This window comes from Lynx rufus, unplaced genomic scaffold (assembly GCF_022079265.1).
Source record: "Lynx rufus isolate CCGP_SWC_20201006 ecotype Redwood Valley unplaced genomic scaffold, mLynRuf1.p SCAF_7, whole genome shotgun sequence".
NCBI lineage: Eukaryota > Metazoa > Chordata > Mammalia > Carnivora > Felidae > Lynx > Lynx rufus.
The window spans coordinates 43,690,232-43,803,302 of NW_025814889.1; the positions used below are offsets into that span (position 1 = coordinate 43,690,232).

General features: G+C 38.2%; 4 protein-coding genes across 5 annotated transcripts in view; 2 read left to right on the forward strand and 2 right to left on the reverse strand.

The window, feature by feature from the left end:
• Positions 1–8,434, forward strand: part of CLEC2D (C-type lectin domain family 2 member D) — a 16,467-nt gene extending 8,033 nt beyond the window's left edge. For both annotated transcript variants that reach the window (XM_047065684.1, XM_047065685.1), the window contains 3 exons: positions 1,989–2,173; positions 6,189–6,292; positions 8,027–8,434. In XM_047065684.1, coding sequence (XP_046921640.1) covers positions 1,989–2,173; positions 6,189–6,292; positions 8,027–8,165 — 428 coding nt within the window. In that variant the 3' untranslated portion in view covers positions 8,166–8,434. The remainder of the gene's footprint in view (positions 1–1,988; positions 2,174–6,188; positions 6,293–8,026) is intronic.
• Positions 8,435–17,707: 9,273 nt separating this feature from the next.
• On the forward strand, positions 17,708–43,528 carry LOC124502557 (killer cell lectin-like receptor subfamily F member 1). The gene is made up of 7 exons (XM_047067246.1): positions 17,708–18,051; positions 32,446–32,537; positions 33,454–33,552; positions 34,946–35,035; positions 37,255–37,409; positions 38,068–38,180; positions 40,741–43,528. The coding sequence occupies exons 2-7, from the start codon at positions 32,447–32,449 to the stop codon at positions 40,871–40,873; spliced, it is 681 nt and encodes a 226-aa protein (XP_046923202.1). The 5' UTR covers positions 17,708–18,051; position 32,446; the 3' UTR covers positions 40,874–43,528.
• Positions 43,529–47,028: 3,500 nt separating this feature from the next.
• LOC124502167 (C-type lectin domain family 2 member A-like) lies at positions 47,029–60,248 on the reverse strand. The gene is made up of 6 exons (XM_047066686.1): positions 60,090–60,248; positions 58,586–58,736; positions 57,766–57,909; positions 52,700–52,869; positions 49,863–49,966; positions 47,029–49,084 (listed from the first exon to the last, which is right to left on the reverse strand). Exons 2-6 carry the CDS (start codon positions 58,629–58,631, stop codon positions 48,961–48,963), a joined length of 588 nt encoding a protein of 195 aa, XP_046922642.1. The 5' UTR covers positions 58,632–58,736; positions 60,090–60,248; the 3' UTR covers positions 47,029–48,960.
• Positions 60,249–80,722: 20,474 nt separating this feature from the next.
• LOC124502222 (killer cell lectin-like receptor subfamily F member 1) lies at positions 80,723–102,470 on the reverse strand. The gene is made up of 6 exons (XM_047066768.1): positions 102,157–102,470; positions 98,058–98,144; positions 95,686–95,784; positions 86,472–86,641; positions 82,055–82,167; positions 80,723–81,257 (listed from the first exon to the last, which is right to left on the reverse strand). The coding sequence occupies exons 1-6, from the start codon at positions 102,236–102,238 to the stop codon at positions 81,143–81,145; spliced, it is 666 nt and encodes a 221-aa protein (XP_046922724.1). The 5' UTR covers positions 102,239–102,470; the 3' UTR covers positions 80,723–81,142.
• Positions 102,471–113,071: the final 10,601 nt, after the last annotated feature.

Here is a 113,071-nt window from a genome sequence, read left to right on the forward strand (position 1 = left end):
AAATAAACGTTAAAAAAAAATTAAAAAAAAATTTTTTTTTAATGTTCAGACAGAGCATGAGCAGGGGAGAGGCAGAGAGAGAGGGAGACACAGAATCTGAAGCAGGCTCCAGGCTGTGAGCTGTCAGCACAGAGCCAGATGTGGGCCTCGAACTCATGCACGGTGAGATCATGACCTGAGCCAAGGTGGGCCGCTCAACCGACTGAGCCACCCAGGCCCTCCAAGATAAATACACTCTTAATCCCTTTCACTTATTCCACCCATGTCCTCACTCACCTCCCTTCTGGTAACCGTCTGTTCCCTATAGTTAAGCGTCTATTTTTTGGGAGCACATGGGTGGCTCAGTCAGTTAAGTGTCTGACTCTTGATTTTGGTTCAGGTCATGAGCTCACGGTTCGTGAGATCGAGCCCCATGTCCACAGAGCCTGCTTGGGATTCTCTCTCTCCCTCTCTCTGCCCCTCCCTGCACATACACGTGTAAACACACTCTCCCTCAGAATAAATAAATGAGCATTAAAAAATGAATCTGCTTTTTGTTCGTCTCTTTACTTTTCTTTTGTTCCTTTGGTTTTGTTTCTTAAATTCCACATGAGTGAAATCATATGGTATTTTTCTTTCTTTGCTTTTAAATATCTGGGTTGCAAAAGGCCACTAATAGACAAGACACGTGGAATTTACCTTTAAGTCTAAAATGGAAAGGTAATGGAGTAAGTAATTGTAAATTTAGTGTATTGAAATATAATCAGGATTAAATAATTTGATGCATTAAATAACTGGATACACCTAATAAAAAATAAAATCTTCAAAAACTGTTTGCTGCTATTTTGTTATCATAAACAGTATCACTATCACCATTACCATCTTTAATGGAAATGCTATAAGCTTACAGATAAAGAAAAGATAGAACAAGTAATAATCCACCGTGGTCATCCTCGGTTTAAAGATTTCTCAGTGTGACATTTGCTCAGGATTACCTCCGGACAGAAACCCCGAGTAGAGTGATTGCTTATCACTTGCTCTGCCTAAACTTGAACTTTGCAAAATAAAGACGAAGAAGGGAGACTCGTTTGAAATTGGTCAACATACGCAGCAGTCTCTTGTCTAGTTTGAAAGTTGGGGACAAAGATTTGATTTTACATTGGACTCTCCCATGTTCCAGGTGATCCGTGTTTCTTTTTTAATATTTTTATGATTCCACAGAGAATGATCTGTTCTTGTCATTCTGTTACCAAAAAGAAAATCTCTTATACATTGATGAAGCAAAAATAAAGCTACAGAGATTTAAATTAACATTACTTAAGAAAGAAGCTATGAGGTTACTTAGAGAAAATGGTTATAGAAATAAAAGCCTCACCTACTAGCAAATCAGTAAAGGCCACCTGGAGAGACTTTTCTTCTTTTTAATCTCACTTTTAGAGAGCATCTCTCCTGGTTATATGGGAAGTGTGTCAGAAAAGCTTACCCCATGGAGTACTATCAGCTTCAAAATAGAGAAAGCTTCACAAAACTTCCTTAGTTGAAGGAAGTTCCTTAGTTCCTTTCATCATCATGGGACTCTTTACACATCTATCCGACCATTTCATTTCCAGAAACTTTATTCACAAAAGGTATCTATGCCCTGTCCCTCGTTTTATTTAGGAAGGTGTCTAGAGCTCTTGAACTATCTGTTCTCTAAGGCTGGTAAAATGTTATTGATGTGCCTAGTATTTTAAGAAAGGTAGCATTGTTGAAATCTAAGTAGGCAGGTCTATATCCGGATTTTAAGACATTAGTAATTCTTTATTCAATTCATCCACTAAGGCATTAGTTTGAATCTCAGCTTTGACATTTGCTGTGTAATATATGCAATGCCTTGCAGAATCATATTCCTTGTTTGAAAAATAAGGATGATATATGTAGCATATCACACGACTATGGAAAAGTGTATTAGAAAGCACTTGATAATGTACATATAGGAAAATATAAAAGTAAGTTGTTTTTATTTTTAGTAACTAGAAGAAAACCCCATCAAATACTGCCAGAGTGCCTTGAAGCTGCATGCCCAGAAAACTGGATTGGTTTCCAAAGAAAGTGTTTCTATTTTTCTGATGACATCAAAAATTGGACATTCAGCCAGAGGTTTTGTGTCTCACACGGCGCTGATCTTGTTCAGATTGAAACCGTCCAGGAACTGGTAAGAAAATAGTTCTGTCTAGAATAAAATAATGTGCCCCATCAATACACTACGTAATTCTATGTGAGAATGTCTAAGGTACAGGTTTAGACACTTGCCTAGACATTGATATTTTTAACATAAGGAGAGAAAACCAGCAGGTGCTACATTCTGCAGCGGATCATCTACAGTTACCTTAACATTCATAGCAGGAAAGTGGCCAGAGAGCAAGACAGTGCTTTCTTTGACTAATGAGCAAGAACTGTGCAAACAGAATTGGAGAATTAAACAGGGAAACATAATTTTAAATCTGCATGAAGTTAACATTGCTTCAAAATAAATCAGGCAGGAGTGATGTCAGAGAAGATGGCAGAATAGGAAGCTTTGAAATCTGTACCTACACCTAAACAGCTATTGGACTGGCAGAAACTCTCAACAAATCTGGAGCTCTGGAGTCTTGCAGCATCCAAGGGATAACTTAATGAAGAGGTTAGTAAATTTCAGTTAATCTCCATGAATTTCAGCCTTCCCACTCAGTGGTTACCATTCCCCACACACCATCATGTCCTGCAGCCATGGGGACTCCTGGCCACATTCCTGGTAAAGCTTGCTGGAGCCAGGATGGTGAATAAGAACATTGTGCTTCAAATATTGTGGTTATGTGGTGGTATTTGTCATCGCTGCTTTTCTTTGCTGAGGGACAGACACAGAGGTGGGCTGCCATTTTTTCTTCAACTCCTACCAAATGGAGTGATCTTCAGAGCATTTAAAGACACAGTACTTGTTTTCTCCCCCCTTTTGGGAGCTAGACATTTAGCTAGACATTGCCAGCTAGACATTGGCAGTTAACTGGCTGACCGTAAAAATAACAGAATAGAAATTTCAGTGACCACACACAGTACGTAATGCACATTTTGCAAAAATTGTTTGGAAAAGTCACAACCAGATGGCTCTGAATCTCAGTAATCGAAATTCAACAATCACTGAAGAAAAGAAGTATATTCCCAGAATTAACACAATAAAGTATTCATAATGTCCAGTTTTGAACAAAGAAATCACAAAACATATAAAGGAATAGGAAAGCATAGCTTATTCGCAGGAAGAAATATCTGATAGAAACCATCCATGAGGGAGTCCAGACATTGGAAATATTAGTCAAAGATGTTAAATCTATTGTATTAAATATGTTCAATGAGCTAAGGGAAACCATACACCAAAAAAGTAAAAGAAATCAGGAAAAATGATATGTAAATAAAATGAGAATATCAATAAAGTGGTAGAAATTATTGAAAGGAACCAAATAGAAATTCTGGACCTGAGAAGTATAATAATTGAAATGAAAAACTCACTAGAGGAGTCAAAAGAATATTTGAACAGGAAGAAGAAAGAGTCAGCAAACTTGAAGATAAGAAAGTTGAAAGTATCCTGTCTAATAATAGAAAGAAAATTTAAAAATAAAAACAAATAAACATCCTGAAGGAACTGTAGTATACCGCCAAGCAAACCAATGTACACATTGTGGGAATCCTAGAAGGAAAAGAAAAAAAAAGGTAGAAAAAATATGTAAAGAAATAATGGACAGAAACTTCCCAAAGTTGAGGAAAAAGATGAATATACATGTCCAAGAATCTCAACAAACTCCAAGCAGGATAAATTCAAAGAAAACTACATGAAGACTAAAATTAGAGTCAAGTTGTCAAAGCTGAAAGAGAGAAGTTTGAAAGCAGCAAGCGAAGGGACTAGTCATGTACCTAGGATCCTCAATGAGATTAGCAGATGATTTATCCTGAGATACCATAGAATCCAGAAAACAGTGCAATGACATATTTTAAATTCTAAAAAAACCCTGCCAGTCTAGAATTCTGAATCTGTCCAAACTATCTTTAATAATGGGGAAAAATTTAAGATACTTCTAAAAGAACAGCAGCTAAGTGAGTTTCTTATCAGTAGACCCATCCTATAAACAATGATAAAGGCTGAAATTAAAGTGCATTAGATAGTAACTCAGAGCCAAAGGAATAAACAAGACTCATAAAAGTAACCACATAGATCAATATAAAAGCCAGAATTACTATACTTTTGGTTTAGTTTGTAACTTCTCTCCTTTCATATATGATTTAGCAGGTGAATTCATAATACAATAATTATAAATCTATGTTAATGGGTATATAGCATATACATATATAGTCTATGACAGTATTATGAAGAGAGGGATGGAGATGTAAAGGGCAAAATGTTCATTTGCCATTATAACCAAGTTCATATTGTAAACTATGTTGTTATAAGTTTAAAATGTTAGTGGCAATCCCCAAGGTAACCACTAATAAAATTACTAAAATATATACAGTAAAAGAAGGAGGGAATAAAAATGGTACTTAGAAAAACTCAATTAAATAAAAATCACAATAGTAGAGGAATTAGAGAATAAAAAACATATAAGACATATAAAAAATAAATAAATGGTAGAACTAAGTCTTTTAATGGTAATCACATTAAATGTAAATGGTTGAAACTATCTGATTAAAAAGCAGAGACTGGCAGTTGGCTAAAAACAAAACAAGATCCATCTACATGCTATTAGAGACTCACCATAGATATAAGGACCCAAAGAAGTTTAAAATAAAAGGCTGGAAAAAGATATGACATGCAAACAGTAACCAAAATAGAGCTGTGTGACTATATTTTTGTTGGACAAAACAGATAAAAGCAAAAAAGTTTACAAGAAACAAGGAATATTATATCTTGATAAAAATTTTGTTACAGCAAGAAGATATAACCATTATGAACATATAGTACCCACAGCACCAAAATATATGAAGGAACAATTGATAGAATTGAAATGAGAAATAGATAGTTCTATAATAATATTTGAAGACTTCATGATTCCACTTTCAATAATGGATAGAACAACCAGACAAAGGAACAATGAGGGCATACAAGTCTTAAACAGTACTGCAAACCAATTCGACCTAAAAGACCTGCAGAGAACGCCTCCCAACAATAGCAGAGTATGTATGCTTCTCATGTGTGTGTGGAACATTTTTCTGGATAGTTCATGTGATAGGCCACAAAACAAGTTAGTAAGTTTGAAAAGATTGAAATCATGCAAAGTTCCTTTTGTAAACACAATGGAATGAAACTAGAAATCAACAACAGAAGGAAAATTGGAAAATTCACAAATACATAGAAATTAAACAGCCCACTGTTAAACATTCAGTGAGCAAAAAAGAAATCACAGGGGAAATTAGAATTGAAACAAATGAAATGAAAACATGCAAAACATAAGTGTTTTGTAACATACCAAAACCTATGGCATGCAGCAGAAGCAATAGTGAGTGGGAAATTTATAACTGTAAATGCATACCTTAAAGAAAAAAAAAATACTTGAAGTCAGTATCCCAACTGTACACGTCAAGGAACTAAAAATGGAGAAGTAAAAATAAATGTCATCTTCAAAGAGTAAAGATTTCCCCGAGAAGTCCACTAATCATAAAGGAAAATTATACATTGAATTATATAGAAATTAATACTTGTAATCATAAAAAGACACTCTACCTATTGACAAAGATATGTAACGTGGAAAACTACAATGCTGGTATGAATACGATTTGTTACAATTACAGAATCAGAAAATAATTAGGTGTCATTTGGTGAAATTGACAATAACCGTTACTGTGGCCTAATCATTCATTCCAGGACAGGAGGACAGGTGCCACGAATGTCATGAAAGCATTCATAATAGCTTCAAACTTGAAATAATAGTAGTGGAAACCAATAATAGAATAGATAAATTATGGAGTGGTAAGACAAAGTGGCACTATGCTGAATTAAAAGCAAACAAGTTATCAGCAATTTCTCTCAGTTTTAATATTCGTTTGTGCTACTGTAGCATATCTATTCTGTATGTATTATTAAACAATACAAAATTAAAAAGAAAATTGTGAGAGCAGTTGAGAAGATAGCATAAAAGCAACATTTCTTCTGGGAGAGGCTAGATAATGTTGGGTTAATGCATATCATCTTTGTTTTCTGAAAGGGTTTCCTGTTGCGGTATAAAGGCCCCTCTGACCACTGGATTGGGCTCAGCAGAGAAGAAGGCCAACCATGGAAATGGATAAACGGCACTGAATGGACCAGCTGGTGAGTTCTGAAAAATATGGTGGCAATATTTGTACCATACTGTGCACATATCTAGTGTTTAAAGGAGCAAATACTTTGAATTCACTTTGCAGGAAACCAAACACAGAAACCAGTGTGTTCTCTAAAAATTTTTATTTTGCGATTAGTCATAAAGGAACAGAGTGAAAAATTGTAGACTGCAAAGGTTTTGCAACATCCTCAAACCACTACAAAATCTATCATAGGTGGCACAGTAGAATGGTGGTGAACTTGACTCCAGCCTCAGCTATGTCATTTACCAGCTCTTTCACTTTGAGCAAACTACACACTATCTTTAAGTCTGTTGCTTACTCCACAACGAAATTAGTCGTACTTGCCCAATTGATTTCACAGGGTTGATATAAGAATCAGAGATTTTGATATTTACGGTGGCACCATTTAACTTTAAATGTCATATAAATGCAAGGTAAATTACTATTTTCGTTGATCACTGCATCAGTCTTCAACCATTTACACAGGGATTATGAGGGATGGTAATAATGTCTATTATTTATAAGATCATCATTACAATGTTTAGGACAGGTGCAGTTAGCATTGTCACATTTCATCTCAACTGCATATCTGTTGGATCTTTATATCACTAGAAGAATTTTGGATAATGTCGGAAGACTTGGATTCAGAGAGCCTCACTAAATGTTTTCTTATCTGAAGATATGAGGAGGTTTTGAAAAGTTGCTTTATGATGATAAAATAGTCAGCATTGGAAATGTCACTTTATTTAGTGGAAAGAGCACTGGACCAGACGTTGGTAATTTTGAAAACTGGTTCTTACCTATTAGCTTTTTTTTTTTCAATATATGAAATTTATTGTCAAATTGGTTTCCATACAACACCCAGTGCTCATCCCAAAAGGTGCCCTCCTCAATACCCATCACCCACCCTCCCCTCCCTCCCACCCCCCATCAACCCTCAGTTTGTTCTCAGTTTTTAAGAGTCTCTCCTATTAGCTTTTTGATCTCGGACAGACACTAAGTTTTAGGAATTAGAGCTTATATTTATACACTGTTGTATCTGCAGTGCCTAGCCCATTGTGGATGCTTGATGAATATTTAGGATTGACCTTTACTTCTCCCTTTATAATAGTGAAACGGTAATGTTTACTTCATCTAATTCTCTAGTGTTTAAGGAGCAAATATAGTGCTAACTGTTCAGTCATTGAAAATGGTTCATCACCATAGAAATGAAAAATATATTTATTAAGGGCTAGCGTGTCTTAACAAAAGGCAAATCATGTCACCCTGAGCAATTTCAAACAGTACAGGGGAAAAACTTCTAGTCTAAATGCTGACCCAGATGTCTGAGCCAGGCTGCTTAAATGCTGAGTAGACAAGCATTCTCTCTCCTCTTTCCCAAAGGGAAGAAGTGGGAATAGCGTGGACCCTGTGTTTTCACTGATTTAGTTATGAATCCTCGTTTCATTTGTTATAGAATCCTGGGAAATTCTGTGAATTTTGCTTGTTGGCTTGTTGTGTGTGTGTGTGTGTGTGTGCGTGTGTGTTTTTTTTCCGGCCTGTAAAAAGAGATGATCGGTATCTCTCAGGGCAATCTTTAATATCGAAGAGAGAATACGGGGCGATGCACCTTATATTTTGGAGGCTGAATTGATGTTAGTTTCCTGATTTCCTCATCTGTGTTCCCTGTGCTTTTGAAGAACTATCCGGCGGCCAACTGAGCGACTCTGCTTTTTCATTGCAGTTTTCCTATCAGAGGAGGAGGAGAGTGTGCCTATTTGAATGACAACGGTGCCAGTAGTGCTAGGCACTACACGGAGAGAAAGTGGATCTGTGCCAAAGAGGACACATACACCAAGATCAGGAGGCAAAATGCAACGTAACTCTTCCCTTGTGAATTGCACTCCTTCCCGAATGTGTCTTAGCTCTGACAGTGTGGAGCCTGCTGCGGATTCTCTCTCTTGCTCCCCATCAAAAAGAAACATTATAAAAAATGAGCACCCGGAGAGACTGCCACATATAATTGCTTTGTATCCAGGTGCTGTTGTGTTACTCAACTTTGTAACTTTTCTCCGAAAACCCCAAGCAACCCAAAAAGCTTTCCTTCTAGAATCCTCATTGAGAGAATAAAAGCGGTTTCTTTTGTATATAACTTCTTGGCCTGATTGCACTTTCAGAACATTCCCTAGTGTTGGCAACATAGGGTGACATTCTTTACGTGCCTTCTCACTTACGTAAAATACGAGACTGAATGAAAAGGGAAACATCTTTTGAAAAGTCCTTGCGTACTTTACAAGTTTTAATTCTTCTTGATTGGAAGATACTCCTTAAACATCAAAAATCTCAGCATTTTTTTTCTCTTCAACCTCATTAAAATGTTAACCTTTTTTTCATTTTTATTGAGTTTTAATTTTAATTCCAGTAGAGTTAACACACAGTGTTATATTAGTTTCAGGTGTATAATACAGTGATTCAACGATTGTGTACATTACTCAGGGTTCTTCATGGTAAGTATACTTCCTAAAGGAGGACACTTGTGAGGAGCACTGGGTGTTGTATGTAATTTAGTGATGAATTACTAAGTTCTGCTCCTGAAAATATTATTACACTATATGATAACTGACTAGAATTTAAATAAAAATGTGAAACAAACAAAAAAGAGATTAAAAAGTGATAAATGTACTCTTAATCCCTTTCACTTATTTCACCCATGCCCCCACCTATCTCCCCTGTGCTAACCATCGGTTTGCTCTCTATAGTTAAGAGTCTGTCTCTCTTTTATCCTTTGATCATTTGTTTCATTTCTTACATTCCACATATGAGTGAAACCTATGGTATTTTCTTTCTCTGACTTCTTTTGCTTACATTATACTGTAGCCCCATCTCTGTTATTATACATGGCAAGATTTCACTCTTTTTTATGGCTGAATTGTTTTTTGAGTTTGATAACTTCATTATAGATTTTGAATACTAACCCTGTATCAGATATATTGCTTGCAAATATCTTATCCCATTCCATAGATTGCCTTTTAGTTTTGTTGATTGTTCCTTTGCTGTGGAGAAAATTTTTATCTTGACAAAATCCCAGTAGTTCATTTTTGCTGTTTACCTTGCCTCTAGAGACATGCCAAGTATTCATTGATAGATAAGTGGTTAAAGAAGAAGTGGTCTGTGTGTGTGTGTGTGTGTGTGTGTATAATGGAATATTACTTTATTTTTCTGATTCAGCACATTGAATATATCCCACCACTCCTTTCTGGCATGCCAAGTTTCTGTGGATAGGTCTGCTGCAAACCTGATCTGTCTTCCCTTGTAGGTTAGGAACTTTTTTTCCCTTGCTGCTTTCATGATTCTCTCCTTGCCTGAGTATTTTGTGAATTTTACCATGATATGCCTTGTTGATGCTTGGTTTTTGTTGAATCTAATGGGAGTCCTCTGTGCTTCCTGGATTTTGATGTCTGTGTCTTTCCCCAGGTTAGGAAAGCTTTCCACTATGATTTGCTCACATAACCCTTCTACCTTTATTTCTCTCTCTTCCTCTTCTGGGACCCCTATGATTCTGATGTTGTTCCTTTCTAATGAGTCACTGTTTTCTCTAATTCTTAAGTTATGCTCTTTTGCCTTACTCTCCCTCTTTTTTTCTGCTTCATTATTCTCTATAAGTTTGTCCTCTATATCACTGATATTCTGTTCTGCCTCATCCATTCTTGCCACCACAGCATCCATTCGAGATTGCAGCTCAGTTATAGCAGTTTTTATTTCATCCTGACTAGTTTTTACTTCTTTTATCTCTGCAGAAAGGGATTCTAATCTATTTCCAACTCCAGCTAGTATTGTTATTATCTTGATTCTAAATTCTGGTTCAGACATCTTGCTTGTATCTCTGTTGGTTAAGTCCCTGGCTGTCGTGTATTCCTGCTCTTTTTTTGGGGTGAATTCCTTTGTTTCATCATTTTTTTAAATTTATTTTTGGGACAGAGAGAGACAGAGCATGAACGGGGGAGGGGCAGAGAGAGAGGGAGACACAGAATCGGAAACAGGCTCCAGGCTCCAAGCCATCAGCCCAGAGCCCGACGCGGGGCTCGAACTCACGGACCGCGAGATCGTGACCTGGCTGAAGTCGCTTAACTGACTGCGCCACCCAGGCGCCCCTGTTTCATCATTTTTAAGGGAGAAAAGGAATTAATAAGGTAGAAAAATTAAAATTAAAAAAATTAAAGTTAAAAACCTATTAAAATTAAAAAATTAAAAACAAACACACACACACACAAAATTGAATAAATGATGCTAGAACCTAGGTATGTTTGGTCTGGGTGTTGAAAGTGGCTTGATAGATTAGAGAAAAAAGGGGAAAAAAAGAAAAATAAAGGAAATCATTTGAAAATTTGAAAAAATGAATACACTGAAGTAGACTAAAATGAAATGATGGAAGTAAAATAGAATTTGAAAAAATTTACACATAAGTTAAAAATATAGTAGAAAAAATCAAAGGAAATATTTTTAATAAAAATTAAAAATAAAAATGAATTTTTTCTCTTTCTGTATTCAAGAAAAAGGAAAGAAACGAAAAAGAGAAAAAAAAAGAAAAGAAAGAAAATAAATTGAATAGTTGGACCAGCTAACAAACTGAAGTACGACTGAAATTACTTTGTTTTCCCCTAGAAGTCAAACAACGAAGTGCTTTATAGTCCATAAACTAAGCGGCCGGTGAGACTTGTGTTCTTGAAGAGGGAGGTTGGCCCAGTTGGGCAGGGCTCCGTGTAACGGCTCCGTTATCCACTAGATGGCGCTGCTAGCCTACTGGGGTGGATTGTTGTGGTGCTTGTAGGTGTGTATGCGCATGTGCGGGAGCAGTGAAAATGATGTCACCCAGCTACTCAGTCTCTAGCATCAGAACTCTGTTCTCCCCAGTCAGCCATCATGCACCCATCCTTCATCTTCAGCTTCTCTCCACTCCCCACTTCCACCGCTGTCTGTGACCAAGCCCCAAGTAGCACCTCCCTCCCGTGTTTTGTCTCAGATGTGGCTGCCTTCCCCCGTCCCCCACTTCTGAGGGACTGTAGCTTTGACCCGCTCCACCCCTCTGCGGAGGGTCTCACCGAGCAATGGCTGGGTGCTGGCCGCACCCAGGAACGCTTGCAGAACCGTGCTGCTGCTGATGCCCAGAGACTGCAGCCAGGTGCCAGCCCGCCCCAGAAAAAGTTCGTGAGACAGTGTAGCAGCAGTTTTTCAGGGATTATGGAAAATCACAACACACATCTGGCACCCCAACGACCTTGTTCTAGCACCAGCGAATGTGGCCGTTCTCTGGGGTCTGCTGGGCCCAGGTGGCCTCACAGCCTCTACCAAATGTGCTTCCAACAGTGGAACCGCTTCTCCCAGTGTGCCCTGAGAACCCCCTGGACCTACTCTGCTCCTGGGGATTTGCCTTTCCCACCAGATCAGTGCCACGTATTGAGTTGCAGAGTTGCAGACTATGTACTCTCCCTGTTTATAGTCTTAATGGAATTTAAACCCTCTCTTTTCCCCCTTTTTAGTTCAGTCCTTGTGGCTGTTTCCAATTTTCAACTTCTCTCCAGCTGCTTTTGGGGACAGGTGCTTTTCCCATATTCTCCCCCTCCCCCCATCTCTGTCTTCTCTCTGCATGCAAAAGTGGCTCCCTGCCCTCCGCGGCTTCTGTCTTCCCAAGTTCACCTCTCCACACCATGTACCTGCTGAATTCTGTGGTTCAGGTTGTGCAGATTGTTGTGTTAATCCTCCAATCAGTTTTCTAGGTGTGTAGGATGGTTTAGTTTTGGTCTGGCTGTATTTCATGGACACGAGACAGGCAAAAAACTTCCTTGCTGTTCTGTTATCTTGGCTCCTCCCTGTTGGGCCTTACATTTAAGAGCATGGTCCCTGTAGGGGTGTCTGGGTGGCTCAGTCAGTTAAGTGTCCCACTTTGGCTCAGGTCATAATCTCGTGGTCCCGGGTTTGAGCCCCACGTTGGGCTCGTGCTGACAGCTCAGAGCCTGGAGCCTGCTTCAGATTCTGTGTCTTCCTCTCTCTCTGCCCCTGCCACACTCACGTGACATTTTTGTCCAAGACGACATCCACAGAGTACCTTGTGGGCACAAGCTGATTGTAGTTACAAACTTTCACCTAAGACTTGAACTTGGTCTTTGACCTCTAGGCGTTTTCTTCTTGCCCATGGCAGCTGTCACTTTGAGCAGATCGCAGTCAATTCCAGCCAACAGAACATGGCTCTATGAACAGTCTGAGGCGCCATTATCAATGTTCTTCACGACAACTACTCTGTGTCCAGAGTAATGTCCAGCCAGGAGCAGCACCACTTTTCCGGGTTCCGTGAACTTGCCCATCTTGACGTAAGGCACTTGAGCTTACAGCAGAAAGCAAAAAAGGGCTGGAGCTCCTCTTGATTTTGATATTTATGTTTTGTTTGCTTTTGGTCTTGCCACACGGGGGCATGAAACTGACACACACACACACACACACACACACACACACACACAATGATGTTAAACCATCAATAAGTCCACAGTGACGAGGAGAAACAAATGCAAAGGGATGCTGGAGTTGGAGTATTATTTAGACATAAAAAAAAATGAAGCACTGACACACACTACAATGTGGATGATCCTTGAAAACATTATGCTAAGTGGAGGAAGCCACACAAAAAAGGTCACCCAGTGTAGGATTCCGTATATATGAAATATCCAGAGAGGTGAAAACACAGAAACGGATGCAGCTTGGTTGTTGACAGGGGCTACCTGTGGTGGTGAGAAATGGGGTGCAACTGCTTAACGAGTATGAGGGTTCCTCTTGTGATAATCGAAATGATTTTGAACCAGGTAGGGGTGGTGGTTTAGCAATGTTGTGAATGAACTAAATGCCACTGAGTTATTCACTTTAACTTGTTTTTTTAATGTTTATTTATTTTGACAGAAAGAGAGTATGAGCAGGGAAGGGGCGGAAAGAGAGAGGGAGACACAGAATCGGAAGCAGGATCCTGGCTCTGAGCTGTCAGCACAGAGCCCGATGTGGGGCTTGAACTCACGGACCATGAGATCACGTCCTGAGCCGAAGCTGGATGCTCAACCGACTGAGCCACCCAGGAGCCCTGAGTTATTCATTTTAAAAGAGTTGATTTTACATTATGCCGATTTTATGTCAATTAAAAAAAATTAAAAAAAAATTATTCTGGAGTGACACTTCCACAATGTGGGAAAATTCATACCAAAGGTTAGTTCATAATAGAAAACCAAAAACACTATCTGAGTCAACAGAAGCAACAAACAGGAGGATTAGAAACAGAAGAACCCACAAGAACTTATTTATTTATTTACTTATTTATTTTTAGAGAGAGAAAGAATGTAAGCAGCAGAGAGGGGCAGAGAGAGAATCTCAAGCACATGACCCATGTGAGGCTCAAGCACATGACCCTGAGATCATGACCTGAGCTAAAATCAAGAGTTGAATGCTCAACCAACTGAGCCACCCAGGCACCTCAAGAATAACATTTTTACATAAGTGAATACAGCTTTCACAAATGAAAAACATAATAGTAAATTTTTTAATGAAGTAGAGAACAACTGATTCAGTTAAAACTGAGGATAATAAAAAGATTAAAAATATGTAAGACATTTCAAAACCTGAATGATGAATGAGAACATTCCAGAAAATGTCTAATAAAAATTCTAGGAGAAAAAAATAAAAGAAAAAAATAAGAGAGGCAATATTTGAGGAGTCAAGGACCAATCATTTTGTATAATTCTCATTATTGTCTAATAAAAGTATAAATGATTACTGTCAGCCCAGAGGCCAACACGGGGCTTGAACCCACAAACTGTGAGATCATGACCTCAGCTGAAACCAAGGGTCAGACATTTAATAGACTCAATTATACAGGTGTCCCAGTTAAATTACTTTTAAGGAAAATTTGTCAATATCTAATAAAGTTGAAGAACATATATATATATATATACTTTCTACAGATATAGATATAGATATTGAAGAATATATACTTGGGGCGCCTGGGTGGTGCAGTCCGTTAAGCGTCCGACTTCAGCCAGGTCACGATCTCGCGGTCCCGGAGTTCGAGCCCCGCGTCAGGCTCTGGGCTGATGGCTCGGAGCCTGGAGCCTGTTTCCGATTCTGTGTCTCCCTCTCTCTCTGCCCCTCCCCCGTTCATGCTCTGCCTCTCTCTGTCCCAAAAATAAATAAAAACGTTGAAAAAAGAAAAAAAATTAAAAAAAAAAAAAAAGAATATATACTTGTACTTTCTAAGAAAAATTTGTCAATATCCAATAAAGTTGAAGAATGCACTTGCAATATATATATATATGTGTGTGTGTGTATATATATATATATATATATATAATGAATGTATATATATTTGTACTTTTCTAATGGGGAGAAAATCTCAGAATAAGTACCCATGTAGTAATGTATCTTGCAGCCTTATCTGTTTTTTCCTTTTAAATTTTATGTTTATTTATTTTTGAGAAGGAGAGAATCAGAGTGCAAACAAGGGAGGGGCAGAGAGAGAAGGAGACACAGAATCTGAAGCAGGCTCCAGGTTCTGGGATGTAGGCACAGAGCCCAACCTGGGGCTGGAACTCACAAACCACGAGATCATGACCTGAGCCAAAGTCGGATGCTTAGCTGACTGAGCCACCCAGGCGCCCCGCAGCCTTATTTGTAAAAGGGAAAATATGGGACCCTATTAACTGAATCACTCCCAGGACATCTTTGACACACGCTGCTTCTATACATTAGGAAATGTGCATTCAGTCACCAGAAACTGTATAGTACTCAAGAGTTAAAACATTTGACTAAATTTTATTTGAGGAAAAAGTCCCGTAATTGAGTTCAAAATAAAAAAATATACATTAATAAGCAGAGACATAAATACTTTAAAATACCCGGTCAATTTATAGAGGTCTGCTGAAACAATGTGCTCAAAATAAAGCTAATATGTACCTTTCAGAAGCGTGTCCCATTCCGATCTGTATTCAAAATCAGTTTTGTAGTTATACTATGCACAATTCCAAGGGGCTTGACTCTTTGATCGGTTCACAAGCTATATATAAACAGTGGATGAGAAGTAAGGGATGAAAATATGCCTACAGAGGAACAGGAGTTTCAGCAGCAAGGGATGACAGCAGCAATAAAACGCAGACGCATTGACACAAAAGTCTTGTCACTTTGAGTCCCTTAATTTGGAGTGGTACAACCCTGTGGACCCGTTTTTCGTGAAGCCTTCATTATATTACGGTATGGCTTTAAAGTCCGTGTTCAGAGTAAATCATTAGCCCACATTTCATTTTGTTCCATACGCCGTTTAAGACAGTAGGTTAAGAAGAATGGACTAGAATGTGTAGACACGAAACACACGATTGAAGAAAGATAAATAAAGGGGAAGGTTCTTAGAGCTTACGCCGGCAGCGTGAACTCAAGGCATGCTGCTGGGTAGGTGAACTTCCGGAGCCAGATGCCCTTAAAGTTGTGTGATTCTCCTGAAGCAATACCTAGAAGGCAGAGGTGACATCAGATAGATCAGCTGTCTGCTCTGTTTTCAAGAAATAAATGGCATGGAAGCAAGAAATGATGTCGTTTTAAAAAATGGCTTATCCTATGCACTATGATCCTCTCTGATTAAACTCTCTATAAACTTTCAGTAACACATATGCGTCCTATTATGCTCTGGAATGAAGGATTTGTGATGGTGACAGGGGATGGTGTTGAGTCCTGCCCAACGGGCGGTGAAAATAAAGAACTGCCGGCGGGTAGAAGAGTCAAGTTCCGGCCAATGCTTTGTCGTGGAGCTAAGGACATCCCCATTAGAAGCCCTGTGTGAAGAGCAGGTCGTACTTCATTTGGGAAACAGCAATGAAGATCTTCTAAACTTGAACAACACCCCAAAATTACATTATCAGCATTGCTGATAGGATATTTGAGCATTTTTCCGAAAGGCTCTTTGACAGCAAAAAATCCTTGACTATCTCTGCTAGTTCACTCTATGATACCCTCAGGTGGAGAGGCACCTGTTTGTTATGTTTCCTAGGAACTAAAGATAGTAACCAATGGGTAGTTACTCAATGACTGACTCAAAATCCTCTTCTCACAATGGATTATTAGTTGTTTTTTTTTCTTGTTGTGTCACAGAAAGGAATAACAAAAACATAATTGCAGAGACAATTCCCTTACTAACTAACCAACTATGGACATTTCCAGGCATGTATTCAAGTCCTCACGTGTTTGTTTGGATTCTGGGTCATGACCACAGCAGTTAAGTTTTTCTTTGCACATTGTTCGGCTCTCCAACCAGGTGTCATTCTTCTCTGAAAACCACTAGCATGTTTCTTGGTAAGGCGATCTCTCTGATGAACAAGTAGAGATCTAGAGGCTTCTGGTGGCAAAATGTAAATAAGATAATGTGACGACTGTCAGCATGGGGAGCCTCCGGAAGCCTTGTGAAGGATATTGTGTTTTTCTTATTGCCATTCAACTTTATTCTTTCAGTGTTCTCCTTCCCAGTTTCTACTCCCCATCTTGAAGCTTCGATGCTCCAGTCCCGCCACAGTCCTCTGTGACCGGACCCACCCTTGCAAACAATGTTGCTCTTATCAGATTACTCTCCAAACTCACTTTGCGCCCTAGTGCCTAGGAGATTAATTCTCTGGCAGGGGTAAAACGATGGTTTTAAGCAAACCGATTTCACTCCTAAATAAGTTAACATAAACCAATGTCTAGAGAAGTTAAGGATCCTTTCGGGTTAAAGATCTATAGCTTTAACCACGATTGCACTGTGTCGATTACAATTCCCAGCGGTTACAGCTCTTCAGAAAGGAGGCCTACAATCCCCTCTTCACTTCTCCTGGGTCCTCTCTTGAACCCATAGGGGTATAAGTCTGGTTTGTTTGCTTGCTTTTGTTTTTCCCTTACCACGTCACCAAAACTGGCCCTGTCCAGGTCACCGGGGGCCTCCCTTAATCCAGAATCAGCGTCTCCTTCCCCGCCAGCGCCCCCCCCCCCCACTTCTGGAGGGATGGCACCGGGGCAGGAGCCCTGGGTAAGAAAATAGCTGAGGGTGAGAGGGGGTAGGAGGGATGGCAGCGCCCCTGGAGCTCCGGGGAACTCGCCCGCCGGGCAGAGGAGGGAGATGCCACCACTTCCCCCGACTCCTCCAGTCTCGGCTAGAGAGCGCCACCGCACGCATGCACGCACGCAGGGGCGCCGGGGGACGCGCGGAGGAAAGACCCGGCAGCGCGCGCTGCACTGCGGGGACCCGCGAGCGCCGGATGTCCCCACCCACCTATCCGCACGCAGGGACTGGGGGACGCGCGGGAGGACCGGCCGGCTAGCGCGCTCGCCGCACTGCGGGGACCCGCGAGCGCCGCATGTCCCCCACCCACCTCATGTCCCCACCCCCACCCCCTGCTCCCCTACTTCCCACCGCCTCTGCAAGCAGAAAACTAAGCAAAGCCGGTGCACCACTTCCTCCGGCTGAGACCCGATAACGTTTCTTCCGTTGAGGGTTCTGCAGAACCCTCCAGTTTCATCATGGAACAGAAAGAAAACACACCGGAGAGCACTGATTTCTTTACGGGGAGGAACATCAAACCTACCTCTGGTCCTTGCAGTGAGCACAACGGTGTTGTGCCTGTGTGCCCAGTATCACGAAAGCCTTCCGGCTACACAGTCCATATATTTGTCAGTTGCACAGAACGGCATCTCTGAGGCAAAATACTCCAGCCAGTGGCGAAGGTAATTTTAAAGCCAACAGTTTTGGGTTAAAAAAAAAAAAAAATCTGCCAAAGTTGTATAGGGAGAAAACGGCGAGAGGAGCGATCAGGTGTAAGAAAACCCAGAAATCCTGCATCTGGGTGGGTTGGGAAGGCGGCGCTACCCCAGGCCCAACTGGGGCACCTTTATGTAATTCTTCAACACAGAGCAGATACCTTTAGGAAAGGTGTCCTTACCCACTCCGTCCTCCACCAGGGGAGCTTTTTCTCCTGTGTGTGAAGGGTACCATATGGCCAGCAGTGGTCTTGGCTCAGCCCCCCAGAATTTACAGGGGGGTTACTCTGGCAGTTAAATTCTCTCCAGTCGTATTTGAGAAGGCAGCTTCAGACCGTGGGCCCCTTGGGGCTTCCCTGAGGGAAGTGCATCAACAACAACTCTAAGAAACCAAGAGGGAGGCGAGAGATTGTGGAATCTCAACCTCTTGGGACTGGGAAGGCCCCTCGGATTTTGCCTGGGGAGTAGCTTTGCCAAGAGCTCCAGCATCTCGACCACAGAGGGTAGTGGCTTGATATTAAGCGTAGGAACCAGGCTGCCTGGGGGAAGCCTCGACTTTCTGCTTATTTCCTCTGTGACTCTGGGCAAGCTACTCAACTTCTACGTAGTTGAGTTTTACCTTCTAGAACAACCCTGGCCGAAGTAATAAATATTTAATGCCTATTGGTAAAAAAGCGGTAAAAATCTCCCTGGAATCAGATTTGAGAAGGGGAACCTTGTGAATGCTGACGTCCTTCTGTAAAAAAAGAATAGAGCTTGGAATAGTGTGATTTGGGCACTAAATGAAAATATGACCTGGCATATGATTTTAGTCAAAGTACACTTATGGAAGTAAAAGGATCACTTTTGCAATAACATGCAATAATTAATAACGCAATATTGTATGATAAGAATGCTGGAGAGACAGTCGGGGAGGCTGTGTTCCAGTTTCTTCTTTATCACAGTTATCTGGGTGAGCAGTTAACATCATAAGGTGTGTTTTCTTTTCGTTTTCAAAACCTAACTGTTAGTTTAGATCAATGGCTCCATGTTATGATGTGAGTCATAATAATCTGGAGAGTTTTTGTTTAAAATATATATTCGCATGTACTGCCCCAAGTCTATTGGACTAGAATCATCTGGGTTGGGGACCAGTAATCGGCACTTTTTAAGAGCTATGAGGACAAATTTGGAGCAACGCTTAACATCTACGGTTGATTTCAGCTCCAAAGTTACGAACGTAGTCCATTTCATTGTCTCCTTGTACACTCAAATTCTATGATTCACAGTTGTGTATTTCATTAGTTACTAAGACACTGTTTACACCACTGTATTTCTACACTGTGCCCATATATACTGTTTCCCAGGATCAACAACTCAAATCTTTATGTTAACACATTGGTACCAGAGGAGTTATGAGACGCAATCCTAAAAGAATGTTTTAGTTCTATTAGTTTAGGATTTCTTGTCAATTGTGTTAAATTTTCATCAGCGCATGAAGAACAAAGGAAATTTTTCCACACATAATGAGTTGCCGTGACCAAGTCCTGTAAGAGTTTGTGGTTGAGGTCGGCTTTTCTCTGCTGATCGTGTAGAAATAACATCAGGTTATGTGTGAACAGGTGATGCGATTTTTCCTTTTCACAGAAATCGCACTTGATTCTCTGACTAAGGCTTCCTTTCTCTAATACTCAGGAAATCAACTCTTTCATTCAGTGAGTATTGTTTCAAAGATGACCTGGTCATTATCTTTCGTAAGATTATTTAGAGTATGAAACCAAATAAGAATATTTGTACTTGTTTGCTCAGAAAAAAAAAGTAAATTAATAGATTAAATGCTCATTTCGGACATGAGACTTAGAGACCCATTTTTTTTTTCAAAGTATAAGACTATTGGAGTGTGCCAAAAAGTTTCAAGAATCTGAATGAACATTTTAAGTAAAAAAAAGTGCATATATTTCTGTCCCGGCCTATATATTTCCTCACTATAGCTCAGTAATGAAAAGCAGTGTTTCTATTTGTGAGATGTGAATTAGAATTCATCATAGAAAAAATAGGCAGCAAATACTTTTAATAATTTTATGAGAGGAAAGGCATTTCATGATTTCAACTACCTTATTAATAAGGAATAAAACAATTTTAAGATTTAAACAGATATAAAATTCTCTCATGTGTGATTAAATTTTTTAAAAATGAAAGAAAATGAATGGAACATAATCTCAATGTTGAAACAGTAGTATAATGAGTTTTTTCTGGTCTCAGATTGTAGATAAACTATCAGAGAGGAGAAACTGGTACTTTAACTTCTCTGGATATTCTGATATCTAGTAGAAATTCAGTGATTCTCTTAATAAAGTAATGTTGGCTTACCACGTCTTTAATCCGTCTGAGAGCCTATCCTGTTACTTCTCCATAAACCACCAGTCACAAGTTTTGATTTTTGACTGAGAACTAAAACGGTTCTCGAAAGACTTAGGTTATATATCCTTACGTTCTAGAAGTCACTTCTTTAGTCTCAAGAGCAGCAGATTATTCCCTCCTACATTTGTTTCCTCCTCCTCTGTCCACAAATATAGATGTGTGTCATTCCCACACTTCTATGACCTCAAAAAGCATTTGTCAATAGCTTTGCTCTGTTATTTATTTCTTTTATGATCTTCTGGGTTTGTTCACAGCGGTGATGTTTTCTGATTTTTAAATTGTAATGCAGATTCTGCTTCTTCTTCAGTTGGAACAAGGGGAAACCCTCCTATTTAAAAATAATCTTGGGGCGCCTGGGTGGCCTGATTGGTTAAGCGGCCGACTTCGGCTCAGGTCGTGATCTCGCGGTCCGTGAGTTCGAGCCCCGCATCGGTCTCTGCGCTGACGGCTCAGAACCCGGAGCCTGTTTTGGATTCTGTGTCTCCCTCTCTCTGACCCTCCCCCTTTCATGCTCTGTCTCTCCCTGTCTCAAAAATAAATAAAAACGTTAAAAAAATTTTTTAAACAAACATAAAAAAAAATAAAAAAATAAAAATCTGTAACGTATTTTTGATACCAGCATGGTTGACCAACACTTGTTTTATATGATTAAGAGCTTGAAAATGTTTTTTTTTTTTTGAAAATCACAACTTGTTAATGGCAATGTTAATGCTTATCAAGTTATTTCCTAAAATAGCTGTAAGATTTGGGAACATTTCAAGTATTCTTGTTCAGGGATGAGTCTTAAATACTCTTTGACTTGATGACCTTCATTTTCCAATGTGTCATAGATGTCCTCGTGGCAGTATATTTTTATGTTATCCTACAGGAAAGAAATATCATTTTGTCTAAGAGTGGACGGGAATCCGTCCTCCGCTTAGTTTTACTTGTGTGACTCTTGGAAGAATTTTCCACAGACTAAGTTATGGCTTTGTACATTTCAAATCTTGTTTCCGCCTCATTTCCTACGTGCTTCTGGTTCTGGGTGCCATGGAATCCAGTCATGTCATGATATGATTTCTAGTCTTACATCTCCATGTCCTAATACAAGGTATTTAAGAGTATTCCTGGAAGCCATACTTGTATCACGAAGGCTAGCAAGAATATATTGATTCCTGAATAGACTTTGATATGACAGAAAACTGCATAGATTCATGAGAGTTGACTAAGCTGAAAATGCCACCTCAACTTCTCCTTCAGAAAAGAAGAAGAAAATACTGGCCTCCAATGCCATCCAATACAAGTGGAAGGAAATGTGATGCGATGGAAGGCAGATCAGAACAGAAAGACGCAGTATGGATGAGTTATATCTTAGGTTTACAAACCTGTGACGACACACAGCCGTGAGGACGCATTGCCAAAGTTCATCCGATGCCTTAGAAGGGAGTCAGGCAAGAGAGGAGTTTGAATCTTCAGCCTCACCAGCTTTGGAGTAGATCCACCGGGGGACACATTCGTGTGCTTTTCGGACAGTAAGCGCTGCATGAATGAATGACTCTAAATGTGGAAGTCTAAACTGGGAGCTGAGATGACAGATCATTCCAAGTGAGTGGAAAGACCTGCCGGGGCCCTTTCCTTCATTTGTGCCCCACGTTTGCCACATCCGGTTCAGAGCAATGCCCAGAACTGAGTGCAGTATTCTGGGAGCAATCCACTTCACGCAAGGCAAGCAAAGCAGAAACATTGTCTTGCCCATTCCAGACCGTTCATCTCTGTGAAGCCAAACTAAAGTTGCTTAGCTGGGTTATTTCCTTTCCTTCTCTTTGGCAACCTTGCTATGACACTGATGCACAGTAAGCTTGGAGTCAATGAAAACCTTTAAATTTTTCACACTTGCTAAACCAGTTCTCTCTCAGGCTGTAACCAAGCAATTCAAGGTGCACCTGATACTTAATTTTGTGTGTTAACCAGGTGACAGGCTATGCCATAGATGTGTACTTCTGCTTGAGACTGCAAAAATGTTTCTGGAAGAGGTTAGCATTCGAATTGGCAGGTTGAGTAAACAAGGTCACCTTCATCGATACAGGTGGACGTCATCCAATCTGTTCAGGGCCTGAATTAGAGCAAAAAGCAGGGGAAGGGTGAATTTGCTCTGCTTGCTTCAGCTGGGACATCCATCTTGTCTCTGCCTTTAGACGCCGTGGCTATCTGACCTTTGAACTAGACCGAATTACACTAGGTTTCCTGGTTTTCTAGTTTGGAGACAGCAGGTTGCAAGATTTATCAGCCTCCATAACTGCACGAGTCAACTACTGTAATAAACAAACAAACAAACAAATATCTCCTATTAATTCTGTTCCTCCCATTTGAAACAAGTGAAAAACCAAACTGTATCTACAAAAATGGCTTTTAGGAACACTGCACATCAGCGACAGTCATCACTGAGAAATGGGAAATAAGTGAGGTATGCTCTGAGATTCCTCTAGCTTACTGACTTGAGGATGTTTCCAGGCTGCAGTGCAGTGAGAGTCCAGATAAAGCCCATCCTGGTAGTCTCCCTGAGTTGAGAAGAAGCCTGAAGACCGGAGAAACAAAGGCTGCTGGAATTTTCAGGACAAGAGAAAAGCGTGCCGCTATTAAGTTTTTAATATCCACATTCATAAGTGGTATCCTGGACACATTTTTTCATGTGCTTATTAGCTACTTCTATATCTTCATAGGTGAAATGTCTATTCCTGTATTTTGAGCACTTTTCATTTAGGTTCCTTATTTTGTTATTATTGAACTGTAAGTGTTCTTTACACAGTCTTTATCAAATATATAATTTACAGATATTTTCTCCCAACCTGTGGTTTGCATGAATTGGCATTTATAGAACATTCCACCCAGTACCTGCAGTATATATATATATATATATATATATATATATATATTTCAAGTGCAGACGGAATGCTTAATGGGATAGGCTACATTCTGGGCCATAAAACAAGACAAATCTTAACAGATGTAGAATTACTCATTATAAAAAACATGCTGTTAGACCAAAATGGAAAGAAATTAGAAATCAACAACTGAAAGATATCTAGCACATTCTCAAATATTTGTAAACTAAACAATATATTTATAAATAATTTGTGGGTCAAATAAGACATCCAGAGAAAAGTTAGAAACTATTTATAAATTAACACAAACACAAACATTTGCAAAATGCTAGTAAAGCAATACTTATTCCAAAATTTATAGGTCTAAATTCCAAATTAAAAAAGAAGAAAAATCTTAAATGAAGGATTACAGATTTTGTCTTGTATTACAAAACTGGAAGAAGAGCAAATAAAATCCAGTGTAAGCAGAAAAAAGAAAACCTTAAGATAAAATTGAAAAGTTGATGAAATAGAACACAGAAAAACAATATAAAAATCAATGAAAACAAGAGCTGGTTCTTTGTCAAGAACATTAAGATTGATAAACCTCTAGCCAGATGGATGAGGAAAAAAAAGGAAGAAGACAGAAGCTCGAGTATCAAAACTGAGAGAAGTGAGGTTACTACAAATTCTACAGACTCTGAAGGAATAGTTAGGGAATACTATGGACACCTTTATCCTAATAAATTCAACTTTGATGCAATGAACAAATTCCTTGAAATATACAATATATCAAAGCTTAGTCACTCATACATAGATACTTTGGATATATCCCTATACCTACATAATAAAAATGAATTAGCAGTTAAAAATATTCCCACCAAGGACCTCCAGGCCCTTATGGCTTTACTGAGAACTTTACTGAGGACATTTAAAAAAGAAATAAAACAACTTCTTCCTGAAAATTGAAGGGGAGGGAATATTTTCTGACTCATTCTATGAAGCTCCCATTAATCCAATAGCAAGATAAATGACATTACAAGAGAAGTATAACAGAAATTATTATTCCTCATTAATATAGATGCAGAAGTTCTTAGCATTGAAAATATAGATATAAATAGATAATTCATCATGACCAAGTACCGTTTATATATGCATGTGAGGCTTAGTTAATCTATTCACCTACTAATAGAGAAAAAAAAGGAAAATATATGATCCTTTCACACCCAACACTCATTCTTAATAAAGCTTTTCAGCAAATTAGTAGAAGGAGGTTTTCTTAACCTCATAAGGAGTATCTACAAAAACCTTACACCTAACAGTATACTTAACTGTGAAGGACTCGATGATTTCTCCCTAAAATTATTAGCATAAGCAAGATAGGGATGTCTGCTATCCCCAAAATTCCTCCAAATTTTGTACTAAAAGTACAAGATCTAGTCACTGCAGGAAGCCAAGAAAAAAGGATAAAAGGTATCCAGACTGGAAAGGTAGAATTGTAGGTGATTTGTAGAAAATACTAGAGAAAATAGAAAAAAGTTGCTACAATCAACAAATGAGTTTAGCAATATTGTAGTATATAACATCAATATGCAAAAATAATGAACTTAAGTCTATGATTCACACCATATGCAAATATTAGCCTGGGGATAAAGTTAATTATCTCTAAATTAATCTACTAATCATTGATCTACTATAAAGCCTTAAACTATAATAGTTCTAGAAGAAAGCAGAAAAAAACCCTTTTGAGCTTGAGAGAAGTAAAGATATTTTCAAGATACAACCCCAAATACAGAATATGCAAAAGAAAAAATAAATATAAATTGGACTTCACCAAAATTAAGAACAGGTCTTTGAAAGATGCTCTTAAAGAAAGAAAAGACAGGCCACTGGGTAGGAAAAACATTTTTGCAAACCACGTATTTCATACAAGGCTAAAAAAATACATATTTTATATCTGTTATAGATAAAACATATTTATATATTGATATTTCTTATCTATATCCTTCAAAACTCGATGATAAGACAACTAACAAAAATATTTGGACACTACACAAAAGAAGATACATGGGTGGTAGATAACATATGAAAAGATGCTTGCCATCATTAGTCATTAAGGAAATGAAAATCAAAGCAAAAATCTGATATGAGGACACCTGCATTATAACATACAAAATCAAGAAATTTGATCACATTAACTGTTGGCAAGTACACACAGCTGCTGGAACTCATACGATGTTGGTGGGGAAACAGAAAATGGTACAACCTCTTTGGAAAAGAACTTGGCCATTTCTTCTTTTGTTGTTGGTTTTCTTTCTTTCTTTCTTTCTTTCTTTCTTTCTTTCTTTCTTTTGTGTTTTGTTGGTGGTGTTTTTTTCTTTTTAACAACGTTGGCATTTCTTGAAGAGGAAAACGTGCTAAGCGACAAAAGGCCACATATTATATAACATGTCCATACACCGAGAATAAACAAATCTGTAGAGATAGTAAATAGATTAGTGGTTTCCTAGGGTTTGGGGTAGGTAAGGACCGGGGTGGAGACGGGGAGCGAGTGACTACTAATGGGTACAGAGCTTTATGTATGATTGTACAACCCTGTGAGTATGCTAGAAAACTTTGAATTGTACATTTTAAGCTGATGAACTTTATGGTATGTAGATCCTATCTCAATACAGTTATTTTTTAAAAGGTAACATACACATATCATATGACTGAACTATCCCACTCTTTGGGTTTTGTTCAAGGAATAATGAAACCACACGTTCATACCGAGACTCGTATACAAATATTCCTAGCAACTTGTAACAAGCCCAAACCGGAAATAAGCCAGATGTCCAACAACAAGTGAATTGGTTGAAGGAATTGTGGTATATTCATATAAAAGAATACTATTCAGTGATAAAATAGCAATGACATATGGCATATAAAATACGACCAATGAGTGTTCAAACAATTGTAGTGAAGGAACTAAGTCTGTTTATAGAACGGTGTATACTTTATTATTCAACGTGCATAAAATTCCAAAAACAGTTCAAACCTCACTACAGTGACAGAAGATATAGCCTAGTGATTGAGGTGGGGCAGAGAGGGGCCTTTCGGAGGGTCACAGAGGAGCAGAAGTAGTCTCGAAGATAATGGGTATGTTAGTTATTTTAGTTGTGGTGATGGCGTCAGGTGCATACATATATGGAAATTTATCGATTTGTATTCCATAAACATACGGTTTTTATTTTATGTCAATTATACCGCCATAGATCTGTTAAAAATTTTTAAATATAAGAGAAAATATAATTAATCAACTAACATATAAAAAGGTGGGTTTCTGTCATCAGGTGAGTCCCCAAAGAACTCCACAGGGAATTTTTCTGAAAGCTGGGTGTTTTTCTAGTATCTCAACTAGACACGCCCAGGATGACAAAGTGGGCCGAAGTTCACGTTATTTCTCCACAATGTTAAAAATCTTCTCCCCCAGAGCGTTATGACAGGCAACCTTTGGCCAAATAAGAAAGAAAAAGGGAGTGGCCTATGTTCCTGGAAGTTTCCACCTCCTCCCCCTGGCATCTGGCTGACATCAAACAGAGCGGATCTGCCTGAGCCCTGTCATATATACACCCCCCCACCTCTCAGGAGAAGGTGCCTTTAGAATACGAGCTCCCCTTACACATTCTCTGGCCATTGAATAAATTACCTGCTTGCCGTCCAATACTGCTTTGTTATTTCACTATGTGGTGAATGGTATTGAAAAGGGAAGGAATCTACCAATTCTGTAACATTTCATGCATTTTTGTGGGATACTATAATCTTTAATAAAATTATACGTTGTAGTCAAACAAATGGAGAGACAGTCAATGCTCTCAGATGGGCTATTTACTCATACAAGTAAGAATTTTTTTCAGGTGGGACTGACAATGTATTTTCTTCTTTCATAAATGGTTGGTGCATATTTTCTGCCATTGTTGTGGGGTTCTTTTTGTTTGTTTTGTTTTGTTTTTCACTGATTAGAAAGAGCCTCTTATGTATCAAGACTCCTTATTTTATATATGCATTGCAAATGTTTTCCATACTATTTTCTTTCATTTTTGGTATGGTATACACAAGTTTTACATTTGTTTATCTATCTGTTTGTAAATCTATCTGTCTTTTCTTTATGGTTCCTGTCTTTTCTAGACAGCTATAGAAAATCATTCTCTATATAACCTATTTCTCCTTCTTGAATCTTTTGATCTAGCCTCCACACGACTAAATTGTTGTGTGGTTGTCCAAAGACCACTTTACTCTGCTCTCTTAGTTTTGGAGACCCCGAAGTTCCTAATGCTCATTTTGATTATTTTACCTATCAAAGTGTTTCTTTAATAACAACTAATTGTTATTATATTACTATATTATTATTATTATTTTATTTTTATTATATTATTCTTGGGTGAACCAAATGCACAGTAGGTGATTAAAAAGATGATTATTCACACATTGATAATAACAGGTAAAATTTCTCATAGAGTAAACAGATAATGGAGACTTTTAGATGGTTTAGAATAGATGCCTTTGGGAAAATGTGTGTGTTTGTATGTGTGTTTTGAGAGATGATATAACCATAGGTTTAAGAGTTCAGACTCTGCATCAGACTGTACAGATCCACATTCTAGCTCTCATAGAGTGGTTTGAATGGTTAAGTGAGATAATATGTGTCCATTTAATATTGTAAATAATCAATGTAATTTATTTTTTTAAATTTTTTTAATGTTTATTTATTGTTGAGAGAGATGGAGACAGAATGCGAGTGGGTTAGGGGCAGAGAGAGAGGGAGACACAGAATCTGAAGCAGGCTCCAGGCTCTGGGCTGTCGGCACAGAGCCCGACACGGGGCTCGAACTAATGAGCTGTGAGTTCATGACCTCTAAGCTGAAGTCAGACACTCAACCGACTGGACCACCCAGCTGTCAATTTAATTTAATACAATTTAAAATACAATTTAAAAATAATATCTATTATTTAAGTAAGTGATGGAAGTCATAAATTATGTGTTTATTATTTCAAAATAAATGCATACCTATCTCATCTTTTACATTTTCTGTCTCCAGTCATAAGGCATACAAATCAGAGTGTGTTTGTGTAAACAAACCACCCTTTGCATCAACTGGACTTCATCAACCCCATTCATGTATTTGTTTATTCAACACACATATTAAAAAAAATTAATGTTTATTTACTTTTGAGAGAGAGAGAGAGAGAGAGAGAGAGAGACAGAGCATAGCAGGGAAGGGGAAGAGAGAGAGGGAGACACAGAATCCGAAGTAGTCTCCAGGTTCCAAGCTGTCAGCACAGAGCCTGATATGGGCCTCGAACTCACGAACCATGAGATCACGACCTGAGTTGAAGTCAGACACTCAAACAACTGAGCCACCCAGGTTCCTCCAACACACATCTATTTTTCAAGCTACATTTGTCAAGCATTCTACCAGGTGATGCAAATCCAAAGATAGACAAGAAATTATGTCTACTACTTATACAGGTTAACTCCAATATTCATAAGGTAAGTAGAAGAATTCAAAAAATTCTTAGTTACTCAATGATCTTGGAAGTTAATCTTAGCTTTTTACTCTGCTTTTTAAATTACTAGGAATTCTATTGCCATAATCTTGTTACCATTTTCTTTTTACGCCTCTGTCATTTTTCTTCACTTTTTACCCCAATATTCTGCCCTCTATTTCCTTCACTGCCCTCCAGCCTTTTGGAGAGTAGTCTCTTCAAGCAACGATACCGTTGAAAGAGCCTCTCCTTTACTTCCAAATCTTCTCCTTTTAATATAATACACATGATATTACACACACACACACACACACACACACACACACACACACTGATAATATAGTTAGCTTCCAAGCAGTCAGTTTGCTGTCATATCCATTTAAATGCGTGCTGGTCTAATTTGTTATTTTTTCTGCAAAATGTCAAACAAATCATGAAAGCATAGGACATATATGAAAGTTTTAGGTTAACCACAGTCTTCAGAATATACCCAAGAAATGCCAGAACCACTGCAGAGAGGAAATGAGTAGCCAGCAGAGGATGAGACTGTGGTTGCCTTCCACAGCTGCTTTTCTTTGATGTACAAAAACAATTTGTAGTTCTGCACACAACTCTCGGCAGATTGAACCAAACGTGTCTAGAATTCAAAGCATAGAATCATCCTTGTTCTAGTCACCAACGGTATATATTTAAAACCTTTATCCTTACCTATTTTCTCCACTGTTCCAGTAGAAATAATATTTTTGCTCCCATAAGAAGCCAACCCAGCTACGTGTACTCTGAAACCCATTTTCTCTTGACCTCTCAAAAAGCTATTGAATTATTCCTCTTCCACTCTTTCTTGCAGTGGCGATTTTTTCCTTTACACTGATCCATTTCTATTATCATAAAATGCACTAGTACTCGCTATATTTTTTAAAAACTCCCTGGGGCGCCAGGGTGGCGCAGTCGGTTAAGCGTCCGACTTCAGCCAGGTCACGATCTCGCGGTCCGTGAGCTCGAACCCCGCATCAGGCTCTGGGCTGATGGCTCAGAGCCTGGAGCCTGTTTCCGATTCTGTGTCTCCCTCTCTCTCTGCCCCTCCCCCGTTCATGCTCTGTCTCTCTCTGTCCCAAAAATAAATTAAAAAAACGTTGAAAAAAAAAAACTCCCTTGACCGGGGGCACCTGGGTGGCTCAGTTGGTTAAGCATCTGACTCTGGATTTCAGCTCAGTTCATGATCTCACAGTTTGTGGGTGTGAGCCCTGTGTCAGGCTCTGCGCTGACGTGTGGAGCCTCCTTGAGATTCTGTCTCCCTCTCTCTCTGCCCCTCCCCTGCTCATGCTCTGTCTCTCTCTCTCTCTCTCTGTCTCAAAATAAATAAATAAACATTAAAAAAAAAAACCACCCTGATCAGACCTATTCCTCTAGCTACTCTCCCATTATTCCTCTCAGAGTATACTTGTCACAGAGTTGGCTAAGTTCACACCCTCAAATTCCTCACCTTCTGTTCTTTTTTCAATACATTCTATTCTCTTCACAAAATCATTTCTGATAAACGTCACTAGGAATTCCACATTGCCAATTCAATGGCCATTTTCCTATTGTTGCGCTTCTTGACCTTTCAGCAGCATATAATACAGCTGACAAAAACTTTTTTCTATGGATTTCTGAACATGCCTTTGTATTTCCTCCTCTATCCTTAGCTGCCCCTTCTCCGTCTTACCTACTGGTTCCCCTCTGTTTTAGCTTTCCAACAGTCAAGGTCATGATCCTCAAAGGACAGGACCCAACCCCGTGTAAGTACTCTTTGTCTAGGTGAGCTCCCTCTGCTTCATGTACGGTTCTATTTCTTGAGTTCCTGGTACAAATATCTAACTGCCTATTTGACATTTCCCTCTGGATATCTAATAGACATCTCACACTTATGTCCAAAATCATATCAGTCTTTTTCAAATTATGTCTCCTAAATCCTTTATTTCCTTATCTTTTTATTTCAGTGAAACACAACAAGCACACCATGGTACCCCACTATGAATTGCAAGAACTGCTAAAAGAATCTGATGTATTGTAGATGTATGAAACAGCCTCACTGAAGGATGTGGGGATAAAGTCTGTAGATCTAAGTAATCTTGAAAATGTGTAGTTTTAACTTGTAAGACTAGTAACAAAAGGAATTGTACATAAGCACTGTCTTTGGTAGTTTCCCACAAGGTACGAGATAACAATTCTAAAGCCACAAAAAATGTATCCTGGAATTGAGCAATTAAGTAAATAAATGGTGATGGTGGCAGCCATGTTTCTCACTGCCGGAGCAGGAGGTAATGGAAATGAAAGGGTGGGGGTTAAGATGATCTGTGCTGTAATTTATTAAAGTTCATCTGCATGAACTCATGGAACCAGCTGAAAGAGTTCCAATGGCCAAACTGGAACAGTGTGAGGAACAAAATAAATAAGGTAGTATTGGGCTAGAACGGAAAAGTATAAAATGAATTTGAATGAGTTTTACTGATACAAATGATTGAATAAATAAGTAAATGGGAGACTACACAAAAATCACCTGCAGATTTCTAAATAATTTATGTAGATACTCTGTCATGGAAGAGGTGGGGCATAACTCTCCACTTCTTAAAGTGTGGGCTGCACATATTGACTTCCTTTCAAAGGGTCCAGTATGGAAATGGAGAAAAAAGAGTAACTTTATAGTAGATAAAACTGACAAACACGACTGTAGTCACGTGATCAAAGATAACAATAGTGATAAGCCATGTTGGTCGTAGGCACTCTGTAAGATGTGATAAAAATGGCAATTTATCCCTATGGTCTTCCTCCAAAAACCTTTAACCCAGGTGTAATGATGAGAAAAACATCGGACTATTCCAATTGGAGAATATTCTACAAGACATATGATCAACAGTTCTCAAAACCGTAAAAAAAATCCCCAAACGATACATCAAAAACAAGAGAAATTGTCAGCCAAGATTATCCTAAGAAGACATAAAGAATATGGGGCGCCTGGGTGGCTCAGTTGGTTGAGCGTCTGACTTTAGTTCAGGTCATGATCTCGTGGTTCATGAATTCGAACTCCACAGCTCAGAAGTTGGAGCCTGCTTCAGATTCTGTGTCTCCCTCTCTGTCTGCCCCTCCCCCGCTCACATTCTGTCTGTCTCTCTCTCAAAAAATAAATAAAAATTAAAAAAAAATTTTAAAGAATAAATAGAAACTGTGGTATCCAAAATGGGGTCCTTCAATAGAAAAGGTAGTAAGTAAAAAGGAAGTAGAGACTTTAATTAGTAATAATGCATCAATATTGATTCATTAATTTTGACAAATGTCCCACACTAATGTAACATGGTAATAATAGAGAAGGTTGGGTGCTGTGTATATGGGGACTTTCTGTACTAATTTCACCATTTTTCTGCCTACCTAAAATGATCCTGAAAGAAATAGTTTATTAAAAAAAAAATGAAGGTCACCTCACTCTTAAATCATATCCTTTGTGGTTTTACAGCTGTTGGGTTTATTTCAATGCCATAGTTCTGAGAAACTGACTCTGCTTTGATCAGGTAATGCCTCTCTTTCCATCTCATTCAAATATGGATTATTCTGTTTATAGGATGTTTGGACAGATGCAAAACACAGAGGGATCAATGATGCAGAAGACAAGAAAGCATCCCTATCATTGTCAACACAAGTGGACATGCAAAGGTAGGAATCCATAACCTCCCATTAGACCACAGATTAGAATATAGCTAGAATTTTCTGTGGGTCTTTTAATCCTAGACTTTTAATGAGAAATTTTAAGAACTTGAACTAGAATCTGTTGTTCAGAAACGTTTTTATCTTATTTTTAAATAACATGTTTACATAGATACCTCTTCACTAGACTGTACCCTTTTCTATATCTGTAGACTCACACCCATTTCAGCCTCTGGTATGTAGTTATATACTTATAAATATTGTTAACTTGAATGTAATCGATCAGGTGTGATTTGACCTGGGTTGAAGATTGTGAAAGTGTTATAATGCTGCTGTATTAGGCAAAGTGCATAATTATAAAAGTTAGCATCTGAGTTTGGTTTCATTAATTGATATAAATATAAGAGTTTTATTTCAAACAACATTCGAGAAGGTGGCTACACTACTCAATCTTATGTTTCTTTTTTGGATGCTCATTTTTATTATTAGTCAGTTATTTCGGTATTACTTATATTTTGCCTTCCCGGACTTCAAACCCACTGAATATTACCTGTGTGATGGAGAAAAGATGTAAATGAAGGTGGATGACAAATTTTAGTGGAAATGTTTTAACTAACCAGTTGATCAGCTAATACCCCACCCATTTGATTGTTTGTGGATTGGAGTTTTCTCCTAGAAGTGTTACATAAAAAGGATAGTTAATAAATAGTAAATAAAAGATATTGACCTCTTAGAGTCAGTAAATCCAATTCTTTCAAGATAATTATGTATGTGATCATATCAAGGTGATTTAAACAGAGGCTGTATATTTCTTTCCCCCCTCCTTAAGACATAGCGTACCCTCAGAATTTTACATTTCTACGACACATTTTCAAGTTCCTTTTTAACGCCTATATGTTTCAGAAAGAAAAATTATTTATTACAGATTACCCTAAATGTCCCAAGTGGCATCAGACTGCTCTGAGATTGTCCAGCATTGCACTGGTTATACTCATTGCCATAGTGATAGGACTCACCATTTTGGGTAAGTAAATTGAAAGCTCTCTGTTCAACTAGAGAAGTTAATATGTTTTCCTTGGCATTTACCTTCATTTCTCTAACTTTCCCAGAACCATTTTTCACATTTACCTGTTACTTCAATTGCATCGATATTAAAGGACACAGTTGATAATTTCATTAATGCAAGTATTTTTTTTCTTATACAGAGGAAACAATAAACTTGTTAATTTGTAAAGTCTATTCTGCTTATAATTGTATTTATTTAAATTTTTTTTAATTTAAAAAAAATTTTGAGAGAGAGAGAGTGTGTGGGGGAGAGGCAGAGAGAGGGGGGCAGAGGAGGATCCGAAGCGCCCTCTGTGCTGACAACAAAGAGCCCCACGCGGGGCTTGAACTCGTGACCATGAGATCATGACTTGAGCCAAAGTCGGATGCTTAACTGACTGAGCCACCTAGGCACCCCATAGTTATTTTTTTTTAAGTTTATATATTTATCTTGAGACAGAGAGGGAGAGAGAGAGAGAGAGAGAGAGAGAGAGAACGAGTGGGGGAGAGGCAGAGGGAGAGGGACAGAGGGAATCTTAAGCAGACTCCTTGCCCAGAGTGGAGCCAGACACGGGGTTCAAACCCACAAACTGTGAGATCATGAGGTGAGCTGAAATCAAGAGTTTGATGCTTAACCAACCGAGCCACCCAAGGCGTCCCCGCTTATAATCAATTGGTAAATAGTGTGGGTATGATTGTCACAATTCTGTGAATTGAAGTTTTGTATTTTGGTAAAAGCACTTCATTTTATGGAAGTTGAGTTGGCACTTTACATAAAACTTTTGGACGTTAGAGGTCACTTTTGATTTTTTGACGTTTTGACAAAATTTTTGAGCTGCTTGAAAATTTAAGGCCCAGTTAAAGTTAAGATCTAGTCCTAAAATGAGGTCTACTTCAAGAAGAGCTATGGGTAATTATATCTGTTATTGTTTCTATTTGTTGTGACTCTTTATGTGTTAGGAATTGTGTTAAGCATTTTACATGCATTATTTTTTAGCCTCAAAACACTCTAGGTTTGTTAAACATTTTCCCCTTTTATATATGAGGGAAGTGAGAAACAGAAAAGGCTAGTAATCTGTTCAAGATCACACAGCAGTCTAACCTATCATACTTAGCAAATACAAATTTCAATATAGTTTCATTTTATTTAGATAATTTGTTATTGTTTGTTTCTACTTACTTGTTCTCAAGTGGAAATCTCCAGAGTCTCTAAGTTTATTCATCCTTTGTCGCATTATAGTATTGAAATGCTATAGACAGATTTCTCAACCAGCAGTGTGAGCATTCACTTGTAGTTCTGCTTTAGTGGATAATTAAAAGGCACAAGGTCGTACTTGTAGAAATCTAACTGGTGTTACTACTTTATTTGTTAGTATGTCGCCTAAGTAGTGAGAAAAGAACCAAAGATTGTGATGGCATGAATATTTCTCCCAGGAAACAACAGGACAATACAAACTTCACAAGTAAGTGGTTATATTTCATTGTATTGTAGGGGAGGAAAAACTTTTCCTCCACCCTCTTAAGTTCCTACCAGGGGGCGTGTGAATTAACTGTCAGAAGACCGATGAACAAGAAGAAAAGTTTTATTTGCATTCATAGGAGAGGTAACAAAAGAAGTAGCTGCCTCTGCCTGGTTACAGTTAAAGGTTTCCATACCTAGCTTAATAGGAGAAAGGAAGGGGGAAGACTTTCTTTGGGAAAAACAAGTACATTTCCACAGGAAAGACGAGCAAGTAGGTGTTTCAGGAGACCGAACTGGAGAAAATGAAGTTAGTAATGATGTCTGCATATACAGGTGGTGAGTAGTCTTTCCCTCTTCATAGTCATAAATTCGTCCAGGAAGGGGATTCATGGTAGAGTTCTTAGTCCTTTTTTTTTTTCCCCTGGGAGTAAACCACTCCAAAGAGGAATTTATGTCAGCCTCATATCTCAGAAGCTTCTATTTTTAGTCAGATAAGGGATGCTCCGAAGAGGCTTCTCTCTGCACCTGTTGATTGCATTAGGCATATACAAAATAATTGGTTTACTGACAAGATAGCAAAGAATTTAAGCAAAAGTCCCTGCCCTTACCCACCTCATGATTAATGCGTGAGATCGTAAAGTCAAATGGCACTGCCATATGCAATTTAAACTGATAAAACTTTCCCGGGAGATTATACCAGGATTATGTACCTTTTTTTACCCATGTGGATGTCACTTCTCCACTATATTGGTTGCCGTTTTTGTAACTATTATTTGTTATACTATGTGATTAAGGTGTTAGGTCCCTCTTTAAAAATCAGAGTGGAAAGATCGAATTGTAAGGCATTTGGAGATCAGTATGGCTCACGAAGAAGGGGATTACTAATTACCAATTTACTCTCATCTAGATTTCTATTCGTTTCCATACTGCAGCCAGTAGGATCTTTCTAAAATGCAAACCAGTGGCCAGGGCACGGTAGGCGAGGAAAGAGAATTTCCCCTCTACCTTGATAGGTTTTTGACTCAGACCCCCCCCCCGTGCAATAAATGACAGATTAATAGGAGAAATACGGAGTTTTATAACACTTATATCTCCGGGACACATGAAGATACCCAGGAAAACTGGGTGACCCCCCAAAATAGCCCAAGCCACCACCTTACGTACCATCTCCAGCTAAGACAAAAGAAAATGGGGGCAGAGGAGTCAGGGTAGGGGCCAAGGGCAGGCTGCCCATAAGTACCACAATAGCATATTAATTATTTTAAATTGGAGCTACTTGGGACATATCTGTCCCCCTGAAAGCGGGAAATAAATCTCCTGTATCAAAGGTACCCTCCTTAAAAAAAAATTAATGTTTATTTATTTTCGAGACACACACACACACACAGTGCGAGCGGGGGAGGGTCAGAGAGAGAAGGAGACACAGAATCCAAAGCAGGCTCCCAGGCTCTGAGCTGTCAGCACAGAGCCCGACAGGGGGCTCAAAGCCATGAACGGTGAGATGAGACCTGAGCCCAAGTCGGAGGCTGAACCCACTGAGCCACCTAGGAGCCCCCAAAGGTACCCCTTTTACTAAGAAGTGGAAAGACATCCTTATCACCAGAGATAGAAACTTTAATGCCAAAAAATCTAAAACAAACCTCGTTCCTTTTTTTCTAATCCACTACCTTAGCCCCACTTCTTAGAATTCCTTGCTAATTAAAGCTCCCAAACACGTTTGCTTTATCCTGTCAATGCTTCACAAATTTATCGTCTCTTAGTCTAAAATGTATAAAAACTGCCTGACTCGGTCATTTGTTTGGGTCTCAAATTCATTATTGGGCCTCCGTGCACGCGCAAACTTTGGTGTTTGCTTGTGTTAAGCTGTCTCATGTAAATTTCGTTGTTTTTTTGTTTAAAGTTTATTTATTTATTTTTGAGAGAGAGAGAGAGAGAGGGAGAGAGATGTGTGAACAGGGGAGGGGCAGAGAGAGGGAGCGAGAGAGTCTCAAGCAGGGATTCCCTACTCGGGGCTCCATTCCACCAGCCGGTGAGATCATGACCTGAGCCAAGGCCAAGAATAGGATGTTCAATTGACTGGGCTACCCAGGTGCCCCAGCGGAGTTCATTGCTTAAAAGTGGGGCAAAATCTTTACTTTTAAGGGAAAAGTTTAGAAATTAGTGCATTTTTTTGATATTCAAACCTTACTCTTCTGTTTCTTCCATTTTTTTCCATTTCAGCAAAGTCCACGCTAAACTTATGCCCTAATAACTGGCTGCAGAAAAAAGGGAAGTGCTATAATTTCTTAAAAACCTTCAAATCATGGACCGATAGCCAGAAATCCTGCTTACTAATGAAATCACATCTCTTGATGATCCAAGACATGGCTGAACTGGTAAGAGCTAATTTGCCAGGGAAATTAGCGCTTCTAAAACCGAGAGAAACAAGTAAATTAAAGAAAAAAAAATAACGTTTGTTTATTTTTGAAGGAGAGAGAGACAATATGAGCAGGGGAGGGGCAGAGAGAGAGGGAGGCACAGAATCCAAAACGGGCTCCAGGCTCTGAGCTGTCAGCCCAGAGCCCGACGCGGGGCTCGAACCCACGGGCAGTGAGATCATGACCTGAGCTGAAGTGGGATGCTTAACTGACTGAGCCACCCAGGCGCCCCCAAAGTACATTTTATGATAAAGGAATTATACTGCTGGTAATTACAGCTATTTATTGAATTCCTAGCATATACCAGGCACCGTGGTAGGCATGCCACAAATTATATAAAACTTAGTGCTCACAATAACTTTACGAAATAGGCAGTATTTTCCATTTTCATAAGAAGAATCCGCTGAACTTGACAGGTTGTGTAACAGTGCTATTTCACATGTCAGTGGCAAAGCTGGGATATCGATGCTGTCTTTCCACATCACTTCTTGGGGAGAAAGATACAAGCTCTTTGAGCATTATCAGTATCTGGCAAAACTTTCTCAAGTCTGGGCGAAGATCAGAAGAGGCTATTTTACTGCATTTAACTCCGTTACCTCTGGGTTCTCTTTCACAGAATTTCATACAGAGTAGTATACCGGATGGAATTTACTTTTGGATGGGTCTGAACATCACGCACCCACAAAAGGCATGGACCTGGCTGGACGGCACCCCATTAAATCTACAGTTGTGAGTATTTGGCATTGGAGTCTCTCACCAGCCAACTCGTGCTGGGGGATGCCCGCCTGAAACTCCAGCTGGTCAAAATGGTTCCCAGAGATCGAAGACTTTGATTTGTTAATGTGTGAGTGATTAAGCCATTTACCTTACAGAAAGGAGACTAATTTATTTGCTTATTTGGGTTCTCTTTTAGTTTATCCATGATGCTAGAGATGTAAATGGAAAATTGTAGTTAACCTGAAATTCTCTAAATTTCATTTCTTTTGAAGTGTTTCTTAAAAGTTTACAAAACAACCCTTATTTTAACTTACAGGAAGATTTCAATTAGTGGGAATATTTCAAATATTAAGGAATATGTTATGTGTAACACAACAAATAGCCATTTGACTTGTTTTTAATACTGTCACCCTAATCAACAATATGTGTAGCTACTTTCTGCTTCCGTTCCATTCATTCTGCTTAATTCATTCTACTCATTCATTTTTGTTTAAACTCCATGGGTAGAGAGTGCTAAAATCTTTGGGGGGCTAGGCACTAACTAATCCCCAGAACACAGGCAGAAGCTCCTGGGGGCCCAGGGTAAAACTTGCTACTTTCAGCATCAAGGTTTTTGGGATCATCAAAAGTTAATTTTACTTCTTGAAAATTTGGAATTTTGTTGTGTCATCTCAAAGAGATGTGAAGGAGGTTTAGGGAGAATATAGATGGTCTGGAGTGATAGAGCAGGCCCACTGGACTGGCTGAGGGGCGGTAAAAAAAAAATGCTCTGAAACAGAAAGTCACCCTACAAATGAATATGCTTACCCAAAGACTATTTATAATATTTCTTTTAAAACTTGCACTCTATACCCACCCATAGCCCACTCTCTGTACAACACGCTAAAATAATTTTAAAACTTGATCTTTATCGCTAAAAGAAATCTATCATCATGTTTTTAAAGCGATGCTCTGTCAACCCACTTGCAAACTGGCTTAGAATTATCTGTTTGTTTTTTTTTTTTAATTGAGGGGTTTTGTCTGATTTTTTATTTTAATTTTTTTTAATTTTTAAAAAATGTTTATTTTTGAAGGAGAGAGAGACAGAGCATGAGCAGGGGAGGGTCAGAGAGAGAAGGAGACAGAATCTGAAGCAGGCTCCAGGCTCAAAGCTGTCAGCACAAAGCCCAACGCGGGGCTTGAACTCACGAACTGTGAGATCAGGACCTGAGCTGAAGTCGGAAGCTTAACTGACCAAAGGTGCCCCTTTGTCTGACTTTTCAGATGCCTTATGGCTTATTTGTCTAAGACAAGAAAGGTTGGCTTAAATATCATGGAAAAAAAGAATTTAGGGGAATTTTCCTTCTTTTGTATAAAGGGTAAAAGGATTTGGGTATGCCCATATATACACAAATGAGCAGAAATTCTCTTGCTGAGGTGTCTGTGTGAGTTTAAAACATTTAAAAATGGGGAGGTCTTCTTCCCGGTTGCTCACCCCAACACTCACTCCTTCCCCCATTCGGTCTGGGGTTACATTTAACATGGAAAGTATAGAGGTACCAGAGTATTCCTCTTTCTTAGGATCTTCTGTAGAAGCCAGATTGCTTATTATAGGCAAACAGTGAAGGAAGATTTTTGAAAGGTGTGATACTTGGGATTTGGGTCTGGAAAGTGAAAAAGGTAACAGTTCAGCTTTCCTCAGAAAGTCAGTTTAGTACTTTTTGAAGAACACGCATGTCTTGCATGTTTTTAGATGTGCTGACATTTCTAAATCTCAGAATGATAAATATGAGATTGTCCGTTCTAAAGGGGGTATCATTCCATTGTTGCACATACTCAGAAAGTTGAATCTGGAATCTTTTGAGTAATAAAATGAATTTTTCTCCTAAAAGGGCAGGATCGTCCTCTGTCTTAGTCCATTTGGGCTACTATTGACAAAACACCACAGACTGAGTAGCTCATAAGCAACAGAAATTTATTTCTCACTGTTCTGGAAAATGGGATTCCAAGATCAAAATATCAGCACGGTCATGTCTGGGTTAGGGCCCTCTTCCTGGTTGGTAGCCACATTCCATCCACCATGACCTCACATGGTGGAAGGAAGTCAGGATCTCTCTGGAGTCTCTTGTATAAGGAACTAATGAGAGTTCCACCTCATGACTTAAGCACCTCCCGAAGGTTCCACTTCCTAATACATCACTTTTATGGGTTAGGATTTTAACATATGAGTTTGGGGGGGGGGGACACAAACATTCAGACCACAACAAGTAACAGCCCTCTAAGATCTTTATGTTTTTGTATGATGGCATGACATTGGGAAAACCAGTGTTTCTTATCCACATTTTTATTTTTATTTTAATTCCATGCAGCATTTCCATTTACCAACGGCCATTTTTGGTTGAGAAACTATTTGGAACAGCTACCTTCATTAAAGATGTCATTTTTTAACGGGTGCTCCTTGTCTGAAAATTTAGAGAGTCTTAGATCTCCAGCTTGGAGAGCACATGCCTCCCAAGGCGGGAGATAAACACACAAAATTTCACGGTTGTGTTTTTAGCAGAATGAGAACAGAACATTGTCTTTTCATCTACAGATTTCAAGTCATGGGCCAAGTTGAAGATAACGCCTGTGCTGTAATAACAAAGAAGGGTGTGTTTTCCGAAAAGTGTTGTAATGAGAGTTACTGGATTTGTCAACATGTGATTTCTTCAGACAATGACTTCTAAACTGATTGCAGTCTATCCTTCCTATGGAAAAAAAAAAAAATTCGGAAGTCTTTTTTTATTTGTGTATTTTTGTAGATGTACATCATTTTTACAACAAATATTATGGTGATGATGATGATAATGGTGTAGATTTGTGTCACTATAACTCTGGGCAATCAGGCTTAACTCATTCCTTGTGGCCTTGTCACTCTTGTCACTGGTGCTATAATTCAGCAGTCATCCCCCATTCATCATAGTGGCTCTTTTAGACAGAAGTTGGCCTTTCATCTCTTCAACAGTTCTCTCCCAACAGCCCCCATTCACCATTAGCAGGGGAGCTTTTTTTTTGAAGAGAAGCCGTCACATGATACATTCATGAATTTTCCACCACTGAGTCTACACAATTGTCTGCATCTTACTTATTTCTTTTCCTTCTCCTCCTGTTTCCAAAGAAGGGGTCTTCCTCTGTCTGGCTAAATCAAATCTCAAAGTCTACAGCCGGGATCGCATCTCCTTTCATTTTTTCAAAGAGATTCCTTCCTTCATCACCTCCACTTCTAACCTCTCTCTTCTTACGCCTCCTTTTCTTTCGACAATGAAAATGCAAGAACGCAAGAAAATTTTCCCTGAACCACTTGTGGCTTCCAGTTTCTATCCAGTGTCTCCCACCTGTTTTAAGTCAAACTTCCGAGAAATTGTTTATACTTGCTTTTTCCTCTTTTCACCTCCCACTCCAGGTTCTTCTGCAATCTGGTTTCTGCTTTTCCCACTATTTCACTAAAGTGTTCTCATCACGTCAAGAATGCCTTTCTTCTGCCTAAATACCATGACAGCTTTTTAGCTTTCCTCTTAACTCTCAGCAGTGTTGTTCATTTGTGGCCTATCCTTTCTTCTAGAAATAGTCTCTGACCTTGGCATCTATGACACAATGCTCTCTTGAACTTGTATCTCCCTTCCTTGCCATTGCTCTTCAGTTTTTTGTTTGTTTGTTTGTTTGTTTGAAGCATTGCTTCTCTCTTCTGATCTCTTAAATACTGACATTCCTTGGAGTTTTGCATGAATTCTCTCATACACAATTCTTGGCTAAACTCATCCACTCTGTAGGTACAGTTACCATCAATTTATTGATACCTCCCAAGCCCATATTTCTAACCCAGACCTTATTACAGCAGATTGCCCACTGGACATCTCTGGTTGGACGTCTCAAAGCCCCTCAATCTTCCCATGCTAAAAATTAAACTCATTAGCTTAGTGAATGGCAGCAATGTGCCCATTAGCCTAAGCCAGAGTGCTTGGAATCAACCATGACTTTTTTTTTTTTCTTTTTACCCTCGATAGTCACTCATTTAAATCCTGTCAATGTGACTACATAATTATTTTTGAATCCATCTATATGTCCTCATAGCCACCCTATTGTCCTCGATTCCTGCAACAGTCTTTTTGTCTGCTTTTAGTTTTGTCTGCCAAAGTCCATTCTGTATCTCGTGATCATAGCAATTGTCTAAACCTCCTATCAGGCCACATTACTCACTACTTGATTTCCTTCAGGGACTTTTCATTGCTTTCCCTTGTTTTTCATTGATCGTCTCTTACCAGAACCTGGGTGTCTTCGCCCGTGTTCATTTCTTTCCCACTGCCATACTTCTAATGATGCAAACACACTAAATTTTGTTCAGTTTCCCAAATGTGTCACGCTTTCTCTTGCCTCTAATCTACTCATGTCTGCCTCAGCTTAACATTCTTCCCTTTCGTACTCCCCTGTTGAACTCCTGCTTATTGTTCAGATGGCCAGTTGAACGCCATTTGGTGGAAAATATTTCCTTAACCATTCTCCGCTCCAGACTACATTACATGCATTTGTGAATATGTTCATAGTTTCCTGTACTTATCGAATCCTAATATTTGATACTGGATTTTTGACCACTGTTTATTTATCTGTATTGTGAGCTCGGGGAGGACAATGATCCCCATTATTGTACGGGAGGGACAAGATGCCTGCGGCGTGATGGATGAAGAGTAAGCTCTTGTTATGTTGTTGAGTATTATTTGTAACATGTCTTAATGTTTCCCCAGAACAACTTTTCCTAGTTGTGGAGAGCTTCCCTTGGTCTAGATAATCACAATCTGCATGGAGACAAATAAACCACTCTGTTTTATTTTGTTTTGTTTTTTTCAGGAAAGGTCAGTGTTACGTTTACATGGGCTAATAGATGATATTTTCCAGGTTTATTGTCTGTTTGTTTCTGTTTCTAACCTAGAGCCTATATGGAGACTTGGAGCAGAGAGATTATTACATTAATGTTTGTTAATTAAATATAAATTCATCAGTGGGAAACCTGCTTTAAGGTCTTAGATCCACTAGGAGTAAAACTGAAAGGTCATACATGAATTTCTAAAAGAAAAATGATTCCAAATTGATATGTGTGAACAGAAGTAATTATAGTTTACAGGGAATGAAATATAAAAACTTCAGCTCATTTTAAAAATTAAACACAGAGAGCACAAATCCGTGTTTATTTAGTATAATGAGTGCAAATATACATATTATTTTATTAATGTGAACATTTGAGAAATGTGGGAAAAAATGATAGGAGAGAAGTTACACTTAAGAGGAAGGGAGAAAAAAAATGCTGAAAGATCAAGAGTCTGTGGATCTTTTTATTTTTTATTATTATTTTTTTTGTTAGGATTGCTTTATTTTTATTTTTATTTCAATATATGAAGTTTATTGTCAAATTGGTTTCCATACAATACCCAGTGCTCATCCCAACAGGTGCCCTCCTCAATACCCATCACCCATCCTCCCCTCCCTCCCACCTCCCATCAACCCTCAGTTTGTTCTCAGTTTTTAAGAGTCTCTTATGCTTTGGCTCTCTCTCCCACTCTAACCTCTTTTTTTTTCTTATTTTTCCTTCCCCTCCCCCATGGGTTTCTGTTAAGTTTCTCAGGATCCACATAAGAGTGAAAACATATGGTATCTGTCTTTCTCTGTATGGCTTATTTCACTTAGCATCACACTCTCCAGTTCCATCCACGTTGCTACAAAGGGCCATATTTCATTCTTTCTCATTGCCACATAGTACTCCATTGTGTATATAAACCACAATTTCTTTATCCATTCATCAGTTGATGGACATTTAGGCTCTTTCCATAATTTGGCTATTGTTGAGAGTGCTGCTATAAACATTGGGGTACAAGTGCCCCTATGCATCAGTACTCCTGTATCCCTTGGGTAAATTCCTAGCAGTGCTATTGCTGGGTCATAGGGTAGGTCTATTTTTAATTTTTTGAGGAACCTCCACTTTGTGGATCTTTTTAAAATTCAAAGTCAAGGGGCGCCTGCGTGGCTGAGTCGGTTAAGTGTCTGACTTCGGCTCAAGTCATGATCTCACAACTCATGAGTTCGAGCCCCTCGTTGGGCTCTGCGCTGACAGCTCGGAGCCTGGAAACTGCTTCGGATTCTGTGTCTCCCCCTCTCTTTGTCCCTCCCCTGTTTGCATTCTGTCTTCCTCTCTCCCAAAAATAAATTAAAAGTAAAAAATAAATAAAATTCAAAGCCAAGTTATCAATGCTCCTTGAAACTCAGATTTTGGTTTAAACATTTAAGCATTAAAATAATAAAATATTAAAACATACAACAATTAGTCTACCTGGATGTTTAAAAAATTCCTATCCAAGGGGTATTCTCAAAATAATATATCTGATTAAGTTGTAAAATGTGTGTTTGCACATAAGGAAATATTAAACTGGTGAAATTTTGATATGAGAATTCTAAAACTACTGTGAATTTAATTAGCCATGTCTAAAAATCCTAATACAAAGCAAACCTTGTCTTATTATTTCTATTATATATCTACATATGTGTATATTTTAAGGGATTAGATCGCCTGAATCACAACTAAAGGTATTTTTAGATTACCCAGTTCTCCAATTTAATATTTTTAATTATATAGTGATTCTAATTGTTGCAAAGGGAGTATATTAAATAATGTAAATTAGAAGATTATCAGTGAGGGGAGCCTGGGTGGCTCAGTCGGTTAAGTGTCTGACTTTGGCTCAGGTCATGATCTCATGGTCCAGGAGTTGGAGACCCACGTCAGGCTCTGTGCTGACAGCTCAGAGCCTGGAACCTACTTCAGATTCTGTGTCTTTCTCTCTCTCTGCCCCTCCCCTGCTCACGCTCTGTTTTTCTCTCTCAAAAATAAATAAATATTAAAACTTTTTTTTTAAAGAAGATTCTGAGTGAAAAATCCTTTAGGAATAAATTCATAATTTATGACACCTTAAAAGTTTTTATCCTTAAGCTTCAGACTTCTTTTGGAATTCATGTATGTTTCTGTGTATGTATGTGGCTTGGAGAAAATTATTGCTTCAGTAGGTAAAGGCTTTGATGAGACCACCTTCAACTTCCCACTTATTTTCCTATTATAGTCGAGTGCTAAATCTGCCTCCCTTTCCCCAGAAAGGAAGAAGGGCTGAGATTCCTTTGCTCCTGAAATTTTACTATGTCATTTCCTGCTCCCGTTGTTCCCCAGCCCTTTCTTCCCTTCTTTGACAAACTTTATATTATATGACAATTTTTCAACTCATCTGGTATGTTACCTCTAATAACAGAAAAAGACCTAACATTAGGGTGGTTAGAAGTGTGAAAAAGAGAAAACCAGTTGTACTGCACCCCGGCCCCTCTCAGCACGTTTCTCTCTAACACTGTGTTCACATAGTAAGGTGTACCTCAGTGCATGGCCCCCTTCGCGTTGATTTGCTGGGTAGCCAGGTCACCAAGGTGAACCTGTTGGAACAGCCTTGGCTAAGGAACTCTTCATACTACTTTTCTTCTTTACTCTTGAGGGTTCCCTTTCTGCCATTATTATTTTCCCACTGAACTTTTTTTAATTCCCAGAAACCAGTTTGATTATCCCCCCCCAAAAAAAGACAAAAAATGGGATTATTTTAATAGTTAAAATGCACATTGGATGATATGGCAACTCCAAAGTGGTAGGTCTGAGATACATATCAGATATGGCATTAGGCCAGATCAAATGCAGAACTCGCAAGAAGAAGAGAATCTTTCAATAAACCCTCAACAGTAAGCTGTTCATGAGTATTAAATTACTACTCTGGGAACATATCTCCGTAGATACTGTATAGCAACTGGATTAGTATTCCCATTTCCAAGTAAGCATTTTTCAAGTCAAATGAAGTATCATATATTCACTCTTACACAATGATAACATTGTATTCCTAAATATCTTTTTTCCTTCATTTATCCTCATTTGTCTTGAACACCCTGGCTTCTCCACTAATCACTGTATAAATGGCCATGTTACATTAATACTTGTATGTGTATAAAAAATATATACACTATCGATTATATATATACTATAAATATATACATACTAAAAATAAAAATATATACTTCGTGTGTGTGCATGTATATAACATATACATATATACTCCTACTTAAGTGCATATAGATAGTATACTGAAAAGTATAACAAAAATTTTCATCAAGTATAAACATATTTTAACTTTTACAAGTTGTCTTTCTGATGAACATAAGAGAAGAGAAGCAAAAATCATATAAAAACAGGGAGGGGGACAAAACATAAGAGACTCTTAAATATGGAGAACAAACAGAGGGTTACTGGGGGGGTGGCGGGAGAGGGAGGGGCTAAATGGCCAGGGGGCATTAAGAAATATACTTCTGAAATCATTGTTGCGCTATATGCTAACTTGGATGTAAATTTAAAAAATAAATAAGATGGTAAAAAGAAAAAAAAGAACTTGTCTTTCTAGAATCTCAGGGATATGCACTTCGAAGCATAATTATTCATTATTGTCTTGGAAGAAAGATGTATGAATATTTTTATTTTATTTACAAAACACCAAAACTTGAGGGGCCTGGGTGGCTAGTCACTTAAGTCTCCGAGTCTTGATTTCGGCTCAGGTTGTGATCTCACGGTTTGTGAGTTCGAGCCCCATGCCAGGCTCCGCGCTGACAGTGCAGCACCTGCTTTGGATCCTCCGTCTCCCACCCCCTCCCTCACTTGCCCCCATTTACTCTCTCTCCAAGTAAATAAATAAACAAACTTAAAAAAACAAAACCACCAAAACTCTCAATTTGTTTTCACAGGAACAGCTTTATTTCAGTATTAATTAGTCAACTTGAGGCAGACAACTTTAAAATCTGTATGCAATAGCATTGGGTGTCATAAAAGCCATGAGTCATACAAAGGGATTCTTGACATTTTTGCTTTATTATATAGATGCAATGATCGCCTCATTTTTAAAACTGTAACTTGAAAGGGCAAAGAAACATGTTACATTTTCCTGTGTGATCTTGGACACTATCCAGTATTGGAAGTTTTGCAAGTCCAACCATCTCCAAATGTTTCGGCATCTCATCTTCTGAAAACTGTGCACTTCTCTCATTTAATAGTTCTGTAAATACATATGAACTAATTTATTTGTCTGAAATTATACTATTGTTCTATTAGTGCTCGTATGGGCACAGATTCAGCTTTGTGACTAAGACTAAGCAATCTAGCTTTACAGCCTACCTAAAAAATAAAACAAAAATCAGGTAACAAGCATTTGTAAAAGAAAATTATTTTCTCATTAGGCGAGCAATGACTCTTTGCTACCAAGGGCTTTTCTACTTTCGTCAGGTCAACATATTCCCTCGGACCTCTGGGGGCTCTACTCGTGTCCATGTCATGTATCCAGCCCAGACTTGCTCATGAGTTCCAGAACTGTGCATTCAATGGCTTGCTCAGAGCCTGGAGCCTGCTTCAGATTCTGTGTCTCCTTCTCTCTCTGCCCCTCCCCTGCTCATGCTTTGTCTCACTCTGTTTCTCAAAAATAAACAAATATTAAAAAAAAATTTAAAAACAAACAATATTTCCCCCGTAATGATTTCACTGGGAGCCTCCTTCTCGGCTTTGGGCACACACTTCCTTCCGTTGCCGCTGAACATTTCCATACAAGACATACATTTGTTTGTGCACTTCTTCTACTGTTTGATAATTAAACGTGAAAGGTTCATCTGTCCCATCTCTGATTTTCTGAAGAATAGGAGAGGGGGAAGTACAGGGAGGAAAAGGAAGTGAAAATGAGGGTGCGGAGAGGGGATGAAAACATGGAAACTTTGGCCTGGCTTGGAAAAGATACAAGAATGAGACCCCACTGCTCTTTTCCTGAGTTCTTACTTGTCCCGTTCTCCAGTCTGTGTTCTATTACAACTGTTTTCATTTCTAGCAGTGAGCATACATTACGCACCCATAAGATGCAGATCACGGATTTCACTTTAATGCAAGGATCATTTTTAACAAACAGATCTGGTTAACCTCGAGTAACTGGGAAGATCATATTCTCTGAAAAGTTACACATTCTGCCACAGAACCTGATTTGTCGTTTTCTCAACTAGAGGCTTGTTGAGCAGCAGAGTTCAAATACCTCCTTCACCCATTTGTTCCCCAAATTTATACTATTTATATTGTCCATTGTACAATAGGTTCCTGGCATTAGGTACTAGACAGGTGCTAGTTCAGACTGTTTACTCAATCCTGATGGTCTGAACATGATGGCCTGTGGGGTTGGCGCATGAAAGCGATTCGTTTAGCTAGTAACTCAACGCATTTCAACACAATGCTCGTGTTTCCATAACGCTACATTCACGAGTGACTCTCATACATATTGCAAAACCGAAAGAACATCAACAACTAGTATCGATAATAAAAGTAAGGAGGCAGGGCAAAAATATTACAGTTCTTAGAAAAACAAGCCACTTTAAATGACATTACTCTGAATCCATAGGCGTAAATACCGTAAAATGTCATTTAAGTTTTTCATTCGTATTTAATGTATTACGTATCAGAAGTTTTATTCTGTGAGATTTGGGAACAGACTTTGGGGCATGTATTTCTTGAATCCTAAGACTCTAGAAGATTTATAAACATGGGTTTAGAGACGCGGAGTAAAACACCAATGGAAATTTCTAAACATGAATCTCACGTACTTTCATATTAATATAATATGTTTCCTTCAAGAGGAATAAAAATTATTCCCTTTACACTATTTTACGTAAACTATCTTAGATCCATGATGTCTTAACTTCTGGGGATGCATAGGTCTGATTTGCTACAAATCCATTTTCTAACCAAGCGGGTACTGGAGCCTCTGATCCCTGTTTTGTGTAGATAGGCACATTCTCCAATTCCAATGATTTGAAACCTAAAACGAAACACAGAAGGGGGAAAAAAACAAAGGCGACAGGATGAGTGAGTCCTGACTGGCGTGACTGCAGAAAAATTTTCCTCTGCTGGGAGCGTTTACTCTTACCCAACACGGTAGTGTTTGAATATAACACAAAGTGAACTCATATGCGTTGGCCTTAAATGCGGCTTCAGAAACTCAAAAAAACCTGTAACCTATATGGTGAAGAAGTGCAGGATTTACTGCTAAGCACGTGTTAAACATGTGTTGTGAAATTCTAGAAGTAGTCACATCTCTGAACATTGATGTCTCGCCCCCGTAAAGCGGAGATAAATATGTCTATTTCCCACGGCTGTTGTGGAAGTCAAATGATATGAAACATTGTTTGGAATATCACAAGTATTAAATGCTTTGTACAATCGTTTTTTTAATGTTTATTTATTTTTGAGAGAGAGAGAGAGCACAAGCAGGGTAGGGGCAGAGAGAGAGAGGGAGACGGACTCTGAAGCAGGCTCCGCACTGCCAGCTCAAAGCCCGGTGTGGGTCTCGAACCCACAAACTGTCAGATCATGACCTGAGCCAAAGTCAGACGCTCAAGCAACTGAGCCACCCAGGCGCCCCTTTACTTTATACAATAATTTACATTACCACTTTTTCTCTGGGCTCATTTTACTCTCCACCACAAAGGAAACTTCCAGGAGAATGGTGTGTATGGATTTTAGCTCAGATCTCTCTGTGGTGGTAAAGGGCTTAGAGCCCCAGCTTTCAGTGGATAAATTACAGACCCAGGACTTACCAACCACTGTATATGGTTCCATCTATCCACTTCCAGCTCTGTCCTGCTTCTCGACTCAGTCCAATCCAATATTGAGAGTGGTCAGAATATCGCTTCAGGAAATCCTTTAAGAAAGTATATTAGGATGAATAGCAAATGCTTCGTTCGGTTGGATTTTCTTTTGTCTCGTTATACTTTTTGGAGAAATACAGACTTTCATATTTGGAAGGCGGCAGTGTCCTTATCTGGTTCACAGGTTAGTTCATGGGTTCAGTTACTTCTGTAACAACTACCCTAGTAAATTGCATTGGGTAGCTTTCTTCCTATTCTATTTCCTTTTTTAAAAAGTGTTTGCTTATTTTGAGAGAGAGAGAGAGAGAAAGAGAGCAGGGGAGGGGCAGAGAGAGAGGGAGATAGAGAATCCCAAGCAGGCTCCGCATTGCCATCACAGAGCCTGACGCAGGGCTCAAACTCATGAACCATGAGATCATGACCTGAGCCGAAATTAAGAGTCGGATGCTTAACCAACTGAGCCACCCAGGTGCCCCTCTTTTTCACTTCTAAAAGAACTGTTAGAAGACAGACATGATCTGTTCTGTGATGGCTTGGTCAAATTTGCCAGTAAATCTTAAGTTTGGTGCCTTTTGGAACAGGACAATCTTAGCAGTAAGTAACCTGGTTCATTCAGGTTTTATATACCTTCGTAATTCATTCTGATACATTATATTTTCTGATATTATTACCAATAGCCTAGCTTTTACGTTTTGTTTGGATTTGGTTAGTAATTGTTTTGCATATATTTCCTTTCATTTTTCTGTCTAACTTTTATGTGTGTGTTCACACGTGTGTGTATGCGTATGTGCTTAAGTATGTCTCCGTAAGTAGCACGTTACTGGACTTTATTGCTTTTTTTTTTTAAACCATCTGATAATTTTTTTTCATTTAAGAAACAAATTAAAAGCATTTAAAAATCATTTTATCACGATTGCTGTCGTATTTGGATTTGTCAGTGTCGTGTTTTTTGACTACTAGGTTTTTTTTCCCTTATTTTAGCTTTTTGTGAATTCTGTTGGGTTGATACTTTCTCTATGTCTTTAGTTTATTTGAACGCTTTAGTTTGTTTGAACACTTTTTACCCTTTGATGCTCACAATTTAATTTTTTAAAAATATGTCTGTTCATACATATCCAAATTTCGGTTGTCTACACAATTGTTTAAATAATTAGACAATTATCCATTTCTTCAAAGTTTTCAAATTCGTTGGCATAAAATTATTTGTAAGATTTTATGCTTTTAAATCTCTACTGTTTAGGGGCACCTGGGTGGTTCAGTCGGTTAAGTGTCCGACTTCGGCTCAGGTCACGATCTCGCGGTCCGAGTTCGAGCCCCGCGTGGGGCTCTGTGCTGACCGCTCAGAGCCTGGAGCCTGCTTCGGATTCTGTGTCTCCCTCTCTCTCTGACCCTCCCCCGTTCATGCTCTGTCTCTGTCTGTCTCAAAAATAAAAATAAACATTTAAAATTTTTAAAAAAAATCTCTACTGTTTATAATTTTTAAAATTAAAATTTTTAAAATTAAAAAGTTTAAAATTTTTAAAATAAAAAAAAATCTCTACTGTTTATAATCTCTACTGTTTATAATCAGGTGCATATATCTGTTTTCTTTTTCTGTGATCAATTCTTTCTATGTACAGAACCAGCATTGCTTTTGTATATCCTCATTATTTTGTTGAACTCGTTTGTTTATTCCAAAAATTATTTCAGTGACTGTGCTTTTCAGTCAAAGTATTTCCTTTGTTTTGTTTCCGTATTCATCTGATACTTCCCGTTTTTTCACTGCTCTAGTTTCTTGATTTATTATTCTATAGAATGGAATGTATGACTTCATTTCTACTTTTTAGCCATCTGAATGTACTTATCCAAAACTCCTTGTCAGAACGAGCTACAAAATTAGTTCAAATTTAGGACAATCCCTCTTCTGTCCTTTCCTGGCAGAGTAAGGGTTCAATAAATGTTAAATACATCCCTGTGCTCCTTGAGGTCTTAGCTGTTTTGTCTCTTGCCACCTCTATTGTTCTCTATCTCTATTATTTCTGGTCGGGGGAAGTTTGTACTGTGTGCTTTTAAGTTTTTCCATTAACCCTTTTCTATGCCTTGAACCTACCAGACCCTCTTGGTTATGCTTGACTCCTTTATTAATCCTTTCCAGTATCTCTGACACCTGGTTTGCCATGAATTTCTGCTTATTATTATTTTTTGAATATAGTTCCACAAAAAGCAACTTTAATTTGGTGTAAAACAGGTAGGCAATAACAGTTCATTACTGAGGGCTTTATTATGGCTTCATGGGTCTGAGCTTCGTGGGAAGTGGTTTTGGACTTTCCTTGGATTTTGCTGCTGTATTTCACTCAAAAATATAGAGCTAGCTAATTATGCAGTTGAATTTTTTTGAAGAATAGTCGGATCTTTCTGGTGGGAGATATATCACTCTAACCCTGCTTTTAGAGTCTAGGCAGGAATATATAAGCTGCTCTATATTAGGCATAGGGAAAAATGCCTAGTATGTAACTTATTTCTAAATCCTTCTACTCCCAGTTGGAAAAGTCAGGTGGGGGAAGTCATGTCCTAAATGTTGTCTAATAATTTTTACTCTAAGGGTTGATCTGACCTGACCTGGGAGGTGAGTGTGGCCTGATGTGAGCTCTTTCTTTGATTAAGCTGATGTGGAAAAAAAAAGGGGAAGGGGTTCTTCTATGATGGATGAGAGGGTCTTTTTTGGACCATTTCCATTTCCAGTGTGCAGCCTCCGTATCAGCTATAACCCCCAAGAACATAATCATAATTTAAGAGAATTGCCTTACCAGTTCTTTTGTGGTGTTGAAGACAGCAAGAGTGGCTGCGTGAGAGGCACAGAAGTTCTGGCTTGCTCTCCAGGTTCTTGTACTTTCGGAGAAATAGAAGCACTTTCCTAGGTAACCAATCCAGCCATCCAAGCATGACATGCGTTCAGCGGAAGATTTGTGTTTTTCAACTGAAAACAATTTCCTGATATATTAACTACCGAGGCGGTGGCACGCCCTGAATGTTCTGCTCTGAGACGCATTAGAATTTGATGTAAAACGATTATCTTATCCCTAGATATGAAATTCACCAGATTAGCTTTTGGCCCTTCAGTCTGAAGTTTTGGGATTTCCTTAGTCATTCTTCGTTTTTCTCCAAATGAGGACAGATCGTACATTCTCGTATTGATTTTCTTGCTAAGTTGAAAGAAATCCATGGCAGACGCCACTCGTGTAGATGCTGGCATTGCTCGGATTCAAGACTCCCTGCTCTTCTCTGGTGACACACTCCTCCTAGGTGAACACACTCATTCTCATGACGCTGTCATGCTTATACTGATAATTATTGAATTGATGTGCCCAACCCAGGCCTCTGGTCAGAGATCTCCTATGTACAATTGCCTAATGGACACTCATCCAGTCAATAAAAAAAAATATTTGTGAGTGTACCCTATGTTAAGCATCGTCGTGTGTATTTATTACAGACATGGTCCCTGCCATCATTGTGCTGAGAGCCTAGTGGGGCAGATAGAGAGTGAACAAGTAATTAACAAATTTCAAGGAGTGATGCAAAAGGGATAGCCACGGGTACTAAGAGAACAAGAGTTGAGGGGAGTTGGTCCCGCTCAGGGGTGGGGGTTGGAGTCGACATTTCAGGTGACACTTGAAGGGTGCAGAGAGCTAGCTCACTAGACGAAGGATGAGGAGAGCACGTTCTCAGCAAAGAGGAAGTGAGCGTGTAAAGGTCCTGGAGGGTAAAGGTCCTTTTCACTTGAGAAAGGAAAATCAGCGTGACTGGACCATAACCGAGGCCAGAAAATCGAACAGGAGCTAGGTGTTGCTTATACACGTGGTTAAGGTTTTACACCTTACACTGAAAGGATTGTCTCAAAATTAGAGATAGGTGATGATGTATGGACGGGATTGATGGCCTGTTGATTCATTAAAATTCTTGTTAGAAGAAAAATAGATTTGGGGAAAAAACAAGTGTTCAAGAGACTTAAATACAGAGAAAAAACTGAGGGCTGATGGTGGGGGGAAGGTGCGGGGGAGAGGGGAAAATGGGTGATGGGCATTGAGGAGGGCACTTGTGGGGATGAGCACTGGGTGTTGTATGTAAGCAATGAATCATGGGAATCCACTCCCAAAGTCAAGAGCACACTGTATACACCGTATGTTAGCTAACTTGACAATAAATTATATATTAAAAAATAATAAAAAAATAAAGTGCACAAAATAACTAGGTGGGAGATACTTGTTCCGGTTCTGCATATGCTTCTATGATGCTTAAGTTATGTTTAAAGTCTAACTTTTTCTTTGAACTTTAATGAAAAGTGCATCAGAATTTGATTTCTGTTTACATCTGCAGCTTTATCTCATCTGATTTTTCTGTAGGCCCTTTGTTTCTGTCTCCATTTTCTTGTTTACCAAACTTCTCCTAGTCCCTTACACATGTCATGTTACTTTAGGTAATATCTGGGCCTTTGCTCACGCTGCTCTGTGTTCCTCAATGCCATACCCCCACCTTAACTTGCAATAAAACAATTTCATCCTGTCCAACTGGCAAGTATCTCCTTGTATTTAAATGATCTATTATGTTACAGCACAATTTCCTCTATGAATTTCCTCCACTCCATCCCATTGGAATTGATCATACTCTACTTTCCATGCTCTTGGCTTCTAATAGACTATCAGATTTAATACATTATAGCTATGACATTATATATATAGCTATAGCTATATACATATATACATTATTATATATTATATATATTATATATATTTATTATGTATATATAATTTTTGCCTCTTCTCTCTCTATCTCATCTATCTATCTCTATCTCTCTATTCCTCTCTATAGGTAAATAGTTATACCTGGTGATTATGTCATGTCTGATTGCTGCATAAATCAACAAAATATATAGCAGTCATACCCATCCAAGAAAAATCTATGTAACTGTTCTCAAGTATACCTAAGTGAAGGAACAATTTTTATTCTAGACCTGATTAGACCTTTGCCTATTTTAACCTAAGTATTCATATCTATTAAGTAAGAAAAGCTCGTTTTTACATCAACGCACAAACTGCCATCATCTGATCTGGGTCACAGGAATTTAGCATCCTAGGTTGTGTTAAATAACCCTTACTTTTGCTTGATAACTTTAGGAAATCAGTGAGTTTTAGCATCACAAGCAGCACTAAAAACTATTGAGTCCAGTCCTCTGCTGTATAAATAGGGAAACTGAGATGCTAGACGCTGGATGACCTATAACCAAAGATAAAACTGGGAGATGGAATTCTGGTCCCACAGTTCAATATCACTACAAGATAAAGCATATTAACCTTTATAAACTGTCTATAGCGTTGTGTGACCCAGTTTATAAAATATTCTCTTGAACATGGCTTGAATCAGAGAACACAAATGAGGATCCTTAGGAAGTCCACTGAATAAATTCCACTGAGAGAAAACTAGGAGCATCTGTGAGCATGGCCTGCATTGACTGCAGTAGGCAGCCTGGAAGAAACCCTACGTTTCTAAGAACAGGTTGCACATATTTCAGCTCCTTTAACAAATAAGTGGGTATTTTTTTATATAAACCATAGGAAATAAGCTCACTTAGAAAGAGACAACATTGGGGGCGCCTGGGTGGCTCAGGCAGTTAAGCGTCTGACTTCGGCTCAGGTCATGATCTCACGGTCCACGAGTTCGAGCCCCGCGTCGGGCTCTGTGCTGACAGCTCAGAGCCTGGAGCCTGCTTTGGATTCTGTGTCTCCCTCTCTCTCTCTGCCCCCTCCCCTGCTCGCCCTCTGTGTCTCTCTCCCTCTCAAAAGTAAAAATAAAGATTAAAAAAAAATTAACGAAAAAGAGAGAGACAGCATTGTAGATATTGTAAGAATGATGAATAAAATGCAGAGGACTTGGATTCAGGTTGTAACTTGGGTCTACTCAACGGTCTTTAGACAGCTGCTATCTCTGACGTTCAAAGTCCTTGTGCATAGCAAAAGAAAATAAGAACACTAATACTTTACTATTGCTCTGGGTCACTAAAAAATGCAAATAAAATGTGTATTAAAATATTTTATAAAGCATAAAACGCTTTACAAATATATATTTTGTTTTATCAAAAACCTTTCTCCTTCTCCTCCTCTCCCTCCAACTTCTCTCCTCCTCCTCCTTCTTCTTCCTCTTAATTATTTTTATTATTTTGTCCAGAGAAGTTATATGACTGTAATTACAGTGTAATTTAAGCTGAGTAAAAATATCAATAATGTTTATTTCCTTAACTTGACCAGTAGATATCATTTATGCTTTTACTTGAGCAACAGTCTCTTTAGTTTGTAGTTAGGTATAAATTATAACTTTAGACCATGACTCAAAGAGGAGTAGTTTGGTGCTAAAATTTTTACTGTAAATATTTAAGCCCATTCACCTAATATGATGTCATAGTCTTTTTGGCAAAGTTGTTTACTCACCTGGACTTCATTACCTATGTCCTTCTCATGGAACTCATCATTCTTATTATTTGACTCATGACTTTGCTTTGTTGAGTAAGTTCCATGAAGGCAGGAATCGTATCTGTCTTTGTTGTCAACACACAGCCTAATGCCGAGTTTATATAATGATTTCTTTATCCATCTCCTTATCTAATTATTTATATACATACAGGGTATTCACATGTATATATATTTCTATACATGTATAGATGTACATATATATACATATGTACATATATATACATATATACATATATATACATATGTATATATGTGACCCATATATATACATATGTACATCTATACATGTATAATACATACATTCATGTGTAAATCATATACATGTGTATACATATACATATACATGTGTATAGAAATATATACACGTATATATGCACATATATACACGTATAATACATATATTCATGTGTAAATCATATACATGTGTATATGTGTATATACATATACATGTGTATAGAAATAGAAACACGTATATATGTACATATATACATGTATAATACATATATTCATGTGTAAATCATATACACATGAATATATGCTCACCAAATGCATATATACTTATGCATATATTTTGAAACATCTCATTAAAATTGTTTCAAGTTACTTTCAGAAAATATGTACATAGTTTGCTATCATTAGAGGGTGATATACCATTCTAAACTTCCTTTTAGAATATAAGAGTAATTGATATTTTGTGTACAAAATATGGTCATTAGGATATTAACAATTTCTTCTTGTCCAATTCTCTGTAGCCCATATGTATAGTTGTGAATTATAATTGGAGCTTGGTAATCTGACCCCGTCATTGGAAGCTGCACAACCAGACACAGATCGAATGTTTTGCACCTTAAACTCAATTTCCATTCTTATCAACATAGTCATTGACTAGAAGCAGTTTAGAAAAAAAAATACTAATATATATGTAAAAGTATATGGTTTAGGGCAAGGTAGTCCCCAACTAGATAATATTCCGTAAATTGCTACCAGTCCACAGGGAGATAAGGACCTGGTGATTCATTGTTAACTATGCTACAAATATACTGTGCAGTTCTTTTTATATTTCTTCATAATGAGACTTTTTTGATGAAGGGTGCAGTATGGAGATGTACTATTTTACCATGAGCCCCTTACCTTGTAAGGACTATAAGTCACACTGGTTTAGAAGAAAGTTTCATATGCATTACTGTTATCCTCACAGTATGAAATACAGCTATTATCCTCATTTTATAGAAGAAGAAACATATGTCCATTCCATGCACAAAGATGTTCAAGAATTACCCTTAAAGCACACATACGGTGAAATATTTTACAGTAGAGTTAACATGAGCGTATTTGGGAAGTGGGCAACTCACCTGCTAAAATTGTGGCCAGGGTAGTTATCAAAATCATCAGAAAGAACATGACAATGGTGATAACTTTACAGATACAAAGTCTCTCTTTATTCCTTTTTGAGGGTCCTTGTGGTTTGTTGGTAAGGTTGAAAGTGATAATGTCTCCTATTAAAAAAAATCAATCAGTTTTTCATTACTAACTCGAGTTCGGAATGGTAGAAGAACAAGATCCGTATATGCAAACTGACCATATTTATCTGCTCTCAGTGATCAATGGAAAATTAAAATATACCATTTACAGTACTGCATAAAATATTGAATCCTTATGGATAAATCTGACAAGAGACATGCAAAACTTGTACACTGAAGATGACAAAACATTGCTGAAATAAATTACAGACATGAATAAATGGAGAAAGATACTGTTTTCGTGAGTCAGAGGACTTCACTTTTGTGAAGTTGTCAGTTTCACTCAAATGAATGTATAGTTTCATCACAATCCCAAACAAAATTCTCAGCCGGCATTTTGTTTTTTTTTTTGGAGGGGGGTGGAAATTGGCAAGCTGTTTCTAAGCATTTCAATGTATGTCAATTTTATCTAATGATGCTGTTAAAAATAGTACAGAAATTCGTTATCTTTTATCCACACAGTGTGGATCTGGTTATAAGATACTTTGGATTGATAGCTGAAAATAATATGCCACGGCTAGAAGAAATGAGCATGGAGATACCGACTCTCTGAGGAGAGTTAGATCTCAGAATCGATAGCAGGTGCCCACCAAATGTAAATTTGTTTACTGCACACATAGCACCTAGAGCCTGTCACGCATGCGTTTCTCACCCTTAGACTGGAAATCTGAATTCCCCAGCGATAGTCCATCATCCATGTCTCTTTTTCAGCAAAGCAACGATACAGATTGGTCGTAGGGAATGCACAGGAATCCAGATCTCCGCCCGCCGGTTGGATTTAGTGTCAGCAATACAAAGACAAGCTAAAATGAGAACGTAAAGTTAAGGCAAACTAAAACGAGAATTCCACATCAATATCAAAATTATGACAAACCGCCTCGGAAGTCTGAGCAATCATGTGACTCCCGTCCTTTTGCTACATTGCCATCCGGAAATCATTCCACTTCCCTGTGGTTTGAGGAGCCACTGGAGGTGGTGGGGGCCTCCGAAATGATTCTTTTGACTGTGGGGTTCAGTGGAAAGGAAGTGACGTCCAGTAGTTTATGAGGCCGACAGATAGAGTTTTCACACCGTCCCCTTGACCTACCAAAATTTTTAGTTAATTCTGACCATGATGGATCCAAGCCACAGAGCAATCCTAAAGAAGTCCAGCGTGAAATACCAATTTACACTGCAGTGAAAAGAACATCACATCACTTTAATAATAATAATAGAAACAATCATACCTCACGTGTATTGTGTGTTCACTCTATGGTAGCCCTGGTTCTGAGCTTTTCAGTTTTAGGACTTAATTTATACTCACAATGAAATGAAACGGGAGCTTATTATTATCATTACTTTACAGAGGAAATAACCTCCTGAAAGTAACAGAGAGGTAAAAAGGGTTCTTAAAGTCATATAGTCAGTATGTGGCCAAACTTATATATTCGTTGGCTCTGATCACTGGACGACTCTGCTCTACTGTCTGTTCTGGTTCTTTCTGTGAGCATTCTCATATGCTGAACTTCTATTTCCAGATGTAGAAAGCAGACCTCCTGTTCAGCAGCAGCATTTCATTTTTTTTTAAGTTTATTTATTTTTGAGAGAGACAGAGACAGAATGCAAGTGGGTTAGGGGCCGAGAGAGAGGGAGACCCAGAATCCGAAACAGCCTCCAGGCTCTGAGCGGTCAGCACAGAGCCCGACACGGGGCTCGAACCCAACCCACGAGCTGTGAGATCATGACCTGAGCCGAAGTCAGACGCTCAACTGACTGAGCCACCCAGGGGCCCCAACAACAGCATTTTGAAGTCCCCTCCTTGGGAGACAAATGGAAAGTAATGGGTTGACAGTTTTTAAAGCTGGATTATAAGCTATAGAGTTCTCTCTAATTTTGCATATTGATGTTTTTAATATATGATTATTAATTCATATCCCCAAATAAAACGTTTATTTCAGGAGCCATGGCTATGTGTTAGAGAGAGAGAGACAGAGAGAGAGAGTGAGGGAATAGGGAAATCTATGGCTAGGTTATTTTTTCAAGCCTTTATCCGAAGCAAAGATTATCCCAATACTCTATGTGCTACTTAAAAAGCATACATTTTCCCTGCGTACCGGTTAGCTATTGCCGTATTCAGGCTATTTTACAAAGCACGCCCCAAACCCTGGCTCACTCACTAGTCTGTGCTGCGTTGGCCGAGTTGTCTGGGTTGTCCGGTCAAGGCTGATTGCGGCTGTGACCCTGCCTCGAGCTGTGAGTCTGGTGTGCTGGTCTCTTGGCTACCCCGGGGTCCCGGCGGAAAAGTCAGCCGCTACTCCAGAAGCTCTTCGCACAGAGATGTCAGAGGTACAAGAGGGTAAGCTCATCAATTCCGCATATTTCAAGTCACTATTAACATCTCATTGGCTGAAGGTTATCTCCTGGTTGACCTCAAAGGCAAAGAATGGGGAAGTGCACTTCACTACCCTTAAGAGGAATTGCAAAGCTGTATGGGTACAAGGAGTGAACTAGGGCCACAACCTAACTTGCTAGAGCACTTCTGGAACCCTCCTGGTCACATTTTGCCATTGATTTTTCTTTTTTCTTTTCTTTTTTTTTTGGAATCAGTCTCTTAGGTCTTTTTTGTTTTGTTTTTAATGTTTGGTTATTTTTGAGGGAGAAAGAGAGAGACAGAGCCCGAGTCGGGGAGGGGCAGAGAGAGAGAGGGAGACACAGAATCTGAAGCAGGCTCCAGGCTCCGAGCTGTCAGCACAGAGCCCGATGCGGGGCTCGAACTCACCAACCGTGTGAACCTGAGCCAAACGCTGATGCTTAACTGACGAAGCCATCCAGGTGCCCTGATTTTGTTTTGGTTTTCAGTGAAGAACTTTACCTATGAGTGCTGCTTTCTGCCTCTGATTTTCCCTTATGGGAGATAGCATCTTTATACTAAGTAGTAGGATTAACCTTTTTTTTCAAAATTAGTTCCATGTAAACTTTTCATATTTTTTCTGTTTATTATCACGTTCCTTTTTCCTTCACTCCTCTATATGTCCATTTCCTGCTGGCTCTGTTATGTTTTCAAAAATAAATGTTGCAGATCCAGTAATCTAACTCTGCAAGGACAAAGTTGTATAGCAATGCAAAATTAATCCGTACAAGTAGAGTCATGATTTTAGAGACAAAAGACCCTATTTCAACCACTGAATTTTATAGATAAGGGAAATGAATCCAGGCATAAATGCATAAATTATTCAAGGTACTCAGCTGATTGGTAAAGGCTTCTGACTCTCTGTTTGCCAATTCATTTTCTCTCCAGCCTCTATGTCCAACTTTGTAGATAAATTTGCTTGGGATTTGAAAGCCTGTTCTCAACTCTCATATGACGTTCAAACCAGAGACTGAGGACTAATATTCAACTTAAATATTCTCCCACAAATAAGATTGGTCACAATTATACATAGATATCTCTCTAATGTGTGTATTTCTTTCCCACTCCAATTCTACTAAATATTTTAGCGTTTTACTGTCTCTCAACCACACATCTATGACAGCCTCTAACTAATTACTTTGCCTCCAGCCCAATCTTTTCCTTCTCTTTCAGTCCAACTTTCACATTACTCTCATTTTTTCTCCTACATCATAAATCTCTTCAGAAGTCTCGTTGCTTAATTGTTTTCAATTCTTCTCTGTCATCTCCAGAATAAAAAGTAGGCTCCTTGGAATGACTCCAAGCAATTCAAATGTGAAATTACATCATCCAGGTCATTTCTTTTCCTTCTTTTCCATAGTGGACTTTGCATCATTTTCCAAACATGCACATTTTTTTCTTCCAATGTTTTATTTATTTACTTTGAGAGAAAGAGAGAGAGAGAGTGTGTGAGCAGGAGAGGGGCAGAGAGAGAGGGAGAGAGAGAATCCCAAGCAGGCTCCACACCCTGATCTGGTGCTCGATCCCACGAACTGCAAGACCATGACCTGAGCAGAAATCAAGAGTCAGATGCTCAAGACTGAGCCACCCTGGTGCCCCTAATCTGCCTTCAAAATAGTCGTACCCTCTCATAGTGTCGATAGAACTTATTTGGAACTCTTCATAGATACATGTATTAGTAATGATATTTTTATATGAGTGACCTCCCTTCTTTTACTATATAAATATTGTTTGAGAGAACCACTGTGTAAAGTCTTTCAGGATAGAGAGTTTTAGTACATGTCCAAGGGAAGGAAAGACCAGGGTTTCTCAAATTCTTGTTCATTGCCCTCTTCCTCTTACAGCTAACCATAAATGCTGTTGCATTTAGGCATAAAATGCATAACATGCACAAAAGCTGTTGAAGATGAGAAGTCTATTATAAAATATTAGAGCAGGTGGTTTTTCCACCTCCATTACATCACTTTTCATATTTTCAGGAAAAAAACCATGCTTTTGCTCACTGTGCCCAAGCAATCACTACTATTTGAGATTTCTTTTTGTTTGGGGAAAAAATGCCATTGATTTTTCAATCAAATGCCATGATTCTGCATGGGAATTCAATTCATTAATACTGAATATAGAAACTCTAGTCAAGACCAGAAATTTTTTGAGGCCATGCAACTTAAACTGTGCTGCATGCCGTCATTTTAAAAACATTTTTCTTATAACGTTTAAGAATGCTTATTTATTTTTATTTTGAGAAAGAGAGAGACAAAGAGAGTGTAAGCGGGGGAAGGGCAGAGAGAGAGGGAGAGAGAGAGAAGCCCAAGCAAGCTCTGTGCTGTTTAAAATTAAAAAAAAAAATTTTTTTTTTAAAGTGTATTTATTTATTTTGAGAAAGAGACGGGGGGAAAAGAGAGAATCCCAAGCAGGCTGTGCACTGACAGCACAGAGCCTGACACGGGGCTTCATGCCATGAACCGTGAAATCATGACCTGATCTGAAATCAAGAGTTGGGCACTCAACCAACTGAGCCACCGAGGTGCCCCTGTCCTTTTTTTTTTTTTTAAAGGGCCAAAGGAAGTATAGTGAAATATACATTATAAAATAAGGTCTTGACTTTCAAGAAATATATGAACAATTACAGACATCTGGAAGTGTGAGTGTGTTTACGTGTCTGTTTTTACACGTTTCCGTGCCATTTCTTTCACCGGACCCCTAGAGACCTTCCTGTAAGAGCTCTTTGTCGGTTGTTGGTAGCTTTAAGACATAGACCTATCGTGTCACGTATCCCTTAATTTTAAAATGTATTTACTTAGTTTGCCTTTATTTTAAAGTTTGTCTTTCTGGGGCGCCTGGGTGGCTCGGTCGGTTAAGCGTCCGACTTCGGCTCAGGTCATGATCTCGCGGTCCGTGAGTTTGAGCCCCGCATCGGGCTTTGTGCTGACAGCTCAGAGCCTGGAGCCCATTTCAGATTCTGTGTCTCCCTCTGTCTCTGACCCTCCCCTGTTCATGCTCTGTCTCTCTCTCTCTGTCTCAAAAATAAATAAACGTTAAAAAAAAATTAAAAATAAATAAATAAAATTTGTCTTTCTGTCGACCCTCTTTAATGTCATACGAAGGCCCTCTGCTCCACTTTTCTTTGTCTCCATCAAGATCCATGCCATCGAGGGGCACCCAGGTGGCCCAGCCAGTTGAGTGTCTCACTCTTGATCTTGGCTCAGGCCATGATCTCACAGTTCGTGAGAGCGAGCCCCGTGTCAGGATCCGTGCTGACAGCGTGCAGCCTGCTGGGGGATTCTCTCTTTTTCTCCCTCTCTTTCTCAAAATAAATAAATGAACTTAAAAAAGTTTAACAAAAAAAGATACATCCCATCAAAGATTTATGCGTGGAGACAGATAATTGTAGGATAACTTGCAGGCATTTGATTTGGATGACTGGGAAGAATATGGCGTAGTGGATATTTATTTGTCATCATTTCAGATGTGCAGCAACTGAGTCACTCTCCTTTGCTGAGGCAGTCTTTGCCACATGAATCCAGATGGTAGGCAAGCCCTTCCCCACCATAGAAGCTAAAAAAGCTGTTCACTTTCCCAACCTCCCCTGGAACTTAGGATGCTGAGGGGCATAAGGGCTATGTCCATTTAGATGTGCCCTAGTCAAACCTTGAGTAGGGAGCTATTTATGCACAGAAGCATTGGAAGTGGGGAAGTCAGTCTCGGGTAGGAGTGGCATAATAACATGAGCAATATTTAAATTTCAGTGTGTTCATGGGGCCAAAAACGTTTTCCATTGGTGCTAGCGGATTTTGTTTGCTAGAGCTATGATCAGAAACACAGGCACGCCTGGGTGGCTCAGTGGGTTAAGCGGTTGACTTGGCTCAGGTCATGATCTCGAGGTTTGCGAGTTCAGGCCCCGCGTCGGGCTCTGGGCTGACAGCTCAGAGCCTGGAGCCTGCATCAGGTTCTGTGTCTCCTTCTCTCTCTGCTCCTCCCCTGCTCGTAAATAAATAATCTCTCAAATATAAATAAACATCGCAAAATAAATGTGAAAAAAATTAAAAAAAAAAAGAAAAAGAAAGAAGGAAATACAGAACAAAAGGGGCACCTGGGTGTGTCAGTCAGTTAAGCCTTCGATTTCAGCTCAGCCCACATTGGCCTCTGTGCTCACAGTGAGGAGCCTGCTTGGGATTCTGTCTCCCTCTCTCTCTCTCAAAAAAAAGAAAAGAAAAAAGAAAAGAAAAGAAGAGAAAAGAAAAGAAAGAAAGAAAAGAAAAGAAAAGGGGAGGGGAGGGAAGGGAAGGGAAAGGAAGAGAAGAGAAGAGAAGAGAAGAGAAGAGAAGAGAAGGGAAAAGAAATACAGAACAAACATAGTTAGTGATAAATAGTTCATGTGGGGGCACAACGATATTAAAGTTCCTCTGAACATCTAAGTAAAGTTGTCTAGTAGGCATTGGTATACAAGATTCCAGATTTTAGGGAAGAGATATAATTAAAGCTAAAGGCTTAAAATTGTCCATATGTAGGAGTCGGCAGAAGCTTTGGGTATGGAAAAAAGCCTAGTCGACTTTTGAACAACGCGTGTTGCAACTGCGTGGGTATACTTATATGCAGAATTTTTTTGATAAATGTAGTACAGTCATGATCTTTCATGATCTTTCATGATCTTCTAAATAACATTTTCTTTTCTCTAGCTTCCTTAATTTGAGAATAAAGTATATATTACATATATAAAATGTATATTAATCAACTATTTACGTTATCAGTAGGCTTCTGATCAGCAGTTGACTATTAGTAGTCGGGTTTGCCGGGGTCAAAAGTTAACTGGATTTTTGACTGTGTGGTAGGTAGGTCCATGCCCCTGACCCTGCCATTTGTTCAAGGGTCAAGTGTACATATAAATAGTGTATGGAGTAAGCATAAAATTTTTATATAGGAGTATCATATTATTCACATTATTTTATAATTAACATTTTTTTTTCCCAAAAACTTTGCTTCACTTTTAAAAGGAAATTCTTTATACTTTTTCCCTAATATGTTGCCCAGTCTTATTCTTTGGTCCGCTTCCCCTTTGTTCTCCCCGATTTATTAGGCAACATGGCTTCCTTCTTTTGTGTGAAACCTGGGTCCCAGGCCAAAGCTAACCGCCAGTCAACAATTCAATTTAGTTCCATTTTTTTGCAGAAACTGAGCTCCTATCTATAAATAGATTGAACCAATGGATAGGAAGAACAAATGTTTCATTATTACGTTTGTATTCGTGGGTTCTGTGGATTGTTTCAGAGCAATAGCAAATAATGAAAGTCGAATCCTCACTGACAAAATTCGAGCAATTTTCTTTGCAACAAATATGGTACCTTCATTTTCATAGACTATTCATAACTTTGTTTCTATAACACAAGGTATTTGTTAATTTGCTTATTAATGCAGAATTAATTATTTGTACATATGAAAATTTTCTATGTCACGTTAACTTTTACCTTTAAGAATCAACACATACCCGTTTTCCCTACCATGAGTGATGATGGGCATCGAGGAGGGCACTTGTTGGGATGAGCACTGGGTATTATATGTAAGTGATGAATCATGGGAATCTACTCCTGAAGCCAAGAACAGACTGTGTACTCTGTATGTTAGCTAACTTGGCAATAAACTATATTTAAAAAATAAAAAAAATAAAAATAAAAACCTCCATTCCTAGGGAAAAAAAGAATCAACATGTATATAAATAAATATCTCACATGCAATTTTGTAAAGTTAAGATCTACTGCACTGCGTTTCAAACCTCGTATATGGGATGTGAAATAATTTATTTTTTCTTTTAGCCTCAAATTTGTTTTTTGATTACCAGTTATTTAACTTTTCATTAACTCAGCATTCTTTAAAGCATTTGATGTTTGGAGGGCTATCTACTAATTCACTACCCGCCACTAGATTGTTTGATTGACATATTTTTAAACAGACAAAAACTAGCTTAATGTTTATTTTTAATGTGTTTAGTTTCTCATTACAAAAGGACAATGGGGGCGCCTGGGTGGCTCAGTCAGTTAAGCGTCCGACTTCAGCTCAGGTCATGATCTCCTGGTTCGTGGGTTCGAGCCCTGCGTCGGGCTCTGTGCTGACAGCTCAGAGTCTGGAGCCTGCTTTGGATTCTGTGTCTCCCTCTGTCTCTGTTCCTCCCCCACTTGCACTCTGTTTCTCTCTCCAAAATTAATAAAGATAAAAAAAAAAAAGGACAGTGGAAGTAGATGTTACCTCTTTAGTACAGGTGTTGTGCATTCCTTACTTGATAGCATTGACCTCGGGGTAATCCAGGATCTGATCTTCTGTTTTTAAGATTGGAGATGGGAGACGGGGGCATATGAATTCTGGATCATTGTCAGAAGCTATCTATACAAGGGAGTTTGTATCAGCTGGCATTATTCTACCAGATAATTTACACTGATGGCAAAGAAGATACAGACCTGCGAGGCCTTCATGAAAAAGTAACCAGCATTTTTTTCATTCTTGCTATTTCCATCACCCTAAACTTCTTCATACCTTGGCCCTAGGCTAGTACTATAACAGATGAATTTTTTTTTTCCTTTCCCAGAAGCTGTTTCCATTGCTACCTTAGCGTTCCCAAATTCAGGCAGTAATATGCCTCTTGGAGGGACAAGATAGGGTTAATGTTCTGCTGCAGTGGGGCCTTCATTTAGTGTTTCAGTTTTACTTTGCTACCTCATTTCTACTTTCCCTACAGGGAGCAGATGCTTGGCCACCTGTTCATGGATCACAATTCTCACCTTCTCTGGAACAATTGCCCTTCTTCTTCTTCTTCTTCTTCTTCTTCTTCTCCATCTTCTTCTCCCTCTTCTTCTTCATATTTTGTTTTATTTTATTTTATTTTATTTCATTTATTATTATTAATTTTTAAAATTTTCATCCAAATTAGTTAGCATATACTGCCACAATGATTTCAGGAGTAGATTCCTTAATGCACCTTACCCATTTAGCCCATCTCCCCTCCCACAATCCCTCCAGTAACCCTCTGTTTGTTCTCCATATTTAAGAGTCTCTTATGTTTTGTCCCTCTCCCTATTTTTATATTATTTTTGCTTCCCTTCCCTTATTGGAACAATTGCTCTTCTAATCCAGACCTAGGCAAATACCAGAGGTCCTTACTTTTGGAATAATTATGGCTATGTCTTTTTTAATTAACAGAGAAGTGACTGGCCCAGCTGGAGTGTAGGTTTACATTGAGAAGTGGTAAGTAACATTAGAGGGAAAAGATGGTCCAGATGATGGTAGGGCTTGCATAACAGTGAGAAATTGAGAAGATTCTTGCATCTGTGTTTTTTCTTTTCTTTTCTTTTCTTTTCTTTTCTTTTCTTTTCTTTTTTCTTTTCTTTTCTTTTCTTTCTTTTCTTTTCTTTTCTCTCCTTTCCTTTCCTTTCCTTTCCTTTCCTTTCCTTTCTCTTTTTTTTTTGCCTTTTTTTGGTTTTATTTTATTTTTTACATCTTCTTGTTTTCCAAAAAGGAAGAAAGTTTGAGGTTAAAAGTGTGGCATGAAACCCCAAACCTAAAAAAAAATTGTCAACGTTTCAGAAAAATACAATATTGTTTCCCGTGCAAAGCTGATCCTCATGAAAATTCTGTTTTCTAGGTAGCAAATATTTTACTATGTGCATTTTAGAGAACAGGAACCAAAAGATTAAGCAACTCGGTTTGACACACCTAAAAATAGGTTGTCTGATTCCCAAATTCATGTTTTTTTCCATTGCGTTTCTCTTCCAAAGTCAAATTCCCTTTTGAATATTTTAGATCGCCTTGGGGAAGTCTCCGATTCAAAAGTTACAACCAGGTGACTTATCGATGGGATTCAATCTTTATACTTCCTTTGTATTTTATAGTTTTTGGTGCAATTGTAAATGGGATCTATTACTTGATTTCTCTTTCTGCTGCTTCATTATTGGTGTGTAGAAATGCAACCGATTTCTGTACATTGATTTTATATCCTGTGACTTTGCAGAATTCGTGGATCAGTTCTAGTAGTTTTTGGGGGGAGTCTTTTGGGTTTTCTACATAGAATATCATGTTGTCTGTGAAAAGGGTGAAAGTTTGACTTCCTCCTTGCCAGTCTGGATGCCTTTTATTTCTTTTTGTTGTCTGATTGCTGAGACTAGGATTTCCAACACTATGTTGAATAACAGTGGTGAGAGTGGACATCCTTGTGTTTCTGACCTTAGGGGGAAAGCTCTCAGTTTTTCCCCATTGAGGATGATATTAGTGGTGGGTCTTCTGTATATGGCCTTTATGATCTTGAGATATGATCATTCTATCCCTACTTTCTTGAGGGGTTTTAGCAAGAAAGGATGCTGTATTTTGTCAGATACTTTTTCTGCATCTATTGAGAGGGTCATGTGGTTCTTATCCTTTCTTTTATTAATGTGATGTATCACATTGATTGATTTGCAGATATTGAACCAGCCCTGCATCTCAGGAATAAATCCCACCTGATTGTGGTGAATAATTTTTTCAAAGTATTTTTGGATCCAGTTGGCTAGTATCTTGTTGAGAATTTTTGCATTAATGTTCATCAGGTAAATTGATCTGTAGTTGTCCTTTTTAGTGGGGTCTTTGTCTGCTTTTGGAATCAAGGTAATGCTGAACTCTTAGAATGAGTTTGGAAGTCTTCCTTCCATTTCTATTTTTTGGAATAGTTTCAAAAGAGTAAGTGTTAACTCTTCTTTAAATGTTTGGTAGAATTTCCTTAGAAAGCCACCCAGCCCTGGACTCTCATTTGCTTGGAGATTTTTGATTACTGATTCAATTTCTTTACTGGTTATGGGTCTGTTCCAATTTTCTATTACTTCCTGATTCAGTTTTGGTAGTTTATATATTTCTAGGAATTTTTCCATTTCTTCCAAATTGTCCAATTTGTTGGCGTTATCATTGTATAATATTCTTTTATTATTGTTTGTATTTCTGCAGTGTTGGTTGTCATTTCTCCTCTTTCTTTCATGATTTTATTTATTTGGGTCCTTTCCTTTTTTTTTTTATCAATCTGGCTAGGGGGTTATCAATTTTGTTAATTCTTTCCAAGACCCGTTTCTGGTTTCATTGATCTGTTCTATTGTTTTTTTTTTTTATTTCGATATCATTGATTTCTACTCTAGTCTTTATTATTTCCCTTCTTCTGCTGATTTGGGCTTTATTTGCTGTTCTTTTTCCAGCTTTTTTAGGTGTAAGGTTAGGTTGTGTATCTGAGACCTTTCTTCCATCTTTAGGAAGTCCTGGATTGCTACATATTTCCCTTTTATGAATGCCTTTGTGGCATCCCAAAGGTTGGGGACGGTTGTGTTTTCATTTTCATTGGCTTCCATGTACTTTTAAATTTCCTTTTTAATTTCTTGGTTTACCTATTCATTCTTTAGTAGGGTTTTCTTTAATCTCGAAGTATTCCTGGTCTTTCCAAATTTTTTCTTGTGGTTGATTTTGAGTTTCATAGTGTTGTGGTCTGAAAATATGCAAGGGATGATCTTGATCTTTTTTGTACTTGTGGAGGGTTGATTTGTGACTCAGTATGTGATCTATTCTGGAGAACATTCCATGTGCAGTTGAGAAGAATGTGTATTCTGCTGTTTTAGGATGAAAATATTCTGAATATATCTGTTAAGTCCATCTGGTCTGGTGTGTCATTCAAAGCCATTGTTTCCTTGTTGATTCTCTGCTTACACGATCTGTCTATTGTTGTAAGTGGGGTGCTGAAGTCCCCTTCTATTATTTTATTATTATCAATGAGTTTTTTTTATGTTTGTGATTGATTTATATATTTGGGTGTTCCACATCGGGGGCATAAATATTTACAATTATTTGATCTTTGTGGATAGACCCCTTAATTATGATATAATGCCCTTCTTCATCTCTTGTTACAGTCTTTATTTGAAAATATAGTTTGTGTGGCTGCTATGTGGCTACTCCAGCTTTCTTTTGATGACCATTAGCATGATAGATGGTTCTCTATTCCCTTACTTTCAACATGCAGGTGTCTTTAGTTCTAAAATGAGTCTCTTGTAAGTAGCATATAGATGGTTCTTGATTTCTAATCCATTCTGATCACTTATGTCTTCTGATTGAAGCATTTAGTCCATTTACATTTAGAGTGAATCCTGAAAGATATGAATTTAGTGCCATTGTATTGCTTGTAGAATTGGTGTTTCTACTGATGTTCTCTGGTCCTTTCTAGTCCTTGTTGCTTTTGGTCTTTTTTTGTTTTGTTTTGTCTTTTCTCCATTCAGAGTCCCCCTCTTAAAATTTCTTGCATGGCTGTTTCAGTGGTCACAAACTTCTCTAGTTTTTGTCTGGGAAACTCTTTATCTCTTCTTCTATTTTGAATGACAGCCTTGTTGGATAAGGAATTCTTTGCTACAGAAGCACTTTGATTTTAAAACATACATGCCTAGGTCCCACTTGTGACCAACTTCATGGTAATCTTTGAATGGAGGCTCAGCCATACTTAACTCTATGTGCAGACACTAATGTGGCGTATGTGTTCTTTGATTTTCCATGGTCTTCACTAAACTTCCACACTCACATGACTTCCTGACTTTTGTAGAAGTTTGAGTTGTCAATTCTGTTCTGTCACATTCTCCACTCCTAACTCAATTGGCAATTTGAACTTCTGTATTCAATAACTTAAATTTCATTGGTTTTCATTTTCCTTACACTCAAAATATTATGTCATCCTGTTTCAAATGTGTGGAATCAAATTGGAAATAATCAATGCACAGTCTAGGAATTAGAGTTCATGAGCCTTTCTATTATAGTTCTTTTTATAAGAGGAGCTGGGGACAAGTGTTTTCTCTGTGTCTTTTTGCTTTTGTGAATGATTGCAAACATGAAACCTGGTGATCTGTTGTTTCCAGAATGTACCAATTACATGGAAAACTTAAGAGAATGCAATCTTATTTTTTTTCTTTTATAATTTTTTTTTCAACGTTTTTTATTTTTGGGACAGAGAGAGACAGAGCATGAACGGGGGAGGGGCAGAGAGAGAGGGAGACACAGAATCAGAAATAGGCTCCAGGCTCTGAGCCATCAGCCCAGAGCCCGACGCGGGGCTCAAACTCACGGACCGCGAGATCGTGACCTGGCTGAAGTCGGACGCTTAACCGACTGCGCCACCCAGGCGCCCCGAATGCAATCTTATTTTTAGGACATTCTTAATTTATTTTGTGCTTCCCTCCTTCCATGAAATTCTTCCAGAACACCAAAATCTGTACCGTATGGTCACTACACCACAGTTCTCTCCATACTGTTTTGAAAACCAAAGATATTTTATGTTGATGTCAGGAAAGCCAGTAATTGCAAAAATGAATAATTTTATTCCACTTTATTTCAAAATATTGATGGGCTGTGCTGGGTCCAGTCCACAGATGCTAATTCTATAGAATGAGACCTCTGCAGTGTTGCTCATATTTACTCATTCTCTGAATTTAAGGGGATAAAGTTAAGTTAAGGTGCAGATTTGAGGTGAGGACTTTTCAGACTGAGGACTTCTGAGAAGGTAGGTCTACTATAGGCTGAACATGCCTCTATGAAAGGAGAAGCTGTTTCCCCCCCAGTGTTTTCTTTTTTGCCCCAGTAAGAATAGGGACTTTCCAGAAAAGCTGGCAGTTTCTGAGTCTTCCACTCAAGAAGTGAAAGCAGAAGTTTATGTTCTTAAATATTCAGCACTGAGGTTAGAAATCTATTTCCTTTAAATATTCCATCCTGCCCTATCGCTGTCTCTCATTTTGAGTCAACTCTGGTTTAATAGAAATAAGGACATTTCCTCCCGAGATCCTTAAGTTCTGGCTATTATATCCTATTGCTCCAGGATTAGATAGTTGGATCAATCTAAAAGGACATTATTTTATTTCTTGAATGAAACAGAAACAGGATATCCATCCAGTGCCTACTGGTTACAGTGAATATGCCAATATAATCTGTCAAATTTAGAGGAAGGGTTATTTTATTGCCCGCAAGATGGAGTCAGAGCTGTTTCTCAAGTTGTGTGCAGTGGTCTGAATGTTTGTAGCCCCCCCAAACTCGTATGTTGAAATCCTAACGCCCAATACAATTGTATCAAGAGGTGGGGGCTTTGGGAGGTGATTAGTTCTTGAAGGTGGAGCCCTCATGAATGGAATGAGCGCCTTGTAAAAGAGACCCCACAGAGCTCCTGGTTCTTTTCACCATGTGAGGATACAACTGGAAGTCTGAAGCCTGGATGAGGAGGCCCCTCCCTTGATTATGTTGGCACTCTGGTCTGCACTTCCAGTCTCTAGAACTATGTGAACTAAATTTCTGTTGTTTCTAAGTTACTCGGTCTGTGGTGTTTTGTTACAGCAACCCTAACTGACTAAGACAACGTCCTGAGAATCTTTTGTGCTCCAGAGAGATGTTTCAAGACCATCATGGACAGAGAGTGAGGAGAAGGAGAAGTCATACCTGGGCCATCTTGTGAGCCAACCCCACTGAAATCAAAACTCCTTTATTTTTTTTTTTTTTTAATCCATGTTGGTATTTTATCCATGTTGGTATTCCACATGGGATTTTGTCTCTAAACAGGATTCCATTACTTAAAGAATTTGAATACCACTGAATCAGAGGGAAGTTTCAAGAGGTTCTGGAGGCGAAAAAAATGGCTCACGTAAAATTTCTGTTGAATGAACTACATTCTTATATCAATCAATCATTCTTCCATCAATCAAATTCTAATCAAGGGACTAGAACCCACGGTAATTGGAACTGGGAAAATTTAATATATAAAGTTATTAGTAGGGGATTAAAGTTACAGGGCCTTGGTTAAAAGGACGTAAAGAAAACTCTAAAGAATACAAAATCAGACACAGGGAGCAGCCATCAGCGCTTGGGCTGAGACAGTACATTGAAGGAAGAGGCTTTTCCCATACCACACCACAGACTGAAATCCTGACCTCGGCAGAGGACACCAGTGTGGCTCAGCAGATGACTGAGATGTTAGCTGAAGTGCCACGTCAGCAGGAACCTGAAAATTTGGCCTTTAGGGCGTCCACAGGAAGGTGTTACAATTGCGCATTCATTCCAGAGCCACCGGATCCTATATGAGGAGAAGCCCACCATCAGAGCTGCCCTGCTGAGACCACTCAGTTTTGAAGGCACCTGACAAGGTGTGATTCAAAGTTCCCCAGGGGGCAGGTGCTACATGCAGCTGGCCATCGGGTACTGAAGGAAACCCAACTGTGCAACAGCCTGGTGAACAAAGGACACTGGAACCAGGAAGAGAAACTCCTTCCCCTGACTGCCTTCCTTCTTCAGTTCCTTCAACTGACAAACGTTAGTGCTGTGCCAGCTGGCATGGCAGAAAAACGTACAGGCCATGTCCATTATAATAGAGGAGAGGGTGAATGATAGATCTGGAGCAAAGAGGCGATAAACTGGTAATTGACTCAATTCCTAAACCAGTTATTCATATGAGCTCCTTAGGACTCTTCTGATAGAAACTTGAGATACAGCTGAATCCTTTGAATTCATAGAATTGCTGCTTAGACAAAGAAAGGAGAGTTAGAAGCTTAACTGGTGTTTCCAAGCATCTTGAGAATGAAGGCATTTACTTCATTCACTCATTTATTAATTAATTCATTCAAATCCCTACTGTGTTCATAGCATTGGAGTTAGTGGTACAGGAGAGGCAAAATATATAGTTCCTCAGGGGACAGGAAGCAATGCATGTAAAATAAGGCTCTTGGTACTCAGTAACCTACTCTCAAATTATTCTGGAGGGTGCTTTGGTATGAATCCAAATCTAGGCATCTACAAATAGAAGAACTATCCTGGAGGTGCCTCAAACACAATAAACAATACAAACAAAACACACTTATTGCTACAAAAATTTATTTTAAACGTTTCTGAGCTGATTTGCAGGAATATATACACTTAGAGGCAATATTCTATTCACTATCAGGACCAAAGAGTGGGAAGGCAACTTAATATATTGCCATAAAACTAGACAAAACTTGTGATTATTAAATACTGAATCTAACTTCGAGCTTTCTGGTAGCTAAAAGTGGGAGGAAAGCATGATATACATATAAATATAATATACATATAATTATACATATGTATACATATACATATACATATACATATAAACATATGTTTCTCACTATTAAAATTATAGAACATATCCATTCCTCAGGGGTTGTGAAATTAATTTTTCTAATACTCACAAGTGTATCTCTCACATGAAATTTTCTGTATTGAGGTATATTATATCATAGACAAACTCTTATTTGGTTGACGCTCCGTCACCAAAATACAGGTATTTCCTACAGAACTAAAAGAATTGTTAATGACTGATACTATTAATGTTTCTGGGCTAAGACGTAGGTGTGATGTTCATCATCAATCTTATACAATGCTGGTCTAAGGTGAAATGCATACCAAAGACAGCCAGGGTATTTTGGCTTGCGATTGAGGAGGTTTAAATAGAAAATATCAATACTAATTTTGAATGTCTACCGAAGTTCACCACCGTCCCCCAAACGCTCATCTTTACTCAACCACCTTTACTCTCTGGAAGTTAGATGCAATATAACAGTAGCTAAGCGTGGGTTCTGAAACCAGATTACCAGAGGTAATTACATTTCTGCCCTGCCACTTACTAAATGTGAGACTTCGTAAAATGTACTCAGATTTCCCAGAAGGATAAGTTTCTTCATCTTTAAAATGAGAATCAAGGGCACCTGGGTGGTTTGGTCGGGCTGAATTTCTGACTCTTGATTTTGGCTCAGGTCATGATCTCACGGTCATGAGATGTAGCCCCTGTGTCGGCCTCCACGTTAGGCATGGAGCCTGCTTGATATCTCTTTCCATATCTCTCTGCCTCTCTCTCTCTCTCAATAAATAAATAAATCAATAAATCAATAAAAATAAAATGAGAATCATAACAGTATCCACTTAGCAACTTTTTGATATGGTTCAAACCTATTTAATATTCTTAAAGCACTTAAAACTATGCTAAACAAGCAGTATGTGCTGTTTAAGTGGTGACTTTTTTAGTGTTGGAGTTTGGGACCCAAGAGAGTCAGCTGTTTAGATATTTTTTTTAACATTTATTTATTTTTGAGACAGAGAGAGAGACAGCATGAACAGGGGAGGGTCAGAGAAAGAGGGAGACACAGAATCTGAAACAGGCTCCAGGCTCTGAGCTGTCAGCACAGAGCCTGATGCGGGGCTTGAACCCACAGACCCCGAGATCATGACCTGAGCCGAAGTCGGACGCTTAACCGACTGAGCCACCCAGGCGCCCCGAGAGTCAACTGTTTAAAGCCAATCTGTGATGATTTTTCACGGTTACCTTCTATTTGTTCAATTTACATCAGAGACCCTGTTCATTTCAACTCTTTTAAGCATCGTGATGAAAGTAATTTCTAATTCATATCTCTGTGGCCAATTTTTCTCCACGAAAGTATCCAATTTTTAGTATTCATGTTGATCTTGGAGCGCCCTAATCTCCCCCCCTCCCCCAACTGGTATAGTTCAGAGTTACTGTCCTGGTTCAATTGCCACTGTTCTTATTATAACAACTTAATTCTCACAGTCTGTGTGTCAGTTTTATAGTATTTTATTTTATTTTATTTGTTTACTTATTTTGGAGAGAGACAGAATGCAAGTGGGAGAGGGGCAGAGAGAGAGGGAGACAGAGGATACGAAACAGGCTTCAGGCTCCAAGTTGTCAGCACAGACCCCACTCGAACCCACAAACCGTGAGAACATGACCTGAGCCGAAGTTGGAAGCTTAACCAACTGAGCCACCCAGGCTCAGCCACCCAATATTGGCTGAGAAGCCAATATTGTTCACTTCTATATGAGAGTGGAGTGGAAGGATTCACTGGTTAACGGAAACTGCAAAAAATGAGATGTGGTAATACTGATTTACTTAGGTTTTCCATGCTCACCTTTTTTCAAACAAAAATCTGTTTAATGTAAATTTTAGTTTGTTAACCTAACAGTGCAATTTAGTTGGTTCCAAGAGTAGAATTTAGGGATTCATCACTCACCTACGACACCCAGTGCTCATCACAGCACGTGTCCTCCTTCATACCCATCACCATTTAACGCGTCCTCCACTCACCTCCCTCCATCGACCCTCAGTTTTTTTCTCTATTGTTAAGAATCTCCTGTGGTTCGTCTCCCTCTCTTTCCCTTTTTCTTCCCTTCCTTCCCAAATTTAAGGCTAATTTAACTTATTTCATTGCCTTGTACAAGGAATCCGATGAATTGTGGACATGAACACCAGGGGATCTAACAAGCATCTCACTAGCCCGGGATCACCTCTCTCCAAATCTCACTACGTCCTCAGTTTGAATTTTTAAACTATTATAAATTGGCGTTAACAAAGAATTGATATATTTGGATGTTTCTTAAATTGATCACATGCACGAGGGCTTCTGATTAGTGCCACAAACTGAGAAAAAGACTTTACTATGATCCAATCGAATGAAAATTCCTTTAGGACCTTAAATTTTGTTATTTATCATTTCTCCCGCTTGATATTTGATATGGTCGCTCACTAGTTTTCCAACATAAAAATCACATTGCCACTGGCTAGTTATCACTTAACAGGGTTTTGTAAAAGCCAGATTCGTTCCTTGCTTTCATTTACTCTTCTATTCATTCAACTAACAGGCATTTAGTATATACACTACCTAGAATGAATTCATAAAATTTGATTAAAGAGATCACATTCTAATGCTCATCTTAAGACCTCTTTTAACTAACAGACTCATAGTCACTCTAGTCCATAAAGTCAAATCAGTTTTCTTCTCGGAGATATTTGAGAGAAAGGGTTTATATTAGCAGAAAACACGCAGCAGTTAAATTATTAAACTCATTATTGTTAATAATAGGTGGACTTTTAAAAATGTCAACTCTCTTTCTATAATATAATAGAAAAAAAATAGTAACAATGTGTCCCCCAAATAGATGAATAGTAATATAAAGTGTTGGTCGTCATTCAAATTGATGTACTATAGCTCTGAAATGGCAAACCCTGACATTGTATAGCAACATACAATGGGTCTATTAAACACTGAATTAAGGGACAAGGAGAACACAAAATTGTGTTAGAACACTGGCGAATGTCCACTGCACTGTCGGGGCTTCATTGTGAACCTTCACATATCCCAGTTTTCAGTTATTAGGTACAAGTTTTGTCACAGAAATGTCAGTGGATGGCTTACCTGGCTGTAGGGACCTTAAATAAACCCCCTTCCCAGGCCCCTCCCACCCTCATTCCCTAGGAAGTGCACACACACCTCCCTCCTGTTATTTCCTGGGAATCACCAGAGACAACAAGGTGTTACTAAGCTCTCAAGACAGGTCAACTCATGCCTTTATGCTCTTGCCTCCATATCCATTTGCCTCTGCAGTTTGTTTCTGGGTTGTTGTTTGTTTTTTTTTTTTTAAACAGATAAAAGTTGAATTATTTTCTCTCATTCCCTAAGCTTTTGTATGGTGTCTACTAGTTAATTTTTTTTTTCTTTTTCCTTTCTTATTACTAAGCTGTAGTAAGTCCGTTATTGATGTTAATAGTTGCTCTCAATGTCGCAGAGAAAACGGGAAGTTTTCTACCGTCTCCCTAAGAACACGTTTGTTTAATGGCTCCCTCTGCTGGAGAGAGTCTGCACTGCTTGTTTTTGTTATCTGATACAATGACGGGGACAAGCTAGGAAAGTTCCTAGACATAGCTGGAAATTTTCCAAGGAAATTGGCCTAAAGATGAAACCACTGCTAACAGCATTGTGAGAGACTGAAGAGATGGATGTTCTGGATTTTCAGCATTGCAAGATGTCTTCTGTTAAAGTGAGGGCACCGGTCGAGAAGGACTGAGATCTTGAAAACTGGAATGGGGACATACGGGAAGATTCCACTCAAGCTAGGGACATGGAACCCGAAATTCTATTGAGTCTTTTTTGCCAGTAAATGTAGCCCTTTCTTAGGAGGCTAACCTAATTCTAAAAATAGGAGATCATGCTCCCTCCATCAATTCCCAGACCTGAGCCATTTTACAGACCCAGAATCTCTGTAATTTAGAGTGGGGAGAAAGCCTTTGAGAAAGAACTCTACTAAACAAACAAAAAGAAATGATATAGTTCATCTTTTTCCCCCACTCTTCCCCGAAGAGATCTATGACCATTTACCTGGGTGACTATACATTGAGGAAAGAGAAATAATCGAACTTTTGAGGAGTTGCTGGGCAGTGGCTCAGAATGGACACTGATTTCAGGAGACCCAAGCCATCAGTGTTTTATACTGATCAGAGTAACAGCATAAGTAGGTCAAATGATGAGTGAGATTATGGATTCTGTCTGCCGCACAGTGACTTTACCCATCCGTTCATATACAGTGTCCAACTCAACATACAGACGTAGGATTCTTACGTTATGATATGACTTACAAGAAAGCTTCTAAGGATGTAACCGCCATAAAGAGGTGAACATAAACGTCACGAGAAAGTTTGTTTCTGAAGCATTTAAGCCTCCACGTACACTCATTTGACATTCATAGAATTCTCTGTCAATATCATCGCCCACGCAGAAAAATTCTTCAGTTTTCCCTTGGCACTCGATGACTTACCAATGAGGCCTCTGTTGTCTGAGCCTCTGGTCTTTTTTGCAGCCTATCTTTCCAGCCTCATATCAGCATTTTACTTTTGTGATCATTTAGGGAAAACAACACCGTAAGTAGTTTTTTGAGCATTTATGTGCGAGACATTTCAAAAGACACTGGAAATATAAAACCAGTTATTATGTAGTTTATAGTCAAGTGAGGGTGGAGAACATTAATCAAATATTCACTCAAATACTGATATAGGTAAGACCAAAAATGTGATAAGTTCTGGGAAGGGGTATATAATGTTGGGATATTTGACCTCGTCATGGAGCTCAGAGAAGATCCTTAAGAATTCAGCTTTGTATGGAGAGTGGTTGAGAGTTCACTTGATAGAGAATAGAGAAAAGAGAATTCCAGATATAGGGAAAATGTCTGTCAGACAGTGTGGTGAAATTGTGGATGAGTTCCTGAAATTAGTCTAATATGGTCGTGGTACTGGGAGTTTGGATAAGTTTTGTGTAGAAAGACACTAAGTAAGCGAGGATTGGAGCTGACTGGGATTTCTAGGCTATGTTATGGAGTTTGGTGTTATTCTAAATTTATTACTTTTTTGACATACGTTTTTAAGTTTATTTATTCTGAGAGGGAGACAGAGAGTGTCTGAGCAGGGGGAGGGCAGAGAGGAGGAGAGACAGAATCCCAAGCAAGCTCCCTAATGTCAGTACAGAGCCCAACACGGGACTGTATCTCACAAAGTGTGAGATCATGACCTGAGCTGAAATCAAGAGTCCGGCGCTTAACCGACCGAGCCACCCAGGCATCCCTGGTGTTAGTCTAAGAACGATGTTTAAGTGTTTTTCAAAAGAAGGGTTGTATTGTCAGTATGTGTATTTTTAAAATATCACTTAGATTACGTGGTAGAGAATAACTGAAACGGATTAGGAGTAGAACAAGGAAGGCCTTGTTAGGTCAGTCACTTAATATTTTGGTACTTTTGTATTAAGGTTGTGAAAGCAATGAAGGGAAGCGGTGAGATTTGAGAGATATTTAGTAAAAACACTAACAATACTTGGTTTTGTGGGAGGGAGAGTGGATAGCAATACAGAAAGGTAGGCCAGATAGAGGGTGATGATGACACAGCTGGACTCTAAGTTGTGACATTTCTTGTCTTGTGTGGTGTGCCATTGACTGAGACACTGAGTGCTGGAGGATGGTTCCTTTCATGAGGAAAGTGATTGAACTATTTTTTTTAAAGATTTTTTTTTAACGTTTATTTATTTTTGAGACAGAGAGAGACAGAGCATGAACGGGGCAGGGTCAGAGAGAGAGGGAGACACAGAATCCGAAGCAGGCTCCAGGCTCTGAGCCGTCAGCCCAGAGCCCGACACAGGGCTTGAACTCACGGACCGTGAGATCGTGACCTGAGCTGAAGTTGGACGCTTAACTGACTGAGCCACCCAGGCGCCCCATGATTGAACTATTTTTATATATTGAGTTTGAGATGCCTTTGAGATTTCAGATTTCATATGTTAAATGTCATTTATGAATTAACTTTCTTTGATATAGTAGAGAGAGTGTATGCACACTTGCTCGTAAGCAGGGGAGGGGCAGGAGAAGGAGAGAAAGAATCTTAAGCAGACCCCACACCTAGTGCAGAGCCTGATTTCAGGCTCAATCTCATGAGCATGAGGTAATGACCTGAACTTAAATCAACAGTCAGATGGTCAACCAACTGACACCCAGGTGCCCCAATTTGATATGTTATATAAGCACTACCGTATATGGGTCTGGTGATCCGGGAAAAGTCTGGGCTAGAGATGCAAATTTGATTTTGATATGAATTTCTTCGTAAAAATGTAATTAGGTAAGGATATTATAGAGGGGAGCTGTGGAGAAAATAAAGACTGAATTTTCAAAACCACATGCAAAATGAGAATGGGGATTGAATAACTGATAATTCATACAAAAAAATACGTTCATTCTATCTTCTCAGTTTCTACAACATTTCATTTTCTCTATTAGCCTTCCTAAATCTCTGAGAAATAGTACTATACCCACCCGAATGAACACACACACACACACATACACACACACACACACACACACACACACACCCCTCTGGGACACACGTGGCCCTCTGGACTTTGATATATTCTGAGTTCAAACTTCATGTGGTGTCTTTCCGTCAGAGAAATGGAGACTGATTTCCTGCAGTGTGGGTTACAGTTGACAAATCCACGGATTAATTTTCCCACATTTTTGTTCAGCTATCTTAATTTGAGACACCTGGGCACATTTCATGCTCCGGGTCCGCCATTTTTCTTCTATTGAAAACCTATGAAGGAAGAAAATGGTTATCTTTACAACAGCATATGTCCAGAGACTAAAGAGGGCCTCAGAAAATATTTTCTAATTTTTAAAATAAAAACATGAGTATTTAAACAATTTAAACAATATACAATATGGTGGGTAAGGTAATTCTTCCCACCCTCAGTTTTATGTTGCAAGGGAAGTTAATAGCTAAGGAGTAGTAGTCAAGGTTATATGGATAATGCTAAAATGGCACTTCTGGTTTTGTTCATTTAAAAACTGTTGAAAAGAGCAGAAATTTACATTTTGTAAACTATACTTGTGGTCTTTTTTTTTTTTTTTAAGAGAGGGAGAGAGAGCATGAGTAGGGGAGGGGGCAGAAGGAGAGAAAAAGAGAATGTTAAGCAGTCTCCATGCTCAGTGAGGAGCCCCAAATGAGGTTCAACACCATGATCCTGGGATCATGACCTGAGCTAAATCAAGAGTTGGATGTTCAACCAACTGAGCCAGCCAGGTGCCCCTAAACTTGTGCTCTTACAAGAGATTTCACACTGGTTAATTTGCCTCTTTAATAAAATAAAAGGACGCTATTGGCAAATCCTGCTTCCCATCCCTAAATCTTCTGAGTGCGTGGAGTGAGATGTCTTTTTTTCCTCGACTTTCCGAGTAGACCATTTTATATGAATATTTGTCAGATCATATGATTCGGTAGGGAAATTTATACCTGTTTCCTCAGTTCAAGCCCAACAGCATCAGACGACTCTTTCTTGGCATACAGTATGGGATTAAAATCACAAAAAAGCTAAAATACAATAAACTCACAGATGGGAGTCAAAAGGGTTGTTGTCTACCCAGGTCCATGATTCCCCTCCAGGTGGAATAGTCAAGCCAATCCAGTAAAACACTCCAGTATTTAGGTGCTTCCATAGGAAACTCTAAAGAGAATAGGAAATATTATAGGAATATGTATTTGTATTATAGGAAGTATTATAGGAATATATATTTGTATTCTTATAGATACAAAAAATAAATTTCTCAAGAGGACCTTTTGTATGCTGGTCCTACACGAGAAGCAGGGATTGAACTTCACACTTTTCTAACGGATCATACTGGAGGGACAAAGTACCGCACTACAATGTCATAAAGTATGCGTGGTTGCCGGAGATCCTAAGACTGCAAGGATAAGCTTCCAAATTTGAGTCCTGGCTCGACGATCGATTGCTGTGCATCTTGGCACAGTTGTTGAATCTTTTTACTTGTGTTTTCCCCAATCTCTGAGACTCAGATTATAGTAGTATCTATCTCAAAGAGCTTTGTTATTAAATAACATTATTCTACACTGCTTGGAACATAATAAATTCTCATTACATAAATGTTAGTGGTTATAATTAATTACAGGTAAGAAATAATAGATAGAAGCAAGAGAATATACAGGGAAGAAAGGAAGCAATATCTGAGCTGACATGGTACATATTGTTCATAGTTTCTTAACAACTTTTTCTATAGTAATAAAACCCCTGAGCCATATCTATGGCCAGACATAGTAAGGATATGTTTCCCAGGCTCCCTTTTGGCTAAGTGTGACAATGTGACTAATTTCTGGCTAATGGAACACAACTCAAGCGGTACTGAAATTCTAATCAAGCACGTAAAAGGTAGGGCTGTATCTTTCCATTCATTATTTCCTTCTTTTCTGATGGCTAGAATGTCCACATGGTGGTCCATCAACCGGAAATAGGTGGACACAGCACTCTACAGACAAGACTAGGAATCCATAGCGGTACGGACTAAAACGTGAGTGACATAACCAATTGCATAGAGGAATAGGTACATTTTCCCCCTATTTTAACACTTCAACATTGGAAACATCAGACAATCCCTGGCTCGTAGTAGTTTAACTGGGAGTTTTGTTTTTGCTTTCTAATTGTCCTAACGCTTTTAAGTGTACTAAAGGGATATCTTATAAGTGAAACTGTTTTAGAGTCAATAAAGTGAACATCTACCTTGTTTAAGCTACGGTGATTTTGGTTCTCTGTCGCGTGCAGCTGAACTCATAGGCTAAATGTCATAACTGTAAGAAAATAAAGTCGTTATGCACGCATACAAGACAACGTCGTGTTGTTCCATTGAATTATCTTTGCGCTATGGTAAAAAAAATCAGTTGACTAAATTTTTGTAGGTCTGCTTCTAGCATCTCTATTCAGTGTCACTGGTCTATCTGTCTTTTGCCAATTCTACGCCATATTAGCTAATTTTGCTTTATAGTAAGACTTGAGATCGAGTAATGTACATCTTCCATTCTTCTGCTTGCTTTGGGGCTAGTTTGTTCTTTTCTTAGTTTCTTTTTTTTTTTTTAAGTAGTGTAGATGATTGATTTTACATTATTTTCTTTTCAAACATAAGCACTTAAGGCGATAAATTTCCCTCGAAGCTCTGAAGTTGAAACCTGTAAATTCTGACACATTAAGATGTTGTTGTTTTTTTAAATTTTTTTTTCAACGTTTTTTATTTATTTTTGGGACAGAGAGAGACAGAGCATGAACGGGGGAGGGGCAGAGAGAGAGGGAGACACAGAATCGGAAACAGGCTCCAGGCTCCGAGCCATCAGCCCAGAGCCTGACGCCGGGCTCGAACTCCCGGACCGCGAGATCGTGACCTGGCTGAAGTGGGACGCTTAACCGACTGCGTCACCCAGGCGCCCCTAAGATGTTGTTTTTATTCAATTCACAATACAGTTTAAAAATTTTGCTCTGATCACTTCCTTTTTGACCCAGTCATCATTCAGAAGTGTGTTGCCGAATTTTCAAACGTTTGAGAACTTTCCAAACACTATTCCGTTCCTAATTACCAGTTTAATTTTCTGAAGGTCTGAGATGCTTTGTATAAGATCTATTTTTGAAGATTTTAAAAGTTGATTAAGTTCCCACATATGGTCTGTCTTCATCAAAGTTCCATGTGTTTTGAAAAAAAAAAAAAGTGTATTCTGATGCTGTTGGATACAGATTTCTATAAGATCAGTTAGGTTTAATTGGTTTATAGAGTTGGCTACTTATTTATTTATTTGTTTATTTATTTATTTATTGGGTTATTTTTTCAGTTACTCAAAGTGACATGTTGATAACTCCAATAGTATTTGTGGATTCCCCATTTCCTCTTAGTTCTATTAGTGTTTACCTTGCTGATATATATATATATATATATATATACACGTATATATATATATATACGTATATATATATACATATATATATACGTATATATATATATATATATATATATATAAAATTGACTCCTGTTGTGGGATTCAAGGGCCAAAGGGTAGAATACTATGGACCAAATTGTGTCTCTCCAAAATTCCTGTGTTGAAGCCCTGACCCCCAGGACTTGAAAATATGACTGCATTTGAAGTCAGAGCCTTTAAAGCGCTGATTCAGCTAAACTAGGGCTATTAGCGTGGATCTTAATTCAATCTGACTGCTGTCCTTATAAGAAGAAAAATTTGGGCACACGGAGAGACACAGATACACCCACACAGAGGAAAGACTATGTGAGGACGCAGTAAGAGGTGGCCGTCTGAAGCCAAGGAGAGAGGCATTGGCCAATACCTTGATCTTGGGACTCTGCCTTCAGAACTGCAAGAAATTCATTTCTCTTGCTTAAGTCATTAAGTTTGTGGTCCTTTGTCACGGCTGCCCCAGCAACCGCATACAACTCCTTTATCATTTTGCAGTATTACCCCCCCTTTTTTTTTTTGCTTGTTTGTTTGTTTGTTTGTTTGGAGTGTCCTGTTTGTTTGGGTCCTTTTATTTACCTCATACCCAATGATTCGACGCTAACTTGACTTGACAAAACCCACTGGTTTTGTGCGTAGTAATGAAACGAGGTTACTAGTCTGTCCTAGGGTTGAAGTTAATCGTTAGGAGGGTGGGTTTCTCATCTGTTGCTGCTCTGGTAATCCTCGGTGCACCTCGGGTTTCAAATTCCTGCCGTGGCATCTTGTGTTCAGTGGTTTTGGTTTGTCTGTGTGCCAGGGAAATGTCTCCTTGACCTGAGAATTTAAGTCTCCCTTCTCACCATGCCTCATGAAGACCTCTTTGCACATTCTTCTTCCTCCCTTGTCCCTCTCCCTTCTTGACTTCCTATTTGAAACTTGTTAGCTTGATAGTAAAAGGCAGCGGAGGCAATGGTCTTTCTTGTTCTGATTATGCCTCAGTCTTAGGCAGGCCCTCACCCCTGTCTTCTCTGTGCGGCTTTCTCTGTTCCGCTGCCCCTCCTCTGAATGTAGTCATGGTCCCATTGTGTATTTTCGACCCTCCCACGGGAGTATTTTCGGTTCCCAGTCCTCTTTCCCACCTGCAGTGGGTTTCACCAGCGCCCTAAAGGCAGCTGTCCTTGTCACCGGCACGCACATTAAGGCTTTTGTGCCATAGCACAGTTAACAGACAGGGGGACAAGGATCTAGGTGGAATTTCTTGCCACTTCCGCATCACTGCTCTTTTCTTCTCCCAGGTCTGTGCCACAATGGACACTTTCTTATGGTTCTTTCCAATCCTTTCTTTTCTTCTTTTATTGGTGATTTGTTTTTGAGAGTAAGAGAGAGAGACAGGGAGACAGAGCGTGAGCTGGGAAGGGCAGAGAGAGACGGAGACACAGAATCTGAAGCAGGATCCAGGCTCTGAGCTGTCAGCCCAGAGCCCGACGCGGGGCTCGAACTCACGGACCGCGAGATCGTGACCTGAGCTGAAGTCGGACGCTCAACCCGACTGAGCCACCCAGGTGCCCCACAAAACTTCAATTTAAATTAAGCCAGTTAGAGAAATACTCTGCTCAAGGAAGAAGGTCCTTAATGAGGACTATTCTGTATTTCTTTTCTCTCAGCATCATCTTAATTTTAGCTGCCATGATATCTGACTGCAGCCTTTGTGAATATTGCAATAAACATGAGAGATGAGGGAAGATATTTACCTTCTTATATTTTAAAATGGAATCTAGTAAGCTATGGGGATCCCTGGTGGAGAAGTTAGGTGTAGAGTAGCAAATGAATTCCTCCAATCCATAGCCACTCCCTCCCAAAAAGCTTAAAAATAAACATGTAGTTCAACAATTCATTCAACCAACATTTATGTAGTTAATAGGAATGAGGCTTCAAATTATTTTCATAGAAATTTCCAAGTATGTAGCACAATAACTGTAATGAAAAGTGTGAAGGATGCTATAATCTCCAAGTTTGATATCTCACCATATCGATGAAGTCTCGAATCACCATGAGATGTGAATTTTTCATGGCACAGTCATTTTTACTTTCATGCCAAGATTTATTAGCTTCAGCAACCCAGTAACATTTCCCCCCGTGTAGCCTCCAGTCTTTCGAAGGGCATGATTTATGAGCAGTAGAAGAGTTGAAAGAAACTGGAAGGAAAAAGGATAAGTAATTAAAAGAGACTTAGAACTATATCCCTAATACCACATACAAGCTTCTCAAATTTTGTTAAATTATGGTCTAAAGCTTTCTTTGACAAAAGTATATGCTTTTCTCAAGGTGGATTTGGAAAGAATAAAAATTAACAGAATTTCAACCATGTGTATATTCATTCATTCTTCCATTCTTTTTCTGTTTAATTCACTTAAAAATATATCATATTTTCTATCAGCAAGGCAATGTATAAGACACTAGGATCAAGACTGTATAGGGTCAATGCAGACACTGCCTGCACTCACGTCTCAGGCAGATAAAAATTTTAAAGTAAAATACAAATTAGAGATTTTAATTAGTGGTCCACCATTACACCAGACATTTTGGGAGTTATCTATCACACTGGAATATATTTTCTTGGACAAAATTTGCATAATAAGTGGTCCCCAAAGCTTAAGATAGATTGATCCTCCCATATAAAAAGGATCTTGACATCCCCAAATGTGCTTGTAACAGGTAGTTTTGATTTATAATATTTGCCAGTAGGTTTAGATGATGACACATAGCCATCCTGGATATACCAGTAATTTATTGCCCTTGAAATAAATATCCTTTAAAAACACACATACATATACACAGAAAATGACTTGAAGGCACTGAAACATGAACAAAAGCAGGCAGATTTTGGAGGGGAAGTGACACTTGAAATAGGTATGGAAAGGTATATATTTTTTATTTTTACAACTTTTAGCTTAAGACAGCCCAATGTTGGTGCCATGTAGAGTGAGTAAAATTTCAATAGACAATCTGCAGTCTTTTGAGACTAAAAAAACAAAACAAAAACAAAAACAAAACAAAACAAAAAAAAACCAGAGAACAGAGTTTGAAGCAACCACAGGTATTGAAAATGGAGGATGAATCCCATGAAGAAGAAAACATAAAGGATGTGCACCGAGTTCCAAGTATAAAAGTTTTCCAAGTCGCTGCCTGATGCATGTGAAAGCTACATTATAGCTAAGGATAAAATAATTTATTTGGGAAAAAAAAAGAATTTGTTTGAGATTTGAGCTACTGCCCAAAAGATAGATATTTTTGTTTGTTTGTTTGTTTTAGAGAGCAAAAGTGGGGGAGAGCGGCAGTGGGAGACAGAGAGAGACAGAGAGAGAGAGAGAATCTTAAGTAGACTCCACATTCAGTGCAGAGCCCCCATGTGGGGCTCAATTCCACATTCCTGGGATCATGACCTAAACCGAAATCAAGAGTCAGACCCTCAACCGCTCAACCAAATGAGCCACCCAGGAATTTCCCAAAAGACAGTAATTTAAATTTGAGGTCAGCTATACCAAGTCCCTGCTAAAATAGGAAAATCAACACTGTTTGGAGAAATACATCAGCATACAGACTTCTCAGCATAGCCTGCACAATATCCAAGGGCACAATCTCCAAATACTTGACATAGGAAAATCAGGAAAATATGACCGATTAAAAAAAGAAAGGAAATCAATGCAGCACAACAGGAAAATGATGCAGATTGAGAATTATCCCCAAATATTCTAAAGCAGCTGTTCTAATTAGGCACAAGTATGTAAAAGAAAATATGTTTGTAATTAAAAAATGGGATACTTCTAAGAAATAGAGAATTTTTACTTTTGTTAAGAAATGAAATTTATAATTAAGAAATGCATGATATGCAAATTTCATTAGATTGGGCTTAAAAGCAGAGAATTAGCAGGAAAAAAAATGTTTAGGGAACTTGAAATTGTCCAATATAAAAAAACAAGGAAAAACAGTTGGAAAAAATATACAAAGTCTTAACGTTTTGCAGGACAATATAAAAATATTTAACATACATGAAATTGAAATCCTAGAACCATCGGAAAGAGAAAATAAGGGGAAAAATGGTAATAGTTCAATTTCCTCCAAATTATTTAAATATATAAATCTATACTTTCAAGAAGCTAATCAAACCCTAAGCAGGTATTTTTACATACGCAAAAATAAAATAAACTGCTTGCAACAGAGAAAAATCTTGAAAACAGAGAAAAATTGCATGCCATTTATAGGGAAACATTAAAAAAAAAGCCCTTTCACATAATGAATTATGGGGGGCAGAATATAGTGAAAAACATCTTCAAATTGTTGAACAGAACCAAGAAACACTTAACTGTAGAGAACAAACTGATGGTTACCAGAGGGGAGGTGAATGGTGGGATGGGTTAAGTAGGTGATAGGGATTAAGAAGTGCACCTGTGATGAGCACCAGGTGTTGTATGAAAGTGTTGAGTCCCTGTGTTGTACAGCTGAAACTAATCAGATATTGGTCCAGTGGTTTTGCATTTTCTGATTTGATTCTTGGTCAATTCTTATTACATATATATATATAAATAATTTCTGTCTTTCTTTTCTTCCTTTCTCTATTCTGGTTGTTGTTTTGCCTAAGCAGACATTTTTAATCTATTCTTTTTACACCCCTTCTGTATCTCCTTCTTTATTTTCCTTTCTCTTTCTCTGGATTAAGTGGTAGAGTTTCTCTGATTATCTGCTCGGTCAATTTTTCTCTCTCTCTCTCTCTTTTTTTGTTTTCTTTTTCTCTGCCCCTGTCATTTCTCTCTTTGTATGGGATAAGGCTTCTTCCACTACCACCCCATTTTTAAATGTTTTCCAGGGTTACTTCAAAGACCAAATCAAAGCACACCTGGTGGAAGGTCCAAACCACCACTACAAGTAGGGAAATAAAGCAAACAGAGTCACAACAAGAAAGAGGGCACAATACACTCCAAAAAGATCTTCTGAAGGGCCAGGCCCTGGACAGTGTATGACCCCCTTTTATAATAGTAGTGCTCACAGGTGCAGGACATATAACAAGCTATTAGGACACATAAAAGACAGAAAACTAGCCAAAATGGTGAAACGGAAGAAATCTCCTCAAAAGAAACTTGAGAAAGAAATGACAGCTAGAGAATTGCTCAAAACAGATGTAAACAATTTATCTGATCAAGAATTTAGAATAATAGTTATAAAATTAATAGCTAGACTTAATAAAAGCATAGAAGACAGCAGAGAATTTATTGCTGCAGAGATTAAGGAACTAAGAAACAGTCATGATGAATTAAGAAATGTTGTAAGTGAGGTGGAAAATAAATTAGGTGCAGTGACAGCAAGAATGGAGGAAGCAGAGGGGAGAATAAGTGAAATAGAACATAAAATTATGGAAAATGATGAAGCTAAGAAAAAGAGAGATAAAAAATACTAGAACAAGAGGGGAGAATTAGAGATAAGTGATTCAGTGAAACATAATAATGGCTGCATCTTAGGAGTTCCAGAAGAAGAAAAGAGAGAGAAAGGGTCAGAAGGTTTACTTGAACAAAATATAGTTGAGAACTTCCCTAATTTGGAGAAGGAAGCAGACATCCAAATCCAGGAGGCACAGAGAACTCCCTTCAGATTCAACAAGAATGGGCCTTCTCCATGGCATATCATAGTGAAACTGGCAAAATACAAAGTTAAAGAGAGAATTCTGAAAGCAGCTAGGGACACATGGGCCTTGACCTACAAGGGTAGACACATAAGCTCAGTAGCAGACCTGTCCACTGAAACGTGGCAGGCCTGTAGGGAGTGTCAGGAAATATTCAATGTGCTGAATAGGAAAAATATGCAGTCAAGAATCCTTTATCATCAAGGGTGTCATTCAGAATAGAAGGAGAGAAAAAGGCTTTCCCAGACAAAAACTGAAGGACAAACCAACCCTGCAAAAGATCCTAGGGGGACTCTGTGAGTGGAACACTGCAAAGACTACAAAGGACCAGAGACATCACCACAAGCATGAAACCTACAGATAACACAGTGACACTAAATCCATATCTTTCAATAATTACTCTGAATTTAAATGGACCAAATGCTCCAATCAAAAGGCATAGAGTATCCGAATGGATAAACAACAACAACAACAACAACAACAACAAAGAAAACAAGATCCATCTATATGCTGTCTACAAGATACTCACTTTAGATCTGAGGACACCCTCAGCTTGAAAATGAGGGAATGGAGAACCATCTATCATGCTACTGGAAGTCAAAAGAAAGCTGGAGTAGCCATACTTATGTCAGACAAAATAGATTTTAAACTAAAAGCTGTAACAAGAGATGAAGAAGGGCATTATATCATAATTATGGAGTCTATCCATCAAGAAGAGTTAACAATTATAAATGTTTATGCTCCCAATTTTGAAGTACCCAAATATATACATCAAGTAATCACAAACATAAGCAATCTTACTGATAAGAATATGGTAATGGCAGAGGGCTTTAATACTCCACTTACAACAATGGACATAGCATCTAGGCAGAACATCAATAAAGAAACAATGGCCTTGAATGATACACTGGACCAGATGGACTTGACAGATATATTCAGAATTTTTCATCCAAAAGCAGCAGAATACACATTTTTTTTCGAGTGTACATGGAACATTCTCCAAGATAGATCACATACTGGGTCACAAAACACCCCTCAATAAATAAAAAAGAATAAAAGAATTGAGATCATACCATGCATATTTTCAGATCGCAACACTATGAAACTTCAAGTCAACCACAAGAAAAATTTTGGAAAGCCTCCAAATGCATGGGGGTTAAAGAATATCCTACTAAAGAATGAATGGGTCAATCAGGCAATTAGAGAGGAAATTTAAAAATATACGGAAGCAAATGGAAATGAAAACATGACAGTCCAAATCCTTTGGGATGAAGCAAAGGCAGTCCTGAGAGGGAAATACATTGCAGTCTAGGCCTATATCAAGAAACAAGAAAAATCCCAAATACAAAACCTAATCACACCTAACCTAATGGAACTTGAAGCAGAATAGCAAAGACTCCAAAACCAGCACAAGAAGAGAAATAATAAAGACTAGAGCAGAAATAAACAACACACAATCCAAAAAAAACAATAGAACAGATCAATAAATCTAAGAGCTGATTTTTTGAACAAATAAACAAAATTGATAAACGCCTAGTCAGACTTCTCGAAAAGAAAAGAGAGGGAACCCAAATAGATAAAATCACGAAAGAAAGAGGAGACATCACAACCAACATGACAGAAATACAAAGAATTATTAGAGAATACTATGAAAAATTATATGCCAACAAACTGGACAACCTGGAAGAAATGGACAAATTCCTAGACACCCACACACTACCAAAACTCAAACGGCAAGAAATAGAAAGTTTGAACAGACCCATAACCAGTGAAGAAACTGGATCAGTTATCAAAAATCCCCAGCAAACAAGAGTTCTGGGCCAGATGGCTTCCCTGGGGAATTCTACCAGACATGAAAGCAGAGTTAATATCTATCCTTCTCAAGCTGTTCCAAAAAATAGAAACAGAAGGGAAGTTTCCTGACTCATTCTATGAAGTCAGTATTACCTTGATTCCCAAATCAGAGACCCCACCAAAAAGGAGAATTACAGGCCAATATCCCTGATGAACATGGATGCAGAAATTCTCAACAAGATACTAGCAAATTGAATCCAACAGTATATGAAAAGAATTATTCACCATGATCAAGTGGGATTCATTCCTGGGCTGCAGGGCTGGATCAATATTCACAAATCAATCAATGTGATACATTACATTAATAGAAGAAAGGGTAAGAAAGCAATGATTCTGTCAATAGATGCAGAAAAAGCATTTGACAAAATACAACATCATTTCTTAATAAAAATCTTCAAAAAAGTCTGGATAGAAGGAACATACCTTGACATCATAAAAGTCATATATGAAAATCCCACAGTTAATATCATCCTCAATGGGGAAAAACTGAGAGCTTTCCCTCTGAGATTAGGAACACGACTGAGGGATGTCCACCCTCACCACTGTTGTTTAACATAGTGTTGGAAGTGCTAGCATCAGCAATCAGACAACAAAAGGAAATAAAAGTCATCCAAATTGGCAAAGAAAAAAACAAGTTTTCGCTTTTCACAGATGACCTGATACTCTGTGTGGAAAACCTGAAAGACTCCACCAAAAAGCTGCTAGGACTGATACATGAATTCAGCAAAGTTGCAGGATACAAAATCAACACACAGAAATCGGTTGCATTTCTAGACACCAATAATGAAGCAACAGAAAGAGAAATGAAGAAATCGATCCCATTTACAGATGCAAAGAAACATAAGATACCAAGGAATAAACCTAACCAAAGATGTAAAAGATCTGTACTCTGAAAACTATAGAAAGCTTATGAAAGAAACTGAAGAAGACACAAAGAAATGGAAAAACATTCCATGCTCATGGATTGGAAGAACAAATATTGTTAAAATGTCAATACTACCCAAAACAATCCACCCATTCAATGGAATCCCAGTCCAAATAACACGGGCATTCTTCTCAAAGCCAGAACAAACAATCCTAAAATTTGTATGGAACCACAAAAGACTCTGAATAGCCAAAGTAATGTTGAAAAAGAAAACCAAAGTGGAAGGTATCACAATCCCGGACTTTAGCCTCTACTACAAAGCTGTAATCGTCAAGACAGTATGGTATTGGCACAAAAACAGACACACAGACCAATGGAATAGAATAAAGAACCCAGAAATGGACCCACAAATGTATGGCCAACTAATCTTTGACAAAGCAGGAAAGAGTATCCAATGGAAAAAAGTCTTTTTAGCAAATGGTGCTGGGAGAACTGGACAGCAACATGCAGAAGAATGAAACTGGACCACTTTCTTACACCATACACAAAAATAAGTCAAAATGGATGAAAGACCTAAATATGAGACAGGAAACCATCACAACCCTAGAGGAGAAAACAAGCAACAACCTCTTTGACCTCAGCCACAGCAACGTCTTACTTGACATGTCTCCAAAGGCAAGGGAAGTAAAAACAAAAATGAACTATTGGGACCTCATCAAGATAAAAAGCTTCCGCAGTGCGAAGGAAACAACCAGCACACCTAAAAGGCAGTGGACAGAATGGGAGAAGATATTTGCAAATGACATACTGGATAGAAGGTTAGTATCCAAAATCTATAAAGAACTTACCAAACTCAACACCCCGAAAATAAATAGCAGAAGACATGATTAGACACTTTTCCCAAGAAAATATCCAGATGACCAACAGACACATGAAAAGATGCTCAATATCATTCATCATCAGGGGAATACAAATGAAAACCACATTGGGATACCACCTCACACCGGTCAGAGCAGCTAAAACTAACAATTCAGGAAACAACAGATGTTGGCGAGGATGTGGAGAAACAGTAACCCTTCTGCACTGTTGGTGGGAATGCAAACTGATGCAGCTTCTCTGCAAAACAGTGTGGAAGTTCCTCAAAAAATTAAAAATAGAATTAGCCTATGACCCAGCAGTAGCACTACTAGGAATTTATCCAAAGGATACAGGAATGTTGATGCATAGGGGCATGTGTACCCCAATGTTTATAGCAGTGCTTTCAACAATAGCCAAATTATGGAAAGACCCCGAATGTCCATCTACTGATGAATGGATAAAGACGTTGTGGTATATCTACAGAATGGAATACTACTTGGCAATGAGAAAGACTGAAATCTTGCCATTTGCAACAACGTGGATGGAACTGGAGGGTATTATGCTAAGTGAAATAAGTCAGTCAGAGAAAGACAGATATCGTATATTTTCACTCATATGTGGGATTTGAGAAACTTAACAGAAGACCATGGGGGAAGGAAAGGAGAAAAAATAGTTCCTAACAGAGAGAGAGGCAAACCATAAGACACTCTTAAATACAGAGAACAAACTGAGGGTTGATGGGCATTGAGGAGGGCACTTGTTGGGACGAGCACTGGATGTTGTATGTAAACGATGAATCATGGGAATCTTCTCCCAAAGCCAAGAGCATGCTGTATACAGTGTATTTTAGCTGACCATAAATTATATTTTTAAAAAAAGACACCAGCAACAATGCAACTAGGACTTTTAAGGGTACATTTAATAAGAAATTACTATATTTGTACTTCTATATTTCTAATAGTAGATACTTTGACCAGATAGTATGAACCAGTGCTTCTTAACCATTTCTATATTATGGAATATAAAAAAATTTCTGAAGTGTAGCAAGACAAAAAAATAAAAGTCTATGGTTTACCAATTAGTCACCTAGATCTTTTTTTTTTTTTTTTTAATTTTTTTTTTCAACGTTTATTTATTTTTGGGACAGAGAGAAACAGAGCATGAACGGGGGAGGGGCAGAGAGAGAGGGAGACACAGAATCGGAAACAGGCTCCAGGCTCCGAGCCATCAGCCCAGAGCCTGACGCGGGGCTCGAACTCACGGACCGCGAGATCGTGACCTGGCTGAAGTCGGACGCTTAACCGACTGCGCCACCCAGGCGCCCTGTTTCTTGACTTTTAAAAGCATGCAGGGGCGCCTGGGTGGCTCAGTTGGTTAAGTGTCTAACTTCGGCTCAGGTCATGATCTCACGGTTGGTGGGTTCGAGTCCCACGTGGGGCTCTGGGCTGACAGTGCGCAGCCTGCTTGGGATTCTGTCTCTCCCTCTCTGTCTGCTCCTCTCCCCCTCTCTCTTTCTCTCTCTCAAAAATAAATAAACTTTAAAGAAATAAAAGAATGCAAATACATTCATATGAGACGGCAAGAGAAAAAACAACGTAAGATTACCATTGATAATTATTTTGCATTTAATAACATCACCTGGTAAGAAAAAAAACTACCTTGGATAATCATGGACTTTAAAAAGGAAACTATTTTGATAACATTCTACATCCGCACATGCCCCAATAGAAATAAAAAGAATAAAATGCAAATATTTCAATGAAATACCTTTACATTTAGTTAGAACTCTATATAAGCTCATTTTTCTCCTTTGCCTTGTAACTCTGAGTATTTTTGTCATGGAATGTAATGGGTCTATAGAAAGTAGTGATCTCAACCATACCTCTGCAGGTGCAGAGGAACCTTTCTATTCAGATATATTCAGAAAAAACCAAAGCTACTGTCAATGTCTGGCTACTCAGGGATTAGACAATATATAGTAATGTTACCTATTGAGGCGATTTTTCCAGATTTATTTTCCCCGGCACAGAATTTCTCTTTTGATTCATCATCCATTGTATTATGTCTTGCAGAATTGAACTGGGAAACTGATGAAAGAAGAAACATATTTTCCTAACTAAATAAAAAACACAAACCATTGGGTTCTAGTGACTAAAGTTCAATCATGTAGAAACTCTATAGGAACTTAACTAATTAACATTCTAAGGGGAAAAACAACATTATTTTCCCCAAGATTTGGACTTTCCTTTGGACTCTTAATCTTATTAATGTTAACTTTAGTGAAAATGAAAAGATATGATCTGGGACCAGAGGTTGTTCACCTGATTTTTTCCTGGAGGCTTCATACTTATTTTAATAAGCACAAAATAACCAGCCATGGATATAAGCCTCACTTGGAGAGTTTGCGTTTAATGAAACACAATTATATCAAGTGTTAAGGACACTTGTTTCAATCAAGTGTCACCTGATTCAGGGAAAGGATTTTATTTTCTTCTACGAGTTTATTTATTTATTTTGAGAGAGAAAGGGAGTGTGTGCATGCACATGCGAGTAGGGGAGGGGCAGAGTGAGGGAGAGAATTGGGGTTCCATCCCATGAACCATGAGATCATGACCTGAGCTAAAATCAAGAGTCAAAGAATCAGATGCTTGGGGCACCTGGGTGGTGCGGTCAGTTAACTGCCCGACTCTTGATTTCATGATCAAGAAATGATCTCATGGTCATGATCTCAGGTCATGATCTCATGGTTCGTGGGATGGATCCCCGAGTCTGGTTCTGTGCTGACAGCACAGGCTTGCTTGGAATTCTCTCTGTCTCTTTCCCTCTGCCCCTCCCCTACTCATGTTCTTTCTCTCTCTCACAAAATAAATAAATAAACTTAAAAAAAAAAAAGAAAAAAGAGTCAGATCCTTAATCAGCTGAGCCACCCAGGCTCCCCTCAGGGACAAGATTTTATATGTTTTGATTTGGTTCATAATTGTTTCAATACTTTGCATGTAAATGCTATATATAGAAGTATAGGGTGAGCCCAGAGTACTTTTTCTACAACGACAAATATTTCTGTCTTTCTGATGGCCATTGAACTGAAATTACCTTTGGTAATTTATAATTTCATAATAATGTGTATTAGGCAATTAAATATTTAAAATCTATTTTGGTAACAATTCTATTGGTAAAAAATACGTTTTATTGACAAACTGATGTTTTAGTAACAAACAAATCTATTAGCTTAACATAAAAACATATATAGAATAGGTTTTTAATGCTAATTATTTTTGCTTCCCTCCTCCCTAATTTTATAGCTGCAATTAGACAATAGACTAGTTATATTAAACTAATGAAACAACTGATCTTTCTGGGGTTTTGGGTGTTCATCTCAACTAGAGGCTCGACCTGGACTTCTAGGTCTTTCCCATTCTGGAATTCTATCACTGTGCCTATTTCTTCGTAACTTCCAAGGCCATTCATAATTGCTAATACCATTTACAAGGATTCTTGAGGTAGGCAGGTATGCCTTGGCCTGTTCTAGAGTTTGATTTAATCTGGAAACCTGGATTCCTTGCAATATATACACTCTGTGTGTTACCTTAGTTCTATAGACATTTGTGAAGAACTTTTCTCCAAGCATTTATTCAATAATTAAAAATATTTGCCATATGAATAATTGGATTATGCTCAGTTATGTTCAAAGTACATGAGTATAATTTTTAAATGGTTTATTAGGAAATGTTTTCACCTATTTTTTTTTTTAAATTTTTTTTTCAACGTTTATTTATTTTTTGTGGGACAGAGAGAGACACAGCATGAACGGGGAGGGGCAGAGAGAGAGGGAGACACAGAATCGGAAACAGGCTCCAGGCTCTGAGCCATCAGCCCAGAGCCCGACGCGGGGCTCGAACTCACGGACCGAGAGATCGTGACCTGGCTGAAGTCGGACGCTTAACCGACTGCGCCACCCAGGCGCCCCTGTTTTCACCTATTGATTTAAGATTGATAGTGCCCAGGACTAGCTCATGTGAATAAACTTACAAATTTAAACTTATAAATTTAATTTCCTTTCATCGGAAAATAGATTTAGAGCAGCTTGTGTATAGCTCAATATTAAACTGCATTGTGCGGTTCGATCATAAAATATAAATATATTCTTGACATCTGTTTCTTTTATCAATGAAAAGAATCCACAATTATATCACATACTGAAGTTCTAAGGAGAATTCTTCATTTTAATTGTTTCAAATTTCATACTTTTTGTGAAGTTGTACTGCATTGTTTAGGGAACCATTGAACAGCAAACACAATTACAACATGTCACTAGAGAAAAATACTTCAGGATAAATGAATAATACTGATAATTACTTACCCAAAATGCTCAACACAATTACTGTTACAAGAAGGATGATGATAATTGCACATCCAACTTTCAAGAAAATTCCATGATGGTGAGTATCTACAAAATTGGATAGATTGGAGAGATAAAACTGGATAGTAACTCCAGCAGATATTTCCTTATATGGTGAGAGGTAAGAGGGGGCTCAATAAATTTTCTTGGTTATCATGCTTCTAAGTTACTCTTCTTTGAAATATATAGACCCAGCTTCTTTTTTGCGGATGCATGCACACACACATACGCACTCACGCAGAACGTATATACTTTTCTGGTTTGTGAGGAGGGGACTTATAAAACTTTGAATGGGTATGAATTTTTGTTTGTGGGTTCATTGCACTTATTCCACAGCATTACAATGATCTACTGTGTGCAGTCCTAAATTTTTGTATAAGACTGAGACTCTCCAGATTCTCTAATAAGTTTATTGACAGCACCCACTGATGTGGATTGATCCATTCTTTTCTCTCTTATGTAACATGCCTACATACTGTGATACATAACTGTGATTTCATATGTTTCATTCATTTTTATTTTAAAATAAAGTACTCTTAGAGATGACCTCACCCAACATCTGCACATTAATGGGGATATTCAAGTCCACAGCCACATAGTTATTTGATGACAGAGCTGAGATCAGGCCTCAGCTGTCTTGACTGACTACCAAACCAGTAGTTGGTTTGCTGTTCATTGTATCTCATTGTCTTTGGAGTAGTCAAAAGATAATAATAAATCACAAAAAAAGGACTTATTAGCTTTGGCTGATAATTAAACGGGCAATCTCTAATGCAAAATAATTGCAGCATATCAATTCCACTAGATAGATGATATATACACTGAGAAAGTAATAAAATAATTAATGTTGATACATTACCAATTACAAAGTCAAGCATCAAGACCGGTTAACCTGAATGCTTATTTAGTGGTCTATTATTACAGAGTGCTTTGTTCTATGTTCAAATTCTTACTGTTACTGAATAAAACATCTTTAGTGGGACTTTAATTGTCAGAAGAGAAAAAAGGCTGTGTATTTTCATTTATCATGTAAAACAATGAGAATGGTGCCAGTCAAGGTATAATCTCAAGAAGAATGTGATGGTATCCCTACACACGTTTTTAATATAAAATAGACATGTTTTTAATAACATGTTTCAGGTTACAGACCTAAAAACTTACAGAATAAAATTTCAGATTTTGTGAAGGGACTGACATAAGGGATATTAGCTCATTTTTTTGACCCACAAGGTACGATTTACCAAAAGTGTGAATTTCTCAATTTTAGCCTGGGATATTCTCAGTGGCATCATACTTTTTCACTTTTTCACTTCAGCTCAATTTCATCATGACCACCCTCTTTGTTTTATATCTTAAAGAACAAATGAACCTATAATATCTATTGAGTGTCTCATGAGATCCATTTATTTATCCATTTATACATTCATCCACTTACCAAGCATCTACTGATGGCCTGTTAGGTACTTGGTACTATGTGAGGTGTTGGGGATGCAAAGATTAAGAGACTAGGGACAGGGTCTCAGCATTTTTGAGGCTCTGAAGAAGTAAGGAATATGGTAACTTTAAGGAGCAAAGAGAAAGACAATAGCCAGAGCAAATTAAGTAAAACATACGGAGTTAGAAGAAGACTAAGAACCTGACATATCATATGTAGGGCTCTAGAGGACATGACAATTCAGTGTACCAAATAATTTTTTCCCTCTACTGTGATATGACACATGAGAACAGAAGTTGTATTTATCCAACACTAGGGATATGCAGTGAAAGAGTAATAAAGTATTTGATTTCTGGTCATAAGCACCATTGTGGGTAAGTAATTTAATCTTTATATATTTATGTTTTCTCTCTTTAATACTGGAATATTGAACTAGATGGCATTAAAGATGTTATCTCCAAATCTCTAAATCTGGAGGGAAGTAAAGTTCTATCTGTAAACAAAAAGGAAATCAAACCCTGGAATGTAGAATTGAAAACACTGGTTTTGTTGCTTGAAGTGAGTTAAAATAATGCTAGAAAAATGGACTAATAAGCAGCACTCTCAACAATAGCCAAATTGTGGAAGAGCCTAAATGTCTATCAACTGATGAATGGATAAATAAATTGTGGTTTATATACACAATGGAATACTACGTGGCAATGAGAAAGAATGAAATATGGCCTTTTGTAGCAACATGGATGGAACTGGAGAGTGTGGTGCTAAGTGAAACAAGCCATACAGAGACAGACAGATACCATATGGTTTCACTCTTATGTGGATCCTGAGAAACGTACCAGAAATCCATGGGGGAGGGGAAGGAAAAAAAAAAGAGGTTAGAGTGGGAGAGAGCCAAAGCATAAGAGACTCTTAAAAACTGAGAACAAACTGAGGGTTGATGGGGGGTGGGAGGGAGGGGAGGGTGGGTGATGGGTATTGAGGAGGGCACCTTTTGGGATGAGCACTGGGTGTTGTATGGAAACCAATTTGACAATAAATTTCATATATTGAAAAAAAAATAAAAAAAGAAAAAAGAAAAAAAGAAAAATGGACTAATAGTGTGAGAATTTTCACAATGGGAGAATAAGAATGCAATTCTATTACACATTATTTTTCAAATTAAGTTCTATCTTCTCATCGAAAAAGAAAGCACCCAGTGTAGGGAGAAAAGAAAGCAGATAAGCTTCTATTGGGCAAGTTAGAGAGGTGACATTTAAAAGTAGGGAATAATATGCTTTTGCAATCGGAGAAAATCACACATCAGTTTCATTTCATAACAAATTTAAAAATATGAAAGAAGAAATACATTCTGTGGAAATATAGAAAATCATACATTATATTCATTCTACAAGGGCAAACGCAATGAGATTTTAAATTACGTAAATATTTTATATAAACTATTTTTTATTATTATTATTTTTAATTATTTTTTAATATGAAATATATTGTCAAATTGGTTTCCATACAACACCCAGTGCTCATCCCAACAGGTGTCTTCCTCAATGCCCATCACCCACTTTCCCCTCCCTCCCACCCCCCATCAACCTCTATCCTAGAGAAAAGAATGGAAATGCAACGTGAAATTTTCCCTAGTACTTTGGAGGATAAAAGACACATTGAATTTTAAAATCTGTCATTTTTGAGTGGTTTGTGATTAAGGTGCAATGTTATCTTTAGCTATATGCCTATCTCTTCATATTCCAAAAATATTCTATTACTCAGATAGTCACTAATTCTAAACTTCATGAAATAAAATACTAACATTTCATGTCTCCTTAGTTTAGTTTAACATTGTTACCCTATCAATTTGCAAGTTTCAAAAAGATAATTAACAATGTGAATAGTAGCCAGGAATTTTCCCTTCTGTATAAATAAATGTATCATTCTATATTAAAAGGGCAGGTTTAATCAGGGGTATATAAAGTGCAGAGAAAAAAGGGGTCATGAGTACAGATGTCACTGTATGAGTATAAATGTTCACTGCAAGAAATGCAAAGAATAGAAAGTTTACAAAAGCCAAAAGTGAAGTTCTGTGTATTAAGAATAGAATTATATATAACACCCAGTGCTTATCATAAGTGCTCTCTTTAATATCCATCACCCATTCAACCCATACCCCCAACCCCACCTCCCCTCCAGTAACCCTCAATTTATTCTCTATAGTTAAGAGTCTGTTTCCTGGTTTGCCTTTTTTCTCCACTCCCCCCACCATGTTGACCTGTTTTGTTTTTTAAAATTGCACATATGACTGAAATCACAGGGTATTTGTCTTTCTCTGACTGACTTATTTCACTGAGCAAAACACTCTCCAACTCCATCCATGGTGTTATATGTGAGTGATAAATCACTAAATTCTACTCCTGAAACTAATATTATACTGGATGTTAACTAACTGGAATTTATAAAAATTTGAAAAAGAAAAGCATAAATTACAATTAACTTTATGAACATTTGTTTCACTAAAAACATTCACTCTTATCCTTGCATTTTTCTATTTTTTAGTAAGACATATACAAGCACAGGACAGAAATAAAGGAGATTAGAAGTAAAATATTAATTTTAGAAATACCCCTAAATCCAACTTACCAGATTTCTGAAATGAAGATGAATTTCCTAGAGAAAAAGCCCCATCAGTTTTAATATCCGCATAGATTATATCTCCAGCCATTGCACATATTAAAAACAGAGAGACCAAAAATGATGTTCTGCTAAGGGAGTTTCATAGTTCTGCAAATACATTTCCGGTAAGTCAAATAAACTGAGATGAACAATTTTCTTTTGCTCTCCCAAATTTGGTGGATTTCTTCTATGAATAAGTGACAAAGCAATGTGTTCAGTCTTACCAATCAAGACAAGAGATTTCCAAACACTTCACGATAGGGAAGAAAACTACTATTCGTACAGGAGTTTCTTGCTCTACAGTTAGTTTTCTGCCTAAATTTGGAATAGTTTTCACTTTTGATATTACCACGGATGACCTCCTGCCATTTTTTCTTCTATAAACTACTTCCTCTTTTAGTTCAGACATATATTCTCTGGCAGAAATTCTGTGACCATTCAGCATTTTCTCCAAAGTGGAATAGCAATTCGGAAGGGAGGACAAAGAAAAAGAATGATTTAAAAAAATGTTTATTTATTTTGAGAGAGAGGGAAAGCATGAGCAGGGGAGGGGCAGAGAGAGAGGGAGAGAGAGAATCGCAAGAAGGCCCCAACGCAGGGCTTGATCTCATGACTGTGAGGTCATGACTTAAGCTGAAATCAGGAGTCAGACACTTAACCGATTGAGCCACCCCGGTACCTGAAAACGAGGGATTTTATAATGGATGTGATAGAAATAACTGATAGACTTCTCATCTTGAAATGCATCGTATTTACCTAGGTAATACCTTTTTCACCTAGGTAAAAATTCCCTTAGACCTATTCCTTCTTTTCTATGTTTTATAATATGAGCATCAAACTGAGTTAAAACATGGATCAAGCAGAGGATTTCCAAGCTGATAATTATATTTAAGGCACGGAAATAAATTCTATGTCAAAATAATTCAAGGTTATGCCATTAAAGAAAATAAATCTTATGTTTAAACAAGGTTCATAGAAATTTCCTGTTGAATGCAATGTATAAAACGTAAATTTTGATCTCCTGTTTTTTCTAAAGTTACACTACAATTACGTTAAAGGAATAAAAATGTGAAAGTCTCAAACAATAACAAAAAAGAAGTGAGTTCTAACAGATAAGGAAAAAAAAGTCAGTCAATTCGTGGAAGATAGAGATATCATCACTGATGAAACGAAGTAGAAGAAAGTGACGTCTAGAATATTCATAGGGAAATAACTGAGGAGAGAGCCCAACTACCTGTGAAATTCTCATAAGACTCAGAGGTCAGAAATGCCAGATATGAAAAATGACAGAAAGCTTTAGTTCATAAGCAGTAGATTAAGTGGGCTTCTGTACCAGAAGGAATTGGTTTCTTCAATATTCACCCAAATACGTTGCATGGAATTATTTAAACCGTAGTCATCCTTAATCCCTCAGATCCAAGGATTTTACCTATATTAACCAAATAGCTAGAGAACAGATCTTGGTTTTCTGGTATGGAGGGTTCCCTCATGGCTTCTGACTCACAAGGCTTCTGACCCAGGATGGGCTATAAGTTGACCTCATGACCACTGTGACGCTCTCTCTTTCTTGGGATGTTCTAAAACTCTATATGTTGAACTGAATTTTATACATGAAAACCTGACTTTGAGAGGTTATACGAAGATGGTTGCATGACCACAAATTTTTAGAGTGAGGATTTGAACTTACATCAAACAGCCTGAAGTCCATAGTATAATACAATAATGCCTTCTAGATTTTGAGGGTGAGAATGACATTTTATTCTTCTTCTTTGTTATATCCATCACTCAATCTATGCTTGAAACATAACAGACACTTAATAATTATGTATTGGATTACCAAAACAGTTAAGGCTACACTGAATTTTATTAGCGAACTCTTAACATTTTTCCAGAATGAGAGCAATCGGTTTTGACTAAAAAGTAGACTTCTATTCGTATAAAAAATATTATCAGAGATTCAGCCATCTAAAACTAAAAAAAAATCCTAGCAGGTGGAGAATTTATTATATATAAAATCCTAGCATGTGGAGAATTTATGTAATAAATCCTTGGAATTTACAGTTATATATATATATAACATTATATATATAAATAAAATAAATATATATGTAATTAATATATATTGTATATATGATTATATAAATATATATAAATATATATATTTAATGTTTATTTATTTATGAGAGAGAGAGTGCTCAAATGAGCAGGGAAGGGTCAGAGAGAGAGGGAGACAGAAAATCTCAAGCAGGCTCCTTGCTGTCAGAGCAGAGCCCGAGGCAGGGTTCCAACTCACAAACCACGAGATCATGACCTGAACCAAAACCAAGAGTCTGATGCTTAACCAACTGAGCCATGTAGCAACCCCCACATTTGATATTAATAATCTCTGCCTTCTCTCCTTGACCAAAGTAAGTCACCAAGGTATGAGTTATGGAGTAATCTCTAAGTTTGTTGAGATTTAACTTTTGATTGTCATGATTCTTGTAGGTATAGGACTCACTTAGCCAGAAAAACCATTTTATAGGTAGTCAAGTTATGGATTAATTGAAAAATGGGATATTAAAAGTTGTGGTGTCTTGTGGTGTATGTGATTAAATAATAGAAATATGTCTGGAAACAAAATAGAGCTATTCAGTTAGGTACACTAGACTCATGAAATATTCATCAGTAAAGTCGTGAAAGAATAACAGATATTTCATTAGGCTGCTGTATTTTATAAAGAAAATTATATGCTTACAATGACGTTCTCAAACTTGGTGACAACTTCCCTGGGCTATAACTTTTTTGAATGTTGAGTTGTTCCGTTACCATTGTTATTCAAAAACATTTTTTTTTTGATGTTTATTTATCTTTGAAAGAGAGAGACAGAGCATGAACAAGGGAGGAGCAGAGAGATAGGGAGACACAGAATCCGAAGCAGGCTCCAGGCTCTGAACCGTCAGCACACAGCCCAATGCGGGGCTCGAACTCACAAACCACGAGATCATGACCTGAGCCCAAGTTGGATGCTTAACCGACTGAGCCACCCAGGCGCTCCTTTTGTTACCATTATTGATAGATGCCAGTTCTAAGTAATTAAGTAGTATGCATTTGAAATATATTTTATTACTGTCCTAACTTTAATCATAATTTTATTAATCATGGCTCCAGGCCTGGATTCCAAGTGGAATCCTCGATCTTGGCCCACTTCCTGGAGTGCAAGTCCTCATTTCCAACTGCCTTCCAATATCTCAAACTCAAAATAATCCAAAGTAATCCAATGTCACCTCTCCTTCCACCGTGTCACCTCTTTCTTTTGGTGGCCCCACTACTTTTGCATAAACTCAGACTTAATATCTCCCCTTTGTATACCTCCTTCTGTCACGTTCCAGTGTGCATGTGTGGGTGAGTGATGGAGAGTCGTATATAATAATTTATTCATTTAAGATGAAAATGTCCTCTTCACCTCAGACAAGCATGGGATTGAGAACATATTCAGAGAAATATAATGCCGTGGGAGGGCAGGGAGATAAATCTGGAGAGTGATTAAAAGCTTACCAGTCAGATAAGTAACTCTTCCTGTGATGGTAAGAGTGAGAAATAGAAAAATGTACATGTTTTCTCTGAATATTTCTGAGGGGAAAAAGGTTTTATTTTGCAGGTTGGCTGGGGCATGGGGACAGGGAAATAATTGTTTGTTCTATGATATACTTGTATCCATTTATATGTGTGTGTGTGTGTGTGTGCACATACATATTTTTAAGGTCAACTATATATATATATAAAAATATATATATTTATATATATATATACACTTTATAAAGTGTGTGAAAAGATTTCATTTTACATGCAAATGACACTTTTGCCCTTTTCCAGTAATCTATAACAATTATCTAATTATCTAATTATTCCGGGTTAGTGGTTCTTAACCTTGACTGAACATTGAAAACTTTTGGAAAGCCTTAAAAAAATGAGGATGTAGAGAAAAAGGAACGCTTGTGCACTGTTAGTGGGAATACAAATTGGTGCAATCACTGTAGGAACACTATGGAGATTCCTCAAGGAAGTAAAAATAAAAATGCCATATGATTCCGTAATTCTATGCTGGGTATTCACCCAAAGAAAATTGAAAAAAAAATACTTTGCAAATTACATGCACCTCTATGTTTATTGCAGCATTTTTTCAGTAGCCAAGAGATGGAAGCAACCTAAGTGCCCGTTGATAGATGAATGGATATAAAAGAGGCGATATATTATATATGTATATATTTATCTATTTATAATGGAATATTCCTGAGCCATAAAAAGAATGAGATCTTGCCTTTTGCAACGTTTACAACAACATGGGTAGACCTAATGGGATTCATGCTAAGTAAAATAAGTCCGGAAAGGAAAATAAATAGCATATGATTTCAATTATACGTGGAATGTAAAGAATAAAACAAACAAATGAAAAACGGAAACATACCCCAAAGTACAGAGAACAAACCGATGGTTGCCTGAGGGGAGAGGGTGGTAGAGGGGGGAAAATGGGTGGAGGAGTGTGGGAGATACAAGCTTCCGGTTATGGAATGAATAAATCATGGGATGAAAGGTGTGGCAAGGGGAATACAGTCAGTGGTATTGCAATAGTGTTGTGTGGTGACAGATGGTAACTTCACTGGTAATTACACATAGCAGAGGAGTGTCAAATTACTACGTTGTACACCCAAATGTAACCTTGTGTGTTAGCTATACTTCAGTGAAAAATAAATTGAAATAAAAATAAATTTGAAAATGAATGAAAATTATCACCAACAAAGCCTTCAATCTATCTCATTCCTATTAGTAGAACAAGAAATGAAAATAAGACATGAAAAAAAAATATAAATGAGTCACAGGGATGTAATGCACAGCATGGTGACTACAGTGAGAGTACTGTATTGCATATTTGAAAGGTGCTAAGGTAGTCGATCTTGAAAGCTTTCGTCGCAAAGAAAAAGAATTTCTGTAACTATGCATGGCAATAATGCTAACTAGACTTATTGTCATGATTATTTTCCCATAAATACAAATAGTGAATTATTATGTTGCCCACCTGAAAGGAATATAGAATTATATATCAATTATACATTAATAAGAACATATTTATTTATTTATTTATTTATTTTTAATGTTTATATATCTTAGAGAGGGAGAGAGAGAGAGTGCGAATGGGAGAGGGTCAGAGAAAGAGGGAGACGCAGAATCCGAAGCAGGCTCCAGGCTCTGAGCTGTCAGCACAGAGCCAAATGCAAGGCTCGAACTCATGAACCCGTGAGATCCTGACCTGAGCTGACCCTTCCCCTTCCCCTTCCTTCCTTTCTTCATCCCTTCATGGGTCAAGTTACCTGCAGATAAGTTTAACAATTTTGAAACCTGTTTTTCATTGTTGTTAGGTTAGGTACGAACTAATGTCAGGGTTCGTTTATTCCTACCACTAAGGTCTGAGGCTTCTGTAATGATGGCCCTGGTGAATACTAATGACTCTCTAGTTGGGCGAGTAAGAGCTTGAATGTCTCCTCACCCTGTTTGGGCTTTGAGAATTGGTTGCAGATAACCGCTTGGTTGTTTTTTACCCGGATTGGTGCATTTTTATTTTATGTATAAGCGTCGTAGTATTCAGCAGAATCAAGGGAGATTCTTTTTTGAAATTCTGCCTGCAACTTCCAGCTGCCTCAAAGTCCTACTCTGTATCTGTGTGTCCTCAATTTCAGTGACACTGCTAGCTTCCTTTGGATGCTCTTTCCTGTGCCTGCATTATGGAAGATTATTCCCAGTGAAATCCGGAGTCATCTTAGTGCCCACCTTACTTTCTTCCCTTTTCTGACACGATCTGAGCTATCTGTTGTACGATTTCTGAAAGCGTTTTTTGGTATGTTTGCTGAATTTTCTACTTGATTACAATGGGAGGTTAAGAATGATTCTTGTTAATCCATCATGGCCAGTGGTGTTGTACTTTTTAAACATATTTGCATTCACATTATATTCTATAAGCAAATTTTATTTATTTATTTATTTATTTATTTACGTACTTAATTAGGGGAGGGAGGGGCAGAGAAAGAGAGGGAGAGAGAGAATCCCAATCAGGCTCCATGCCATCAGTGCAGAGCCTGATGCAGGGCTCAATCTCACAAACCATGAGATCATGACCTGAGCCAAAATCAAGAGTCAGACGCTTAACCGACTGAGCCACCCAGGTGCCCCAATAAACAAATTTTTTGAAAAGATGACTATCATATTGCTAATCTTTTGGTTTTATTTTCTCTATGATTTGTTTTTGAGTTTCCATCATAATCCATTATAAGACTAGGGAGATCGGAATTCAAAACACCTGAGCTTGAGTCCTGACTTCAAATTGTTTTAGGTAAACAACTTTGGGCAAATTTATCTTTTTAATGCCAATGTTTCTATCTACAACAGATATATAATAATATTAAAGCACTGTTGTAGCATATGCGACATTGTAACCGTTAGTGAACTATACAAATATTGTTGTTTTTCTCTTGCTCACTACTATGAGGAAGGAAAAATTTTCCTCTACCCTTTAAGCATCTTCCAGCTAGTGTAAGAATTACATTGCCATAAGGCAGTTTGATAGGAGAAAAAAACCCAGAGTTTAATTAAATGCACACAGAGACCCAATAACAAAATTGATACCCAAAGACATGACCGAGGCGGGCAGTTTTGATATATTTCAGACAAAGAGGCAATACATTTGTAAAGAATTGGCAGAACAAAGAATGTTATGTTTGGGAACTTCAATTAGTAAGGATCTCTAAACAGAATTTGGGCTAAGGTGGTAAATTAGTAAAGAGTTACAAGGTTTATTTATAAATGATAATGATAGCCCTCTACCTCCCGGTACATGGAGAGTACCTTTCACATGAAATATTTCCTGTTTTCAGCAGGACAAAGGAGGGTCAACATGTCCTTCTTGCACTGGCTATTTCCTAAATAGCTTTAATTCAAAGTAATCAATATGCCATTGTGGCAAATTTTTCTTGCCCTGGGTCCACACAACTGACTTTCGGTGACATTTATTCTAGTAGTTTTTAAAGACCTCCCTCAAGCTCTGGTGCTTTATTTCATTTTCCCTCTCTCATTAATCTGAGGTTCTCAAAGAGGCATTTTTGTGTTTAGAAAAAAGAAAAGACTGAGCATAGTGACACTTAAGGAAGAATATTTAATAAAAAATCGTTATTAAAAAAATAGTGTTATTCTAACACATCGTAAGAATTTGTAAAGTTCCCTTTCTCTCCCAGTGTCTTTGAAGTACAAGGCAGAAAAATAAGATACAGCATCACAATAAAAGATCCAATGTCAATAGTGCTGAAATGTCAAAAACATCAAAAAATAGTGTGTTAAGTAATTAACCACATTTAGGGGGAAGTCTGAGAAAAGAGAAGTTGTGAAATCAGGAGTGTTAAACAGTTACAAAAAGAGGAAATATGTTCTGAAACAGTAAAATTTTACCTTAAGAGAAACCATAGAATTATTAACTTCGAATGCAGATAAAGAAGTTAGGTTTAATCATCAGTGGAGGGAGCGATATTGTCTAACGTGATGTTGAAAGTAACTCAAAGACGTTTACTTACCAGCACAGAAATTTGTTCACATTAGGGTTAAGAGATGTTTGTCAAGCATGAGATATATATGAGAGAGAGGAGACAGAGAGAGAGAGAGAGAGAGATTACAGCTTTCAGTAATTTGTTTGAAATGGATTTTTGTTATACGTGTGAACTTGAAATACAGTTTAGATACAAAGTTAAGATTAGTAATCACATTTCCTCTGAATTTTAGTGGCACTTTCTGTCAGATGGCATATGGTTATTAAAAAATACAATTATTGTTCCAATTTCTGAGTCTGTGTAGCCTAACTTTTCTTTTTTTTAAGTTAATTTCTTTTGACAGAGAGAGAGAGAGAGCGCGCGCGAGCAGGGGAGGGACAGAGAGAAAAGCCCAAGCAAGCGCCACCTGCTGTCAGCACGGAGCTGGACCAGGGACTCAAACCCAGGAACAGTGAGATCGTGACCTGAGCTGAAATTGAGTGGGACACTTAACCAACTGAGCTACCCAGGCACTCCTGTAGCCTAACTTTTCCATATGGAAACTTTAAGAACCTTTATTTTGTCCCTTGAATTCTGAAATTCTGTAATGAGGTGCCCTGTCAGCCTATTTTCCCTCTTTCTGTCGGGCATTCAATGGGACGTTTTAAATGGGAAACATGTCCTTCGTTTCTGAGAAAGTTTCTTTCATATTTCTATTATAATTTTCTTCCAACTTTTCCCTCATGTCTTTTTCTGGAATTCCTATTGGTGAGATATTGGTGCTCTTGGGTTGATTTTCTTTCTGTCTGTCTTTTTTTTTTTTTTTAACATTTATTCATTTTTGAGAGACAGAGAGAGACAGAGCATGAGCGGGGAAGGGGCAGAGAGAGGGAGATCACAGAATCCGAAGCAGGCTCTCCAGGCTCTGAGCTGTCAGCCCAGAGCCCGACGCGGGGCTCGAACTCACGAACTGCGAGATAGTGACCTGAGCCGAAGTAGGACGCTCAACCGACTCAGCCACCTAGGCGCCCTTGATTTTCTAAATTTTTTTTTTTTTCAACGTTTATTTATTTTTGGGACAGAGAGAGACAGAGCATGAACGGGGGAGGGGCAGAGAGAGAGGGAGACACAGAATCGGAAACAGGCTCCAGGCTCTGAGCCATCAGCCCAGAGCCCGACGCGGGGCTCGAACTCCCGGACCGCGAGATCGTGACCTGGCTGAAGTCGGACGCTTAACCGACTGCGCCACCCAGGCGCCCCGATTTTCTAATATCATTAAACTTTTCCCCATTTTTTAAAATCTGTTTCTCTTTAGATTCTACTAGCTAGGCTAGTTCCTCAAGTTTTTCCTCCACTCTCTTCATAGAATCTCTTTCCTGAATTTATTATAACTTTAATTTCCAAGCATTCTTTCTTATTCTTTAAATGTCCTCTTATGTGATGAAGTTTTTTTTCCCCTACTTCCCCCACCAAATATATTAATTATAAGAATATTTAGAATTTTTCTTGTTGTTCGCCATCAACTTTTACATGAATGTTATCTGATATGTGCTTGCTTTGGCCTCTTTATGTTTGTTTGTTTGTTTGTTTTGGAGGGGGGAGGGGCAGAGAGAGAAGCGAGAGAATCCCAATCAGGCTTCATGCCCAGCGTGGACTCCCATGCAGGATTCAATTTCACAACTGTGAGATCACGATCTGAGCTGAAATCAAGAGTCAGGTGCTTACCGTACTGAGCCATCTAGCTGCCCCTGGTCTCTGTTCTTTTAAGGGACTTTCCTAAATATCTAGTGTCCCATAAGTGCCTATTAATATGTGAGGGTGAGATACTAAATAAACAATAGAACATTATGTATCTGGAACCCGCAGACATCCTTACGGATGTTAAGGCAGAGACTGTTCATGTCTTCTTATTCTCAATAGGTCTTTTGTATTCGTCACTTTTCTCAGAGAGCAATTCTCCTTTAGGCTGAATGAAATAACTCAGAAAGAGTAAGACAAATACGATAGGATCTCATTTCTGTGTGGAATCTTTAAAGCAACAACAAGAAGAAGAACTCACGGATATAGAGAAGAGATTGGTGGTTGCTTTAAGTGAAGGGTTAGAATGGGCGTAGTGGGTGAAGGTGGTCAAAAGATACAAACTTCCAGTTATGAAATAAATAAGTCCTGGCAATGTAATTTATATCCTAGTGACTAGAATCAATAATCCTGTATTGTATACTTGAAAGTTGCTAAGATAGTAGAGCTGAAAAATTCTCATCACGAGAAAAAAAGCTTGTCCCTACGTGTGGTAAGAGATGTCAACTAGACATTGCGATGATTTCACAGTATATACACATATCAAGTCATTATCTTGTACACCTAATGCTAATATAATGTTATCTGTCAATTATACCTCAATTAAAAAAACAAAGAAAAGAACAATTCTCTGGTTTTCAGCCTGGTTGTGTTAAGCCTGCATCTTAAGGATCTTGAAACTAATGAAAGAGTCTCTGATCTTATTATTCATAATTGCAGTTAATTTCTCTCTTTTTAATAAAATACCTCCTCCTTTAGCCTTTCCTAAAGACTCCCAACCTGAATTCAGATTTCTTTTTGGTTCAGTCATTCCAGGCAGCAAACTTCCAATCTCCTGCAGAGATATCAGATTGGAGTTTGGTTGTTCAAGGTGGAAAGGAGCTCAAAAGACTGAAACGTTTCTTATGTGTATTTTCAACTAATACTCCAGTTTTCCCCCTACGGTATTTGTTTTCTACTTCTGACCAACAAATTACCATAAATTTAGTGGTTTAAAATAATTTCACTTATTTATTATCTCATTTTGCTTATGCCAGGAGTCTAGACATGGCTTAGGCGGGTCCTGTTCTTCAACCTCTCACAAGGCTGCAATTCAAGTGTTGCTTGGGGCTGTGGTCTTATCTGAGGCTCAACTGTGGATCTACTTCCAACCTCGTGTGTTGGCAACATTCAGTTTCTTGTAGGCTGTCAGACTAGAGCCTCCATTTCTCATTGACCATAGCCTTCAATTTCTCACCACAAAGACTTTTGCAACATGGTATCTTGCTTTCTCAAAGCCAGCAATAAAGAGAGTCTCCTCCAGCAAGACAGGCATTAACAATCTTATGTAACATTATTATATTTCATGTATTTTTCCTTTATTTTATGGGTAGAAGCAAGTCATGGTTCCCACCCACACTTAAGAAGAGGGGATCGCGCAAGGGCACAAAGACCACAACAGAGAGATTGTGGGGCTATCCTACAGTCTGCCCACCACATCCAACTTTAGAGGTGCATAGTCTCTCTAATTTCATAGCATTCAGAGTTCTATGACTTAA

Excerpts from the sequence above, each read along its gene's own strand:
- LOC124502557 (XM_047067246.1), top strand. The coding sequence starts at position 32,447 with ATGTTTGGACAGATGCAAAACACAGAGGGATCAATGATGCAGAAGACA. Across the intron at positions 32,538-33,453 it reads ACACAAGTGGACATGCAAAG|ATTACCCTAAATGTCCCAAG; the intron begins GTAGGAATCCAT and ends TATTTATTACAG. Across the intron at positions 38,181-40,740 it reads ACCCCATTAAATCTACAGTT|ATTTCAAGTCATGGGCCAAG; the intron begins GTGAGTATTTGG and ends TTTCATCTACAG.
- LOC124502167 (XM_047066686.1), bottom strand. The coding sequence starts at position 58,631 with ATGGATGATGGACTATCGCTGGGGAATTCAGATTTCCAGTCTAAGG. Across the intron at positions 52,870-57,765 it reads CCTGGCCACAATTTTAGCAG|TTGAAAAACACAAATCTTCC; the intron begins GTGAGTTGCCCA and ends AATTGTTTTCAG. Across the intron at positions 49,085-49,862 it reads GGAACCATATACAGTGGTTG|GTTTCAAATCATTGGAATTG; the intron begins GTAAGTCCTGGG and ends GTTTCGTTTTAG.
- LOC124502222 (XM_047066768.1), bottom strand. The coding sequence starts at position 102,238 with ATGGCTGGAGATATAATCTATGCGGATATTAAAACTGATGGGGCTTTT. Across the intron at positions 82,168-86,471 it reads TTCGAGACTTCATCGATATG|AGTTTCCTATGGAAGCACCT; the intron begins GTGAGATATCAA and ends TATTCTCTTTAG. Across the intron at positions 81,258-82,054 it reads AACCCTTTTGACTCCCATCT|GTTTTCAATAGAAGAAAAAT; the intron begins GTGAGTTTATTG and ends CTTCCTTCATAG.